Here is a 142767-nt window from a genome sequence, read left to right as displayed (position 1 = left end):
GCTCAGTGTAAAAAGAGCCTAATGTACCATAATGTGCCTAAACTTTCATAAATTGTCTTGAAACTTTGCATAACCTAAGTTTTCAACTTACATACCTATCCTAGGAGAGTCATGGATTTTGGTCTCCCACAAAGAAAATGAAGGTGTTAAGCTTGTTTTTTTGGGGAGCTTAATGGGGCTTAACTTACAATAAAGTGCCTAAACCTTAATTGCCTTGAAACTTTGCACAACCCAAGCTTTCAGCTTCCCCAAACCTATCCTAGATGTTTCATGGATTTTTGTTTTCCACAAAACAAGTGAGTGACATTAAGCTTGTGAAGCCCCTACCACCTTTTTTGTAGTGGCTGTAGTGTGTGACAGCCAGGGCCATCTTTAGCGCAGGGCAAATGGGGCACTTTCCCTGGGCCAGTACTTTGTTGGGGGCCTGCGCTACCCGTGAATTGGGGCCCTGATGGCGGCTTTGCAGAGTGCACAGAGGACATGGGAGGCTGTATTCCTGTGCTAGCCAGCGGAGAGGGGCGGGGCTGGAAGCTCCACTGATGCTCTGACCCCGCCCCATGCAGCCTGTATGCTTGGAACAGAGCGGCTGTAGTGAGAGCAGTGAACGGAGTGGGAGCGTCGTGGAGCTCCTGGCCACGTCCCCTCTATAATGGCTGGGGAATACAGAGATCCGGGGTGGGGCCAGGAGTTCCACTGACGCTCCCACTCCGATCACTGGCTGGGTCTGTGGGCGGAGGGCTTATCAGAATCCAGGAGCCCCCTTTAATAAGGGGGCCCCCTAGATCCCGACCCCCCCACCCTATGTGAATGAGTATGGGGTACATCATACCCCTACCCATTCACCAGGGGGGAAAAAGTTTCAATAAAAAAACACACTAGACTAGGTTTTTAAAGTAATTTATTAGGTAGCTCCGGAGGTCTTCTTCCGACGTCGGGGTTCTGTTCTAACTTCTCCGCTCTCTCCGGCCTCTTCTCCCGGTGTCCGGTTCTTCTCCGCTCTCTCCGGCCTTTTCTCCTGGTCTCTGGCCTCTTCTCCCACTCTCTGGCTCTTCTCCCGCTCTCTGGTTCTTCTGCTGGGCTCCTCCGCTATCTTCTGCTCTCTTGTCGCTCTTTTGCTAGCGGTGGCCCGGTCTTCTCCGTTGTCTTGTTCACTCCTCTTCTTCCAATGTTGACACAACGCTCTCTCCTGCTCTAATGCCGTGTGCGAGGTGCACAACGACTTATATAGGCATGGGGCGTGGTCACCGGGTGATGTCACCCGGTGTCCCTGCCCCTTATGACATCACAGTCCCGGGGCATGATGGGACTGTGACATCATAAGGGGCGGGGTCACCGGGTGACATCACCCAGTGACCATGCCCCAAGCCTATGTTAGTCGTTGCGCACCTTGCATGCGGCATTACAGCGGGAAAGAGCGTAGTGTCAACATCGGAAGAAGAGAAGAGGGAACAAGACGACGGAGAAGACCGGGCCACCACTAGCAAAAGAGCAGAAGATAGCGGAGGAGCCCGGCAGAAGAACCGGAGAGCGGGAGAAGAGGCCGGAGAGAGCGGAGAAGGGGGGCTCCCGGATTCCGATAAGCCCTCCGCCCGCAGGCCCCGACAACCAACGGCCAGGGTTGTCGGGAAGAGCCCCTTGTCCTCATCGACATGGTGCTTTGGGGTGAGGGGCCGCATGTTGAGGGCATGCGGCCTGGTACGGTTCAGGAGGGGGGGCGCTCGCTCGTCCCCACCACCTTTCCTCACCGGCCAGGCTGCATGCTCGGATAAGGGTCTGGTATGGATTTTGGGGAGACCCCCACGCCGTTTTTTCTGCGTAGGGGTTCCCCTTAAAATCCATACCAGATCTAAGGTCCTGGTATGCTCTTAGAGGGGTAACCCATGCTGGTTTTTTTATTCAAAATTTGGCGTGGCGTTCCCCCTCATGATTCATACCAAACTCCTGTCAGCAATGCTTGTCGCTCATCGGGAAAGGAAAAAACAAATTTTTCCTTTCCCGATGAGCGAGCCAGCGCGAGATGTACAGTACCCTGTCTCCGAGATCCAGCGCGATGGGATCGCGCTGTAAACACATTCTCGCGGGCAGGTACTGTATGGCCATAGTCTTTAATTGTCTCCTGTTGTATGTCCGCAGTCTCTGGTAATCTCCTGCAGTAGGGATGAGCCGAATACCCCCTGGTTCGGTTCGCACCAGAACCTGCGAACGGACCAAAAATTTGCACGAACGTTAGAACCCCATTGACGTCTATGGGACTCGAACGTTCGAAATCAAAAGTGCTCATTTTAAAGGCTAATTTTCATGGTATTGTCCTAAAAAGGGTTTGGGGACCCGGGTCCTGCCCCAGGGGACATGTATCAATGCAAAAAAAACTTTTAAAAACATCAGTTTTTTCGGGAGCAGTGATTTTAATGATGCTTAAAGTAAAAAAAAAAGTGAAATATTCCTTTAAATATTGTACCTGGGGGTGTCTATAGTATGCCTGTAAAGTGGCGCGTGTTTCCCGTGCTTAGAACAGTCCCTGCACAAAATGACATTTTTAATGGAAAAAAAGTCATTTAAAACTGCTTGCGGCTTTAATGTAACGTCGGGTCCTGACAATATGGATGAAAATCAGTGAGACAAACGGCATGGGTACCCTCCAGTCTATTACCAGGCCCTTTGGGTCCATGTATGGATATTAAGGGGAACCCCGCACCCAAATTAAAAAAAAAAGGAAAGGCGTGGAGCCCCCAGGCCCTATATACTCTGAACAGCAGTATACAGGCGGTGCAAACAAGACAGGGACTGTAGGTTTGTTGTTAAGTAGAATCTGTTTGTAATTTTGAACTGGTACATTTTTAAAGTGTAGCTCCAGCCAAAAAATCTATTTTTAAGCTTTTTTGAAAACATAGGGAAGGGTTATCACCCCTGTGACATTTGTTTTGCTGTCTGTGCTCCTCTTCAGAAGATTTCACCTCACTTTTTGTCCCAATGACAAATGTTTTTTGAAAATTTGGGGTTTTTAGTGAAACAACGATTGGTGATAAGCATCAGTGGAAAGGAGAAAATTTTCTCCCTTCGTCTTTCAGGACAGCACCTGGAGAGAGCGCAGCTCCACCCACTTTCCCAGGAAACACTGCAGTCAGTTTCTTTAAAGACCGGACACTTCCACCATGGCCTCAGTTGTAGTGTTTCCTCCGCCATGGTGGAAGCGCTGCAGGGAACCAGGGGTGTGCTGCGCTTTCTCCAGGTGGTGAAAGTTTGGGCATACCGGATCGTTTTTTCTTCCTTTCCTAAGACAGCCCAGCATCCTCCCTGACGTGTGGGGGATTCTCCGGTGCCTCCTCCTCTTCATGCTCGGCGAGAGCCAGGCTGCGAGGGTCCCGCTCCTACAGACCGGTGGCAGGGCTGTGGAGTAGAGCGGCGTCTATTCCACGGGCCGCACGCCTTCCGGGTTCGGATGGCAAGCGCGTCATTTCCGACCGGGGGCGGGGCCTCGAGCGGCGCGACGCGGCTTCCGGTTCCGGCCGCTGGAACGCAGGAGGGGGGGGCGGTCTCCACGGCTGATTTCATTTCCGGCCCTCACAGCGGTGAGCGGCCCGGGAAAATCAAATAAAAGAGCACAAACGCCGCTGTGTGTCCTGTCAATAATGGAGGACGATCAGACGGCGGTGGCAGGAGCAGGAGCCACAACAATCAGCCAGGCTCAGGTAAGCAGGGATACTGGTCTCTGTCCTTACTCTATGGGCATTTATAATGTTTATATATTATCCCTTCCCTAAAAAAAAAAAAAAAAAGGGGGAGCCTGCAGATCACTTGGTCCTGAGTACTAAAGGAGGGATAAGTGATTAATTATGTTTTAAGGTGGATCTGTGGGGTGATTCACCGGCTGTGGAACAGATCATAGGTGTTAAAGGGTTAACTTCCTTGGTGGTGTTTTTTTCTGTGTTTCTTTTTATACAGCATGTAAGCTGTTGTTTGTGAAATATGGTTCAGCTATTGTCTTTTTTCCCTTGGGATATTGCAGAAGGCTAAAGAAAAGACCAAGCATGTCTCCCCTATTGTTAAGAGGAAGTGTCCCTCTTGTAAAGGGTTACTGAGGGATTCCTGGCCCAAAGTATTATGCAAATCTTGCATTACGGACATAGTTAAGGAGGAGACAGCTCCTGCTAGTCCTGCAGCTCAGCAAAGCGAATTGCTAAGCTCTTTCAGGAAGGAACTGGCAGACACTTTTGAGTCCTTCAGGTCCTACCTAGATAGGCGTCCAACGGCGCATAGCAGTGGGGTGCCACATTCTCAATCCTCTGTTTCAGCATCCAGAGGGGGCAGCGACTCAGAGGAGGAGGAAAGTAACATTTTACTAAATTCGGATGAGGAAGCAGAAGAAGTAAATGAAGCTTCTTCTCCTTCTTCTAGGTACAAGTTATCCCTTGAGGAGGTAGATGATCTACTAAGAACAATTCATACTACCCTTAACATCACAGAGGATAAGGCTCAGCTATCCCTACACGATAAGATGTTCCAAGGCCTCGGGGAGGAAAAACACAGGGTTTTTCCTGTACATAAATTCCTATCACAGACCATTAAGAGGGAGTGGAAGGATCCAGAGAGAGCCCCCTTCTTTTCTAAATCCCTCAAGCGAAGGTTTCCGTTTGATGAGGATAGCTCGCATATTTGGAATAAAAAGCCAAGACTAGACGCAGCCTTTTCCCAGGTATCTAGGAATACTGACCTGGCCTTTGAGGACATGGGTATCCTTAAAGATACCATGGACAAAAAGGCAGACTCCCTATTAAGGAAGGCATGGGATTCTTCTTTAGCAAATTTGAAGCCTGCCATGGCCTCAACTGTGGTAGCCAGAAATCTGGAACACTGGCTGGAGCAGCTGAAAATCCACATTGAGGCAGGGATGCCTCGTAAGGATCTGCTAGATACGCTCCCGGTGTTATCAAAGGCGGTAGGGTATATAGCAGATGCCTCAGCGGAGTCAATCAGGATGTCAGCCAGATCCACAGCTCTGATAAACTCAGCTCGCAGGGCGTTATGGGTCAAGACATGGACAGGGGATACTGCTTCAAAGACAAAATTATGCGGTTTACCCTTTGAAGGTGACCTAGTGTTTGGCCCTGGGCTGGAAGCTATTCTTGACAGAACAGCTGACAAAAAGAAGGCTTTCCCTATAAAGAAGAAGGTACTTCCGCAAGGCAACAAAAATTTTCGTGCTTTTCGGAAAACCCCAGATACCAAAGAGGCAGGCTACAAAAGGCCTTGGAAGTCTCAAAGAGGGAGGGGTAAGTCAGGAGTACTTTTTCGCCCCCCAACCACAAGCCCAAAAACCCAGTGACGGTCACCCAACTGTGGGAGCAAGGTTACAGACCTTCTTTTTACAGTGGAAGACTATAACAAGCAGCCAGTTTATCCTCAGGACCATCTTGGAGGGTTACAGGCTGGAATTTTCTCAACCTCCTCCTGTGCGTTTTTACATAACCCAGGCTCCCCGAGACTCAGAAAAGTCGCTAGCAATGACAGCTATCCTGAAGGACTTGATGCTACAAAAGGTGATAGTGAACGTGCCCCCTGGGGAATTAAAACAGGGGTGCTATTCACACATATTTCTTGTGAAAAAACCGTCGGGAAAATTCAGGCTCATCCTGAACCTGAAGATTCTAAACAAGACTATCAGGTACAAGAAGTTCAGGATGGACACAATATTCTCAGTGAAGAATCTCCTGACCCCGGGATGTTTTATGGCTTCCATAGACCTGAGAGATGCATACTTACATGTACCAGTAGCGTCAACATCTCAGAAACACCTAAGGTTTGCGATAAAACTGGGGGAATCTACCCTTCATCTCCAGTTCAGAGCTCTCCCTTTCGGGCTGTCGTCCTCTCCGAGGATTTTTACAAAAATCCTGGCGGAGGCCTTGGCCCCACTCAGAGTAGAGGGGGTATCAGTCCTGCCCTATCTGGACGATCTACTAATTTTTGCCAAAACAAAGGACCTGTTAGTGAGAGATCTGGAAAAGACAATGAGACACCTGGTGGGTCTAGGATGGATAATCAACGAGGAGAAATCAAACTTGATTCCATCTCAGACCATACTATTCTTGGGCTACACGATAGATTCCATCCAGGAGAAAATTTTTCTCCCCGAAGGGAAGAGGGAGAAGCTTCAGGAGGCAGTGAAGAAGACGCAGACAAATATGCCAATCTCCATAAGAGCAGCTATGTCGGTCTTAGGGCTACTCACTGCGACTATTCCAGCGGTGCAGTGGGCACGTCTACATGGAAGGGAGCTCCAGCAGACAATTTTAACGAGTTGGTCCTATGGAGAGTCCCTAGAAAAATTAATAAGGATACCTGCGCGGGTTCAGAGGAAGCTTTGGTGGTGGAGAAATCACTCAAACCTGAACAGGGGTCTGCTCTGGAGTTTTCCTTTGCAGAAAAGATTAACAACAGACGCAAGTTCCTGGGGTTGGGGCGCCCACCTGGACGAGCAGATGGCTCAGGGGAGTTGGACAGACTGGGAAGCCAGAAAGTCCTCCAATTGGAGAGAGCTGAGGGCTATTCTCTTGGGTCTAGGGGCCTTCGAAAGAACAGTCCGGGGCCATCATGTTCAGGTCCTATCGGACAATGCCACAGCGGTGGCTTATATATCAAGGCAGGGAGGAACAAGGAGCAGGGCTCTGCTATCCTTGGCACTCCAGATTCTAGCTTGGGCAGAAAACAGGCTAAACTCCATAACAGCGATACATCTGAAGGGAGATTTAAACCTTATGGCAGACTTTCTGAGCAGAGAAAGAATACTGGAAGCAGAATGGAGTCTGAATGTAGAGACTTTCCAACAACTAACAGAAAGATGGGGAATGCCCCAAATAGATCTTTTCGCATCCCAAAAGAATGCAAAAGTAGAGGCCTTCTTCTCACTGAACAGGCAGGATCAGGCAGAGGGATTGGATGCATTAGCGCAGCCATGGAAATTCCAGTTGTGCTACGCCTTTCCCCCCTTTCAGATGATCCCCTTGGTCTTAAGAAAGCTACAGAAAGAGAACACGACTATGATTCTGGTGGCTCCTTTCTGGCCCAAACGGGCTTGGTTCGCAACAATACAGGGGATGGCGGTGGAACCTTATTGGGAGCTTCCGCTTCGGAAGGACCTCCTAACGCAGGGCCCCCTTCATCACCCAAATACCCAGCATCTCAGGTTGACAGGTTGGTTACTGAGGAGCAGATGTTAAAAAATAAGGGCCTTTCAGATAAACTGGTCTCTACCCTGCTGAATAGTCGTAAGGAGGTTACCAGGGCCATCTACTTCAAAACGTGGAAGCGATTTAATAGCTGGTGTGCGATTAGGATACTTTCGCCACAGGAAATCGCTCCAGTGCTAGAGTTTCTCCATGAGGGAATGGAGATGGGGTTGGCAGCTAGCACCCTAAAAGTGCAGGTAGCTGCATTATCGGTTTTTCTTGAGAGGCAATTATCAAGGGAGCCGCTTATTATTAGGTTTTTCAAGGCATTGGCCAGAGCTAGGCCAATACCTTTTAAGTTTTTTCCTAGATGGGACCTGTCTGTGGTTCTGCGGGGTCTAATCAAAGGGCCTTTTGAACCTCCAGAGGAAGCATCAATCAGGCTATGGTCGTTAAAAATAGTCCTGTTAGTAGCAGTAACTTCAGCTAGGAGAGTAAGCGAGTTACAAGCTCTTTCCATAAGAGAACCCTTTTGTTATATTTTTCCAGACCGGGTAGTGCTAAAAACTGACCCGGGTTTCTTGCCAAAGGTGGCATCAGCATTTCATAGGGAACAAGAGATAATTCTCCCTACCTTTTGTCCTAACCCGTCCAGTGCTAAGGAGAGGTCTTTCCATTCCCTGGACGTGAGAAGGTGTTTATTACACTATATGGAGATAACGAAAGATTTTAGAAGATCAGATTCACTCTTTGTTCTCTTCTCTGGTCCACAGAAGGGGTATAGAGCATCCAAAAGCACCATAGGTAGATGGCTCAGAATGGCCATCAGCGAAGCTTATAAAGCTTCAGGAGCAGAGCCCCCTAAGGGGGTAGTAGCCCATTCAACAAGGGCAGTAGCAACGTCCTGGGCAGAGAGGGCAGGGGCTTCCCCGGGTCGGATCTGTAAAGCGGCCACGTGGACAAGTTTCTCCACCTTCACCCGCCACTACAGGTTGGACTTGCTATCAGCAGCGGAACAGTCGTTTGGCAGGAAGGTCCTGCAGGCGGTGGTCCCACCCTAGAGTAAGTACTCTTTTATCATCTCCAGGTGCTGTCCTGAAAGACGAAGGGAGAAAACCCTAGTTAGACTTACCGGTAACGGTATTTCTACGAGTCTTTCAGGACAGCGCCGATGACCCGCCCTAAGTTTTGAGGTTGTAAGATGTGTTATTGCTATGTTCTGCTTATCTAATTTCAGCATGGCTGGAGGTACTCTATGAACAACTGAGGCCATGGTGGAAGTGTCCGGTCTTTAAAGAAACTGACTGCAGTGTTTCCTGGGAAAGTGGGTGGAGCTGCGCTCTCTCCAGGTGCTGTCCTGAAAGACTCGTAGAAATACCGTTACCGGTAAGTCTAACTAGGGTTTTTTTTCCCATATTAACTCTTACAGGAGAGAATTTCCCTTCCTATGGGGTAGATTTCATCTCACTTCCTGTTGTCTCCTTCGTTTGCAAGTAGGAGTCGTTTGTAAGTTGGATGTTTGAAAGTAGGGGCCTGCCCTATATACTCAGCAGAAATTTGGGCCTTAGGTGTTGTTGTGGCCTCAACACTGTAAGCCCTCACAGGGCCCTGCTGTGAAATATTAGATCAAGAATTGTAATTACATGCCCCTGTTGAACAGGGCCAGAAAAATTGGGTCTTTGGTGATGGTGGTGCTGGTGCCACAACACTGTAAATCCTCACAGTTACTCTTGGGTGCTGGAACGGGCCTTGCTGTGAAATATTAGATTAAGAATTGTAATTACATGCCCCTGTTGAACAGGGGCTAAAAAATTGGGCCTTTGGTGGTGGTGGTGGTGGTGTTGGTGCCACAACACTGTAAGTCCTCACAGTTAATCTTGGTGGGCGCAGTAACAGGCCCTGCTGTGAAACGTTAGATCAAGAATTCTAATTACATGTCCCTGTTGAACAGGGGCTGAAAAATTGTGTCTTAGGCACTGGTGCTGGTGCCACAACACTACAACCCCTCACAGATACTCTAGTTGGAGCGCAGGAACGAGCCCTGCTGCAAAGAATTGCATCAAAAATTGTAATTACATGCCCTTGTTAAACAGGGGCTTAAAAATTGGGCCTTAGGCACTGGTGGCGGCGCCCAGAACCAAAAATGTTCTTACAAGCTATCAGCATGATCATTGAGGAGGAAGAGAATAATTACTCAGCATAACAGGATAGTCACTCAGCATCAGCATAGGCAGTCTTTGAAGGGATCTGACATTTCAAAAATAAATATATGGTTACATCAGCATCAGGTGTTTGGTAGCTGGTGGTGATCCAAGACTGATTCATTTTTATGAAGGTCAGTCGATCGACCGAGTCGGTGGACAGACGCACCCTGTGATCGGTTACAAAGCCTCCAGCAGCACTGAATGTGCGTTCCGAAAGAAAGCTGGATGCAGGACAGGCCAGTAGCTCAATTGCATACTGTGCAAGCTCTGGCCAGTGATCCATCCTCAAGACCCAGTAACCCAGAGGATTTTCGGTGGGAAAGGTGTCCAAGTCAGATCTTGCCCCTAGGTATTCCTGCACCATGTAAAACAGACGCTGGCGATGGTTGCTGGAACCGATCATACCTTGGGGCTGCGGACTAAAAAATTGTCTGAAGGCTTCGGTCAGACGGCCACCTTCTCCACCGCTCCTTTTTTGACTGACCGAAGCCTCAGCAACACGTTGTCCAGAAACAGGAATTTGTAACCTCCCAGTCTCTGGGAACGCTATGCACAGACCTTTCTGCAAGGCCTCCCAAAGATGTTTCATCCTCTGCGATGGCAAGATGAGGTCCGCAACCTTACCCTTGTAACGTGGATCAAGGAGGGTTGCCAGGCAGTAACGATCCCCCTCCTTGATACCACGAATACGAGGATCCTTACGCAGGCTTTGCAGGATCATGGAGGCTATGCAGCGTAGGTTTGCTGAGGCATTCGGTCCAGGGTCCTCTGGGTCACTAAGGACGACATGGTCCGCAGCCACTTCCTCCAAGCCACGTACAAGTCCATGTGTTTCTTGGGACTGATCCCTTAAAGACTGCTGCTGATGCTGAGTGCCAGGCTCCACCTCCATACTGACACAAGCCTCCTCCTCTTCCTCCTCCTCCTCCTCATCCTCTTCCTGTGTGATCAGCGGACACGCAGGAACACTGTCTGGATAAAGGGGGCCTTGAGAGCTAAGGAAGTCCTCCTCTTCCTGCCTCTGTTCTGCCTCAAGTGCCCTGTCCATTATTCCACGCAGTGTGTGCTCCAACAGGTGGACAAGGGGGACAGTTTCACTGATGCATGCACTGTCACTGCTCACCATCCTCGTGGCCTCCTCAAATGGTGACAGCACAGTGCATGCATCCCTGATCATGGCCCACTGGCGTGGGGAAAAAAAACAAGCTCCCCTGACCCTGTCCTGGTGCCATAGTCGCACAGGTACTCATTGATGGCCCTCTGCTGCATGTGCAGCCGCTGCAGCATGGCCAACTTTGAGTTCCACCTGGTGGGCATGTCACAGATTAGGCTGTTCTTGGGCAGGTTAAACTCCTTTTGGAGGTCTGCCAGCCGAGCACTGGCATTATATGACCTGCGAAAATGCACACAGACTTTCCTGGCCTGCCTCAGGACATCCTGTAAGCCTGGGTACCTGCCCAAGAACCGCTGCACCACCAAGTTAAGGACATGAGCCAAACAGGGCACATGGGTCAGTTGTCCCTGTCGGAGGGCGGAGAGGAGGTTGGTGCCATTGTCGCAAACCACCATTCCTGCCTTAAGTTGGCATGGCGTCAACCACCTCTGAACCTACCCCTGCAGAGCTGACAGAACTTCTGCCCCAGTGTGGCTCCTGTCCCCCAAGCACACCAGCTCAAGCACCACATGGCATCTTTTGGCCTGCGTACTTGTGTAGCCCCTTGAATGCCTACGGAGCACCGCTGGTTCCGAGGACAAAGCACAGGAAGATGCCATGGAGGAAGAAGAAGAGGAGGGGGTGGAGGAGAGAGGTGTGTCACAATCAGTAGTGGCATTTTGGAGGCGTGGTGGTGGAACAACCTCCAACACTACTGCACCTTGTCCTGCATCCTTCCCAGCTGCCAGCAGAGTGACCCATTGCGCCGTGAAACTTGGGTAACGTCCCTGTCCATGCCTGCTGGACCATGAGTCAGCGGTAATATGCACCTTACCGCTGACCGCCCTGTCCAGCAAGGCCAAGACATTGCCTTCCACATGCCGGTAGAGAGCCGGAATCGCCTTCCATGAGAAAAAGTGGCGTTTGGCTACCTGCCACTGAGGACCCACACATTCCACAAACTCACAGAGAGGGGCAGAGCCTACCAACTGAAAAGGTAGCAGTTGAAGTGCTAGCAATTTTGCCAAGCTAGCATTCAACCTCTGGGCATGTGGATGGCTGGGAGCGAACTTCTTTCGGCGGTGCAGCAGCTGGGGCAGGGAAATTTGCCTGGTACAATCTGACGTCGGTGTACAGAAAGCAGATTGCCCACAAGTACTTGGCTGTGACACACCTAATTCTACACCTTCATTCCTCTCAGTGCAGGTCTCAGAGAGGACTGAAGGTATAATGGGGTTGGAGATCTCAGCTGATGAGGAGCAAGGAGAAGGTCCTCTTTGTTCTTTGGTGTGGGTCTTTTATATACGCTTGCCAACGAACTGCATGGCAGGTCAACATATGTCTGGTCAAGCATGTGGTGCCCAAGCGGGAGATGTTTTGGCCACGCGAGATACGCTTGAGACATATGTTGCAAATAGCAGTGGTGTGATCTGATGCACTCGTCTCAAAAAAGGCCCACACCAAAGAACTTTTAGAATAACGGGCAGAGACAGCAGCGCCCTGCACATGCGGAGCTTTGCGGTGTGATTCAGTCAGTGTGCTGCATTTAGGCTGGCCCCTGGAGGGCATCCTGCCTCGTTGGTGATGTGCCTCCTCCTCCTCCTCTCTCCTATCAGGCACCCACGTTGAGTCAGTGACCTCATCATCCCCTCCCTCCTCATCACTGGAGCAAACCTGGCAGTATGCTGCAGCAGGGGGAGCATGACTGCCAGATTGCTAACCTTCTTGGGCACCCCCTCTGTCCGTGCTCACGTTACTGCCTTCATCTAGCTCAGTATCATCAACAGAGCCTTCTAAACGCTGGGCATCCTCCTGAAGCATGTACCCAACACTGTGGTCAAACAGTTCGAGGGACTCCTCAGGAGGACATGGTGGGGCTAGGGAAGGAGTCACTGATGCCATTGAGCCGAGGGAAGAGGCCGCTTTGGCAGCTGCTTTGCCAGACAAAGTACCCTGAGCATTAGTGAGAGAGGATGAGGACGGCTTGGTCATCCACTTGACCAAGTCTTCCACATGTTGCGGCTCAACGCGGCCAGCTGCCGAAAAAAAGGTCAAGCGTGTCCCACGGCCACGTGCTGATGAGGATGCACCGTCTCCACGACCAGCACTGTTGCCTCTAGGCACAGAGCCTGCTTGCCCTCTTTTATTGGCTTGTGACTGTCTGCCTCTCCTTGTTGGCCTTGCAGACATACTAATGGCCTGTAGCTGCACTAAGCTGGGATATATATATATATATACTGATACTGCAGCTAGAAAAATCAACTGCCTGCCTGTAGTATGAGAGCACCACCAACCTTCTACAGGTAGCTTTATCTGAACACTATGCAGAGGTCGCACTACACTAACGTGTAAATAATTTAGCTGCCTGCGGTAGTGATAGGATCAGGAAAACACCACCAACCTTCTACAGGTAGCTTTAGCTGAATACTGTGCAGAGGTCGCAAAAAACTAACTTGTAGCTTATTTAGCTGCCTGCGGTAGTGATAGGATCAGGAAAACACCACCAACCTTCTACAGGTAGCTTTAGCTGAACACTATGCAGTGGTCGCACTACACTAAGTTGTAGTTTTAGCTGAACACTGTGAGGAGGATGCACTACACTAACTTGTAGCTTATTTAGCTGCCTGTGGTAGTGATAGGATCAGGAAAACACCACCAACCTTCTACAGGTAGCTTTAGCTGAACACTGTGCAGAGGTCACACTACACTAACTTGTAGTTTTAGCTGAACACTGTGAGGAGGATGCACTACACTAACTTATAGCTTTAGCTGAACACTGTTCAGAGGATGCACTACACTAACTTGTAGCTTTAGCTGAACACTGTGCACTACACTAACTTGTAGCTTTAGCTGAACACTGTTCAGAGGACGCACTACACTAACTTGTAGCTTTAGCTGAACACTGTGCAGAGGTCGCACTACACTAACTTGTAGTTTTAGCTGAACACTGAGGAGGATGCACTACACTAACTTGTAGCTTATTTAGCTGCCTGTGGTAGTGATAGGATCAGGAAAACACCACCAACCTTCTACAGGCAGCTTTAGCTGAACACTGCAGAGGTCGCACTACACTAACTTGTAGTTTTAGCTGAACACTGTGAGGAGGACGCACTACACTAACTTGTAGCTTTAGCTGAACACTGTGCAGAGGTTGCACTACACTAACTTGTAGTTTTAGCTGAACACTGTGAGGAGGACGCACTACACTCATTTGTAGCTTATTTAGCTGCCTGCGGTAGTGATAGGATCAGGAAAACACCACCAACCTTCTAAAGGTAGCTTTAGCTGAACGCTGTGCAGAGCTCGCAAAAAACGAACTTGTAGCTTATTTAGCTGCCTGCGGTAGTGATAGGATTAGGAAAACACCACCAACCTTCTACAGGTAGCTTTAGCTGAACACTGTGCAGAGCTCGCAAAAAACTAACTTGTAGCTTATTTAGCTGCCTGCGGTAGTGATAGGATCAGGAAAACACCACCAACTTTCTACAGGTAGCTTTAGCTGAACACTGTGCAGAACTCGCAAAAAACTAACTTGTAGCTTATTTAGCTGCCTGCGGTAGTGATAGGATCAGGAAAACACCACCAACCTTCTATAGGTAGCTTTAGCTGAACACTGTGCAGAGGTCGCACTACACTAAGTTGTAGTTTTAGCTGAACACTGTGAGGAGGATGCACTACACTTACTTGTAGCTTATTTAGCTGCCTGCGGTAGTGATAGGATCAGGAAAACACCACCAACCTTCTACAGGTAGCTTTAGCTGAACACTGTGCAGAGGTCGCACTACACTATGGGATGGCCATGGGAAGTCAACAGTTCACATTCAGCTGCTTTACAAAGTATATTTCATGACGTTGGAGAGATTTCACCAAAACTGTTGGTTCTTTGTATGTAGTAAGAACGGTAGAGGGATGTTGTAGGTTTTCAGTTAAGAGATGATGTCTGCATACGGGAGACATCTTTTGTCTGCTTGCAAGATTTGGGGTTAAAGTCACAAAGACGAGCAACTCGTTCCCATTCTGTCCCTGGGGTCGATTCTTCAACGTCACTTACAAATGCCTCCTCAGCAGCCGGATTATTTGCTTTTGTCTTCTGTAATAACTCATCTTGTCTTGTGTACCACTCTTCTAGCTCCTTAGCAGCTTTCTCCTTCCACTCTCCTTCTTGCTTTCGAGAGTTGGCATCAAGTACTTCTAAACGGCTCCTTTGCTCTTCTCTTCTTTAGCTGAACACTGTGAGGAGGATGCACTACACTAACTTGTAGCTTATTTAGCTGCCTGTGGTAGTGATAGGATCAGGAAAACACCACCAACCTTCTACAGGTAGCTTTAGCTGAACACTGTGCAGAGCTCGCAAAAAACTAACTTGTAGCTTATTTAGCTGCCTGCGGTAGTGATTGGATCAGCAAAACACCACCAACCAACAAGTAGCTTTAGCTGAACACTGTGCAGAGCTCGCAAAAAACTAACTTGTAGCTTATTTAGCTGCCTGCGGTAGTGATAGGATCAGGAAAACACCACCAACCCTCTACAGGTAGCTTTAGCTGAACACTGCAGAGCTCGCAAAAACTAACTTGTAGCTTATTTAGCTGCCTGCGGTAGTGATAGGATCAGGAAAACACCACCAACCTTCTACAGGTAGCTTTAGCTGAACACTGTGCAGAGGTCGCACTACACTAACTTGTAGTTTTAGCTGAACACTGTGAGAAGGACGCACTACACTAACTTGTAGCTTATTTAGCTGCCTGCGGTAGTGATTGGATCAGCAAAACACCACCAACCAACAAGTAGCTTTAGCTGAACACTGTGCAGAGCTCGCAAAAAACTAACTTGTAGCTTATTTAGCTGCCTGCGGTAGTGATAGGATCAGGAAAACACCACCAACCCTCTACAGGTAGCTTTAGCTGAACACTGCAGAGCTCGCAAAAACTAACTTGTAGCTTATTTAGCTGCCTGCGGTAGTGATAGGATCAGGAAAACACCACCAACCTTCTACAGGTAGCTTTAGCTGAACACTGTGCAGAGGTCGCACTACACTAACTTGTAGTTTTAGCTGAACACTGTGAGAAGGACGCACTACACTAACTTGTAGCTTATTTAGCTGCCTGCGGTAGTGATAGGATCAGGAAAACACCACCAACCTTCTACAGGTAGCTTTAGCTGAACACTGTGCAGAGCTCGCAAAATACTAACTTGTAGCTTATTTAGCTGCCTGCGGTAATGATAGGATCAGGAAAACACCACCAACCTTCTACAGGTAGCTTTGGCTGAAAACTGTGCAGAGCTCTCAAAAAACTAACTTGTAGCTTATTTATCTGCCTGTGGTAGTGATAGGATCAGGAAAACGCCACCAACCTTCTACACGTAGCTTTAGCTGAACACTGTGCAGAGGTCGCACTACACTAACTTGTAGTTTTAGCTGAACACTGTGAGGAGGACGCACTACACTAACTTGTAGCTTTAGCTGAACACTGTGCAGAGGTCGCACTATACTAACTTGTAGTTTTAGCTTAACACTGTGAGGAGGACGCACTACACTAACTTGTAGCTTTAGCTGAACACTGTGCAGAGGTCGCACTACACTAACTTGTAGTTTTAGCTGAACACTGTGAGGAGGACGCACTACACTAACTTGTAGCTTTAGCTGAACACTGCAGAGGTCGCACTACACTAACTTGTAGTTTTAGCTGAACACTGTGAGGATGACGCACTACCCTAACTTGTAGCTTTAGCTGACCACTGTGCACTACACTAACTTGTAGTTTTAGCTGAACACTGTTCAGAGGATGCACTACACTAACTTGTAGCTTTAGCTGAACACTGTGCAGAGGTCTCACTAAACTAACTTGTAGCTTTAACGGAACACTGTGAGGAGGACGCACTACACTAACTGTAAATAGTCTAGCTGCCTGACTGTGGTACTAATAGGATCAAAAGAACACCAGCAATTTTCTTCAGGTAGCTGTAAATACTGTAACAACACAAGCCTGCCTGTCAGTAGCAAGATAACAGGAACGGATCTAGCTAAACTGAATACAGTGTGTATATATATATATATATATATATATATATATATATATATATATATATATATATATATATATATTAATATATATATATACACACAACACCTGGGATGCATATATATGCACAATACACTGTAAGTGCAGTTAACTCACTGACTGTCCTGCCTAATCTATCTAACTTAAATCAAATGCCACTGTCTCTCTATCTATCTCTCTCTCTCAACGCCGGAACACACACTACACAGGGCCGCTGTGCAGGCGGCCTTATATAGTGTGGGGCGTGTACTAAATCCCCTGAGCCATAATTGGCCAAAGCCTCCTTGGCTTTGGCCAATTACGGCTCTCTGTTCAGACGGCGCTGTGATTGGTCAAGCATGCGGGTCATAGTGCATGCTTGGCCAATCATCAGCCAGCAATGCACTGCGATGCCGCAGTGAATTATGGGCCGTGACGCGCCACACGAATTTGGCGCGAGCGGCCCATATCGTTCGCAATTTGGCAAACGGCCAAACAGACGATTTTTGAGTTGAACATGGGTTCAACTCGAACAAGAAGCTAATCCCTATCCTGCAGTATGTCTGCAGTCTCTGGTAATCTCCTGCAGTATGTCCGCAGTCTCTGATTGTCTCCTGTAGTATGTCCGCAGTCTCTGGTAATCTCCTGCAGTATGTCCGCAGTCTCTGGTAATCTCCTGCAGTATGTCCACAGTCTCTGATTGTCTCCTGCAGTATGTCTGCAGTCACTGGTAATCTCCTGTAGTATGTCCGCAGTCTCTGGTAATCTCCTGCAGTATGTCCGCAGTCTCTGATTGTCTCCTGTAATATGTCCACAGTGTCTGGTAATCTCCTGCAGTATGTTCGCAGTCTGTGATTGTCTCCTGTAGTATGTCCGCGGTCTCTGGTAATCTCCTGCAGTATGTCCGCAGTCTCTGATTGTCTCCTGCAGTATGTCCGCAGTCTCTGAACCTCTCACACAGTATGTCCGCAGTCTCTGAACCTCTCACACAGTATGTCTGCAGTCTCTGAACCTCTCCTGTAGTATGTCTGCACTCTCTGACACTCTCCTGTAGTATGTGTATTAATGTGCCCCTTTACTTGCTCAATTATTTGGGATTGCTCCACTGCTCAGTGAGAGGTAATGATGTGTATTAACCTCTAGCAACCAATCAGTGAACAGTAGTGATCTGCTTTAATATCTAACAACCAATCAGTAAGTGGTAATGATGTGCTGTAACCCCTAGCAACCAATCAGTGAGCACTAATAATGTGCATTAACCGCTAGCAACCAATCGGCAAGCAGAAATTATGTGTTGTAACTTCTAGCAACCAGCCAGTGAGCAGTAAGGATAGGCTGTAACCTCTGGCAAACAATTGCAATTGCTGCGCAATCTGCTGCAGTAAACTGATTTTGAGTCTACCTGCTATTTTTTGTATGTCTCAGAATGGAGGGGGGGGCCAAGAAAATGTTAGCCCAGGGACCAATCAAAAAAAAGGTCCTAAGGAGCAAGTCTGGTGTCCCTCCTACTGAAGATCTCATGTCTATTCCCTATTCAACGGTTTCTCTAATACCCAGTGCCATCCTGTGCTCCTATTGATTCTGCACTGTGGAATACTGAAAGGGACTGGTGAGTCTGGAGTTATGTTCTAATCTAGTTTTGCCATGGATGTTCTCAGCCCTATGCCTTCTGTCAGTTATTGAGTTCTCCAATAAAGCATTTAAAAATGTATTTAAAACGACTGGCACCAAACCCTTCTTTGATCGCACAGCCCTTCACTGGTCTAGGATCTGCCCAAGATCAAAATGTCAGTCTTCCCTGCCTTTGGGTGTCAATGCTATGCCTCTGGGGGTCAGGGGGTGCTGTACTTTATTTTTTTTTTTGGATGTTATCCAATTTCCCCAAAATTCCCACAATGGAAGACTGTATTTATGTCAGCATATTCTAAAAATCTCAGATTGTTTGGTAAAACAGACCAAAGGTTATTCACTTTTAACAATTTTATTATACTCCTGAAACATTTAATTGGAATAGCTTAAAGGGTAAGTTCACCTTTACAGAAAATCTGTAAGGTGAACTTACACTGGACCCCCTCCACACCCCCCCCTGCCCACCCGAGTTCCCCCAAGGGAGAGCGGCTCTCCAACGGGTCACTTGAGAAGAGGAGGAGCCAGGAGCCCTGCTGAGGGACCCCAGAAGAGGAGGATTGGTGCTACTCTGTGCAAAACCAACTGCAGAGAGGAGGTAAGTATGAAATGTTTGTTTAAAAAAAAAAATGAACCTTTACATATCCTTTAAGCTAAATATCACTCATTTCCCTTGTTGGAAACCAAAATCCATATTCAGGATAGGTGCTCACTTTTAGGACCTGATTCAATAATGCCTTGTCCAACAGTCCTTTAAGCTCATTATTATAGCTACCAGTAGGATCCCATAGGAGTCTTTCGTACGTATTGGTATCGCCAATCAGTCTAAAGACTTCCTCCAGATATTGATCTCTATCTTGTATGACCAGGCCTCCACCTTTATCCGCTTTTCTAATTACAATTTCTGAATTCTTTTTCAGGCTGCTCAGAGGGCCTTCCATACCTACTCCATGGCCCTTATTGTATTTATAACTTTTGTCACCATACATCTTCCTAAACTCTTCCATCACAACCTCATAGAAAGTGGGTATGAAGTTGCCCTTATTCCAATGCTGGTAAAAGTTTGATTTCGGTCTAAAATTTGTGTTAATAATCCCTCCCTCCAATGCCAGGGAGGGCATCTCGTCAACACATTCTTGGCCTCCTTCTGTATATAATTCCTCCAAAATCTCCAGCATTCCCTTTTCCAAAGGTTTAGCAGGAAGATTGTGTTGGGTGGTACGCAAATACACCCACACTTCCTGGCTATGGGACGGCGTGCGGTTCATCCAGCGCATCCAGCGGCTCCTGTATTGTACAGGCATTGCAGCACCTACCACCTGGCGGGAATCTCATGTATTCCCCTCCTCCCGTTGCTTGTGATGCTGAGGTAAGATGCGGCAGAACACCCGTTTTAGGGGGAATTATACCCATATCAATCCCAGTATTCAATACACTCGTGAATTCCAGATGGGGGCTTTCCTATCCAACCAGGTGGAGCTAACCCATATGGAGGGTTGTTACCTGTTCTGGTGGGTGTTATTCGGGGCGTGGGCACATGGATACATATAGAGGTGACTAGGAGAGACCAGCTATTGACCGCTTAGGCTCTTAGGAAAAGGGTGTGCCCTTGAAACGCATCAGCCATTCAGGATATCATCTGATCCCCTGAACATCAGGTCCGGGTTGCAGGTGTCTTGAGACGCAGTCTCACCAATTGACAAGCCTCCTTTACATGCTTGTTTGTGAGTATAAACATTGTTTTTTATGCTTTTAATAAAATTATACCATTGGTAATGCACAAGGTCAGTGCACCCTCCTTTTTTGTTTTTTCATTTTATGACTGAACAGGAGCCGCTGTCTCTTGTTAATTCATTTTCAATGCTGAGAAAGGGACTGAGAAATCTCTGTCCTCAGTCCCTTTTCTCTGTCTCAAATGGGGGGTGTCAGGGGTCTGGACCCCTAATATCTCACCAAAGCTCCCCCAACAGAGCTGAAAATTCAATAAATATTACAAAATTTAATTGTAAAAATATGATAGATAAAATTGTAAAAAAATAATATAAACCAAAACACTACTGACAAAAGCATTGTGGAAAAAATGTTTGGTTAGTGGTGCCTTTTGCTTAGGTGTTGCAGCCTCTGAGGCCTTTCAAAAAGGTGTGTATATATAATGACAGATCATGTGACACTTAGATTGCACACAGGTGGACATCATTTCACTAATTATGTGACTACTGAAGGTAATTGGTTGCACCAGAGCTTTTTATGGGCTTCATAACAAAGTGGGTGAATGCATACGCACATTCCAATTATCAGTTTTTTATTTCTGAAAAATAGTTTTATGTATATATTTTTCTAATTTTACTTCACCAACTTAGACTATTGTGTTCTGATCCATCACATATAATTCAGATTAAAAAAACATTGAACTAAAGGCTGTAACGTAACCAAATGGGTAAAAAGCCAAGGGGGTGAAAACTTTTGCAAGGCACTGTACTACCCACCACCGTACACTCTGCACCCCTCTCTTGCACATACTACCCACCACGTACACTTCGCACCCCTCTCCTGCACATACTAACCACCACCGAACACTTCGCACCCTTCTCCTGCATATACCCACCACTGTACATTCCCTATTTAACATTACTGTATTATGCAGTATGGGAGTAATGTCAAACTCTATTAAACCACACCCCCTTGAGCCATGTCATATTTAGTGCAATCTAAGCCACGACCCCTTTTTTAAAAATTATTTTTTTTTTTTTATCAATGCCCAGGGCCCACTTTTTTATCTTGCACATGTACCCACTGATTTCATGACACGCCACTGAATACAGTATATACTGCAGTCAAACAAACTTTGAATCCACTTCAAAATGGAATACTTGTCTTTAGAGTGTGAACTTCTTATATGTTGCAGATATTGGTTCCTGCAATGTTTGGAAAGGATGCAGCGATATCAAATGTGGCAGAATTTGTGAACAAAACATATTTACCACATACAAAGAAACTGACCCAAATGAATCAAGACAGTGTGTTAAACTTTTATTGCTTCTTTAGTTTTATAGAACGAACAAATGCTTTAACAAAAAAGATTTTAATCATAATTTAAAAAATATATCCAAATAGTATATAAAAGCCAGTGATTTTTTTTTTTTTTTTACAACCTGAAATTATTGCTTATAAGTAAGGATAGTGGGCCTTATCAGAGTAGCTGATGGGAGACCTCCCAAGCTACCCATAAATGCCCCCAATAAAGGGCGCATGCAGGAAAACTAACATTGCTAGCAATCAGTTACATCCATTGAAACATATGACAGGCAATGGAAGCAAGTGCAATTTAAAGCAGAATTAAACTTTTAAAAAAATAAAATATGCTACAAGGTAAGGATTTTTGTCAGAAGAAACATGCAAAGTCTCATCCTCTTCCACCTAGAATTTTTGTATTTTCTTTGTAGCTGTACAGCGCATGTGCAGTGCACACTCTCAGCTCATTGGGCCATGTGGTGGGGAATGATGTAACTTCTGTGTGCAAGTGCAGAAGTCACATTATTAGTGGTAGCTCAATTGCTGAAGCTCTCCACAGGACCCCAAATAATCGTAAGCAGAGATGGCTGCAGCAGGGGACGCAACAGTGACAGGTGCTTGGACCCATCATCACTGAAGGAAAGGATAGATGAAGGTAGGTGTGTGCCATACCTGCAACTGTGGCAAAAGTTTCCCCCCCAACAAAGTTTACTTTCTCTTTAAAACATAATCAAGCAATCGATCATGGGACAGCAACAAATGCTCTGAATTGGTCATATCTTATCTCGGTTTACAAAAAAAAATTCTGATGTTTGTGTTGAAGGCAATTTACTGCTTCTCCAAGTAGATTCTTCTGTTTTAATTAGTGTCAGGGACATATCCCATCATTTAAATCCACACGGATAACTCTGTTGCCTTCATCCAATCACTATGGAAAGCGTCGAGACAGATTTCACACAAGTCACATTCCGTGAAACGGATGTTTATTCAGCACGTGCTTCCTCTCTGCGATGTGGGTACCATTCTCTATAAAAGCAGGATGGGGTCTTGCTATCACATAAAAAATTGGGATACAGAATATACTTGTTTTTGTAAGGTGCTTTTCTCAAACACTCAGCTAATTGTTTATCACAATGGCACAGAATTCTTTGGCAGTGGTCATTTGTATTACCTGAAAGAAAAACATTTTTTTTTTCATTAGTTAAAATCCAGTTGTATCATAGCTGCGATTTTAATCATTTATCTACTTATTATAGAAGACAGAATAATACTAAACACATACTGTGTCTTGAAAAGGCCATGGAAATTGCAGCCATCCAGTTTCAGCATGACCTATTGCTCTAGGGCAGGGGTCTCCAAACCTTATGATCAAAGGGCCAGTTTACTGTCTTTCAGACTTTGTGGGGACTGAACAGTGGCCAGTGTGAGTAGAAACTGCCCTGGCATCAATAGGAATTAAAATGTCCCATCATTGGCATTAGTGGGAGGAAAAGTGCCCCATCATTGATGTCAGTGCAAAAAATAGTGCCCCATCATTGGTGCCAGTGGGAGGAGTAGTGCCACATCATTGGTGTCAGTGGGAGAAATAGTGCCCCATCATTGGTGTCAGTGGGAGGAATAGTGCCCCATGGACAAGATAAAGGTAAGCAAAGGGCCGCATCTGGCCCCCAGGCCATAGTTTGGAGACCAATGCTCTAGGGCAGGGATCTCCAAACTATGGCCCTCCAGCTGTTGAAGAACTACACGTCCCATGAGGCATTGTAAAATTCCCCCCCCCCAATCTGATGGTGCTTGCCTAGTCTAGGGGCTAACACACCTTTGCATAGGCAGGTAGCACAACACCAATTACTTTTTTAGCTGTTTGAAAGGGTGCCATTCTTCTCACTGACCACCAATGTAAGGGGCAATTTCTCCACTGTCGTCAGTAACTTTTAGAAGGGGTTGCCAAAGACTTAAAATTATTTTAAGGTTTCCTCTGGGGTAATAAGGTTGAGAGGCTGTAATAGAGCTGCTTACTTTTACCAGCTTTATGGTGATGCGGCCAGATGAAAAATGTCTCAGGACACCCTACCTTTCCTTCAAATAACCTAATTTTTAATTTTTTTTTCATTCCACTGGCTCACAGTAAGAGGTGAGTACTAATAGTGCTAATTGTCAGCCACCACTGAAAGTGTATTTCTTATCATACATCACGGGACACAGAGCCATAGTAGTTACTATGTGGTTTAAAGACCACCTTCAGGTGATGGACACTGGCACGCCCTAAATTAAAAAGTGCACTCCCTATATAACCCCTCCCACTGGTGGGAGTACCTCAGTTTTTTCGCCAGTGTCTAAGGTGTTGGTCACGAGTGAAGATGTGCTGTGATGAGCTCCTCTGGAGCAATCCTTGCTGGGGCTAGCCATGCTGACTGGATCCATTCAAAGTGTCTCTTTTGGCCAAAATGAACGGTAACCGTATCCGAAGAAACGAGGTTTTGCCTGTAAATGCTTCTCTTTTTAGAGAGCTGGACCCCGGGATCCAGTACTTTTTGGTAGTAAGGCCATAAAGTTTTACTGGCGGAGGTGCTGTTACAAGTCCAGGATAGTGGGTTTCCTGAGGATCCCCAGCTCCTGAAGGTTTAACGGAACCCACCGTGAAGGGTGAAGATTGGGTCTGTTGGTTTACCACAGAAAACCCTGTGGCGGGAAAGGTAAGTGGAGTTTTCTAAGAAATTTTTTTGAATTTTCTTATGAATGTTTCCTTTAAGATCAGTAAATGTTGTCTGTTGTAAATGCCTATGTGTCACCACTGGGGGCTGTATTGAGCACTCGCCGTCTCACGCTAAGGGGTGGGGCTTAGTGGCGTTGGTGTCCTCCGACGCCCAACTTGAGGCAAGGTTTTAAAAGCACCTTTTGTGTTGCTGCAGGCTGTGGAGGGACACAAGAGCAAAAGGTGGCGTTAAGAGGTTTGGTGACACAGGCATTTCCTTTGACACATTTTTACTGCTGCATCAGGCTGGGCATTAATAGCAGCAACTATGCTGGACTAAAGCCCAAGCAGTGTATACATTCCTTCCGGTAGTACCTCTGCTTTGTGCATCGGGCTATGGCAGAAGGGGGGTAAAAAAAAACCTAAATAAAGGGCTCTAGAAAGACTTATTTAGTCACACGGAAGCCTAGATCCATCCCAGTAAGATGGCATCCTCCCCTGGGAGTAATATGGCTGGTCACGGTGAGCCATCAGAGGGGCAAGTGTTGCAGCTGCTCTTAAACACTGCAGGCCCTGTGTATATTACTAAGGAGGATTTTTCTTCAACCATTTTAAGCTTGAAGTAAAAGTTTGATGCTTTAATCGCATCCCAGAGTGGGACTGAGCGTAACAGGCCCGGTCCATTGCTCTGGACCCTCATACTGAGGAACAAGGAGCGAGAGATGGCGAATTTCTCTCTAGATAAACCATAAACAATACCGCGCTAACATAAAGGTTGTTCTACTAATGATTAGCAGAGTGAAATAAATATTAAGCTGCAATCTTATCGTGAGGCGTGCACACAAACATAAGAAGAAAAAATCAAAAAAAGACTGCGCTAAGACAAAAGGCAACAATCATGTGATATGACTAATCAGAACATATGAATATGTTTAAAATTGAGTTTTTCAAAATTAATATTTATGAATAAAAAACACCAGAGCTTTCTTAAAAAAGTGACTGAAAATATATAATATAATATATAATTTCTCTCTAGGACCAGGAAAAGGCTGATGTCTCCTCTTCCGAAGAACCTGATGTGAAGTATCAAGCTCGCAGGAAAGGTTGTTTACAGTCACTCACTGAATTGGTCCGCTCCACATGTTCACTGCCAGTAATGCAGTCGATGAGCCCACTTCTGCTTAGGGTTCACTAAAAGCCCCCCCAATCTGTTCATGCTTTTTCTATCCCATTCATGGCTAAGAAAGCTTATGTATTCCGAGTGAGAGCACCCAGATAAACAGTTTTTTTCCTCTGAAAAAGTTCTCAATACTTTATTCTATGGAGGAAGGGTTTTATGGGGAGTTCCAGCAATTAATGCTGCTATATCCTCTGTAAACAAAAACCTGATTTGTCCTGTAGACAATGCTCATATGCTAAAGGGTCCAACAGATAAGATGCTGGAGTTCCTTTTAAAAAGAACAAAGAAAAACAAAAAAAACTATATTTCGCTCACAGGTTCAGTCATTCAAACCTGCGCTGGCGTTCAGAGTATCGCAGTTCTTAAAGGACCAGTTTATAGAGGTTTTCAAAGTTATTCCTGATCTGTTTTACAGTTGACGCTATGAAAGATTCTATTCTCCAGGCCTCACGGCTCATGCTAAGGCTGGTACATGTGCATAGAATCCTATGGTTGAAAGATGGTCAGCCGAAGTGCCATGTAATAAGCTCTTGGCCTTTTTCCCTTTTTATGGTGAACGGTTATTTTGAGACAATGTATGCTTGTTCTCCAGTGCCAGGGGCATCTGCCTCCAGGCAGTCACGATGGCCTCCACCATCAGGATTCAAGAGGTAAACCTCAGGGTCAGTCCCAGGGTCAAAAGAGGACCTGGGGGAGATAACCCACAAAACAAAATACTAAAGCCTTATGAAAGAATGCCCCCACTCGCTCGAGTGGGGGGGAGGCTTCTACAGTTTTCATGGGTCTGGCAGGAACATTGACAGAGTTCACGTCTCATCGTTTTCTCAGATCAAAACGATCCCAGAGGTCCAGTGAAAAGAAGTCTCTCTTTCTAGCTTTGGATCATCTCTTGTCTCAAAGAGTGATATCGGTGGTCCCCTTGGTAGAGCAAGGATTAGGGTTTTTCAAACCTTTTTTTACAGTTCCAAAACCGTACGGGGATCTCAGACCCATTTTAGATCTCAAAGATCTAAACCGGGTTTGAATAACCAGTCTTTTCGCACGGAGTCAATCCGATCAGTAGTCTCCGTCCTACAAGGGGGAGAACTTCTGGCACCAATCGACATCAAGGATGCTTTTTCCATGTGCCGTTTTTTTTCCCCGCTCACCAGAAATTTACGCTTCAAGGTAGAAAATCTTCATTTTCAGTTTGTAGCTCTGCTTTTTGGTCTAGCTACTCCACCTCGAGTGTTTACAAAAGTCTTGGCTCCTCCTTTAGCCAGGGTAATGGCTCAAGGTATAACAATACTAGCCTACTTAGATCTTCTCTTCATAGATCAATTCGGTAACCCGCCTAATCCAAACTTTGGTCACCACAGTTAGCTACCTGGAATACCTAGGTTGGATTCTCAACCTAGAGAAATCCTCCTTAAATACATCAAGGAGATTGCAGTACTTGGGGCTGATCATCGATACAGCTCAAAAGAGGATGTTTTTTTCCCCAGGAAAGGATCAGTTCCATAAGGGAACTGATTAAGTTACTCAAGTCAAAGAAGAATCCTTCTATTCGGCTTTGCATAAATTTGTTGGGAAAGATGGTGGCTTCTTTCAAGGCTGTTCCTTATGCGCGGTTTCATTTAAGACTGCTGAAAAACAGTATCTTGTCAACTGGGAACAAGAAGGCCCAAGCTCTGGGCTTCCTAATGCGTTTATCCCCCAATGTGCGTCAGAGCCCCAATTGGTGGTTAATATCCAAGAATCTTCAAAAAGAGGAATCCTTTCTACCAGTTACCTGGAAGGTGGTAACAACAGACGTCAGCCTTCTGGGCTGAGGAATAGTCCTGGAAGAAGCATCTGTCCTAGGGAAATGGTCCAAATTAGTGATGACCTTGTCCATCAATATTCTAGAGATTCGGGTAGTACGCCTGGTCCTTGAGGCCTGGACGCTCAATCTATGGAATTGTCCTATCAGGATCCAATCCGACAGTGCCACAGTTGTGGCTTTTATCATTCACCAAAGGGGCACAAGAAATTGTGCAGCCCAGAAAGAGATGAATCATATTGTATCTTGGCAGAAAACAACATTCTTTGCCTATTAGCAATTTTCATTGCAGAAATAGGAATTGACAGGCGGACTACTTGAGTCGCCAACAATTGTTCCTGGGAGAATGGTCCTTTCACCTCGACATGTTTCTGTTGATATACCAGAAGATGGGAAGTTCCGGATGTGGAATTTTGTGTCAAGGACAAGGGATCCAATGAAATGCGAAACAGATGCCTTGATTTTTTCCATGGGATGAGTATTTTACTGATCTATATGTTCCCTCCTGTTCTGCTGCTTCAGCACCTTTTTTGCAGGATCAAGCAAGAAGGGAAGGCGTGGCCCAGGAGATCTTGGTTTTGCCGAGATCGTAAAGATGGCGGTGGGGGACCCTACCACTATGGCTAGACCTTCTCTCGTGAGGTTCGGTATTCCATCCTACCTTACAAACACTAAAGTTAGCGGTTTGGCTATTGAGACCCACATTCTGAAAGATCGTGGGCGGTTAGCCTCAGTAGTTCTACTTGGGTAAGTGCTAGGAAGCTGGCCTCCAGAGTCTAGAATCTGGAAGGCATATGTCTCCTGGTGCAAAACCAGGGGTTGGCACCCCAGGAAATATGTCATAGGTAGGATCCTTGAATTCCTACAGATAGGATTAGAATTGAAGCTGGCCTTGAGTACTATCGATGGCCAGATGTCGGCCTTATCGGTCTTTCTTTTCATCAACCACTTGCTTCCCTGTCTCTGGTTTGTAACTTTATTCAGGGGGTAACGCGGATTAATCCTCCAGTTTGGTCACCCCTGAACCCTTGGGACTTATTTATTATTTATAGAAGCCGCCTTTTTTTGGAGCCAGTACGAGATATTCCCTAGGTCCTTTTGACGGGGGAAAAATAATTTTCTTGGTTGCCATATCTTCTGCTAGAAGAGTATCAGTGTTGGCTGCTCTTTCTTGTAAGGAGCCGTATTGGTTGTTCATAAGGATGAGGCTGTATTGCGGCCTCATCCTGAATTCTTACCAAAGGTAGTATCAGGTTTTCATTTAAACCAGGATATTGTTCTGCCTTCATTTTTTTCCAGAACTTCCTTTCTGTGGAAGAAAGGTCACTACATTTTCTTTATGTGGTGAGAGCGGTCAAGGTCTATTGAAAGTGACCGCTCAGATTCGTAAACAAATGTTTTTTTTGTGTTGCCAGATGGTCCTAAAAGAGGACAGGCAGCATCAAAATCTACTATTACTAAATGGATTTGTCAAGTGATTGTTCAAACTTATGGTTTTAGGAGGAAAATTCCTCCTTTTCATATTAAAGCACACTCCACAAGGGCTTTTAGTACTTCTTGGGCAGTGTATCACCAAGCCTCCATGGCTTAAATCTGCAAGGCCGCAACTTGGTCTTCAGTCCATATATTTACCAGATTCTATCAAGTAGATGTAAAAGGTATGAGTTAGAATCCAGTCATGTCTCCGTTCCCAGTGGATGCCTGTTGAGGGGAAACGCGTCGGGTGGAGCTAGAGGCTGTGTCGCCATCACGTTTTTTTCTTTTCCCCATGCAGTCAGCTGGTTCGTTCCCCTGCTGCATGTCTGCTGTCTTTTAGCTGATTTTTTATCCAGTTCCCGGTTGCTGTGCAGTTTTAAGTTTTTGATTTGCAGTTCCCAGTGTGCTGTGTTCATTGCTGTGACTATTTGCTGTGGAGTTTTTTAAGCGATTTTGAAAATGACTTTTAAATAAACCAATGTTACACATCTGCACTATGGAGTCTCCCTCGTTTTGTCTCTATTGAGGGGTTCTGTTTCTATGTGGATGATCAAAGGGAGATAATTAACCTTTCCCTCCGCGGTAGTGGAAACCAGTGATTAAAACAACACAGAAAGTGCCTGTTTGCGGATCGGTTGAAGTGGATGAGGATATCCCCCGTGACTGACATCCAGGTGGCCATCACTGGTTAATTTTACCATATCTGTGAGCGGGAAGATCATCTGTTTATTCCAATTAGAAGATGTGTGATCCATCATCAACATAATATATTTTTGTGGACTTGTTTAAGTTTTACACAGGTTAATCAATAAGAAAAATTCTCACTTATAGACTGTTTTTTATAGCATGAGTTTGATGTGTTGAGTGGATGCTACATTGTTGCCGGTCACTATTTATAGCAACATTGTGGTTTGTATCACAGTAGCACAACTTTAGGTGGTATTTTTAGTATATATAGGGCTATATTTGTATATTCTTATTTTCACAACGGTGTTTGAAGCATGTTGGTATAGTTTGAAGACTGGATACATCAATTTTTCACACAATATTTCATTAATATTTTACATATAAATTATTGTCACATTAACAGTGTTATAACACGTTTTTTGGGTTCACATACATTGTATTATTATATGCTTTGTTTGGATGCGCGCTTGTCACTTTATATGAAAAGGTATGAGGAAATCGCCTTTGGGCGCAGTGTACTGCAGGTTGCAGTATGAGTCCTCTAGTCTCTTGGTGCCCTACTTTGTTGTGTCTCCCTCCCTTCAGTTGGCATTGCTATGGGACATCCCACATAGTAACTACTATGGCTCATGTGTCACGTGATGTACGATAAAAAAATAGGATTTTTATAACAGCTTACCTCTAAAATCCTTTTCTTTGAAGTACATCACGGGACACAGAGGTCCCTCCCTTCTTGGTATACACATGTATTGCTTTGCTACAAAACTGAGGTACTACCACCAGTGGGAGGGGTTATATAGGGAGTGCACTTTTTAATTTAAGGCTTGCCGGTGTCCATCACCTGAAGGTGGCCTATAACCCACATGGTAACTACTATGGCTCTGTGTCCCGTGATGTACTTCAAAGAAAAGGATTTTACAGGTAAGCTGTTATAAAATCCTATTTTTCTCCACCAACTGCTATTACACTAGCATTCATTTCCGCTGACTGCTGCTGCACTCACTTTTCCCTTTTACCACCAATGTAGGGGTGTAGTTCTCCACAGACTGCCAATGTAGCAATTCAGTTTTACACAGTACTGACGCATGATGTACTCCACACTGCTACTGCAATGTATTGTACATTTATAGCAATTGGATTTTTTTTAATTGAGGTATTTATTTCAATGAACAAGTATAGCTTTGACTAGTACAATACAAAGCTTTTCCATAGCTCCCAACTTTCCCTGATTTGGAACAATGCCCCTCTGTCCCTCATTCCTCCTCATTTGTCCCTTATTTTGGTCTGATCTATATAAATGTATATAAAATGCACTTTTTTTCTATCAAAAGGTGTTTTCCAGCGCTAAACCTCTCATCTGATTTCTAAATTGCTGCATTTGTAAATTCCTAAAGCCAATATAAAGGAAAAGTAGTGGTTAAAAAAGCACTTGTGGGTTTAACCAATCTTGTTTTTTTGTACAATTCTCCTTTAAGGGGGCATGGCAAGGAGTGTGTCCTATGCCTGCATGCTTTTGCTGATAGGTGTGCCTCATTCCCATCTCAAAAAGTTGGGCGGTATGGCTTTTCTATGTACAGTATATCTAACTTATGAATAGTAATAATGGTGCAACCAAAGGGTGTTATTTTTTATAGCGTTCCTCAATAATATTGGATATACATAAGCAGATATTTAATTTTTGTCTCAGTAAAAGCGGTATTACTCGCCTGTCCGCCTCCTAAGCACCATTCAACACTGCCCCACCTCCCAAGCACCACTCCTCCACTCCCTTTATTAAAGGACAAGAAACCAAATTATTAAGCAGGCATTTCTATAGCACTATATTGTAGATCACTGCACAGTATACACAGTGCTTTATAAAAAAACAAAAAAAAACCTATAGCTAAAAAGAATACTTTGTACACAACCGCACAATACAGTCTACAATACAAAACACAGATTAGCCACTGCAAATATACATCAGGGCCTACATTCTATTATAACAGAGACTATATTAGTGCAATGCTATACAGTGTCCACAATATACTGTAACATAAAGCAATGTAAAACATGGCTAGAAAATAAGACCTGACTAATACATTGTCTGCCCTTTTACCTTCTATGGAGCAAGAATAGTTTTAGGAGAAAAATGAAAGCACACTTGAAAACAGTGGCTATCATGTTGGTTTCTTTCTTACTAGAGTGGCATTCTAATATAAATTACACAGGCACAATTTAACACTTATTAACAGTAAGATATGTTCTGTTACCTTATTGTTTCAATTATATTTACTTTCCACCTTTTCATAACTTTATTTTTATCATGCTTGACTTTGCTTTTTCCTCTTAAATCTGTAGTGGAATATAAGGTCCTTTTAAAGAGGATCTATAGGCTGTATGAAAAAAAAATAAAAGTCAGCAGCCAAAAATACTGTAGCTGCTGATTTTTATTAAAAGGACACTTACCTGTCCAAGGATTCAGCGCCAACCTCGTCCGGGACAGTTTTTCATTGGTCTTTGGGTCACTGGTCCTGGCATGTTTACTAAAGGGACATCAGCTGTGACTCTTTGCAGCTTCACAGCCGGGTTCCCGCTGCATATGTGCGAGCCAAGCAGAAGTGGGTACCTGTCAAAACCAGGTACCCACTCCCCAAAAAAATAGAAATGCACCCAAAAGTGATTAGAGGGTAAGGAGGCGGGAAAGTGGAACTTCCCCTTTTGGGTGAAGTTCTGCTTTAAGTTGGGATTGTGCCTTAAAGTTGCTTGCCCACCTTCTCATGTCACTCATTCAGGGTTTATAAGCTGTGTGTGTGTGTGTGTGTGGGGGGGGGGTGACTGGGCTGGGCAACAGAGCAGCAGGTGGACCATTCCTGTCTAGAGCCTGCACAGAAGACAACATGAGTGCATGTTGATTAGGGCTTTGTGCCTCCCTTTGGGGGGGGGGGGGGGGGGGTTGCTTACACTTTTCCTCAATGGAAAGGGGAGGGAAGCCACACCACCCTATTTGGGAAGTGTTCTGTATAAGAAGGTTTATGCTGCTGACATGTTGCTTTTCCAAGGGAGCTTAGCCATTTGAAACTTTACAAGAATATGTGCAACTGAGGTGTAACAGATGCCTCTGTAGACGTTGGATCTACGGTACTGGAAATGTACAGTAAAGCGTTATCTTGTTAAATAGACAATTCTGGCTTAGATTGTCGATTTTCTTTCAGGGGGAGTTCTCTTGATCAAGAACCTGTGTGCAGGGACAGGACAGCAAAGAGTGTGGATTGATAGGGCTATAATCTGTTTAGGCTAGACTGGGCCTTGCCTTGAGTTCTCAAGGGGGTGATGTCTTCTCACTGTTTCACCCTTGGAAAAGTGGGAAATCTGGGAGCAAGGGGTTAACTATCCTATTGGATCTTCCCTAGGCATGTGTCCCAGCTCTACCCACTTTTTTTTTAAGCCTGCCACTGGTTATTGGTAGAGTCTGGACCACAATTTTATAGACCCTCTGCTTAATTTGTTACTGGGGCCTGATATTCCTAATTTCTGGGAATTCACTATCCAAATACAATGCTCTTATTGGCCACTGAGGCACTCTTAGGGTACTTTTACACTAAGGCGTTTTAGAGGCATTTTTGCGCTAAAAATAGCGCCTGTAAACTGCCTCTTCTTCAGCCCCAGTGTGAAAGCCCGAGTTCTTTCACACTGGGGCGGTGCGCTTGCGGGACGGGAAAATAAGTCCTGCAAGCAGCATCTTTGGGGCGGTGTGGGAGTGATGTATACACCGATCCTAAACTGCCCTGCCATTGAAATCAATGGGCAGTACTGGCGAAGCACTTCTTTTAACCCTTTTTCGGACGCTAGCGGGGGGTTAAAAGCGCCCCGCTTGCAGAGGAAAAACGCAGCTAAAACAACGGTAAAGTGCCACTAAAACTAGCGCCGCTTTACCGTCAACATGGCCAGCGCCTCAGTGTGAAAGTGGCCTTACTGAAAAAGGAAGTTAGCAGTTTTCCCCAAGTCAGGCCCTGGCAGCAAAGTAAAACTATTTCATTTATAATATGTGCAGTGCTCAATATGGTAGTAACTATATATACTATAAGAAGTATTATAAACCTTGATAATAGTATGTCAAAAACAACATAATAAAAGACAAAAAACAATATATGTAGTCCACAGTGCAGTCCAAAATAAAAAACTTCCGGGCATTAACCACTTCAGACCCGGAAGGACTTGCCCCCTTAATGACCAGGCCATTTTTTGCAATACGGCACTGCGTCGCTTTAACTGACAATTTCTGGGTCGTGCAACACTGTACCGAAACAAAATTGACGTCCTTTTATTCCCACAAATAGAGCTTTCTTTTGGTGGTATTTAATCACCTCTGCGGTTTTTATATTTTGCGCTATAAACAAACAGAGTGACAATTTAGAATTTTTTTTTTTTACTTTTGGTTATAATACATATCCAAAAAATAAATAAAAAATAAATGTATTCATCAGTTTAGGCGGATATATATTGTTCTACATATTTTTTGGTAAAAAAAAAAATGCAATAGGCGTATATTGATTGGTTTGTGCAAAACTTATCAAGTCTATAAACTATGGGATAGATTTAGGGACTTTTATTTTTTATTTTACTGTTTTTACTTGTAATGGCGGAGAGCTGCAATTTATAGCGGGACTGCGACATTGCAGCAGACAAATCTGACCCCCCAATGACACTTTTTGGGGAATTTTGACATTATTACATTGATCAGTGCTATAAAAATGCAGTGATTAATGTAAAAAGGACACTGGCAGGGTTGGGGTTAACTGTGTTTCCTGGGTGTGTTCTAAGTGTAGGGGGGATGACAGAGATCACTATTCCCGATCACTGGAAACAGTAGATATGTCATGTCTCCTGTCAGAATGGGGATCCACCTTGTTTACAAGATCCCCATTCTGCCTCTGTACTAGGCGATCGCGGGTCGCCGGCGGACATTGAGTCTCATGCAGCGGGAGCGAGAGCCGGGCACTGACGTACAGCTACAGCGATTTGCACAGGAGAGCCAACCTGCCACCATATAATGATGGCGGCTGGTCGGCTAGTGGTTAAACATGTGACTCGATGGAGTGATTATAAGAGGTTTATAATACTTCTTAAAGTCTTTAGTTACCATACTGAGCACTGCATCTTTTGTGATTTACAATAAGTATAATCAGGTTTATTAAGGTGATATTTAGTTACAGCTGCATGTGAACTCTTAACATTTTCAAAGTAAAACTATTATTAAGAAGTACATAAAGGTGGATTTTCTGGCAGACATGGATAATGCTATGCAACTAGTGGTATCTGTTCTGAGGCATGATTTTTAAAAATCTAAAATATTTGAATGGTTCACTTAAAATTACTTTCCAGAAATACTAAAACCTTATTTAGTGGACACCTGATGTCCAGTGCCACATAAACTGTCAATCCACTTCCTCCCTATATATAACTGTTAGACTATTTTGAGATTTCTAGTGTTTAAATTAGAAAAATATGAAGGGCTTTGGATGTCCGGATAAAGCCACATAATGCACGTTTTGCAGCAAAAATGACTGTAATTGCTGCATGTATACTTTGTGTGGTCATAAAATACCACTTTGAATTGACCGTACAGAAATATTTTCCATAAACAGCCCACTTGTAACATGCTCTGCTTTAGACAAAATTACTAACATTACATATACCTGCTGTATTATAGGGTTTACAATGAACCCACTTCCCTGCTCCTTGTAACTCTTCCTAGGCCTGTTCCCATTTTAGATTTAATTCAACAATATTTAGGAGTTACATTAACTCTTTCGTGTTAGGCTCCATGCACACTGGAGCTCAAAAACTGCAGTTTTTTGGAGTTTGGGCGTTTTTTTTCAAAAGCCCATTAACGCCACTCTATGTTATCCTATGTGTCCATGCACACATGGACATTTTTGGACTTTTATCAGCAGTGGAGTTTATGGGCTGTTTTCTGAACGCCATAAAATTGCGTTCAGGAGCAGTCCTGGAAACACCAGATGCTGGTAAAAGGTGTTAAACGAGGGTTAACGCTGTGAAAAGAGCGTTAAATCTCATTAGGCGTTTCTCTGACTCTATTCAAATCAATGGTTCCCTATGTGAGCCCATTGATTTGAATAGAAGTCGCACCGCAAGTGGGATCATCATCCCATCGGATCTTCTTCCAATGTTGACACAACGTGGTGCGCAACGACTTATATAGGCATGGGGTGTGGTCACCGGGTGACCCCGCCCCCTTATGACATCACCACCCTATCATTCCCCGGGAAGAAGACGGAGAAGACCGGGCAACCGCTAGCAAAAGAGCAAGCAAAAGAGCAAGCAAAAGAGCAGAAGATAGCAGAGGAGCCCGGCAGAAGAACCAGGGACCGGGAGAAGAGGCCGGAGAGCGAGAGAAGAGGCTGGAGAGTGCGGAGAAGTCGGGAGAGACCCCCAAAGTCAGAAGAGACCCCCGGAGCTGCCTAATAAATTGCTTTAAAAACCTGTCTAGTGTTTTTTTTTTTTTTATTGACACTTTTTTCCCCCCAGGTGAATGGGTAGGGGTACGATGTACCCCATACTCATTCACATAGGGTGGGGGGCCGGGATCTGGGGGCCTCCTTATTAAAGGGGGCTCCCAGATTCCGATAAGCCCCCCGCCCGCAGACCCCGACAACCAATGGCCAGGGTTCTCGGGAAGAGGCCCCTTGTCCTCATCAACATGGGGACAGGGTGCTTTGGGGTGGGGGGGGCGCAGGGCCTCCCTGCCCCAAAGCACCTACCCCCATGTTGAGAGCATGTGGCCTGGTATGGTTCAGGAGGGGGGGCACTCGCTCGTCCCCATCCCCTTTTCCTGACCGACTGGTCTGCATGCTTGAATGGATTTTTGGGGGTTTCCCTTAAAATTCATACCAGACCGAAGGGCCTGGTATCGTCTGAGGGGGAACCTCATGGCAATTTTTTTTTGTTTGTTTTTTGGCGGGGTTCCCCTTCATCCTCAGCATACCAGTCACATGATGATCCGACTTGCGGTGCGACTTCTATTCAAATCAATGGGCTCCCATAGGGAACCACTGATTTTAAACAGAGGCAGACAAACGCGGCTGAAAGCTAGCGCTGCTAAACGTGCGTTGGTGGCAATGCAAAACTCTGATAAAATCTTGTTTTTACAGCAGCGTTTTCCTGCCAGCAATCCAACGTTCAAAACAGACGTTTTTGAGCTCCAGTGTGCATGGAGCCTTATCTCATGCTAATTTTTTCCTAAAATTGTTCACTTTACAAAGTTAAATATTACCTAAATGTGAGATCGCAATTTCTAAGCATATAATGGCAATTTACCTGTTGAAAGCTATATTTTCTCAGGAAGCAAAAAGTAAACTGTAATAAAATACCTAAGGTGTTATACTTTTGTGAAAATTCAGCTTTTTCTGTGTTTAATTTAAAGCTTATCTGAACCCCAAAACAAAAATGCCACATGTTGCAGCCTGCTAATCATTAGATATGTTAGCTGCATTTGATCTCTTTTTTCATCTTTGGTTCATGTATTTTCATTTGGTAATCCTGTGAATAACACACATTCTTCTCCTAGTGGCTACACTCACTTCTCCCCTGTATCTATGAAGGGAGCTGTGATTGTCACACATGGCTGTTCTTCTGATTTTGGAATACAAACATTTCTTCCACTCCATTTCTATTCCACAGGGGTGAGAATTGGTATTTTATAGAAGATAGCTTGCTTTCCTTTTAGTTCACTGACATGATCAACAGGTATTTTCTGTACTTGCTGAAAACAAATTCAGCAATCACATCTGAGGACAGGTAAACTTCAATATATTATTGATATATATATTAATATATTATTACTTTTTAAAGACCAACTGGTGTTGGGCATTGTACTAATAACCACCTTTTTTCATAGTCTTACCTTTATTTTCCGCTACAACAATGGTCCAGAGTGTCTACATATGACTGTGCAGGTCAACAGGCACCAGAGTTAGACCCACTGCTCACATTCATCAGCACTCATTCTCACACACACCCTCTCTTCTTCTGTAATACATGTTTGTGTGAGGACACTTGTAATGAGGTGCGTGACCATTACTCAACTATGCCAGCACAGAGCACTGAGGGCAGGAAGCTGCATTTTTACTGAGAGAAAAGGTATTTTTTTTTCCAACAAAGATCAGTAAAGCCTCATTCACACTTGAGCAGAGTGATTTTCAGGCATTTTTATTTGAGAGTTTTACACGCATATTATAGAGAAAACCTATTGCATGCATTTTACATGTGTATTATTTTAGTCTGCCTAAAAGAAGCTCATGTACGTACTTTTTTTGAGCGACAAGCATTTTGCTACAAATGACAACATTTTCAGATGTGAGCAAGGCCCAAATGAATAGGATTTTGTTTGTTGAGTGTATTAGAGCTACAAGCTTCAAGCAGAAAATCGCTCAGGTGTGAACAGGGCCTAATTAATGACACGTGAGGGTACAGGACTATAAAAGGGATTAAAGAAAATGTCCTATACTTCATCTGGGCTATGAATCTGATACCTCAAAAAGATTTCCAAGTTTCCTTCAAGATGCTCCACACTGAAGTATATTTCGTTTTGGATAAAAGCTGACTCAGAGTGTAGAGCAGAATTTCTCAACCTTTTTACCCCAGAGGAACCTTTGAAATAAGTATAAGGTCTAGGGGAAACCCTAATAAAAACAATTCACTGGGTAGCAATGGAAAAACGAAACTTACATTGGTGGTCAGCGGTAAGAATGCCACCCTTAAAGACAGCTAAAAAGATAATTTGTGCCATGCTGCTGATTCTTTCAAGTGATATTGGCCCCAAAACTCTGTAGCCATCATAAAATGGGAACTCAACCAACCACAGCTCAAGGAACCCCCAGAAACCTCTGCATGATTTTATGGGTTCCACTGAACCCTGGTTAGAAATGACTGGTGTAATGCATAAGGGTGAATTCACACTATCTGGACACAAGTGTGTGATTCAGCGTATCACATGGCTCCCTTTTTTTTTTTTTTTTTTTTTGTACAAACTTTGTGAATGGGAATTGTACAAAATGCATACTTGATTCATAGCAACATATAGCAGTGTGATGCGCTGCACTGCTGTACAGTGCCATGCGATTTGGCACTGCACGCTATGATAAAATGCAACATACTGCAGCGCAGCTCTAGGCAGTGTTGCAATGTTAATGGGACACATAGGAAACAATTGTTTCCTGTGGGTCCTTGCAGTGACAGACGTCTTACAATGCAGTAAAATGTCTGCCACCACACACAGTGTGAATTAGCCCTAATAATTGGTAAATATGAGTGCCTAATGTGACACAAAACATGGTCATGCTAAGGTCCATAAAAGTGTATTCAACCTAATACTGAGATCTTTGAATAGTACACAAAAAATCTAATAAAGAAACACCACATTAATTAAAGTATCTATAAATTATGCAGTATAGTTACCACATTGGATACATTTGTCATCAGTACAACTCCACTCATAAATATTGAACTTAGGCAAACATCCATGTTGCTCTGCAGTTCCATAACAACAGTCATGTTTATGGCAGCACCTGGCAGACAGAATGAACATTGTTTAAGAATAATTTGTGTGTTGGCATTTTTCCCAATTACACATTTTGCATTATATATAAAAGTTGTTTGGAAATGTAAAGTAAAAATGAGAGAATATGTAGCTACCAATGTTTACAATTCTAATTTCTCATTCATTCATTGACAGACACAACATTTCATTATTCAGAAACATAGGGTTACAGGAGTAGGACGCTAGGCAGAAAAAAGACTTGGCTACGCCTATGGGTAGTCCTAGGTGATTTACACCCCCTCTCTGCTATAGGCCTTAAGTTTTTTTTTTCTGCCTAGTCAGGAGTAAGGGCTCTTTCACACGGGGCGGATCAGTGATGATCCGCCCCGTGAACACCCGCTGGCTCAGCGGGGATCGCTCCGCCGATCCCCGCTGAGCAGAAAGATGACAGGTCCATCGCTGCACGCTGTGCAGCTACGGACCTGTCAGAGCGCCGCTCTCCCCTATGGGGGATCGGATGATGACGGACCGTAGTGTCCGTCGTCACCCGATCCGATCCGAAAACGGATGGAAAAGTAGGTTTTTCCTCCGTTACACTTTTCGGATCGGAGCGGCGTCGGATGTCAGCGGACATGTCACCGCTGACATCCGACGCTCCATAGGGATGAATGTATGTCCGTTTTTCATCCGAAAACGGAAGGATGAAAAACGGACATACGGATCCCCCGTGTGAAAGAGCCCTAAGGGATCTCTGGTCCTGGAAACAAAACACAAGTAGAGAGGCGCCTCTGAGTGCAGTATTTTAGAAATAACGCTTTTAATAATAGATGTAGATCAACTCACATTTTATAGGAATAAACAGGCATGGTAGTAATTAGGGTTGTCCCGATACCACTTTTTTAGGACCGAGTACAAGTACCGATACTTTCTTTCAAGTACTCGCCGATACCGATTACCGATACTTTTTTTTTAAATGTCACGTGACCGTGTTTTTTGTTTTTTTTTTTTGTTTTTTTTTTTTTAACAGTGCTTGCTTTTTTTTTTGGGGGGGGGGGGGAGTGAACGGGTATGTGTGTATTTTTTTTTTATTTACAACTTTTATTTTTTACAATAATATTTTTTTTATTCTTTATTGTTTTTTTTTTGTTTTTTTTTAATCAGCCCTTTTGGGGGGCTTTGGTGAGATATCAGGGGTCTTAACAGACCTCTGATATCTCCCCCTTGAGACAGAGAAAGAGACAGAGGATAGAGATTCCCCAGTCCCTTTCTCTGCAGCCTCAGCTGCACTGAGAATGAATGGAGAGAAGACAGCAGCTTCTCTCCATTCATAAACTGACACATAGTAATCACAGGAGATTACAATGTTTCAGTTATTGTGAATGGACAGAGTCAGCTGACTCTATCCATACACAAAGGAAGGAGGAGGGGGACTGAGGAACGGAGGGGGAGAACGGAGGGGGACAGATAAGTAGAGCAGAACGGAGGGGACAGATAAGGAGAGCAGAACGGAGGGGACAGATAAGGAGAGCAGAACGGAGGGGACAGATAAGGAGAGCAGAACGGAGGGGACAGATAAGGAGAGCAGAACGGAGGGGACAGATAAGGAGAGCAGAACGGAGGGGACAGATAAGGAGAGCAGAACGGAGGGGGACAGCGGAGAGGCACCGAGGAAAGGAGGGGGCACGGAGGAGGATGCAGTGACAGTCAGCGGTGAGCGATCACCGCTGTGTCACTAAAGCTGGTGAAAGCCGCTGGGGGAGAAGCTTGTAACTCCCCCACGCGCCGATCACAGCTGTCTTCCGGGTATCGGGGGAAGGATCGGGAGCATTTGCCCGAGTACAAGTACTTGGGCAAATGCTCGGTATCGGTACCGATACTAGTATCGGTATCGGGACAACCCTAGTAGTAATAATACAGTAATGCATCCCCGAGTCTGCCGGAAGATCTCACAGTTGTCAGCAAGAATCCACACTGGTTAGGACTCGGGGATGCGTCGCTGTATTATTAATACCATGCCTGTTTATTCCTATAAAATGTGAGTTGATCTACATCTATTATTAAAAGCGTTATTTCTAAAATACTGCACTCAGAGGCGCCTCTCTACTTGTGTTTTGTTGCAGATGAGGAATTGGTTTCTACCCTATCATGATGGCAGCCCTGTTTGCATTTTTTGGATGCTTTTTTTCCATTGTCACCATTCCTAAATACTCTTTTAGCCGATATTTTTATGGACTGACCAGACTCTATTTTTATCATTACTTCCCTTTTTTTTTTTTAAGCAAATTTGTATCAGAATGTTTATGATGTCTGACTTGTTTTGCGCCTATACTTGTTATATAATCTCCGGTCCTGGCAATTTTTTGTTTTTGCTTTTTAAACTACTTTTTTTTCTCTTGGATTTTTTGCTGTGAGATCTACAATCAATTGCTGGACTGGGTGACGGATTGGACATTAAGTGGTCTCCCCGGTCTGGCCAGTGAGCGCAAGCAGACCGCAGCTACGCGCTAGGTCAGCCACGACATAGCCCCACTGGACGGGGGCTGGCCATGCTTGCTAAACGTCTCGCGAGATCACATACAACCAGATCTTGGCCTGGTCACAGCCCCCCACTTCGGTGGTGAGGAGGATCTATCTGGGAGCATTACCCGCGCACTCGCTGGAGCGCTAAGTAAGGGGCCCCCTCCTTTCCTTCCCTGAAGTGGTGTGGGGCGCGGGTACTCCCTGGGGTGGTCGGTCCCTCTGGGGCTCTCCTCCACATCCCTCCCTTCTCCGGGTGAGGACCAGGCCTCTGGCTTAGGTGCTTCAGACACTGTCCACCCCCCCTCCAGGGTTGTCACTATGGGGGGTACACCTTGGCACCTGATGGGTGGGTGACCAGGCATCTGCAGATTCGCGCCCTGTGCAGCGGCCCTCCGCTAATTTAGGCTGCAGCTTTGCTGCCTACTGAGCACTAGCGGCGGGTGGCCGAAAATTTAGGCCATGGCTTTTGTGTCCTACTGACCGGTCGATGGGCGGGCGGCGGAGGTCACCGCTTTCCGTTGCGGGCATCCGCCCTAATTCCTCAGCTCTAGCCTGGTCCGGTCCCCCCCCCCGCGGGCCTGTGCACTTGCGGCAGGTGGGTGAAAATTTAGGCCGCTGCCTACTAGATCACGGCCTGCTAGTCTGCACGGCTACGCCGGACGCCTTCTTCCAGAGGGACGGCGCTGTTGGGGCTCTGAGGGCGACCCCCTTTTGGGGGGGGTTGTTTAAGTGGGCCCTCTGTAGGCGCCCCCTGTGAGGGGTCTTAGTGGATGCCGCTTGAAGACTTTAGTGGATGCCCCCTGTGAGGGGGCCTCAGCCAGTGCCCCCTGTGAAGGGCCTAGTGGTGTCCCCTGTGCGTGGCATCCGTAGGCACCCCCTGTGCGGGGTCTCAGCCAGTGCCCCCTGTGAGGGGTTTCACTAGGTGCCCCCTGTGCGGGGTCTCAGCCGGTGCCCTTTGTGAGAAGCCTTGGTCAGCGCCCCCTGTAAGGGGCCTCGGGCGATGTCCCCCGTGTGGGACCTCAGTGACGTCCCTGTGCGGGGCCTAAGGTGACGGAAGTCTCAGTCGGCGCCCCCCTGTGTTCTTTGCGTTTTCACAGGTGGCGCTTAGGTATATAGGCTAGTAAATGGCACCCTCCCCTACCTCATTGGTCTCGACTGATCCTATGTCTGGCTCTGCCGTCGTGGATGTGGCCCACCTTACGGGGTTGGTGGCCACACTCCCTGTCCTGTCAGTTAGTGAGGTTGTTCCAACTGCATCGTGCACAAGAAGGTGCTGGTTGTCTCCCTTATTACATCTGTGAGGGAAACTTTAAAGAGGGAGGATGCAGCTGTGGCTGCGGTGGAGGTGCTGGTCCCCTTGGCACCTATAAACTGTCTCGCACGGCAAAAGCGTTCCCTTCTCCCTCCTATTTTGGAATATTTGTTCCTATAGACTGTGAGTGTCCAAAGCGTCCCTTTGTGCATCTAAGGACGCTTCGCTGTGAGGTACCCCTTGTATGGTCCCTCCTTAAAGAGTGGACTGTTCCACCAGTAGTGGATCCCCCTGTCTCTAGGTTGCGCAAGGCGACCATGATTCTGGTAGATGAGTCTCCGGCTTTTAAGAATCCGGCTGACATACCTGGAGGGGGAGCAGCTTGCCTCTGCTTTCGCTGAGTTGGCGGACCAGTTGGTCTGGGGGCTGCAGTTTCTATGCGATGCCTCTTGGGCGCAGTTCCCTTGGTTGCTAAGCTCTGTTTCTGCAGTGGTGCTTATACATGTATTGGGGCTTAAGTGTTGGTCTGCGAACTGGGCTACTTAAAAAGCTCTGACTGGATTACCATTTCAAGGCAATGTCTGTTTGTGGCTACCCTGGATGACATTGTTACGAGTCTTACAGGAGGGAAGTGTACATGTCTTCCACAGTCTGAAATGAGGAAAAGGGCATCGTAGCGGATGCGGTCCTTCTTCTCGGCACGCCATGGACCTGGTCTGGCGAGCAGAGAGCGGGGCTCCCTAGATCCATGGACAAGGCCCCTTCAGCATGAAGGCGTGCCCTCACCTATGTCCTACTGTTCTGGCCTTGAACCCCGAAAAGGGTTTTTTCCTCCCAATTGGCGTCTGTCACTAGCTGTTGGCAGTTCTCCTTGGGGCTGTGCAAGCTCCGTTGCTTCAGGGTGTGCTTGTCCCGGTTTGGGTGGCTACAGAAGGTCAGAATGGAGTCCATCCGCACAGTGGTGGCGTCCTTTCATCATGAGCACCTTCGGGCTTCTGTTGACATCACGGATGCTGATTACGCTCTCCAATATGTGCCCAACACCAACACTTCCTCCATTTTACTGTGTGGAAAAGAGCATTTTTAGCTCGAGGTGTTGACTTCTGGTCTCGCCTCCACCCCTCGCGTACTCACAAAGGTGTTGGCGTGGTTAAGTCAGCGGGGGATTGCAATCCTGGGCTGCTTGGACAATCTTCTTCTGCAAGCAGAGTCCTCGGCTACCCTGAGGGGTGACGTAGCTCGCTATACAGACCTCAGTTTTCAGTTGGCTTCTATACTACTTGAAGTCTGCTCTGGCTCCTTCCAGAAAATTGGATTATCTGAGCCTGACTCTGGTTTCATCTCTGACCAGAGTGTTTCTTCCTCTGGACAAACTCCAGAAGTTGCATGCTGCATTTCAACTACTGTTGTCTCGTAGGTGGGCCTCCCTGAGGTCCTGCAGGTGGGTGTTGGGCCTGATGGTATCTACCTTCAAGGCGGTTCCATTAAAGCTCCTTTCAAGTGAGATCCTGGTGTAAAGTGCCCGAGGTCTCTGGGCTGTCAGATTCGGCTGAGCCAGAAAACTGGGGGTCCCTGGGCAGGAGACTTTCCTCTCCGGGATATCGGCAGAGCACATGCTTTCTCCCCTTGTATTGGACAGTGGTCACCACCAATGCCAGTCTGTCTAGGTGGGGAGGTGTCCTGGGACTGGGTTCTGCTCAGGGTCCTTGGACACTGGAGGAATCTGGACTGCCGATCGATATCCTGGAACTTCGAGCGATCAGACTATGTATGGATCATAGAGGTTGACTTCGGGGGTTCTGGGTATGGATCCAGTCGGACGATGCAATGGCAGTGGTCTGTCAATCACCTGGGTGGAACGAAGAGTGTGTTAGCAGCCCTGACAGTAGCCAGCATCCTCCAGCGGGCAGAACGCCTTGTTACGGCCCTCTCCGCCGTATGCATTCTAGGAGTGGAAAAATGGCAGGCGGTTGCCTCAGTCGGCTAGTGTTGGTGCACGGGGTGGCCCCTTCACCAGGACATGTTTCATCGGATATGTCTCCGATGGGGCACTCCCGAGGTAGACCTGTTGGCATTCCGGCTTAACGGAACGGTACTGTGGTTTCTGGCAAGGTCACAGGCTCCTCTGGTGGACACTGCAGACGCTCTGGTGGCCCTGTGGGGCCAGTATAGTCGGATCTACGCCTCTCCTCCTCTCAAGATTCTGCCGTGGCTTTTGCGCAGGATCGAGGCAGAAAGGGATTCCGGTCATTCTAGTGGACCCGGATGGTCTTGTCGGTCTTGGTACACCGACCTGGTGTGCTTGGTCCCTGACGTCCCTTGGCAACTGCCTCTCTGTTAGAAACCATGAATTAGACCGAGACAAAAGTACAGTTTATCACACTTGTTTAATAATAATAAAAAGGTAAACAGAGTAAGCGTAGTCAATACATAGCCAGAGTTCAGTAACCAGAAGGGGTAGTCAGCCAATGCCAATGTCAGAGAGCCAGAGATCAACGTAGTAGTACAGCAAGCAGGATCAGGAACCAGAAGGTACGTCAGCCGAGCAAGTCTTCAACAGGAACGCAGGAGAAGTCTCTGAGATGTGACCGAAGGCAGAGATGAAGTGAGCTGGACGGCTTTAAGTAGCCAGGACTGACAAGCAGATCATCAACAGCTGAGTCACTGTGGAGAGAAAGGAGCCAGTAATTAGCCAACAGCTGAGCGCTCCAGCTCAGAGAAGGAAGGGCTGAGCCCAGCCCTGACAGTACCCCCTCCTGAACGACCCCTCTCCCTTGGAGGACCACCGGGCTTGAGGGAAAAATGTCTATGGAAATCACGGAGGAGGACAGGGGCATGTGCGTCCAAGGATGAGACCCAAGAGCGTTCCTCCGGACCGTACCCCTTCCAATGCACCAGGTACTGTATGTGCCCACGGAACCTACGGGAGTCAACAATGGATTGTACTTCATACTCCTCATGGTTCTCAACCTGTATAGGGTGAGGACGTGGCATCGAGGTGGTAAAGCGGTTGCAGACCAAAGGTTTCAATAAGGAGATATGAAACACATTAGAGATTTGCATTCTAGGAGGAAGGTCCAACACGTAAGCCACTGAGTTAATCCTGTGAAGGATACGGAAAGGCCCAATAAACCGAGGTGCGAACTTCAAAGAAGGAACATGAAGTCGGAGGTTGCGAGACGACAACCAGACTCTGTCCCCAACCTGGTAGGAAGGCGCAGGCAGGCACCTGCGGTCAGCATGGAGTCTGCACCTATCGTTAGCATGTCGCAAAGCCTCCTGGACTTGTGCCCAAGTGGAACGAAGGCCACAGAGATGCTCCTCTAATGCAGGAATACTCTGCGGAACAAATGAGGCAGGCAACACGGAAAGTTAGAAACCATAGTTCACCATAAACGGGGACAAACGGGATGCTGAATTCAAGGCACTATTGTGAACAAACTACGCCCATGGTAAGAGGTCTGACCAGCTGTTATGATGGTCAGAAATATAGCAACTTAGGAATTGCTCTAAGGACTGGTTGGCTCGTTCTGCAGCCCCATTAGACTGCGGGTGATACGCAGAGGAGAAAGCAAGCTGAATACCCAACTGTGCACCAAAGGCTCGCCAGAACCGGGACACAAACTGACTACCCCTGTCTGAGACAATCACCTTGGGTAGCCCATGTAAGCAGAAGATCTCCCGAGCAAAAATAGAAACCAGTTCCTTAGAAGTAGGCAACTTCTTGAGTGGAATACAATGCAACATTTTCGAGAACCGGTCAACCACCATAAGGATAACTGTGTTGCCCTGGGAGTTAGGTAACTCCACAATGAAATCCAAAGACAGGTGGGTCCAGGGCCTCTCTCCATTGGGTATGGGTTGTAGGAGGCCCACTGGAAGGTGTCGTGGAGTCTTAGGGCTCTTTCACACGGACGATCCATATGTCCATTTTTCATCCTTCCGTTTTCGGATGAAAAACGGACATACATGTATCCCTATGGAATAGCGGATGTCAGCGGATGAACGTCCGCTGACATCCGACCCGCTCCGATCCGAAAAGTGTAACGGAGGAAAACCCTACTTTTCCATCCGTTTTTGGATCGGGTGACGACGGACTCTACGGTCCATCATCATCCGATCCCCCATAGGGGAGAGCAGCGCTCTGACAGGTCCGTCGCTGCACAGTGTGCAGCGACGGACCTGTCATCTTCCTGCTCAGCGGGGATCGGTGGAGCGATCCCCGCTGAGCAAGCGGGTGTTCACGGGGCGCATCATCACTGCTTTTACTCTGAGCACACATGGAATAGGCAGCTATGAAGGCAGTTACATCAGCACGTAGACTAGGCCACCAGAATTGTTGGGAAATGGCCCAAAAGAGTTGATTCTTCCCAGGGTGGCCAGCAGCCTTGGGAGAATGGTAAGTCTGGAGCACAGCAGTACGGAGACTCTCGGGAACAAACCAGCGGTCACAAGGTTTCTCAGGAGGAGCATCGACCTGAGCAGCAAGAATTTTGTCACCCAACGGAGAAGCAAGACTGGTGCGAACCGTAGCTAGAATACGATCAGAAGGAATCACAGGAACCGAAACTGACTCCATCTTGGAAGTGTGGAAAATTGTTGTGACAAGGCGTCAGCCCTTACATTCTTAGTACCGGTTAAGAATGAGACAATGTAATTAAAACTCGACAAGAAAAGAGACCATCGTGCCTTTCTGGGAGAGAGGCGCTTAGCTTCAGACAAGAATGTGAGATTCTTATGGTCAGTAAGAATGAGAACCGGCACAGTGGTACCTTCAAGGAGATGTCTCCATTCTTTCAGGGCTAAAATGATCGCCAACAGCTCTCTGTCACCAATCTTGTAATTGCACTCTGCCGGTGACAATTTCTTGGAAAAGTAGCCACACTTATGCATAGCGCACTCAGAGTTAGGATGTTGAGACAGAAGGGCGCCAACTCCAGTCTCAGAAGCATCAACTTCTAGGATAAAAGGTAACGTAGGATCAGGGTGTGCCAACACAGGAGCAGAAACAAAGGCAGCCTTGAGACTCTCAAAGGCCTTAATGGACTCCAGAGACCAACTCTGTGGGTTGCCGTCTTTCCTGGTCATATCAGTCAGGGGCTTGACCAGAGACAAGAAGTTACGAATAAACTAACGATAATAGTTGGAAAAGCCAAGAAAAATCTGCAGTGTACGTAAACGCACGAGTTGAGGCCACTGTAGGACCGCTGAAAGTTTCTCTGGGTCCATCGAAAAACCAGCAGTGGAAATGACATAGCCCAGGAATGTAACCTGTTCACAATGGAATTCGCACTTTTCCAATTTACAATAGAGATTGTTCTCTCTTAGTCTCTGAAGCACATGACAGACATCTGTGTGGTGGCTCTCCAGGGACTTGGAAAATATGAGGATATCGTCGAGATAAACCACCACACATAACTGCAACAAATCTCGGAGGACATCGTTAATGAACTCCTGGAAAACTGCTGGAGCGTTACAAAGGCCAAACGGCATTAGGAGATACTCATAATGACCTGATCTGGTATTAAAAGCAGTTTTCCACTCATCACCCTCCTTAATCCTGACAAGATTGTATGCCCCTCTCAAATCAAGCTTTGTGAAAACCGTTGCTCCCTTGAGGCGATCAAATAACTCCGTAATCAACGGAATGGGATAGGCATTCTTAATCGTGCAACGATTGAGACCCCTATAATTGAGTCAAGGTCTCAGTTCACCACTCTTCTTCTTCACAAAAAAGAAACCAGCACCAGCAGGAGACGAGGATTTGCGGATGAAACCTCGAGAAAGTGCTTCTGCAACAAACTCCTCCATGGCCTTATCCTCCAAGAACGACAAAGGGTAAACCCTGCCACGAGGGGGTCTGGCACCAGGTTGAAGGTCAATTGCCTCCACACCGGTCGTATGATTGCGCAAAGTACCGGCTTGACCTTTGTCAAAGACATTGCTAAAATCGCGGAACTCCTCCGGCAGGGAGGAGAGTGAAGAGGTGCCCAGGGCCTTGGCTACCTTCTGGAAGCATCTTTCACTGCACTGTGTCGACCAGGACAGAACCTCAGCACGGAGCCAATCAAAAGAAGGACTGTGCCTCTGTAACCAAGGATAACCAATAACCAGCGGAAACTTAGGTGAGGAAATAACTTGGAATTGGATTATCTCATGGTGAAGACTAGAGACGAAACAACGCCACCTAAGGTCTGTCCGTGACAGGACCTCAAGGTTCCGGCGTTCCCTGGATGGGTAGGACAAGACTTCAAAAAGTGACCAGCCTGGCCACAAAGGCACAATCTCTCCCTTCTCCTAAGGGCTCTCTCATCTGCAGAGAGACGCATGAAGCCCAAGTGCATGGGTTCATCTTCACAGACCAACTCTGTACCAGGAGGCATGGGAGGTGAGGGAGGCAAGGGTGGGACTGCAAAGCTCGGAGACAAATATACAGGAGGCTTGCGCCAGTGCTCCGTAAAAGAGAGTCTTTCTCTGAGTCTGGAGTCAATGAGGATGGCAAATGTGATCAACCTCTCCAGCTCAGTGGGTATATCTCGGGCTGCTATCTCATCCTTGATGTTATCTGAGAGACCATGAGAGAAGGCAGCCACGAGGGCCTTATTGTTCCAAGCACCCTCTGCTGCCAGAGAATAGAATTAAATGGCGTAATCGGCAACAGTTCTTGTACTTTGATGGACATGAGGCTCTTGGCAGCAGAAGCGGAGCGTGCGGGAATGTCAAATAACCTTTTGAAGGAAGCCACAAATTCTGGGTAACTCAGGACCACGGGTTTTTGCGTCTCCCATAGAGGGTTTGCTAAGGCCAAGGCTCTCTCAGAAAGCAAAGATATCACGAAACCTACTTTGCTTCTGTCCATGGGAAACGCCTGGGGCAGCATCTCAAACTATATCTCTCAATCTGGTTGAGAAACCCTCTGCATTGAACTGGATCGCCCCTAAATCGCTGGGGAAGCGGAGAGGAACTAGACATGCCTCTTATAGAGGTAATACTCGAGGCGGGTGCCTGCACAGAGACTGGAGCAGCAGGGACAGCCTGCAACACAGGTTGTACCAGGGCAGCCATAGTGGAAGATTCCAGGTGAGCCGCGCGACTCAGGAGCATTTGTAACGCCAAGGCAAACTGATCCATGCGGTGATCCTGGTCATTCAATCTGGAAAAAATATTACCAACAAGTGGACTGACTGCATCTTCTGAATTCATGGCCTTCGCCTACTGTCAGAAACCATGATTTAGACCAAGACAGAAGTACAGTTTATCACACTTGTTTAATAATAATAAAAAGGTAAAGCGTAGTCAATACATAGCCAGAGTTCAGTAACCAGATCGGGTAGTCAGCCAATGTCAGAGAGCCAGAGTTCAGCGTAGTAGTACAGCAAGCAGGATCAGGAGCCAGAAGGGATGTCAGCTGAGCAAGTCTTCAACAGGAACGCAGGAGAAGTCTCTGAGATGTGACCAAAGGCAGAGATGAAGTGAGCTGGATGGCTTTAAGTAGCCAGGACTGACGAGCAGATCTTCAACAGCTGCGTCACTGTGGAGAGAAAGGAGCTGGCAATTAGCCGACATCTGAGCGGCCAGCTCCGAGAAGTAAGGGCTGAGCCCAGCCCTGACACTCTCAAGAAGGTTCTACTGTCCCAAGGGCCAATCTTCCATCCTGTTTCAGTCGCTGTTTTTTTGAAGGCCTGGCTGTTATGAGCCAGGTGCTGAAGTTCCGATGCTGCTGAAGGCTAGGAGGCTGGGAAGATTTACCACCGGACATGGATAGCATACATATCCTGGTGTGAGGCGCTTGCCATTTACCCTCGTTCTTTCTCGGTGGCACAGATTTCGACCTTCCTTCACAGGGGGGGGGGTTGCGCAGGACTTGGCCTTGAGTACCATCAAGGGCCAGGTGTCGGCCTTGGCGGGTTTCTTCGGCGTCCCCTGGTGTCGCACTCCCTGGTGCGTCCTCTTAATCAAGGGGTTCGACATCTGCCTCCACCGATGCGGTTGCTTCTACCGCCGTGGGATCTACTCTTGGTGCGTTTGTTTCTACAGGAGGTTCCTCTGCTTGTTCTGTCCCAGAAGGTGGCTTTTTTTGGTTGCTATCACCTCTGCTCGCAGAGTGTCGGAACTGTAGGCGTTACCATGTCATACTTCTTACCTGGTGATCCACAAAGATGAAGTGGTTCTTCGCCCTTGTCTGTGGTTCCCTCCTCTGATTCCCTTTGACTAAGGATGTTGTATTGCCTTCCCTGTGTCCAAGGTCAAAATGTCCTAAGGGATTTACCTTACATGCCCTGGCTGTGTTTAGGCGATTCAGGTGTATTTGGCAGTCACAGGGCCGTTTCGGAGATCAAACTTACTGTGGTCTATTCTGTCAGGTGTTGGGTTCCTCCTTTCCCAGTTACGGCGCATTCTAATTGGCTGCTAGTTGCTTCTTGGGCCTTCCATCATCAGGCGTCAGCTGCACTGGTTTGCAAGGCGGCCACTTGGTTGTCGGTGTACACTTTCACAATATTCTACAACGTGGATGTGCTGGCATCTGAGGATGCTTCTTTTGGCCGCAAGGTGTTGCAGGCTGCTGTTTAGAGGGTCTATTCCCTCTTGAAGGGGTATTATTCAGGTTGGGCTCCAGTTGGTTTCTGTGTTGAGCTCCTGTTACCTGGATGGCTCTTGTGTTAGCCCCCCTGGGATTTTTGTTGTCCCACCCCTCATGTTTGGCATTGCTTTTGGGAAGTCCCTATGGTTCTGAATAATGGAGCGCTGTGTCTGTCAATGAACGAATGAGAAGATAGGATTTTTGACTTACCGTAAAATCCATTTCTCTGAGTTCATTGACAGACACAGCACCCACCCTTCTAAGGAGTTTGAATGTTTCTGACACTGCTTGTTATTAAACTGAAGGCCTATAGCAGAGAGGGGGGTGTATATCACCTAGGACTACCCATAGGCGTAGCCAATTCTTTTTTCTGTCCTACACCTGTAGGGGGCGATATAACCCTATGGTTCTGAATAATGGAGCGCTGTGTCTGTCAATGAACTCAGAGAAACCAATTTTACGGTAAGTCAAAAATCCTATTTTTCAAGCAGTCAGGTTTGGAAGTATGTCTATGGGAATGTTTGACCATTCTTCCAGAAGTGCAATTGTGAGGTCAGACACTGATGTTGGACGAGAAGACCTGGCTTACAGTCTCCGCTCTAATTCATCCCAAAGGTATTATATCGGGTTGAGGTCAGGACTCTGTGCATGCCAATCAAGTTCCTTTTTAATCCAAACTTGCTCATCCATGTCTTTGTGGACCTTGCTTTGTGCACTGGTGCACAGTCATGTTGAAACAGGAAGGGGCCATCTCCAAACTGTTCCCTGCAAGTTGCAAGTTGGGAGCATGAAATTCTCCAAAATTTCTTGGTATGCTGACGCCTTAAAGTGGAGTTCCACCCAAAAATGGAACTTCCACTTTTTGGATGTCTAATACAGGTATTTGCTCCCACTTCCTGGCATAGTTCACCGCGGTGATTGCGGTGACCTACGCCACTTCCGCCGCCTACCCCGTCCAGCAGGGACCTGTGAGGACGCGCAGCGCGACTCGCGCATGCACAGTAGGGAACCAGGAAGTGAAGCCGCACGGCTTCACTTCCTAATTCCCTTACCGAGGATGGCGGCGGCAGCAGCCGAGAGCCGAAGGATGGATCGGCTTTGGCTGCCGACACCGCGGGCTCCCTGGACAGGTAAGTGTCCATATATTAAAAGTCAGCAGCTGCAGTATTTGTAGCTGCTGGCTTTTAATATTTTTTTTTCAGCAAACCTCCGCTTTAAGCGTTCTCTTCACTGGAACTAAGGGGTCAACACTATAATCCCCCCTTCACCATATGATTTGGACCAGTGCACAAAGAAAACCCATAAAGACATGGATGAGCGAGTCTGGGGTGGAGGAACTTGGCTGGCTTGCACAGAGTCCTGACCTCAACCTGACAGAACACCTTTGGGATGAATTAGAGCGGAGACTGCGAGCCAGGCCTTCTCATCCAACATCAGTGCCTGACCTCACAAATGTGCTTCAGGAAGAATGGTCAAACATTCCCATTGACACACTCCTAGACCTTGGACAGCCTTCCCAGAAGAGTTGAAGCTGTTATAGCTGCAAAGGGTAGGCCAACTCAATATTGAACCCTACGGACTAAGACGCCATTAAAGTTCATGTGTGTGTAAAGGCAGGCACCCCAATACTTTTAGTAATTTAGTGTATATAGTCACTTACTGCTCTACGAAGAACAAGGCCAACCTAATCCCCTTGTATTGGATTGTATTATAAGTGCTCTGGCACCTTTGTAAGGTGCCACACAAACTGTTGGCACTATATACCTGTAAATCCGTAATCCATTATTATATAATAAAGGTCTAACTCAGTATAGGGCTTTTAATACCTCTGCAATGAGACCACTGCTTCCTTAGAAAGAACAGGGACCCACTTTATACCTGCTGGCATGGGAGAGGCTTTTTAACCCAGGATGTTGCTGCTTTTTAAAGAAACCCAATGGTAAACTTTGCACACCTTTTTGTTTTGAATAGCCTGCAATTTTTTTTTTTTTGTTGTTAAACTGTTGCAATTTATTTTGTTTATTTAAACTAAAGATTTAATCAGGCTTTAGATTATTGCAACATAAAAAACGAACTGAGACAAATAATGCAGCTATGTCGTACACATCTAACCCTGAAGAAGGAGGAATTTGTAACTCTTAAATCACATTGGCTACAAATTTTTAATAAAAGATGACAATTTCACTACATCGATTCATTTTTCTTGGTGTCCTATTTTCCTCTGCATTCCAAGTTTTCACACATGGTTTTTCAAGGCATAAAGGATAATTGTGGTTCAGGAGTAGCCTAATTATCATACCAACACTTGGAAAGCCTGCAATCCTCTACCATCAGGACTTCCACTGTTCTTTAGATCCAGCAGCACTCTCAACCAATTCCTTCCAGTTTAGAGGCACAGACAGATACCAAGAGATGTAACACAGTGCTAGCTGATTCATATTGCTATTATCTACCATAAACATACTGTAGCTGCTTGCTTTGGGTGGATTGACCCCTCACTGCTATTCATTATTTACATAAAAAAATACAATTTCCATCCAAAATACAGTATGTTGCATTTGTGTATTGCAATATAAAAGCACTATGTATATAAAAAGATACAGAATACATTAAATAACTTGCATTTAAATGCACAGCTTAATATCCAACATTGTCCAGCAAAAGCTTTGACATATTGTTCAGAAACAGGATATGTGTAAATGGATATACCAATCTGCTTTGTCCTTTGGTGATCCTTTTCCTCCTATTCCACAGTAACATCCATAACCAACATATGCCAGAGAGGAGCGTCCAGTGCTACATCTAATCATAGCAGCAAGGTCCAGTATTGCCCTTTTGCGTCGTATATGAGTGTTATTTAATTCTTGGTTCATACCTGTTTAAAACAAAATGTTTACTTTAATCAACAGCATTCTGTACTGAGGCATAGTATTGGGTCAAGTAATACAGTATCTCACAAAAGTGAGTACACCCCTAACATTTCTGTAAATATTTTATTATTTCTTTTTATGTGACATCACTGAAGAAATTACACTTTACTACAATGTAACGTAGTCAGTGTACAGCTTGTATAACAGTGTAAATTTGCTGTCCCCTCAAAATAACTCAACACACAGCCATTAATGTCTAAACCGCTGGCAAAAAAAAGTAAGTACACCCTTAAGTGAAAATGTCCAAATTGGGCCCAATTAGCCATTTTCCCTCCCCGGTGTCATGTGACTCGTTAGTGGTACAAGGTTTCAGGTGTGAATGGGGAGCAGGTGTGTTAAATTTGGTGTGATCGCTCTCACTCTCTCATACTGGTCACTGGAAGTTCAACATGGCAACTCATGGCAAAAAACTCTGAGGATTTGAAAAAAAGAATTGTTGCTCTACTTAAAGATGGCCTAGGCTATAAGAAGATTGCAAAGACTCTGAAACAGAGCTGCAGCACGGTGGCCAGGACCATACAGCGGTTTAACAGAACAGGCTCCACTCAGAACAGGCCTCGCCATGGTCAACCTAAGAAGTTGAGTGCACGTGCTCAGCATCATATCCAGAGGTTGTCTTGGGGAAATAGACTTATGAGTGCTGCCAGCATTGCTGCAGGGATTAAATAGGCGGGGGGTCAACCTGTCAGTGCTCAGACTATACGCCGCACACTGCATCAAATTGGTCTGCATGGCTGTCGTCCCAGAAGGAAGCCTCTTCTAAAGATGATGCACAAGAAAGCCCGCAAACAGTTTGCAACACAAGCAGACTAAGGAAATGGTTTACTGGAAATAAGTCCTGTGGTCTGATGAGACCAAGATAAACTTATTTGGTTCAGATGGTGTCAAGCGTGTGTGGCGGCAACCAGGCGATTAGTACAAAGACAAGTGTGTCTTGCCTACAGTCAAGCATGGTGGTGGGAGTGTCATGGTCTGGGGCTGCATGAGTGCTGCCAGCACTGGGGAGCTTCAGTTAATTGAGGGAGCCATGAATGCCAACATGTACTGTGACATAAGGAAGCAGAGTATGATCACCTCCCTTCGGAAACTGGGTCGCAGGGCAGTATTCCAACACGATAATGACCCCAAACAAACCTCCAAGATGACCATTGCCTTGCTATAGAAGCTGAGGGTAAAGGTGATGGACTGGTCAAGCATGTCTCTAGACCTAAACCCTATTTAGCATCTGTGGGGCATCCTCAAACGGAAGGTGGAGGGATGCAAGCTCTCTAACATCCACCAGCTCCGTGATGTCGTCATGGAAGAGTGGAAGAGGACTTCAGTGGCAACCTGTGAAGCTCTGGTGAACTTCATGCTCAAGAGGGTTAAGGCAGTGCTGGAAAATAATGGTGGCCACACAAAATATTGACACTTTGGGCTCAATTTTGACATTTTGACTTAGGGGTGTACTCACTTTTGTTGCCAGCAGTTTAGACATGGCTGTGTGTTGAGTTATTTTGAGGGGACAGCAAATTTACACTGTTATACAAGCTGTACACTCACTACTTTACATTGTAGAAAAGTGCTACTTCTTCAGTGTTGTCACATGAAAAGATATAATAAAATATTTACAAAAATGTGAGGGGTGTACTCACTTTTGTGAGATACTGTATATTTCAAATAAGATAGAAATATGTGGCGCTAGTCTAAATTAGCCAATCATCATACCTCTCTGAAGAAATCTCAATGTTTCCTTGATGCACAACAACCAATAATATCTTCTCTCATTAGGGGGCAGCTAAATCAGCCAAAATAATAAATGCCATAATCCTCACATTAAATCATCCTAATAAATAATGGGTTCCTCAATCAAACTAAGTATAAAAAATGTGGCCAAAATTATTAAGTGATACTAGTGGGAATTCAACAAAGGTTCCTCAAGCTGTGTCATAAATAGTGCTAGATTTCCCTCACCTTGATCCGTAAAAATAAAATTACAAAATACATAAATGAATAATGCTGATGAATAAATAACATGCAATAATAAATATAAAGTGCAACTCAATATCACATGTGTGAACAAAAGTGATCAAATGCAAAAAAGTGATGGTAGTGCTGAGCTGTGCATATATAAAAAATCAGATTCCGAACTGCACTCCAATAATCTATATATAGCACCTCTTCCGCCTGAAAATTACTTCTTAAAATCTGAAAAACTGTGACATAATCTGTGATCAAGTCCAAAAGTAGTAATGCTTCATGCAGTGTATTTTTAAAATGTCCAACCAAATGGTTAATAATCCAGTGCCAGTAACGTGACTTTGTGCTGGATTCATTCACTTGACAAAACTGGTGCAGCACACAGGTGTTTCCCCCAGCCTCTCACCTTAAGCAGCGGCCCCCATTGGGCCAAGTCAGGCAGATAGTAAATGTTTAGCCGTGAGGGATGATGATCCAGCAGCCGTCCCCTTCCTCACAACGGATGTGCGTGGGTCAGATTTTCACTAACTAATCACCAACACTCTCACCGACCCCAAAATGAAGAAGGAGATACTTCCATAGTGCAGTAATTTCAATAACGTTTATTGTAAAAACATAGTAACTTACATGTATAAAATGGAACTGTCAGCAGAAGTAAACCGCAGAGACAATACAAGCTTCCGGGTACGGCCGTCCCCTGGAAGCGTCGGCACCTGGCTCCTCCTACCCTGACGCGTTGCGTCACACCACGTGACTTTATCAAACCCTTTGATAAGGGTGTGTGTGGCTAAATTGAGTGTGGCCAAATGTCAGTGATTCTTCCCAATCTATAGCTTGTAGTGTGCCATCTTTCAAAGTTTGTGAAGATTGTGAAGTAAAATAAGCTCAATTGAGGCCGACAATTATACCCCCCAGCATATGTCAGGGCCAGCAATAACCTCAAGTCAGTGGGTAGTAGGTAGGTATTAAAATTCAACAGCCACAAAGAAGCCAGAGAACCATCTAAAAACTCAGCTACACATTGATAACAGGCCATGCAGTTGGGCACGTTGTCCCATACCCAAAAAAAACTACAAAATGTCCTAAAGGTAATCACCTCAATATATGCCACAATAATTCAAAGAAAGTAGTAAAAGCATTAAAAGTATCAATAAATATATAAATTAAATATGTGCTAAAAACAATAAAAGTGTAATCTGTGCATGCATATAAAGTGCAATGTACAACACAAGTGACCCCTATTAGAATTTCACATCAACAAAGTTCATTAGAATTGTCTACAAGCATATTGAATCCTCTGCAAGCTATTAGCAGCTACTTCCGTGCACCATCACCCACTGGGTGAAAACTCACCAGAGGTTAAGGTAAGGTAGTGCAGCATCATGTTATTTGGCACAGTGCATTTTTGAAAAGTAGTGCATGCACTATTTTTTGTGCAGTCTGGTGCGATTTGCAGCCATTCAAATAATAGGCTGCAAAATCGCACCACACTGAATTGCACAGAAACTTGGAGCAAGCTCCTTTGAAAACTGATTCACGCGCATTTTGCTTTTCAGAGGTGTTTGGCAGGTGGTGAGGAGGCGATATATTACTTCTTTACCGCCTGGTTTACACCTACAATGGTTGTACTTTCAAACTGCAATTGCATGCATAGCAGTTATAGCTTTAAATCAGCCTTTTCACAACCTGTCAAACATTCTTAGATCACTTTTTAGAGGAACAGTGGTGCCTGTTCCACTTGTAAAAACAGCCCTTAGCTGCATTTGGCTGTGGTACCCTTAGGGCTTCTTTATACATGAGATTGGGGTTGATAAAACCCTGTGGTTGAGTCACACTTTTACCTTCTACAATCCCTACCGCCTTTAGCTGCAGAGGCAGCAGCCAAAGGTGTACACATGCCATGTTGTGCCCATATAGCTGGTATTGTGCATCTATATGGGCTCAATAGCATCTTTATGCTATTGTGCCTACAGTATATAGCTGCTATTGTGCCCACATAGCTTTTACTGTGCCCTATTATGCCCACTGACCTTAACTTCTTGCAGCACTTCCAGCTGTTGTGGATTCCGCTACCAAGAATGAGAGGCGGTGTGCTATTGGTATCACTCCACCTAACCTATGGACAAGGAATTGGCTCATGAGGCAGGCTTGATGTCCCCACGACCATCTGCAACCTCCAGCCCTGCTTCTCCAGTTCTGTGGCCGGCTGCAGCCTTTATCCACAATCAGTGACAGAAAGTCGGCAAGCCCAGGACCTACCAGTCACCTGGATGCGATCGACTGGTAGATCGTGGTCCACGGGTTGCCAACCTGGGCTCCAGTGGCGGTGCGTCCATTAGGGGCGCTCGGGCGCCGCCCCCCCCCGTGTACTATGGATAGATTCATGCATTGCATGAATCTATCCATGGACGCTGTAGCCACCTCCTATTCAGGAGTGTGCTGTGAGTGTAACGGGGGACCGTGGGATGGACAGGGGAACCGTGGGATGGACAGGGGAACCGTGGGATGGACAGGGGGACCGTGGGATGGACAGGGGGACAGTCGGGTGGACAAGGGGGACAGTCGGGTGGACATGGGGGACAGTCGGGTGGACATGGGGGACAGTCGAGTGGACATGGGGGACAGTCGAGTGGTCATGGGGGACAGTGGGATGGTCATGGGGGACAGTGGGATGGTCATGGGGGACAGTGGGATGGACATGGGGGACAGTGGGATGGACAAGGGGACAGCGGGATGGACAGGGGGACAGCGGGATGGACAAGGGGACAGCGGGATGGACAGGGGGACAGCGGGATGGACAGGGGGACAGCGGGATGGACAGGGGGACAGCGGGATGGACAGGGGGACAGCGGGATGGACAGGGGGACAGCGGGATGGACAGGGGGACCGAGGGATGGACAGGGGGACCGAGGGATGGACAGAAGGACGGACAGGGGGACAGAGGGACGGACAGAGGGACAGTGGGACGGACATGAAGACAGTGGGACGGACATGAAGACAGTGGGATGGACAGGGGGACAGTGGGATGGACAGGGGGACCGTGGGATGGACAGGGGGACCGAGAGATGGACAGGGGGACCGAGGGATGGACAGGGGGACCGTGGGATGGACAGGGGGACCGTGGGATGGACAGGGGGACCGTGGGATGGACAGGGGGACAGATGGATGGACAGGGGGATGGACAGAGGGATGGACAGAGGGATGGACAGAGGGGACAGACAGTGGGATGGACAGGGGGACGGACAGGGGGATGGACAGAGGGATGGACAGAGGGATGGACAGTGGGATGGACAGTGGGATGGACAGTGGGATGGACAGTGGGATGGACAGTGGGATGGACAGTGGGATGGACAGAGGGATGGACAGAGGGATGGACAGGCTCCCCAGGCTCAGCAATCAACCATCCTAATTCCTCCTCGGACCACAGCCTGCCTGCATAACAGGAAACCCCCTTCTCCTGTCAGATGAGGAGCACTGCCGACTCACTCAGCTCTCTGCCTACAGCAGCTCTGCTCCTTCCCCAGCGGTCTATCTAGAAAACAGCCAGCAGCTCAGCAGTCATCATACCTTCATTGCTTTTGGGCTCTCTCTCTGCTCCACCCCTCTTCTTTCATCTTTCTCGCGCCAGATGCAGAGACACCATGTGACACAGAGGCTTTTAAAAGGTAGCACCTCTACACAGCATTCTGAATCAATCCGCCCCCCTCTCAGCCGGGACTAACTAAACATCAGCGGCTTATGCGGCTGTATCCCTCCTCTTCAAAAAGAGTCCCCAGCCAAGTAGCAGACAAGATTCATAGCAGGTACAATATTATTTTAAAAAAAACAGTGTGAATTTTATGCCAATACCTCAGTGGAATTTTTGGGGGTGCTATGAGGGTGCTTGAAAAATTTTTGGGGGGCTTCAGCACACCCAAGCACCCACCTGGCGCCGCCCCTGCAGCAAGCCCTCAGCATAACAATGAACAGCACAAATGTGACATAACCAAATTTCACTCTAGGCACAGTCACATGTCAAGAGGTGCACTGCTATTTTGCAAATCTATTCAACACACAAGATAGAATTTTCAGGGTACTTGCTAACCCTGTAAAAAAGCAAATATTTACTTAGGGGTTGATTAACTAAAGGCAAATAGACTGTGCACTTTGCAAGTGCAGTTGCTCTAGATTTTAGTAAATAAGGGGAAACTCTGATGCTAACCTTCATCATCCAATCATATGCAAGCAAAAATGCTGTTTTTTTTTATGTTCCTTGCATGTGATTGGGTATACTTTACAAAGAGAAGCTTTGCCTTGTTTACTAAGCTCTGGAGCAATTGCACTTGCAAAGTGCACAGTATATTTGCCTTTAATAAATCAATAAGTTCAGGTCTACTTTAGGATGTGTATTCAGCACTCATATACTAGAGTTGAAGGATGTCCTACAGGTTCAAGAAAGCTGCTTGCAGTGTGTCAAATATTTCCTAATCTGGTTTACTTCAAACCAAAGTTTACAAACTGTTTAATATGTATTGTTTGTAAATGATATTACTTTGTCATTTAATTTACCATTCTCAAGGGACAGATTCATATTTAAAATAGTTTTATTAAAGGATTTGGAAGGATATCCTCCCAAAAATATTGTATTTATTTTGTGCGCTGCCAGTGGCATCGGTTCGCTCAGTTGCTAGTATTTCAGACAAGACTTGTATCCTTTATCTGGGGGGGATAAGCGCCTAGGGTGAAAAAGCGTACTTTATTCACTCCCAAAAGGAAAGGTAGGTTGGGGACTCCAGACCTGCAAAATTATTATTATGTGGCACAGTTGGTCCAGCTAGCCAGAATTCACTCTACTCAGCCTCATCCAATCTGTGATGGTGAAAGGTAGGTGAAGGCCTATGCATCAGGACCATCTTTAATACTGATTGGACCCTGGCCAAACATTTTCTTGGGCCCCGCCTCGCTGGCCCCCGCCATGCAATTTTGCTCTCCACCTGCTCTGAGAGCAGCCCCTCTGCAGTCTGACTAAAGCCGGCCATAGACAGTTGGAATCTCAGCAGGTTCAGCAGGCACCGGCCAAGATTCAAACCATGTATGGGCAGGCTGAATGTCCCCAATTTGATTGATCAACTTGGGTACTACCTGCCTGCAGGATTTTACATGTGATTGTTGCCAGTGACTGCGTTCCCCCCCCCCCCCCCGGAAGAAAAGAATGGCTCCCAGGCTGGCGTCACTAGATCAGCTGATGTATTTCTATGTCTGCAATCAGAAGCCCCCTTTTTGCCAAATACGGCTCGTCTGCTGCCACTTCCAGCAACGTCTCCTCGCTACTTCCACTGGAAGTGGCAGCAGACGAGCCGTATTTGGCAAAAAGGGGGCTTCTGATTGCAGACATAGACATACATCAGCAGATCCGGAGACGCCAGACTGGGAGGCTGCCAGGCATCTAGATCCACAGGAAATACACTGGTCACCCATAAAGCTATACTTATATGCTGTTACCTTACAGCAGTAAGGTAAGGGGACACCCATATACTACATTGCACCGAAGACAGGAAGTCACTAGTTATTTTCACTCCATTCAAGAGAGCGGTCACCAGCACTTTATATGATCGCTTGATACTGAAGATATACAGTCACTCTTTACCTTGCACTTTATATAAAAAGACTACCACGGATATATCAGCACTTTATTTCACTTGTGCACATTGTATAAGAAGAGGATTTTGCATTTTACAGTATTTACATGGACTTTTGTGATGTTTTGATATTATTATTGTTTCGCATATGAAAAGTATTAGGACAGTATGTGACACCTTTCCGTACTGTATACCTGCTGCCTTTATCAACGATTGAGGTTACCTATTGTTGATCGGTTAGGCATTGCCTCTATCTATTAGTATTTGGCATTTTGCACTTGGTCACTTTATTTTGCACATTTGCATTATTTTATCATATTATTTATTTGATTACAGCGCAGCACTATTTTTTAATGCATATTTATACTAGGGTTCTGATATTACCTTCAGTGTTTGCAGCAGTATACGCACAGTGGTGTAGTGGATAGCACTTTCGCCTAGCAGTAAGAGGGGGCGCTGGTTCGAATCCCAACCACGACACTACCTGCCTGGAGTTTGCATGTTCTCCCTGTGCCTGTGTGGGTTTCCTCTGGGTACTCTGGTTTCCTCCCACACTCCAAAGACATGCTGGTAGGTTAATTGGATCCTGTTGTCCCTAGTATGTATGAATGTGAGTTAGGGACCTTAGATTGTAAGCTCCTTGAGGGTAGGGACTGATGTGAATGTACAATGTATATGTAAAAGCACTGCGTAAATTGACTGCGCTATACAAGTACCTGGAATAAATGAATAAATAAATAAAATTTATTTTGTGGCCCGGGGATACATTTTTATCTCATTTCTAGGTAGTTCCTAATGGTTCATTCTCTAGTGGTGGTAGCAAGTAGCCTGCAAAGCACTCTTACCAGATCCAGCGACATACCAGCAGTGGCCCCTGAATCAAGATTATGGGGTTGCCCATGATGACTACAGTAGGCAGTGCAGCAAGGTTTGCAGCCTGGCAGTGGCTCAGCAACACGGTCTTCTCGCTCTTGCAGTCTCCCCCACATGGTTTGTTTTTCAGCAGATCAGTCTCTCTGGGGGTTCTGTACCACACGTTCCTCTCACTAACTCCCAGAACACTGCACTGTCCTGGTGAATTTTTGCCCGGGCAATACTTGCTCCCTCATTCTTTAAAAGCAAGGTATATTCAGGCACTATGGAGTTCAATGAATAGGTCATTCCTTGGGACTACATGTCCCATCATGCCCCTCAAGTGTTTTCTGATTGGCTGGTTGTTCTGCTTAGACAGAGGGAGGGGGAAGAACAAACAGCGATTAGACAGAGTCGGCTGCTGACAGGAGGAGGTGGGGGTGGCAAGCAGATTGTGATTACACAGAGATCCCTCAACTGCACTTCTCCCCTGTCATAGCACAGCCGTTTAGAGACTGCAGTGGCCCGTGCAGCGGTGGGAGGGGAGATCCCTCAGCTACACTGATAGGACAGGAGGGCCACACGGGCCCCTGTAGCTAGGAGCAACCCAGGGAGGGGGAAGAACAAGCAGTAAGACAGGGACCGCTGCTGACAGGAGGGTGACAGAGCCCTGGGTGTGACTGTACACAATACAGGCATATGATGAGTGGTGATGCAGACTGGGTGTCCACAGGGTGTGATGGGGGTTGGGTGGCACTCACCAGCTCCTCTGGTGTGCGGCTCTCCCTCTCTGAACAGCAGCAATAGCACACGTCTCACCTGCAGGCCGCCATCTTCCTGCACCCCTCAGACAGCCACCTATAATGTGAGTCCAGCAGCCTTCTCCCCGGGAGTCCCGTCCATGTGTACCATCTGAAGAGTCAGGCCCACCACTGGGCACAAGACTGCCATAATGCACGCAGGCGAGAACTGCAGGAGCGAGTCTGGGCTGGAAGTGGTGGTGAGACAGGTGAGAAGGACATGGGCGGTGTTGTGTCGATGAGTGCCTCCTATCGAATAATGCCTCCTACGTACTGCGCATGTGCAGTGCATGACGTCACGCCAGCTGATTTCCCGATCAGCTGGCTTGGTGTATCGACTGCACATGCGCAGTTCGTCGGAGGCATTTTCCGACGGGAGTCACAGAAAACAGTGGAAAGGCACAGTGTAGGACAGGCTAGAGGAGATAATTTGAGCTCCTGTATCCGGGGACCCACTTGGTGAAAACCCACCAAACTTGGCACACTTTTAGGGAACACCCATGGCTGCATGTAGAAAAATTTCCGGTCCAGGGAACCGAAGGGCAGCCAGTACTGACTCCCGAAAGTGAGCCCCTTGCTTCATTTTTCCGCTGACAGGAAGAGAAAACAGTGTAGGAGTGTAGGACAGGCTAGAGGAGATATTTTGAGCTCCTGTATCCGGGGACCCACCCAATAAAAACCCACTGAACTTGGTACACTTATAGGGAAGACCCATGGCTGCAGGTGAAAGAAATTTCGGGTCCAGGGAACCAAAGGGCAGCCGGTACCGACTCCCCAAAATGGGCCACTCGCTTCATTTTTCCACCTGGGGGAAAAAACGGGCGAATTTGAGCTCCGGTTTCTGGGCACCCACCAGGTCAAATCCCACCAAATTAGGCACACTTATAGGGGGGACCCATGGCTATACGTGCAAGAAATTTTGGGTCCAGGAAACTGAAGGAAGGCCAGTACCGACTCCCCAAAATAGGCCCCTCACTTAACATGGGAGTCTATGGGGAAACCAGGCAAAATTGTGGCGGATTTCACTTATCGCTCAACCATTTGACGACCAAATGGGCTAGCAACACCAAACTTGCAGACCTTTTTCCCAGATATCACAGCTACACCTCATAAAAGTTTGGAGGTTTGGGAACCCTTTACCGTGGCCACAATGTTGACCGTCTTCACGGTACCGGTGCTCCCTGACCATGTGTTACAAAATTACAAAGCTTGGGGGTGATGTAGAGACAATCTATGGGTACCCCCACACCGAACCGGGGTCCGGTACCCCAACCGAAACCCTCCGGTTACCAGAAAATGGCACTTTGAAACGGTGTAGCTCGGACCCGGTTCAGCGGGGAAGGCTCCGGTAGGTCTCATTTGAATATTTCAAGCCTTTTCTACAGAATGGCATCCACTTTTGAGGACCAGTGGACCCCTCACAAAACACCGGCAAAGACGTGCACGGCGCTCTCCGGTTCTATGGGTCTTAAAAATACACCGACACCGGGAGGCTGTGAGGTGGCACCCCAAAAGGTCAACCGGTAGAAACCGCACGTTTAACATTGGAGTCTATGGGAAACTCAGTTAACTTGGGAGGCTATTTCCTCGGCTGTTGGGGTTAGGAACACCAAACTTGGCACACTTGTAGGGGAGATGATGCACTACATGTGGTCCACATTGGGGTTCCTAGACCCTACGGTTGGCTCGTAACCATCTCCCAAAGACGGCACCCCTAGGGCGGTAAAACCGGTTCTGCTACTCAGAAAATTCAGACTTAGGTTCTGGCGTCTACCGGTTGGATGACTTTGATGGCTCATATCTCCGGAACCCCAAATTTGGTGTGCCAGCTCATGGGATCTAGATCTACAACATATCCAAAAATTGGACTCCTAGCTCAAACGGTTCGGAAGATGACTTTCCTGGAGCCCAAAAAATGCTTGAGTTTGAAAGTTAGGTCGACACAAAGCATGCATGGTGGTTTCAGAAAAGTCATTTCGGACACCTTTCGTTCCAGAGACCTCAAAATTGGCCTGCAGCTAGGGGGCCTCTATGAACCCCCAACTACCAAGTTTGAAGTTCCTATGACCTACGGTTCCGGATATATGGACCGGTAAAGCGAAAAGTTCATACTGGCCATGGGGCACCAAGGGACCGGTTCCGATCTCGCTGCCCCCTCGGCCTTGGTGGGCACCATGGGTCGGTCCCCTTTGGAAGTCCATATCTCCCCAATACTTTGAGCTAGAGACCCCAAATTTGGCAGGTCGGTACCGGTGGATTTTAGACACAAGATCCGGGTAGACCGACACTCCTGCGAGCAACCGTGTGGAAGTTTCTCTCCGACTGAGCCCAAAATACCACCACAGGAAAGAGGGGACTCGTAGTATGCATTTTTCAACGGGAGGCAATAATCAACACTACACCGGTGTAACGTCGATTATTGCCTCCTGTCAAAAAATGCCTCCTACGTACTGCGCATGCGCAGTATGTCACATCACTCCAGCTGATTTCCCGATCAGCTGGCGTGACGTATCGACTGCACATGCACAGTTCGTCATATGCATTTTCCGACGGGAGGCAAGCCACGGGGAGCGTGTGGAGGGAGAGAATCTTAAAGAGGGAGTCCCGCGAAAATTTTTTTAAAAGTCAGCAGCTACAAATACTGCAGCTGCTGACTTTTAAAATAAGGACAATCACCTGTCCCAGGGTCCAGCGATGTCGGCACCCGAGACTGAATCGCCCCTCGGTCCTCGGGTGCTGCCACCGCCATTCTCTGTAAGGGAATCAGGAAGTGAAGCGTTGCGGCTTCACTTCCTGGTTCCCTACTGCGCATGTGCCAGTCGTGCTGCGCTTCCTTACTGGTCCCCGCTGCCTCTGGGACCTGTGTGTGTCCCAGCAGACAGCACAGGGGTAGGGACGGGAGGGGGCACAGACTCCCGTGGGAGTCTACGCCGGAAGTAGGTGCAAATACCTGTCTTAGACCGGTATCTGCACCTCCCTCCCCCCTGAATGGTACCAAATGTGTCACCGGAGGGGTCGGGTTCCGAAAAGCAGAGGTTCAATTTTTGTGTGAACCTCCGCTTTAAGGAAGCGCAGCGCGACTGGCGCATGCGCAGTAGGGAACCAGGAAGTGAAGCCGCAACGCTTCACTTCCTGATTCCCTTACAGAGAATGGCGGTGGCAGCACCCGAGGACCGAGGGACGATTTAGTCTCGGGTGCCGACATCGCTGGACCCTGGGACAGGTAAGTGTCCTTATTTTAAAAGTCAGCAGCTGCAGTATTTGTAGCTGCTGACTTTTAAAAAAATTTTCGCGGGACTCCCTCTTTAAGATTCTCTCCCTCCACACGCTCCCCGTGGCTTGCCTCCCGTCGGAAAATGCATATGACGAACTGTGCATGTGCAGTCGATACGTCACGCCAGCTGATCGGGAAATCAGCTGGAGTGATGTGACAGACTGCGCATGAGGGTCGGTCTACCCGGATCTTGTGTCTAAAATCCACCGGTACCGACCTGCCAAATTTGGGGTCTCTAGCTCAAAGTATGGGGGAGATATGGACTTCCAAAGGGGAACGACCCATGGTGCCCACCAAGGCCGAGGGGGCAGCGAGATCAGAACCAGTCCCTTGGTGCCCCATGGCCAGTATGAACTTTTCGCTTTACCGGTCCATATATCCGGAACCGTAGGTTACAGGAACTTCAAACTTGGTAGTTGGGGGTTCAAAGAGGCCCCCTAGCTGCCAAATTTGAGGTTTCTGGAACAAAAGGTGCCCGAAGTGATTTTTCTGAAACCGCATTTTTTGGGCTCCAGGAAAGTCATCTTCCGAACCGTTTGAGCTAGGAGTCCAATTTTTGGATATGTTGTAGATCTAGATCCCATGAGTCGGCACACCAAATTTGGGGTTCCGGAGATAGAAGTCCTCAAAGTCATCCGACCGGTAGAGGCCAGAACCTAAGTCCGAATTTTCTGGGTAGCAGAACTGGTTTTACCGCCCTAGGGGTGCTGTCTTTTGGAGAGGGTTATGGGCCAACCGTATTGTCTAGGAACCCCAAATTTGGATCACATGTAGTGCATCGTCTCCCCTAGAACTGTGCCAAGATTGGTGTTCCTAACCCCAACATCTGAGGAAATATCAGCCCCCCAAATTGACCGAGTTTCCCATAGACTCCAATGTTAAACGTGCGGTTTCTAACGGTTGACCCTTTGGGGTGCCACCGGCCCACCAAACGTTCCCTGGACCCCAAACTTGGCCAGTGAGTACCCGAAGAGCATCCCCACAGCCTCCCAGTATCGGTGTATTTTTAAGACCCATAGAACCAAAGAGCGCCACGCACGTCTTTGCCGGTGTTGTGTGAGGGGGCCACCAGTCCCCGAAAGTCGAGGGGGGTGCCATATGGTGGAAAAGGCTTGAAATATTATAATGAGACCCCCCCTGAGCTTTCTAGGGTTAACCGGATCCGAGCTACAAAATCGAATGGTTGAGCGATAAGTGACATTCACCACAATTTGGCCTGATTTTCCTATAGACTCCCATGTTAAGTAAGGGGCCTACTTTGGGGAGTCGGTACCGGCCTTCCTTTTGTTCCCTGGACCCGAAATTTCTTCCACGTGTAGCCATGGCTCCCCCCTACAAGTGTGCGTGATTTGACTTGGTGGGTCCCCAGAAACTGGAGCTCAAAGTCGCCCCAATATCGGCAGTTTTTCCCCTAGGCGGCAAAGTGAAGCGAGGGGTGCTGTCTTTGGGCTACGGGCCAACCGTAGGGTCTAGGAACCAAATTTAAATCACAAGTAGTGCATCGTCTTCCCTACAAGTGTGCCAAGTTTGGTGTTCCTAACCCCAACAGCCAAGGAAATATCAGCCCCCCAATTTGACTGAGTTTCCCATAGACTCCAATGTTAAACGTGCAGTTTCTACCGGTTGACCTTTTGGGGTGCCACCGGCCCTCCAAACGTTCCCTGGACCCCTAACTTGGCCAGTGAGTACCCGAAGAGCATCCCCAAAGCTTCCCAGTATCTGTGTATTTTTACGACCCACAGAACCAGAGAACACCACGCACGTCTTTGCCGGTGTTGTGTGAGGGGGCCACCAGTCCCCGAAAGTCAATGGGGGTGCCATACGGTGAAAAAGGCTTGACATATTATAATGAGACCCCCCTGAGCATTCTACGGTTAACCGGATCCGAGCTACACTGTTTCAAAGTGCCATTTTCCGGTTACCGGAAAGTTCTGGTTGGGGTACCGGGCACCGGTTTTGTGTGGGGGTACCCATAGAGTGCTTCTACATCACCCCCAAGTTTTGTAATTTTGTGACCCATGGTCAGGGAGCACCGGTACTGTGAAGACGGTCAACATTGTGGCCACGGTATAGGGTTCCCGAACCTCCAAACTTTTAGGAGGTGTAGCTGTGATATCTGGGGAAAAGGGGTGCAAGTTTGGTGTCGCTAGCCCATTTGGTCGTCGAATGGTTTAGCGATAAGTCAAATCCGCCACAATTTGGCCTGGTTTTCCCATAGACTGCCATGTTAAGTGAGGGGCCTATTTTGGGGAGTCGGTACCGGCCTTCCTTCAGTGCCCTGGACCCGAAATTTTTTGCACCTGTAGCCATGGCTCTCTCCTACAAGTGTGCCCAGTTTAGTGTGATTTGACTCGGTGGGTCCCCAGAAACCGGAGCTCAAAGTCGCCCCAATATCGGCAGTTTTTCCCGTAGGCGGCAAAGTGAAGCGAGGGGTGCTGTCTTTGGGAAACGGTTACGGGCCAACCGTAGCGTCTAGAAACCCCAAATTTGAATTACATATAGTGCATCATCTTCCCTACAAGTGTGCCAAGTTTAGCATGATTTGACTCAGTGGGTCCCCTGAAACCGGAGCTCAAACTTGCCCCAATATCTGCAGTTTTTCCCGTAGGCGGCAAAGTGAAGCGAGGGGTGCTATCTTTGAGAGACAGTTACGGGCCAACTGTATGGTCTAGGAACCCCAAATTTGAATCACAAGTAGTGCATCATCCTCCCTATAAGTGTGCAAAGGTGTTCCTAACCCCAACAGCCAAGGAAATATCAGCCCCCCAATTTGACTGAGTTTCCCATAGACTCCAATGTTAAACGTGCGGTTTCTACCGGTTGACCTTTTGGGGTGCCACCGGCCCGCCAAACGTTCCCTGAACCCCAAACTTGGCCAGTCAGTACCTGAAGAACATCCCCAAAGCCTCCCAGTGTCGGTGTATTTTTAAGACCATAGAACCAGAGAGTGCCACGCACGTCTTTGCCGGTGCTTTGTGAGGGGTCCACCGGTCCCCGAAAGTCGAGGGGGGTGCCATTCTGTACAAATATAGATATATTCAAATATGACCTACCGGAGCCTTCGCCGGTGAACCGGCTCCGAGCTACACCGTTTCAAAGTGCCATTTTCCGGTTACCGGAGGGTTCCGGTTGGGATACCGGGCCCCGGTTTGGTGTGGGGGTACCCATAGAGTGCTTCTACATCACCCCCAAGCTTTGTAATTTTGTGACCCATGGTCAGGGAGCACCGGTACCGTGAAGACGGTCAACATTTTGGCCCTGGTAAAAGGTCCCAAACCTCCAAATTTTTATGAGGTGTAGCTATGATATCTGGGAAAAAGGGGTGCAAGTTTGGCTTCGCTAGCTCGTTCGGTCGTCGAATGGTTGAGCGATAAGTGAAATCCGCCACAATTTGGCCTGGTTCCCCTATAGACTCCCATGTTAGGTGATGGGCCTATTTTGGGGAGTCGGTACCGGCCTTCCTTCGGTTCCCTGGACCCAAAATTTCTTGCACGTATAGCCATGGCTCTCCACTACAAGTTTGGGGTCCAGGGAATGTTTGGCGGGCCGGTGGCACCCCAAAGGGTCAACCGGTAGAAACCGCACATTTAACATTGGAGTCTATGGGAAACTCAAATTGTGGGGCTGATATTTCCTTGGCTCTTGGGGTTTGGAACACCAAACTTGGCACACTTATAGGGAAGACGATGCACTATTTGTGATTCAAATTTGGGGTTCCTAGATCCTACGGTTGGCCCGTAACCATCTCCCAAAGACAGCACCCCTCGCTTCACTTTGCCGCCTAGGGGAAAAACTGCCGATATTGGGGCAACTTTGAGCTCCGGTTTCCGGGAACTCACCGGGTCAAATCACACCAAACTTGACACACTTATAGTGGAGAGCCATGGCAAGAAATTTCGGGTCCAGAGAACCAAAGGAAGGCCGGGTACCGACTCCCCAAAGTAGGCCCCTCACTTAACATGGGAGTCTATGGGAAAATCAGGCCAAATTGTGGCGAATTTCACTCATCGCTCAACCATTCAACGACCAAATGAGCTAGCGACACCAAACTTGCACCCCTTTTTCCCAGATATCACAGCTACACCTCATTAAATTTTGGAGATTCGGGGACCTTTTAACGGGGGTTTACCGGGGCCAAAATGTTGACCATATTCATGGTACCGGTGCTCCCTGACCATGGGTCACAAAATTACAAAACTTGGGGGTGATTTAGAAGCACTCCATGGGTAACCCCACACCAAACCGGGGCCCAGTACCCCAACCAGAACCTTCCGGTAACCGGAAAATGGCACTTTGAAACAGAGTAGCTCGGATCCGGTTGACGCTAAAAAGCTCAGGGGGGTCTCATTATAATATGTCAAGCCTTTTCCACCGTATGGCACCCCCTTGACTTTCGGGGACCGGTGGCCCCCTCACACAACACCGGCAAAGAGGCACTCTCCGGTTCTATGAGTCTTAAAAATACAGCGACATGGGGAGGCTGTAGGGATGCTCTTCAGGTACTCGCTGGCCAAGTTTGGGGTCCAGGGAACATTTGGCGGGCCGGTGGCACCCCAAAAGGTCAACCAGTAGAAATCGCACGTTTAACATTGGAGTCTATGGGAAACTCAGTCAAATTGGGGGGCTAATATTTCCTCAGATGTTGGGGTTAGGAACACCAAACTTGGCACACTTATAGGGAAGACGACGCACTATTTGTGATTCAAATTTGGGGTTCCTAGATCCTACGGTTGGCCCGTAACTGTCTCCCAAATACAGCACCCCTCGCTTCTCTTTGCCGCCTAGGGGAAAAACTGCCGATATTGGGGCAAGTTTGAGCTCCGGTTTTAGGGGACCCACCTAGTCAAATCACACTAAACTTGGCACACTTGTAGGGGGGGGCCATGGCTACACGTGGAAGAAATTTCGGGTCCAGAGAACTAAGGGAAGGCCGGTATCGACTCCCCAAATTAGGCCCCTCATTTAACATGGCAGTCTATGGGAAAATCAGCCCAAATTGTGGCGAATTTCACTTATCGCTCAACCATTCGACAACCAAATGAGCTAGCGACACCAAACTTGCACCCCTTTTTCCCAGATATCACAGCTACACCTCATAAAATTTTGGAGGTTCGGGGACCGTTTACTGGGGCCAAAATGTTGACCATCTTCACAGTACCGGTGCTCCCTGACCATGGGTCACAAAATTACAAAACTTGGGGGTGATGTAGAAGCACTCTATGGGTACCCCCACACCAGACCAGGGCCCGGTACCCCAATTGGAACCCTCTGGTAACCGGAAAATGGCAGTTTGAAATGGTGTAGCTTGGACCCGGTTCACCAGGGAAGGCTCCCGTAGGTCTCATTTGAATATTTCAGGCCTTTTCTACAGAATGGCACCCCCCTTGACTTTCGGGGACCTGTGGACCCCTCACAAAACACCGGCAAAGACGTGCGCGGCACTCTCTGGTTCTATGGGTCTTAAAAATACACAGACACTGGGAGGCTTTGGGGATGCTCCTCGGGTACTCACTGGCCAAGTTTGGGGTCCAGGGAACGTTTGGCAGACCGGTGGAACCCCAAAAGGTCAACCGGTAGAAACCGCACGTTTAACATTGGAGTCTATGGGAAACTCAGTCAAATTGGGGGGCTGATATTTCCTTGGCTGTTTGGGCTAGGAACACCAAGCTTGGCACACTTGTAGGGAAGATGATGCACTATTTGTGATTCAAATTTGGGGTTCCTTGTGATTCAAATTTGGGGTTCCTAGATCCTACGGTTGGCCCGTAACTGTCTCCCAAAGACAGCACCCCTCGCTTCACTTTGCCGCCTAGGGCAAAAACTGCCGATATTGGGGCAAGTTTGAGCTCCGGTTTCAGGGGACCCACCTAGTCAAATCACACTAAACTTGGCACACTTGTAGGGGGGGGCCATGGCTACACGTGGAAGAAATTTTGGGTCCAGAGAACCAAGGGAAGGCCGGTATCGACTCCCCAAATTAGGCCCCTCACTTAACATGGCAGTCTATGGGAAAATCAGCCCAAATTGTGGCGAATTTCACTTATCGCTCAACCATTCGACAACCAAATGAGCTAGCGACACCAAACTTGCACCCCTTTTTCCCAGATATCACAGCTACACCTCATAAAATTTTGGAGGTTCGGGGACCATTTACCGGGGCCAAAATGTTGACCATCTTCACAGTACCGGTGCTCCCTGACCATGGGTCACAAAATTACAAAACTTGGGGGTGATGTAGAAGCACTCTATGGGTACCCCCACACCGAACCAGGGCCCGGTACCCCAATTGGAACCCTCTGGTAACCGGAAAATGGCACTTTGAAATGGTGTAGCTTGGACCCGGTTCACCAGGGAAGGCTCCCGTAGGTCTCATTTGAATTTTTCAGGTCTTTTCTACAGAATGGCACCCCCCTTGACTTTCGGGGACCTGTGGACCCATCACAAAACACCGGCAAAGACGTGCGCTGCACTCTCTGGTTCTATGGGTCTTAAAAATACACAGACACTGGAAGGCTTTGGGGATGCTCCTTGGGTACTCACTGGCCAAGTTTGGGGTCCAGGGAACGTTTGGCAGACCGGTGGAACCTCAAAAGGTCAACCGGTAGAAACCACACGTTTAACATTGGAGTCTATGGGAAACTCAGTCAAATTGGGGGGCTGATATTTCCTTGGCTGTTTGGGCTAGGAACACCAAGCTTGGCACACTTGTAGGGAAGATGATGCACTACTTGTGATTGAAATTTGGGGTTCCTAGACCGTACGCTTGGCCGGTAACCGTCTCCCAAAGACAGCACACCTCGCTTCACTTTGCCGCCTAGGGGAAAAACTGCCGATATTGGAGCAAGTTTAAGCTCCGGTTTCTGGGGACTCACTGAGACAAATCACACTAAACTTGGCACATTTGTAGGGGGGTGGCATGGCTACACGTAGAAGAAATTTTGGGTCCAGAGAACTAAAGAAAGGCCAGTACCGACTCCCCAAAGTAGGCCCCTCTCTTAACATGGGAGTCTATGGGAAAACCAGGCCAAATTGCGGCCGATTTGACTTATCGCTGAACCATTCAATGTCCAAATGGGCTAGCGACACCAAACTTGCACCCCTTTTCCCCAGATATCACAGCTACACCTCATAAAAGTTTGGAGGTTTGGGAACCCTTTACCGTGGCCACAATGTTGACCGTCTTCATGGTACCGGTGCTCCCTGACCATGGGCCACAAAATTACAAAACTTGGGGGTGATGTAGAAGCACTCTATGGGTACCCCCACACCGAACCAGGGCCCGGTACCCCAAACGGAACCCTCCGGTAACTGGAAAATGGCACTTTGAAATGGTGTAGGTCGGACGCGGTTTACCGGGGAAGGCTCCGGTAGGTCATATTTGAATATATAAGGCCTTTTATACATAATGGCACCCTCCTCGACTTTCGGGGACTAGTGGCCCCCTCACACAACACCGGCAAAGAGGTGTGCGGCGCTCTCTGGTTCTATGGGTCTTAAAAATACACCAACAGTGGGAGGCTTTGGGGATGCTCTTCGGGTACTCACTGGCCAAGTTTGGGGTCCAGGGAACGTTTGGCGGGCCGGTGGCACCCCAAAAGGTCAATCAGTAGAAACCGCACGTTGAACATTGGAGTCTATGGGAAACTCAGTCAAATTGGGGGGCTGATATTTCCTTGGCTGTTGGGGTTAGGAGCACCAAACTTGGCGCACTTGTAGGGAAGACGATGCACTATTTGTGATTAAAATTTGGGGTTCCTAGACCCTACGGTTGGCCCGTAACCGTCTCCAAAAGCACCCCTAGCTTCACTTTGCCGCCTAGGGGAAAAACTGCCGATATTGGGGCGAATTTGAGCTCCGGTTTCCAGGGACCCACCGAGTCAAATCACACTAAACTTGGCACACTTGTAGGAGAGAGCCATGGCTACAAGTGCAAGAAATTTCGGGTCCAGGGAATCGAAGGAAGGCTGGTACCGACTCCCCAAAGTAGGCCCCTCACTTAACATGGGAGTCTATGGGAAAACCAGGCCAAATTGTGGCGGATTTCACTTATTGCTGAACCATTCGACGACCAAAAGGGCTAGTGACACCAAACTTCCACCCCTTTTCCCCAGATATCACAGCTACATCTCATAAAAGTTTGGAGGTTCGGTAACCCTTTACCGTGGCCACAATGTTGACCTTCTTCACAATACCGGTGCTCCCTGACCATGGGTCACAAAATTACAAAACTTGGGGGTGATGTAGAAGCACTCTATGGGTACCCCCACACCAAACCGGGGCCCGGTACCCCAACCAGAACCTTCCGGTAACCGGAAAATGGCACTTTGAAACAGTGTAGCTCGGATCCGGTTAACCGTAGAATGCTCAGGGGGGTCTCATTATAATATGTCAAGCCTTTTCCACCGTTTGGCACCCCTGTTGACTTTTGGAGACTGGTGGCCCCCTCACACAACACCGGCAAAGACGTGCGTGACGCTCTCTGGTTCTGTGGGTCCTAAAAATACACCGAAACCGGGAGGCTGTGGGGATGCTCTTCAGGTACTCACTGGCCAAGTTTGGGGTCAAGGGAACGTTTGCCGGGCCGGTGGCACCCCAAAAGATCAACCGGTAGAAACCGCACGTTTAACATTGGAGTCTATGGGAAACCCGGTCAACTTGGGGGGCTGATATTTCCTCAGATGTTGGGGTTAGGAACACCAATCTTGGCACACTTCTAGGGGAAACAATGCACTACATGTGATTTAAATTTGTGGTTCCTAGACCCTACGGTTGGCCCGTAACTGTCTCTCAAATACGGCACTCCTAGGGCGGTAAAACCGGTTCTGCTACCCAGAAAATTCGGACTTAGGTTCTGGCCTCTAGCGGTCTGATGACTTTGAGGACTCCTATCTCCGGAACCCCAAATTTGGTGTGCCGACTCATGGGATCTAGATCTACAACATATCCAAAAATTGGACTCCTAGCTCAAACGGTTCGGAAGATGACTTTCCTGGAGCCCAAAAAATGCTTGAGCTTGAAACTTAGGTCGACACAAAGCATGCATGGTCCTTTATATATATACAATATCGTTTTACATACATAGCTATTCAGGGCCCCGCCCCCCTCTGGAAGCACAGACCTTGGCCCTCCTGCTGGCACCGCTGTGTCAATCCAAGCTTCCCTGACAAATACACTGCTTATGCATGGCGCTTGCCCCCTTTCTCTAGAGCAGCCTAGGGGTGTGTTGGGGGCGGGGCTGGATGCGGTGTTGCCGCTGACGTTATTAAGCCAGCGGAGTTCTTCCTTACGTCAGTGTTCCTTGCAGAGTTCTTCCTTACGTCAGTGTTCCCTGTGGAGTTCTCTCTTACGTCAGCGTTCTCTTTCCGCGCACTCCCGTGGCTTGCCTCTCGTCAGAAAATGCATACGATGAACTGCGCATGTCCAGTGGATACGTCACACCACAGAGAGCGAGGCAGAATCTTACATTTAAAGCGGAGGTTCACACAAAAATTGAACCTCCGCTTTTCGGAACCCGACCCCTCCGGTGACACATTTGGCACCATTCAGGGAGGAGGGGGGTGCAGATACCTGTCTAAGACAGGTATTTGCACCTACTTCCGGCGTAGACTCCACGGGAGTCTACGCCCCCTCCCGTCCCTACCCCCCGTGCTGTCTGCTGGGACACACACAGGTCCCAGAGACAGCGGGGACCAGTAAGGAAGCGCAGCGCGACTGGCGCATGCGCAGTAGGGAACCAGGAAGTGAAGCCGCAACGCTTCACTTCCTGATTCCCTTACAGAGAATGGCAGTGGCAGCACCCGAGGACCGAGGGACGATTCAGTCTCGGGTGCCGACATCGCTAGACCCTGGGACAGGTGAGTGTCCTTATTTTAAAAGTCAGCAGCTGCAGTATTTGTAGCTGCTGACTTTTAAAAAAATTTTCGCGGGACTCCCTCTTTAAGATTCTCTCCCTCCACACGCTCCCCGTGGCTTGCCTCCCGTCGGAAAATGCATATGATGTGCAGTCGATATGTCACGCCAGCTGATCGGGAAATCAGCTGGAGTGATGTGACGTACTGCGCATGCGCAGTACGTAGGAGGCATTTTTTGACAGGAGGCAATAATCGACGTTACGCCGGTGTAGTGTTGATTATTGCCTCCCGTTGAAAAATGCATACTACAAGTCCCCTCTTTCCTGGGATGGGCTCAATCGGAGAGAAACTTCCACACGGTTGCTCGCAGGAGTGTCGGTCTACCCGGATCTTGTGTCTAAAATCCACCGGTACCGACCTGCCAAATTTGGGGTCTCTAGCTCAAAGTATGGGGGAGATATGGTCTTCCAAAGGGGACTGACCCATGGTGCCCACCAAGGCCGAGGGGGCAGCGAGATCGGAACCGGTCCCTTGGTGCCCCATGGCCGGTCTGAACTTTTTGCTTTACCGGTCCATATCTCCGGAACCGCAGGTCACAGGAACTTCAAACTTGGTAGTTGGGGGTTCATAGAGGCCCCTTAGCTGCAGGCCAAATTTGAGGTCTCTGGAACGAAAGGTGCCCGAAATGACTTTTCTGAAAACCACATGCATGCTTTGTGTCGACCTAACTTTCAAACTCAAGCATTTTTTGGGCTCCAGAAAAGTCATCTTCTGAACCGTTTGAGCTAGGAGTCCAATTTTTGGATATGTTGTAGATCTAGATCCCATGAGCCAGCACACCAAATTTGGGGTTCTGGAGATATGAGCCCTCAAAGTCATCCGACTGGTAGACGCCAGAAATTAAATCTGAATTTTCTGAGTAGCAGAACCAGTTTTACCGCCCTAGGGGTGCCGTCTTTGGGAGATGGTTACGGCCAACCGTAGGGTCTAGGAACCCCAATGTGGACCACATGTAGTGCATCGTCTCCCCTACAAGTGTGCCAAGTTTGGTGTTCCAAACCCCAACAGCCGAGGAAATATCAGCCCCCCAAGTTGACTGAGTTTCCCATAGACTACACTGTTAAACGTGCGGTTTCTACCGGTTGACCTTTTGGGGTGCCCCCGACCGCCAAACGTTCCCTGGACCCCAAACTTGGCCAGTGAGTACCTGAAAAGCATCCCCACAGCCTCCCGGTGTCTGTGTATTTTTAAGACCCATAGAACCGGAGAGCGCCACGCACGTCTTTGCCGGTGTTTTGTGAGGGGTCCACTGGTCCTCAAAAGTGGATGCCATTCTGTAGAAAAGGCCTGAAATATTCAAATGAGACATACCGGAGCCTTCCCCGGTGAACCGGGTCCGAGCTACACCGTTTCAAAGTGCCATTTTCCGGCAACCGGAGAGTTCCGGTTGGGGTACCGGACCCCGGTTTGGTGTGGGGGTACCCATAGAGTGTCTCTACATCACCCCCAAGCTTTGTAATTTTGTAACCCATGGTCAGGGAGCACCGGTACCGTGAAGACGGTCAACATTGTGGCCCCGGTAAATCCCCGTTAAAAGGTCCCCGAACCTCCACATTTTTATGAGGTGTAGCTGTGATATCTGGGAAAAAGGGGTGCAAGTTTGGTGTCGCTAGCCCATTTGGTCGTCGAATGGTTGAGCGATAAGTGAAATCCGTCACAATTTTGCCTGGTTTCCCCATAGACTCCCATGTTAAGTGAGGGGCCACCTTTGGGGAGTCGGTACTGGCCTTCCTTCAGTTCCCTGGAGACTAAATTTTTGCACATATAGTCATGGCTCTCCCCTATAAGTGTGCCAAATTTGGTGGGATTTGACCCAGTGGGTCCCCAGAAACCGGAGCTCAAATTCACCCGTTTTTTCCCCCAGGCGGAAAAATGAAGCGAGTGGCCCACTTTGGGGATTCGGTACCGGCTGCCCTTTGGTTCCCTGGACCCGAAATTTTTTCCACCTGCAGCTATGGGTTTTCCCTAAAAGTGTGCCTAGTTTGGTGGGTTTTTACCAAGTGGGTCCCCGGGAATCGGAGCTCAAAGTATCTCCTCTAGCCTCTCCTACACTGTGCCTCTCCACTGTGTTCTGTGACTCCCGTCGGAAAATGCATCCGACGAACTGCGCATGTGCAGTCTTACGTAATGCAAGCTGATAGGGGAATCAGCTGGTGTGACGTAGTGGATGCATTATTTGACGGGAGGCACTAATCGACAAGACACCGGCTCTCTATTGTTCCGCCGGATGGCATGGCAACCCAATAAAGAAACCAAGACCCTTTTATGGGGCCCCCTGTGTTCAAACGGTCAGTCCACCCCTGGAATCGGCTGCTCGGCTAAACTGGGGAAAAAAATTTCGGGCTTAAGGAGCAGCTGCTTTGGGCCCCACAATAATGACAGGGCCCAGGGCAGCTGCCCCATTTGCCCTGCGGTAAAGACGGCCCTGCTATACATGTAGGGAACAGTCGGTTTCTCATATCCTTTGGCTGCCACCTAAGGAACTACCCCCCAATTTTATGCCCAGCACTCTCCTCATTAAATATTTGGGATAGGTTAATGAAAACCTATAAATTTAAATCCCAGCATACCTCGCTGGCCCCTATTTTTGGTAATAGGAACCTCACCCCAGGCCTCACCCCCAGGACATTTGAATGGTGGACTAACAAAGGTCTGCTGCGTATAGCCAACTTATGTGATCATAAGGGAATAATGACAAGTAAGTTCTTAGACGAGAAATATCAAATGCCGGTTTCAGAGTATTTCCGATATACACAGATAATGCATTTTTTAAATACTATATCACGGAACTCTGATATAGCGACTATGTCCTCTATGGAATATTGGTTTGATAAAATTGGAGGGCAGATCTCTGAAATTTATACTATCTTGACTAACTCCCCTGTTAAACGGGTGCAAAACCAATGCACAGAGCAGGTAAATATGACATCTTTTATTTTTTTAAATGCATTTTTTTTCTTTACAATCATTTGAACACACTAACACCTTTACCTACATTGCCACATACTGAACACACTGACACCTGCACAGTCACAAACTCAGGCCCGGTGTCTTGTCGAATACTGTCCCCCATCCGATAGTGTCCGCCCTGTACTGCGCAGGCGCACTACAGAGGACAAACGAGAGCCGAAAGTCTCTGAAGTTCAACAGCTGATCGTCAGCTGTACACGGCGCCTGTGCTTTTATTCTTACCCTGTGTCCAGGTTCATTCCCTACTATCCAAGTGGACATAGAGCAAGAATAAATAGATGCCAAGCACAGCGAGGCCGTGCCCGAAGCGTGGCGAGCGAAGCGAGCCCGTGAGGGGCCCTCTTACACAGCCATCACTAATAAGTGCCCAAGCGCCGTGTACAGCTGATGGTCAGCTGATCAACTTCGGACACTTTCGGCATCTCCTTCTCCTCCGTACTGCGCAGGCGCTGCGCCTGCGCAGTATGGGGCGGACACTATCTGATAGGAGGACACTTCTCGTCAGAACACCGGCACCAGCATAAGGCTGCATTGGCAACTACCTTAGGGCAGTAAAATTGGAATCCCCTGCTAGTTGCTGGGAATTCAGATTTTTAAAATACCTGTCTTTAATTTCCTAAGGCTGCTCTGAAGCAATACCTGAGGAAGAAAAAAAAAACACTTGAAAGCTTGTCTTTTAAGTGTTAGGTTAGTACAATAAAAAGGTATTGTTGCATACCGCATTACTCTTTTTTTAACAGTAAAGGTTTTTATTTAACAAATCAGCATTACAAAATCATCAGTGTGCGACAGTTAGTATTCAGTCATTACATCATTATGGTAAAGCATCCCTTTAAGGAAACCGTGCAGGATCTCACATATGCATATTTACTAGCTTCCTGTATATCTTGTAACATATAGAGAGAATGGAACAACAATATTGCGCATTTTACATATAACCCATTCTATCCTATTTCCAACTTACATCCAAGTATTGGGCAGCCTTATTAGTAATTCCCCTTCAGTCTTCATCCGCCTATTCCCCATCTCCCTCCCCAATGAGATCGTAGGATATTCCTATTTGGAGCCAGCTCTGAGTATCAGCAGGTAGCGTGTTCACCACCCCCCCAGAGCCAGTATGTGTGTGAACAGTTCCTCCGATTAAATACAATCGTCGTCTGTCACGGTCCGACGACCCCCCGTGTCCGAGGGCAGGGCAAGCCCCAAGCCAAGACTGGGGAATCCGTCACTCGGTCCCCAGCTCCCGGTCCCTCAACCACGCGTAGCCATCCAGGCCGACCAGACCTTATTAAATTTAGCAAGACACTGTCTGCTTTCATATGTAAGTTTGTACAGTGGTAGCACTGAGTCTACTGCCTTCTTCCAGGACCCGAGGGGGGGGGGGGCTCAGCTGACTTCCAATGTAGCATTATCTCCCTCCTTGCATAGAACAGCATAAGTGTTATAGAGAGTTTAGTGTATCTGTCCCCTTCAACATCACCCAAGTAGCTCAACAGAAGCAGCATGGGATCAGGTGATAACTCAGTTCCACATATGTCATTTAACACCCCTGTAACCCCTTCCCAGTATGGTCCGAACTTCGAGCATGCCCACACCATGTGCCAAAATGTCCCCTCTCCGCTCCTGCACCGAGGGCATGATGGATCGATATGGGGATAAATTTTTGCCATCCTATGCGGAGTGCAGTAGGCCCTATGAAGAAACTTCAACTGCATGAACCTGTCCTTAGCTGCCATCACAGTTGGGATGTAGGTTGAGACACAGTCCTCCCATTCCTCCTCCCCCAGTGCTTGAATATCCTCCTTCCATTTGTCAAAGGTACGGGTGGGCTTAATGTCATGTGCTACCGTCAGGTACATGTACAATGTGGATAGGGGCTTCCCCATTGCACTTGAGGTCAAAAGTCGCTCAACTGAGTCCGGTTCCAGAGTCAGTTTATCCGGAAATTGCGCCCTCATCGCGTGTCTCAATTGCCAGTATCTGAACTCAAAAGTTCGTGGGAGAGAGTACTGTCGTTTAAGGTCGTTGAAGGACGTTAGCCTACCATTGGTTATAACATGTTTTAGAGTGGTTATTCCCTGTGTAGCCCACTGGGAGGGATCTGGAATATCATAGAGATGGGATAGGGTAGGATTACCCCAAAGCGGAGTGTGAGGAGATACGCGATTTGGCTCAGCATATATTGCCCTGGCCTCCCTCCACACTCTAATGGTAGTTTTCATTGGGGTCGTCAGAGGGTAGGGTGCCTTGGGACCCCTGTACACTAGGTTTGACAGGGCCGCGTAGGAGCCCAAGATGGCAGCCTCGAGTCTAACTGCAGGGTTTTGTCTGGGCTGAGAGAACCACCAGCGCACCGTAACCAGTACAGCGGCCCAATAGTATATCAAAAAATTTGGCAGGGCAAGTCCCCCTCCTGATAGAGGAAGGTAAAGCACCCTCTTTGCCACTCTGGGGGGTCTCCCAGCCCAGATGAAAGCGGTCAAAATCCCCTCTAGCCTTCTAAAAAAGGACTTGGGTATGTGGGATGGTGTGTTACGGAAGAAATACCATTTTAAGCAAATTAATTCTGCCTACGGGGGTGAGCGGTAAGGAACGCCAGGCCGTGCATTTTACTGTAAGTTGGGAGATAAGGGGCTGCAGATTTTTTTCCAAAAACTCGTGGGCAGTGTTTCTGATTTTCACACCCAGATACGTGAACTCGTCCACCCACTGTAGTGCGGTGGCAGTGTCCACTCTGGGAAGCATGGGATGAAGTGGAAACAAGACCGACTTGTCCCAATTTACGCGGACACCTGAAAATCGGGCGAAGTTTTCAAATAGGTTTAAAGCTTCCTGCAATGATTGATTGGGATCAGCAAGATAAAGTAATGTGTCGTCCGCGTACAGGGACACTTTCTCTTCAATTGTGCCTACCGTTATTCCCCTCACCCCTGCTTCCGCCCTCAAAGCGATGGCAAGGGGCTCTATCGCCAAGGCGAAAAGCCCCGGCGACAAAGGGCAACCCTGACGTGTGCCCCTACCCAGGGGGAAAGAATCAGAGAGGGTTCCGTTAGTGCGAATCCTAGCTGTGGGGTTGGCGTATAGCATCCGTAACCATTTTAGGAAATTCGTCCCGAATCCAAATCTCGAGAGGACCTCCCATAAAAAGACCCATTCTACGGAGTCAAAGGTCTTCTCGGCGTCAAGGGAGACCACCACTCCCGCTGACTCCGCCTGCGCCCTATCCATATGGGTAAAAAGCCTCCTGATGTTGATGTCCGTTCCCCTCCCCGGCATGAACCCCGTTTGGTCCGGATGTATTAGGGCTGTTATTACTGTGTTAAGTCTCATGGCCAACACCTTGGCGATAAGATGAGCATAGAGACAAGTCTTTCCCTGGCTTGGGGATTACAACAATCACTGCCTCACTTAATGATTTTGGAAGTGTCTCCAGTCGTTGCGCCTCCTTTACCGCATTACTCTTATATTTTATAATCTTATTTATACTTATCTAGTTTTTTTTCATGATTTAGCGGTGAAAATTATTAGGGCCCCCCCCCCCAGTTTTGACTGTGGTATCTTATGTGCCCCCCTATATATTGTTCCTAGAGTCACCACTGACAAGGAGCAAAAAATACTAAACAGTTAAAGTTTTATAACAAAGTGTGGTATGTACTAATAAAATATGAAGAGAATACTAGCTGACATTGACAACAAATCTTTGCACTGTTATCAATGCCTATGATTGTGGACTCATTTAGTGGCACAGATTTTGGAAATCTGTGTATGGGTAATAGGGATGAGCCGAACACCCCCCCCCCCCCCCGGTTCGGTTCACAGCAGAACATGTGAACAGGCAAAAAATTTGTGAGAACGCCGTTAAAGTCTATGGGACGCCAATGTGAAAAATCAAAAGTGCTCATTTTGAAGGCTTATATGCAAGTTATTCCCATAAAAAGTGTTTGGGGAACCGGGTCCTGCCCCAGGGGACTTGTATCAATGCAAAAAAAGTTTTAAAAGTTTTTTTTTTAAAGTTTTTCAAGAGCAGTGATTTTAATAATGCTTAAAGTGAAACAATAAAAATGAAATATTCCTTTATATATCGTGCCTGGAGGTGTCCTTAGTATGCCTGTAAAGTAGCGCATCTTTCCCATGTTTATAACAGTGCCACAGCAAAATGACATTTCTAAAAGGAAAAAATGTAATTTAAAACTGCTTGCAGCTGTAATGTATTGTCGGATCCTGGCAATATGGAAAAAAAATACCAAAAAAAAAATGGCGTGGAGGTCCCCCTCCCCCAAAATCTATACCAGGCCCTTTAGATCTGGTATAGATATTAAGAGAAAACCCTGCACCAAAATTTTTTAAAAAATGGCGTGGGGGGTCCCCCCAGGCACTATATACTCTGAACAGCAGTATGTATACGATACGGCCTGCCCTATCTACTCTGCAGAAAAACTGGGCCTTAGGTGTTGGTGGTACCAGAACACTGTAAACCCTCACAGTTACTCTTGTCGGGCCCTGCTTAACTACTATTTCAAAATGAGTAATTACATGCCCCTGTTAAACAGGGACATAAAAATTGGGCCTTTGGTTTTGGTGGCGTCAGAACAGTGTAACCCTTCAGTTACTATTGTTGGGCGTAGGAATGGGCCCTGCTGTGAAATATTAGATCAAAAATTGTAATTACATGCCCCTGTTAGACAGGGGCAGAAAAATTGGGCCTTCGGTGGTGGTGCCCTAAACCAAAAATATTGTTGGAAGCTAGCATCATCAAGATTTAGGAGGAATAGGATAGTCAGCATAGGCAGTCTTCAAGGGATCCCAGATCCACAGCAAATTCAATCTGTTACATTAGCATCAGGTGCTTGATAGCTGCTGTTAGAAGACTGATTCATTTTTTTGAATGTGAGCCTATCGACGGAGTCCGTGGACAGGCGCACTCTTTGATCTGTTACGAACTCTCGAGCAGCACTGAATGTGCATTCAGAAAGTACGCTGGATGCAGGACAGGCCAGAAGCTCAATTGCATATTGAGCAAGTTCTGGCTAGTGGTTCATCCTCAAGACCCAGTAACCCAGGGGATTCTCTGTTGAAAAGGTCTCCAAGTCTGCTCTTGCCCCTAGATATTCCTGTACCATATAATGCAGACGCTGGCAATGGTTGCTTGAACCGATCAGACCTTGGTCCCGAGGACTGAAAAAATTGTTTAAATGCATCGGCCAGCCGGCCACTTTCTCCATCGCTCTTCCTCTGACTGAACGAAGCCTCAGCAACATGTTGTCCAGCACCTGGAAATGGTAACCTCCCAAGGTCTGGAAATGCATTATACAAACCTCTCTTCAAGGCCTCCTGAAGATGTTTCATCCTCTGCTCCCTCTGCAAAGGCAAGATGAGTTCTGCAACTTACTCTTGTAATGTGGATCCATAAGGGTTGCCAGCCAGTAATGATCCCTCTCCTTGATACCACAAATCCTAGGGTCCATAGTGGCCTCCTCAAATGGTGACAGGACAGTGCATGCATCCTTGATCAGTAGCCACTGGCATGGTGAAAAAAAGCCAAGCTCCCCTGACCCTGTCCTGATGCCATACTCGCACAGGTACTCATTGATGGCCCTCTGCTGGGTGTGCAGCCACTGCAGCATTACCAAAGTTGAGTTCCACCTGGTGGACATATCACAAATGAGGCGGTTGGTGGGCAGGTTGCATTCCCTTTCAATGTCAGCCAGCCGAGCTCTGGCATTGTATGACCAACAGAAATGACCACAGACTTTTCTAGCCTGCCTCAGGAACCTGCTCAAGAACTGCTGCACCACCAAATTCAGGACATGTGACAAACATGGAACATGGGTCAAGTGTTCTTGACTGTCGGAGGGCGGAGAGAAGGTTGGTGCCATTGTCACATAAAACCATTCCTGGCTGAAGCTGGCATGGCGTCAACCACCTCTGAGCCTGCCCTGAAGTGCTGACAGAATCTCTGCCCCAGTGTGGCTCCTGTCCCCTAGGCAGACCAACTCAAGCACCGCATGGCATCTTTTAGCCTGACTGCCTGCGTAGCCCCTTGAATGCTTACAGAGCACCACTGGTTCAGAGGACAAATCTGCAGAAGAGGCCATAGAGGAAGATCACATGCCGGTAGAGAGCCGGAATGGCCTTCCATGAAAAGAAATGGCGTTTTGGAACCTGCCACTGAGGTACAGCACATTCAACAAATTCACGAAAGGGGGCAGAGTCTACCAGCTGAAAAAGCAGCGGTTGCAGTGCTAGCAATTTGGCCAAGCTAGCATTTAGACGCTAAGCATGTGGATGGCTGGGACCGAATTTCTTTTTACGGTTCAGCAAATGGGGTAGGGAAATTTGCCTGCTAAAATCAATTGGTGGTGTACTAGCAGATTGGCTGCAAGTACTTGGGACACCTATTGCTATACCTTCATTCCTCTCAGTGCAGGTTTTTGAGAGGACTGGAAGTATAGTAGGGTTGGAAATCCCAGATGAGGAGCAAGGAGAAGTCCGCCTTTTTCTTTGATGTGGGTCTTTCAAGTACTGTTGCCAATGGACTGCATGGCAGGTCGTCATATGTCTCGCCAAGCATGTGGTGCCCAAGCGGCTGCTGTTCTGGCCACGCTTGATCCACTTCAGACATAGGTTGCAAACACCAAAGGTGCGATCTGCTGCACACATGTCAAAAAAGCCCACACCAAGGAACTTTTAAAAGTCAGGGGGGAGTCAGCAGCGCCCTGCACCTGCGGAGCTCTGCGGTCTGATGCAATAGGGTGGCTGCCCTTAAGCTGCCCCCTAGAGGACATCCTGCCTTGTTGGAGTTGTGCCTCCTCCTCACTTTCCTCCTCTCTTCTCTCAGGCACCCAAGTACAGTCAGTGACCTCATCATCCCCTCCCGCCTCGTCACTGCAGCAAACTTGGCAGTATGCTGCAGCTGGGGGAACATGACTGCCAGTTTCTTGTCCTTTTGTGGCACCCCCTCTCTCTAGGCTCACATTACTCCCTTCCTCAACCTGGGAACCAACATCAGAGTCTTCAAAAAAGAAGGAGAGCACATAGCGTAATTCCGTAAGGAATATTTAATGAATAAACATAAGAAATACACTTACATTTCCATGATAAAACAAGCGCTTCTACAAAGACAGTAACAGTGGAATCAGCATAGCATCCCGACGCGTTTCATCTCAAAAGGCATCATCTGGGGTTATCTTCTGTTTATTCATTAAATGATTTAATTGATCATCATTTTATTCTATTGGACTACATATTTGGATTATTTCTTCTTTAAGGACTCCTTCTGGTCCCTTAGTTCACCTATTGTCAGAAACCATGAACCAGACCGAGACAGAAGTACAGTAAAATCACACTTGTTTATTAATAAAAATAAAAAGGTAAATAGAGTAAGCATAGTCAAAGCATAGCCAGAGTCCAGTAACCGGATCGGGTAGTCAGCCAAGCCAGAGTTCAGTAACCAGATCGGGTAATCAGCCAAGCCAGAGTTCAGTAACCAGATCGGGTAGGTGGTGCATAATTACACCACCTAAAGTGTATTAGAAACAGTGCACCACCGAATGCATTGTAGATATAGGCTATACTGGATGCAGAGTATATATGTATGTATGTGTGTTTGTATGTATGTATGTATGTGTGTATATATATATATATATATATATATATATATATATATATACACACACACACACACACACACACACACACACACACACACACAGTATCTCACAAAAGTGAGTGTACACCCCTCACATTTTGTAAATATTGTATTATATCGTTTCATGTGACAACACTGAACTGAAGAAAAGACACTTTGCTACAATGTAAAGTAGTGAGCGTACAGCTTGTATAAGGCCCCTTTCACACGGTCAGACCGTTAAGGTCCGCCTGTCAGTTTTGACAGCGGACCTGAACGGGCGCTCCATGCTAGCCTATGGAGCGACGGATGTCAGCGGAGACATGTCCGCTGACATCCGACCCGGTCCGATCCGCTAAAAGCAGACGGATGCCTCTACGTTCAGATCTGTCGCTGGCGGATCAGATTGGGTGAGATCTGATGAAAACGGACACGCTGTCCGTTTTCGTCCGATCTCTCCATAGGCAGCAGCAGCACTTGACAAGCCCCTCCCCGCTCAGTGAGCAGAGAGGGACCTGTCATCCGCCGGCTCAGCGGAGATCAACGGAGAGATCTCCCGCTGAGCCGGCGGACCGAGGTGAACTCTGTGGAAGCGGATCGGCCTCGTGTGAAAGGGGCCTAACAGTGTAAGTTTGCTGTCCCCTCAAAATAACTCAACACACAGCCATTAATGTCTAAACCGCTGGTAACAAAAGTGAGTACGCCCCTAAGTGAAATTGTCCAAATTGGGCCCAAAGTGTCAATATTTTGTGTTGCCACCATTATTTTCAAGCACTGCCTTAACCCTCTTGGGCATGGAGTTCACCAGAGCTTCACAGTTTGCCACTGGAGTCCTCTTCCACTTCTCCATGACAATATCACGGAGCTGGTGGATGTTAGAGACCTTGCGCTCCTCCACCTTTCATTTGAGGATGCCCCACAGATGCTAAATAGGGTTTAGGTCTGGAGACATGCTTGGCCAGTCCATCACCTTTACCTTCAGCTTCTTAGCAAGGCAGTGGTCATCTTGGAGGTGTGTTTGGGGTCGTCATCATGTTGGAATACTGCCCTTTGGCCCAGTCTCCGAAGGGAGGGGGATCATGCTCTGCTTCAGTATGTCACAGTGCATGTTGGCATTCACGGTTCCCTCAATGAACTGTAGCTCCCCAGTGACGGCAGCACTCATGCAGCCCCAGACCATGACACTCCCACCAACATGCTTGACTGTAGGCAAGACACACTTGTCTTTGTATTCCTCACCTGGTTGCCGCCACACACGCTTGACACCATCTGAACCAGATACATTTATCTTGGTCTCATCAGACCACAGGACATGGTTCCAGTAATCCATGTCCTTAGTCTGCTTGTCTTCAGAAACTGTTTGCGGGCTTTCTTGTGAATCATCTTTAGAAGAGGCTTCCTTCTGGGACAACAGCCATGCAGACCAATTTGATGCAGTGTGCAGCATATGGTCTGAGCACTGACAGGCTGACCCCCCACCCCTTCAACCTCTGCAGAAATGCTGGCAGCACTCATACACCTATTTCCCAAAGACAACCTCTGGATATGACGCTGAGCACGTGCACTCAACTTCTTTGATCGACCATGGCGAGGCCTGTTCTGAGTGGAACCTGTCCTGTTAAACCGCTGTATGGTCTTAGCTACCGTGCTGCAGCTCAGTTTCAGGGTCTTGGCAATCTTCTTATAGCCTAGGCCATCTTTATGTGGAGCAACAATTCTTTTTTTCAGATCCTCAGAGAGTTCTTTGCCTTGAAGTGCCATGTTGAACTTCCAGTGACCAGTATGAGAGAGTGAGAGCGATAACACCAAATTGAACACACCTGCTCCCCATCCACGCCTGAGACCTTGTAACACTAACAAGTCACATGACATCGGGGAGGGAAAATGGCTAATTGGCCCCAATTTGGGACTCACTTTTGTTGCCAACGGTTTAGACATTAATGGCTGTACACTCACTACTTTACATTGTAGCAAAGTGTAATTTCTTCAGTGTTGTCACATGAAAAAATATAATAAAATATTTACAAAAATGTGAGGGGTGTGCTCACTTTTGTGAGATACTGTGTATATACATATACACACACACATATATATATATATATATACACCCCCTATAATGTATTATTAACAGTACACCACCGAAGGCATTCTAGATATAGGCTACACTGGATACAGAGTATATATATATATATATATATATATATATATATATATATATATATATATATATATATATTGGCAGCTGCCAATCAGTGCCCACTCATTGCCTGCCAGTGCCACCAGGGATGCCTATCAGTGCCTCATATCAGTGCCACATATCAGTGCCCAGCAGTGCCGCCTATCAGTGCCACCCATAAGAACCCATCTTTGCAGCCTTTAAGTGCCCATCAGTGTCACCTATCAGTGCCCACCAGTGCCGCCTATCAATGCCCATCAGTGCTGCATATCAGTGCCACCTATTAGTGCCCACCATCAGTGCCCACTCATTGTTGCCACCTCATCTGTGCCGCCTTATCAGTGCCTGTCAGTGTCGCCTTATCAGTGCCCATCAGTGAAAGAGAAAACTTATTTACAAAATTTTATAACCGAAACAAAAGCAAAACTTTTATTTTTTTCAAAATTTTCTGTCTTTTTTTATTTGTTTAGCGAAAAATAAAAACCGCAGAGGTGATCAAATACCACCAAAAGAAAGCTCTATTTGTGGGAACAAAATGATAAAAAAGTAGTTTGGGTACAGTGATGGATGACCGCGCAATTGTCATTCAAACTGCGACAGCACTGAAAGCTGAAAATTGGTCTGGGCAGGAAGGTGTATAAGTGCCCTGTATTGAAGTGGTTAATCTAACTCAAGCTATCTCTCTGTCCACGCCAACAACACTACACGCGGCCGCCGTGTAAGCAGCCTTATATAGTGTGGGGCGTGGACTTAGTCCCCCTGAGCCATGTATATGGCTCTCTCAGCAGAGCGCGCTGTGATTGGCCAAAGCATGCAGGTCAGGTGCATGCTTTGGCCAATCATCATACACCAATGCACTGCGATCTCGCAGTGCATTATAGGGCATTCCGCGGCGCTCTAATTTCCTGCGAACGCCCCACAATGTTTGCTGTTCTGCGAACGGGCGAACACCCAATGTTCGAGTCAAACTTATGTTCGACCCGAACATCAAGCTTATCCCTACTGGGTAACACTACAAAAGGAAGGAAATATAATACTATGAGAATTAATGAAATTGCCCTAAATAAGATAATTTTTTGGTATATAGCCATATCTGTATGTAGGGATGCATCTACTGCCTGCACACAGGGTGTCAGAGGTCCCACTGCTCACTATAGGCCCCGTCTGTAGTGGGTCCTACAACTGGTTATGGGCCAGTCAGGGTACTTTCAGTGATTAAAACTTCCCTGACTGGCAACCAGGCTCATGGTGGTATGCACATAGTCACTAAAAATAACTGACAGTAGTACCTGTGTATCCTCTGCTGCTGTTGATTGAGATAAATAATCTCTAAACCTTCCTTGCTCCAGGCACATGTTTCCTAGGGCTAGTGGCCATGCTGACTTCTAGATTTTACCCTTTAGGCGCTTTTATGTCAATATTACATTGTATATCCCTGTATGTTATGGTCGTTTAAGTGCCTCTCTAATAGTTTTTTTAAATTATCTATGCTTCCTGCTGAGACCACTGCTTGTGGAAGAGAATTTTTACCGCTCTTACCGTAAAGAACCCTCCACGCAGTTTCCGGTTAAATCGCTTTTCTTCTAATCTTAGTGGATGGCCGCAAGTCTTTTTAAATGCCTTTTCACGGAAAAGTTCTATCCCTATTGTGGGGTCACCAGTACGGTATTTGTACATTGAAATAATATCCCCCCTCAAGCGCCTCTTCTCCAGAGAGAATAAGTTCAGTGCTTGTAATGTTTGCTCATAACTAAGATATCAGCTTTGTTGCTCTTCTCTGTACTGGACTGGAACCCAGAACTGGACAGCATACTCCAGGTGCGGCCGGACCAGAGTCTTGTAGAGTGGGAGAATTATCGTTTAATCTCTGCAGTTAATTCCCTTTTAAATGCATGCCAAGATTATATTGGCTTTGCTTGCAGCAGATAGGCATTGCATGCCATTGCTTAGCCTGTCATCTACTAGGACCCCCAGGTCCTTTTTCATCCTAGATTCCCCCAGAGGTTCTCCCCTTAGTGAGTAGATTGTATTCATGTTTGTGCCACCTTTACATTTTTCTACAAAAACTTACAGACCGGAAGATTTGCCTGCTTAATGACCAGGCCATTTTTTGCAATACGGCACTGCGTCGCTTTAACTTACAATTGGGCGGTCATGTGGCACTGTACCCAAACAAAATTTACATCCTTTTTTCCCACAAATAGAGCTTTCTTTTGGTGGTATTTGATCACCTCTGTGGTTTTTATTTTTTAAGCTATAAACAAAAAAAGAGCGACAATTTTGAAAAAATAACTATTTTTTGCTGTAATAAATATCCCCAAAAATACTTTTAAAAATCTAATTTCTTCATCAGTTTTGGCCAATATATATTCTACATATTTTTGTTTAAAAAAATCGCAATAAGTATATTGATTGGTTTGCGCAAAAGTTATAGCGTTTTCAAACTATGGGATAGATTTATAACAATTTTTTTTTTCTACTAGTAATGACGGTGATCAGGGATTTTTAGAGGTATTGCGGCGGACAGATCGGACACTTTTGACACATTTTTGGGACCACTGACATTTATAAAGCGATCAGTGCTATAAATATGCACTGATTACTGTGTAAATGTCACTGGTAGGGAAGGGGTTAACACTAGGGGGCGATCAAGGGGTTAAATGTGTTCCCTTGTTTGTGTTTCTAACTGTGGGGGGATGAAACTGAGTAGAGGAGGAGACTTATCGTTGTTCCTAGCTAGTAGGAACAGACAATCTGTGTCTCTCCTCTCCTCACAGAACAGATTGCTCGTGGCCATCGGTCATCGGTTCCCCCGCCGTGCAGCGACGGTTTGCGGGATCATGCTGACCTGCTGCAGTTTAATGATGGCGGCTGGTCGGGAAGTGGTTAAACCTCATTTGCCATGTAGTTGCCCACCCCATTAATTTGTTTTAGATCTTCTTGCAAGGTTTCCACATCCTGCGAAGAAGCTATTGCCCTGCTTAGCTTAGTATTGTCAGCAAATACTGAGATTGAGCTGTTTATCCCATCCTCAAGATCATTTATGAATAAATTAAATAGAATTGGTCCCAGGACAGAAGCCTGGGGGACCCCACTGTTTGTGGGGAACAGTATCAAATGCCTTTGCAAAATCTAGATACATTATGTCTATCGGTCTTCCATCATCTAGATGGCAGCTCACCTACCTCCTCATAGAAGGTTAATAGATTTGTTTGGCAAGAATGATTTTTCATGAATCCATACTGATTACTGCTAATGATACCGTTTTCATTACTAAAATCTTGTATATAGTCCCTTATCATCCCTTCCAAGAGCTTGCATACTATTGATGTGAGGCTAACTGGTTTGAGGTTCCCAGGGATATATCTTGGTCCTTTTTTAAAGATTGGTGCTACATTGGCTTTTCTTCAAGCAATAGACTTTTCGTAAAAATTAGGAACAACTAATCAATCAGTCAATTACTTGACTGAGTTTCTTAAGGACCCTTGGGTGAAGCCATCTGGTCCCGGTGACTTATTTATGTTATGTTTTTCAAGTCTGCTTCTAATTTTATCTTCTGTTAACCATGAGGGTGCTTCCTGTGTCATGTCATGAGGATAAACCTTGCAGTTTTGGTTACTGAAGCCCCCCATTTCCCTTGTGAAGACTGAGGAGAAAAATACATTCAAAACCCTTGCCATATCACCATCCTTTTGTAACCAGATTCCCTTCATCATTCTTTATGGGGCTAATATGATCTGTCCTCCCTCTTTTAATATTTATCTCCTTAAAGAATTTCTTGGGATTTTTTTTACTCTCCTCGGCTATGTGCCTTTCGTGTTCTATCTTAGCCGCCCTGATTACACCCTTACATTTCTTATTGCATTCTTTGTACAGTTGGAATGCTGATGATGACCCCTGAGCCTTTTATTTTTTGAAGGCCTTCTCCTTTGCTTTTATATGAATTGTTATGTTGGCGTTAAGGCACCCAGGGCTTTTATTAGCTCTTTTAAATGTATTACCCTTTGGGATGCACTGGCTAATACCCTTATTTAATATGCTCCTAAAGCACACCCATTTTCCTCCGTGTTCTTTGTTCCTAGGATTTTATCCCATTTAGTATCTTCTAGCAAGAAGCGTAGTTTCTGGAAGTTGGCGCTTTTGAAATTCAGTGTCTTTGTGTTCCTCTTATGCCTCATTTGTGTGATTTATGCTGAAACAAATTGACCTGTGATCGCTGTTTCTCAAGTTGCCCTGTATTTCTACATCCGCGATCAAGTCTGTATTGTTAGTAATCAGCAGGTCTAGTAATGCATTCTTTCTTGTTGGTGCATTTACCATCTGACCCATGAAATTGTCCTGTAAGACATTTGTACATGGACAAATACCTGTGCAATGTTTGTGCACATGACACCGAGTCTTCACAGTTTTAACAAGCTTGCCCTGGTGCCTTTTCCATTTCTGTGACTTTCTGAGCCTCTCCCACTGCTGCCTAGTCAACACAGTCTGTAGTCACTACACCAAGTATGCACTATCTGTATGCTCCTGGCCACTGGCACTCTGCCTAGTATGCTTTATCTGTCATTCCTAGACCATTGTACTGTTCCTGGTATGCTCCACTTGATGGTCCTCCTGGCCACTGGCACCATTCCTGGAATGTTCCAGCTGTCACTCCTAGCCACTGGCACTGCTCCCAGAGTGCACTGCTTGCCAAACTCTGTTCCTTTGAGCCCTTGCAGTTAAGCACCACCTTTCCATACACAGGTGTTTGTTCTACAGCTTGTTCTACAGCTTGAAATATTCGCTCTAACAATGGCAAGTAGTAGGGTACATGAACATAAGGCTATTAACAACCATATGATATTAGTATTTGAAGAATAGGAGAGCTGATGAAATCAAATGAGTGTGAATATCTTATAAAATAGTGTGTGCAATATGGGTTTAGGTTCATATCTTGGGCCAATATGGTGCCTTTTGTAAGCAAAACACAATAGGATTTGAACTAACTATCACACACTAAAGCTGTGTTATCAGTAGGGCCTTGGGTGCTGTGCTGGAGTGAGGTGGGCTAGTATTTCTACCTCCATATCATGCTTTTAGCTCAGTCCTGCAGATTATAGAGGGAGAGTATGTTTTTTATTTACACAGTCATGCCCTTCTTCCTTTTAGCTTCTTTCTTTTTTTTTGTGCCCCCTCAAAAAAAGAATTTTTGTCAGAAGCATAACACTAGCACCATTTAAAAAAAGAACCAATTGCACAATAACATTTGCACAATTTGGATAAGTTATAAACTAGAAATTCCTAGATCACAGAATGAATTGAGTTACCATATTGAAAGAAAAACCCTCTCTTTTATCATGCCGATTTTGACAAAATCACACATTTTTAACCTTAAATAAAAGTCCTTCAGGCGCTGCTGTCAGTAAGACATCTAAATGTCAGTTGATACAAATAAAAGTCCATCAGGATGAAGACAGCACTACCATGCTAATATAAATAAAAAAGAAAACAATAAAAATTGTGGGGGTTTTTAAGGTGCTTGAAAATCAAACCTCTGGAAACACTACACATCACTTTACAGTAAAAATTCAAGGTTTTTATTATATAAAATTATTAAAAAAGGGGGATGACAAACCCCAATAGTAAAAGAATTAGACATAAATACAGTGTCTAACAAAAACACCCCACACACCCTCCTCATTAAGGATCCAAATAAACATAATTGATTATAACCAATCGCAAAAATATGACCATAATGGAATGTGTATAGCCTGATGACGCCACAGTCTGATGATAAAACGCGTAGATAGGGGTTTCAGGTGATGTCATTTTCGCCTTTTGGAATGCAGGTGGAATGCAAACCAGCGCTCCTGGTTTCAGTTTCTGTTGGCATGTATTTTTCAATGTAACTGTAAGTACAAAACTATTTCCCAATCCGTTTTCAATAAATCTACTACATTATATGCAGTTTTCCCCACTCTATCTTGATGGTTGTAATGGAGATCCTTAAAGTGACTGAGGCATCACAGAGATTTTAAAGGAATAGAACCCAGTGGCTATTACTTATTGGGACCAGGGACCACCATTTGCTACGCACATGACACACTGATTGAAAAGGTGCTATTTGACTTTTTTTAACTTAGAAGTCAACAACATCTGGTGAGTGTGGTGTGTGTGTTTTCTTAAAGGCACGGAAGAACTCACTTAGATTGGACACAATGCATGATTATTCTATGGATTGATGATATTATATGGTTTGTTGGTTTAGGAACAAGAGTACTTTATACATGTGTTATTTATATTTGATTTATGTTAACATGGTAGCGCTGTCTTCATACTGAAGGGCTTTTATTTATATCAATAGACGTTTAGAAGTCTTACTAGCGGCAGCTCCTGAAGAACTTTTATTTATATCAAAAGACATTTAGATGTCTTACTGACAGTAGCTCCTTATCTTTGTTATTTTGGCATACTACATTTTTTTTTTCTAATGGCACGTTTTTTCTGTGTGGGCGTGAGTGGTTTAAATATATACATTTTTAACCTTGTCACAACACCTCCCCAAATCTGTTTAGGTGTCCTTAGCCGAAAAGGTGGCGACCCTAGGGCCAGTGAATAGTGGCTTTCATTTCTGTACCCTGCACCAACCCAGTCACTGTACGTGTAAATGTGCAAGCACCATTTCTCTCAGTTTAGGGAGGGAGGGGGTTAGTACTCTGGCATTTTCGCCTTGGGTGCCAGAGGAGCTTGCCCGACACTGATTGTCAAACAAGCATCAGCAAATGAATCCACTGAGAAAGCATTCACTATTGGCTGTCCTTTACATTCTTGCATAATATTATGCAATGCAGCATGCAAATATTAACCATAGTGGTTAACAGAGTTAACCGAGAAAGTAGCTAAAGAATGTGCCCCTATAACACAACCAAGGATAGTCCACTGTCAGTCATGTGGTCTTCCTGCTCCAAAATTGCAAAAAAAAAATAAGTGAGTGACTGTCAACCAGTATACGACGCAAAATATGAGATTACATAAAATAAGTAGGATTTGAATCAACTAACACACCATAAAAGGTATAACTATGCAGAAAGTTGGTTTAAATGTAGGCTGTAAACCGACTCAACAAAAAATGAATTAATCATAAGCTTGCTGCATCTATAAAAAAAAAAGTATTGTTTCTTAAGGATATTTAAAGCACATATTTAAACAAAAACAGATGTTAAATTGAATTTCTCACTGACCTTCTAGTAAACCAACATATATCTCAATGAATTGAATATTATACTCTAATAATACTCACAGTTATGAAAGAAAAATAAGATCAATATTTGGAGTTTCATTGGTGGATCTTGATGAGAATCAGTATTGTGGTGGATGTTCTCTCTTTGGAGTCTTGTTATGCATATGATGTCAGTATCCCTGTGTGTCCTTTTATACAGCTGTTCTGCAAACTTCCACTGGAACTGTGATTAAAAAAACAGCTTTCCTTTTACGCGCTATTATATGCATCCCACAGACAGCTTCAGCCTTTTCCTGTGTGTGCCCTGGCTGTTCATTCTTGGCACATGGCCAAGGAATCTCTTTAGTAGAAAGAAATGGTTTTGGGACTTTGGGTGGGGTGAGTATGCGCGACCAAAGGATCAGTTTTTTGCAAAAACATTTATTATGAAGATGTTGACACAGTATCATAGTATATGCCCAGGTAATAAAGCAACCCATAATATGATATGTAGTGAAAAAAAGAAAAAGGAAAAAGAACAAGGAGCATGAAAGGGAGGATAAATGTGGGAATATGAAAACATGAGCTGTGACCATGTGAGAAACTGCAATACCTTGTGACGTGATGAAAAATGACACGTTGGATATGTGCTGTGCTGTGAAGTGAGCGTGTTGCCTGGAGACAGGCTAGCACAGAATCCCCCCCCCCCCCCCCCAATAGGGGTGAATTACTACGGGTGATCTGCCCTGTAGATCAAGGATCCATACTCCTAAACTTCACAATGGCCACACAACGCACCTCCATCCCTATCAATGTAGATGGCGAATAATTTGGGACTTTGAGTGAGATGTGCACATCTCCATCCCTATACATTTATTTATATATATATATATATATATATATATATATATATATATATATATATATATATATATATAAAAATAAAGGGAGGGTTTTGGGACTTTGCATGAGGTGAGTATGCGCGGCCAAAGGATCAGTCAGTTTTTTGCAAAAACATTAATAAGATTAATAACATTAATAAGATGTTGACACAGTATCATAGTATATCACGATATGAGTAACAAACAGTATTGAACACATTAGTAGCAATAAAGCAACCCATAATATGATATGAAGCAATGATCATACATATGTACAAAGCTCTTAGGAATGCACATGGTCTAATGATCTCTGTATATAAAAAAAAATACATTGAAATTCATTTATCTTTTTGTAGACTCTGGTGCACCTGCCCCTGAAGAGTGCTTTACGCACAAAACACGTCGGGCTTACACCATGTACCTACTTTTTTTTTTTTTATAGAAGAATATTTTTAAGTATACAGAGATCATTAGACCATGTGCATTTCTAAGTGCTTTGTACTTATGTATGATCATTGCTTCATATCATTATATGGGTTGCTTTATTGCTAATAATTTGCTCAATACCATTTGTTAATCATATTGTACAGCCCATTCACCTGGGCATATACTATGATACTGTGTCAACATCTTCATAATAAACATAGGCGTGAGCACAGGGTGTGCCGGGTGTGCCTGGGCACACCCTAATCACCCCATGTGAATTAGCATTATTCAGGGGCAGCACCAGGTGGGTGGTTGGGGGATGCCAGTGGCCAGTGTAAATGCCCCCATTATATTAAAGGCTAGAGACACATTACACTCGTATTTAGGGTGTAGCGTAATATGCTCCCAATCAACTGTCTCCCACTACCCGAGCCTCCTCCCTGTGACAGCAGGTGGCATTCATGTGTGTTTGAGCTTTGGGGTGCACACCCTAATACAATAGGCTGTGCACACCTATGATAATAAATGTTTTTGCAAAAAACTGACTGATTCTTTGTCCATGCATACTCACCCTACGCAAAGTCCCCAAACCCTTTATTTCTATATACACAGGGATGGAGACGTGCATACTTGCCTGTCTCACTCAAAGTCCCAAACCTTTCTCCATCTAGCCTGATAGGGATGGAGGTGCATTGTGTGGCCACTGGGAAGTTTAGGAGTATGCATCCTTGATCTACAGGGAAGATCGCCCGTATTAATTTGCCCCTATTGGGCAAATTTTTGAACATTTATAAAGTAAATTTGGGCAACATTTTTACATTTATAAAGTAATTTTCACAGCAATTGGCATCTCCCTATATGTGGTGGAGTTTGGGCTTTCCTGTGTGATCCGGGGTTGTTTGGCTGTCCTTGCTGTCTATTACCCGGGAGCTGCGAGGCACGTGAGGGTGCCCTCCCTCTTCCCCCTTCGCCTCGGGTGCTGGGGATTGGGCGGGCTGGTCCCTGTGCATCAGTGTCACGCCTTCATGTCTTGCACGTGACGTCATAGGCGATGTTCCTGCGCTGACATGTGTTTTCCATCCGGTTCAACACGAGGATGTTGGCGTCTTCAGCTGCTGTGAGCGTTGGTTGCCCCTGGGGTGACGCTTACTTTCCTCTTCGATTGCACCCCATGATGCTGGGAGGAGTCTGCAGGGTATGCCGCATGCATATAATGCCCCCATTCTGTGCTAGCCTGTCTCCAGGCAGTATGCTCACTTCACAGAACATATCCAACGTGTCATTTTTCATCACGTCACAAAGTATTGCAGTTTATCACATGGTCACAGCTCATGTTTTCAGATTCCCACCTTTATCCGCCCATTCATGCTCCCTGTTCTTTTTCCTATTTTCTCTTTTTTTTTTTTTTCACTACCAAGGACATGATTCTTTTCTTGATACCAGACATTACACAACACTCCCTAATGATGCTTTCACTTTTTACTGACATAATTGGCAGCCTGCAGTTTCTGTCACCCCTGCTCCCTCATTTTTATATATACCTTCTTTAATTAATATACTTTGAAATTAATTTATCTTTTTGTAGATTCTGGTGCACTAGCCCCTGAAGAGTGTTTTACACACGAAACGCGTCAGTCTTACACCATGTACCTACTTTTTTATAGTAGCATTTTTTTTATATACAGAAATGTGCATTCCTAAGTGCTTTGTACTTATGTATGATCATTGCTTCATATCATATTTTGGGTTGTTTATTGCTACTAATGTGTTCAATACTCTTTGTTAATCATGATATTGTTCAGCCCATTTATCTGGGCATATAATATGATACTGTGTCAACATCTTCATGATAAATGTTTTTGAAAAAAACTGGCTGATCCTTTGGCCGCGCATACTCACCTCACGCATAGTCCCAAAACCCTTCCTTTCTATATATACACACAGGGATGGAGACATGCGTACTTGCACGTCTCACTCAAGGAATCTCTTTACTTAGCAGAAGATGATGAAAGTTTGCTTTATATTCCACCTTTAGCACATTATTTTATTGCAGTTTTTAAAGGTGGTTTAAAAGGGGACTGAAATTTACCATATACAGTACAGTATATATTTGCCTGAAGCATAAAAACCATAACCCAGTTTCTCAGATCTGTGACCATAGGTCAGCCATACTTACACAATTATATCTTGGGTACCAAGTTGACACAACATTTCTTGTACACTAAAAGGAATTAACATTCTTTATAAAATAATATGATATCATTCTGATGCCCTGTACACACGATTGGACTTTCCGACAACAAAACCGTGGATTTTTGTTTGAAGGTTGTTGGCTCCAACTTGTCTTGCATACTCACGGTCACACAAATGTTGGCCAACAATTACGAACGTAGTGACGTACAAGACGTATGTGATATCTCTATAAGAACGCTAGTTTTACAAGACTGAGCGCTTCCGGCTCGTACTTGATTCCGAGCATACGTGGACTTTTGTGCGATGGACTTGTGTACACACGATCGGAAAGTCCAACCTCAAAAATTTGTTGGCGGAAAATTTGAGAACCTGCTAGCCAACATTTGTTGGCGGAAAGTCCGCCAACAAATGTTCGATGGAGCATACACATGGTCGGACTTTCCGCCAACAACCTCACATCCAACAATTGTTGTTAGAAAATCCGATCGTGTGTACGGTGCATGAGGCTCAAAACTTTTATTTTGTGAATGTAACCAGTCATTATCAGCCAGGGTTCCTCCAGAGGTTGCTAGGGGCTCCTTGAGCTGTGGCTAACTAACCCCTATTTTGGGAGTGTCTACATAGTTCCAGAGCCAACACCTTGGCAGATCCAGCAACATGACATCAATGATCTTCTTAGTGATTTTTTTTTTTTTGGCAAACAGGGTGGGCCTGGGGTCAAGGTAGCTTGCATCTCTTTTTCCCACTTCTGGAGAAGCTGTGAGAAGTTTATACATCCGGAAGAATAGATGGGTGTATATTTCTGTTCCCTGCATCAGTCATCAAAATGTCTGGTGGGTCTTGAAAACTAAACAAGTCCATAGAATAGACTTCTCTTCAAATTCAGTTTCATATTCAGACCTTCTTCTCAGAAAATATGGGTTCTGTAGATTCCCTGGAAATGGTTTGGGAGGCACATAAAGCTACCATCAGGGGTAATTTAATCCAACTAGCTTCCTAAAGGAAAGCTATATGTGAACAGAAAATTAAAGACCTTTCCTCCCTCCTAGCACAGGCAGATGAACGTTGTAAATCTGGACCTACTGCTTCCAATAGGAAAACCTGAGATACCCCCTTCACAGAAATAGACCTTCTATGTACCAACCAAGCAGAAAATGCCATTCATTCGTCCAAGCACACATTTTACTACTGTGTGAATAAACCTGACCTTCTCCTTTTGAGAAAAGGTAACTTTGCAGAGAAGTCTTTTAAACTAATACAGTTAAAGAACCAGTGACCTCACTTTTGATCCTTCTAAAATAGTTGCTAGCTTCGCTGATCTTTTGGCCTTGTTGTTTGACAAACCTGCTTCCTTTTCACAAAATAAGGTGGACCAACAAATCCATTTACCCACTCTCTCCAAAGCAGCAACCATCTCAGAAAATGAGGTTTCCCTTGCCATTAAATCCCTCAAATCGTCTACAGCATCAGGACCTGACAGTTTCACAGGTCTTTACTAAAGAAAGTTCTCCTCTTTGCTTGTTCCTCATCTGGCACAGCTTTTCAATGCCCTTAAAGGTGATGCCCTCCCCTCGGCTTCCTTAGATGCGCACATTACTATGATACCCAAAGGCTTCTAGGGTGCACTTGAACGCCAGCACTTCTGACCCATCTCTCTCCTAAACACAGATATGTAACTATTAGGAAAAATATTGGGCATACACATTAAGTATCTGTCTGCCCTGGAACACAGGGAAACAGTTAGAAAATATCTGCAGTCATCCGCCTCATTCACTTACTATTGCATCCAAAAATTCCTGGATTCCTGTCAGGGCTGGGCTCAGCCCTTCCTTCTCTGAGCTGGCTGCTCAGATGTCGGCTAATTGCCAGCTCCTATCTCTCCACAGTTACTCAGCTGTTGATGATATCCTGCTCGTCAGTCCTGCCTACTTAAGCTGTCCAGTCCAGAGGATCTTTGCCTTCACCTTGGTCAACATCACAGAGACGATCTCCTGCGTTCCTGTTTAAAGACTTGCTTTGCTGACATCCCTTCTGGCTCCAGATCCTGGTTGCTGTTTCACTACGTTGATCCCTGACTTCTGGCTTGGCTGACTACTATTCTGGTTACTGAACTTTAACCGTGTTTTGACTATGTTTGTTCTTTTTACTTTTATTATTAAACAAGTATGATTCAACTGTACTTCTGTCTCAGTCTGATTTCATAGTTTCTGAAAGTAGGTGAAGGCCATGAATTCAGAGGATGCAGTCAATCCACTTGTTGGTAATATTTTTTCCAGATTGCATGAACTTGATCACCACATGGATCAGTTTGCCATGGCGTTACAAACGCTCCACCTGGAATCTCCCACTGTGGCCGCCCCATACAACCTATGTTGCAGGACGATCCTGCTGCTGCTCCAGTCTCTGTGCAGGCACCCGCCTCAAGTATTACCTCTATAAGAGGTATGTCTGGTTCCGCTCCACTTCCCAACAATTTGGGGGCGATCCAGTCCAATGCAGAGGGTTTGTAAACCAGGTTGAGATATACTTTGAGATGCTGCCCCAGGTGTTTCCCATGGACAGAAGCAAAGTAGGTTTTTTGCGATATCTTTGCTTTCAGAGAGAGCCTTGGCCTGGGAAAACCCTCTATGGGAGACCCAAAAACCTGTTGTCTTGAGCTACCCCGAGTTTGTGGCTTCATTTAAAAGGGTATCTGACGCTCCGCTTCTGCTGCCAAGTGCCTCATGTCCATTGAACAGAGTGCGAGAACTGTTGCCAACTACGCCATTGAATTCTCTGACAGCAGAGGTTGCGTGGAACAATTAGGCCCCTGTGGCTGCTTTTTCTCATGGTCTCTCGGATAACATCAAGGATGAGATAGCAGCCCGAGATATACCCACTGAGCTGGAGAAGTTGATCACGTTTGCCATCATCATTGACTCCAGACTCGGAGAAAGATTCTATTTTAAGGAGTGCTTGCGGAAGCCTCCTGTATGTTTGTCTCCAAGCTTTGCAATCCCACCCGTGCCTCCCTCACCTCCCATGCCTCATGGTACCGAGTCAGTCAGTGAAGGTGAACCCATGCACTTGGGTTTCACACGTCTCTCTGTGGATGAGAGAACCTTTAGGAGGAGGGAGAGATTGTGCCTTTATTGTGGCCAGGCAGGTCACTTTTTGAAGTCTTGTCCTACCCGTCCAGGGAACGCCCAAACCTTGAGGTCCTGTCATGGACAGACCTTAGGTGGCTTTGTTTCATCCCCAGTTATCCAGAAGGATAAGCCCCTGGTTTCTGTCACCATTTCTTGGCTTGAGTCGTCAGGTATATGAGATACAGGCTCTAATCGACTCTGGGGCTGCAGGCCTGTTCATTTATGCTGCCTTTTTAGCGAAGCATGATTCTGCTGCAGCTGCGTGACACTCCACTTGCCATAGAGGCTCTTGGCGGGAGACCTCTACAGCCTGCCCATGTGACTCATGAGACAGGTTCCATTGTCCATGGCCGTAGGGGCTCTTCACCATGAGATAATCCAATTTCAAGTTATTTCCTCAACTAAGTTTTCGCTGGTTAATGGTTATCCTTGGTTACAGAGGCACAACCCCTCTTCTGATTGGCTCTGTGCTGAGGTTCTCTCCTGGTCACCACAATGCAGTGAGACATGCTTCCAGAAGGTAGCCAAGGTCCTGTGCACTTCTTCACTCTCCTCCCTGCTGGAGGAGTACCGCGATTTTAGCGATGTCTTTGACAAAGGTCAAGCCAGTAGTTTTTTTTTTATCCAGTTTTTATTTTAAATTGAGTACATACAGTCCAAAGATCAACAGTAGTCCATATACAACAGGGAACATTGCATATTCATCACAGCCACCATCATCATAGATCCCACATCCTAATACCGGAGCCCATTTCACCGTACAACCGGAGTATGAGTGATTGTTCCTCTTACCCATATTCCATCTGTTATTCGTTAAGGTATCTGCATTATCCCACATTTAATCCCAAAAGTTGGTTCATGATCAGGTCCTCCAGGGCAAGCCCCGGTGTCCCCAACCAAGGGTCCCATAACTTCTCAAATTTTCCGGTGCACCCCCTATGCTGGTAAATAACTTTTTTATTCTCAATGTATTTCCTACAGCAGTAATCCATTCTTTGACCGTGGGAGGGGAGTCAGACTTCCAATGTAGCATTATCAGTTTACGGGCCAGAAAAAGGGCCCTCATAAGGGCTTCTCTGGTGTGATGTTCCCATTCGAGCTCATCTAGAAGATTCAGAAAGTACTTAGGATCTCAAGCCGGTAGTTTGCCTCCGCACCGGCCATATGATTGCGCAATTGACCTTCAACCTGGTTCCATACCCCCTCGTGGCCATGTTTACCCTTTGTCGGTAAACCAGGCCATGGAAGGGTGTGTTTTTCCGCAAATCCTCATCTCCTCCTGGTGCTGGTTTCTTCTTTGTGAAGAAGAGTGGGGAACTGAGACCTTGCATTACGGAATGATTTGACCGGCTCAAGGGAGCAAAGGTTTTCATGAAGCTTGATTTGAGAGGGGCATACAATCTTGTGAGGATTAAGGAGGGCGACGAGTGGAAAACTGCGTTTAATACCAGAACAGGCCATTATGAGTACCTTGTAATGCCTTTTGGCCTTTTTAATGCCTCGGCAGTTTTCCAGGAATTTATTAACGATGTCCACCGGGATTTGTTGCAGTTATGTGTGGTGGTTTATCTCGATGATATCCTCATATTTTCCAAGTCCCCGGAGAGCCACCACACAGATGTCTGTTGTGTGCTTCAGAAACTAAGAGAGAACAATCTCTATTGTAAACTGGAGAAATGCGAGTTCCATCGTGAACAGGTTAAATTCCTGGGTTATGTCATTTCCACTGCTGGTTTTTCGATGCACCCAGAAAAACTTTCGGCAGTCCTACAGTGGCCCCGACCCATTCACATCCTCTGCAGCGTTTCCTGGGCTTTGCCAACTATTATCGGAAGTTTATTCGTAACTTCTCGTCTCTGGTCAAGCCCCTGACTGATATGACCAGAAAGGATGGTAACCCACAGAGTTGGTCTCCGGAGTCCATTAAGGCCTTTGAAAGTCTCAAGGCTGCCTTTGTTTCTGCTCCTGTGTTGGCACATCCTGATCCTAAGTTACCTTTTATCCTTGAGGTTGATGCTTCTGAGACTGGCGTTGGTGCCCTTCTGTCTCAACGTCCTACCTCTGAGAGCGCTATGCATCCTTGTGGTTATTTTTCCAAGTAAATGTCACCTGCGGAGTGCAATTACAAGATTGGTGACAGAGAGCTGTTGGTGATCATTTTAGCCCTGAAAGAATGGAGACATCTCCTCGAAGGTACCACTGTGCCAATTCTCATTCTTACTGACCATAAGAATCTCACATTCTTGTCTGAGGCTAAACGCTTCTCTCCCAGAAGGGCGCAATGGGCTCTTTTCTTGTCAAGTTTCAATTACATTGTCTCATTCTTACCCGGTACTAAGAATGTAAGGGCTGACACATTGTCACGACAATTTTCCTCCACTTCCAAGTTGGAGTCGGTTCCGGTTCCTGCGATTCCTCCTGATCGTATTCTGGCTATGGTTCGCACCAGTCTCACTTCGCCTTTGGGTGACAAAACTCTTGCTGCTCAGGTCCATGCTCCTTCTGAGAAACCTTGTAACCGCTGCTTTGTCCCAGAGAGTCTCCGTACTGCGGTGCTCCAGACTTACCATTCTTCCAAGGCAGCTGGCCACCCTGGGAAGAATCAACTCTTTTGGGCCATTTCCCAACAATTCTCGTAGTCTAGTCTATATGCTGATATAACTGCCTTCGTAGCTGCCTGTTCCATGTGTGCTCAGAGTAAGACTCCACAACACCTTCCAGTGGGCTTCCTACAACCCATACCCAATGGAGAGAGACCCTGGACTAGGGATGAGCTTCGAGTTTGAGTCGAACTCACGTTTGACTCGAACATCGGCTGTTCGCCAGTTCGCCGAACAGCGAACAATTTGGGGTGTTCGCGGCAAATTCGAAAGCCGCGGAACACCCTTTAAAAGTCTATGGGAAAAATCAAAAGTGCTAATTTTAAAGACTTATATGCATGGTATTGTCATAAAAAGTGTTTGGGGACCTGGGTCCTGCCCCAGGGGACATGGATCAATGCAAAAAAAGTTTTAAAAACGGCCGTTTTTTCGGGAGCAGTGATTTTAATAATGCTTAAAGTAAAACAATAAAAGTGTAATATCCCTTTAAATTTCGTACCTGGGGGGTGTCTATAGTTTAATAATGCTTAAAGTGAAACAATAAAAATGAAATATTCCTTTATATATTGTAATGGAAATTTGTAAGTTCTGTATATAATTGTATTGTATTTTGTATGTATTGCACACTGCCCTCACTGTGCACACAGCACTAATAATGTTTTCAGTACATGTTTACATTCTTTCGAGTCCTGATTAGAATTAGCCTGCCTATGTAACGCCCCTTGTTACCATAAACGTACAATTGTAATATTAATGTGATACCTACGTAATCATGTGTATAAAAACCTTCAATTGCGTCATAATAAAGCAGAACAGTTATTTGGAAAGATGCTGAGCGTATCTTTTGTGTCTGTTCCCTACTGCAGTAGTTATTAATTTGGAACCACTAATCAATATGAGGATAGTAGTTGCCTATCATCAATTTAACCGAGTCAGCATGGCGAGCTTTGCCTTAGGAGGGGATTCCAGGTGACCCGGAGTATCCGAAACGAGGAGCTTGAGACGATCCGGGAATTTCTGATAATCAGCCGGCTGAGGTAAGCCTTTTGCTTACATTTGAGTTATCAGACTTCCTTGATCGGTAAGGCATTTTCGGGACAAAGGGTACCTATTTTACTCCCCTTAATATAACTGTATTGATTGGTGGTTATATGTTATGTTGTCCCTGTCTATTGTCCATTGGAGTGTTTTAGATAAGAAAGGGAAGAATAGTACTGTTCACAGGTATATGTAGTACATCTGCTAGATAAAGTAGTTTAGAGGCAAGAGGGTATAGGCACACGTAGAGAAGAGAGAAGACTGGCCAGTCATTATGGGCATTGAATTAAGTAAGGGAATGAAGGGTAAGAGACCCTCAAAAATGCCCAGCGCAAGAGGAGCACTATATATGAACCAAAGGTGCGGTTCCGCCTATACTGAGCCCCTAGATTAATGGTTAAAGTGGACAGGGATCCACAATGGGTAACTGGGTTACCAAGGTCCACAGGGACTAAGAATCATGCAGAGTAAACAGCTAGAGAAACAGCTATCTATGTGAGCAGAATGGATCAAGGGTGACATTAACTAGACAGAAAGGGACATTTTCACGTTAAGTTGTGGGATGAATTTGGGATCAGGCACTACAACTAGTAAAAGTCAGAAACAGAGAAATGAGAGGTAAAACAGAATACTTTATATGTTGTCAGAGAGGGAAGATGGGATGAGCACTGTGGCTGCCTGTCTGATCATAGCATCATAGAAGCTAGTTATAAAAGATATCTGAACAAAATAAGGAATGCAGAATTTAAGGCAGGGAAATAATAAAGAGTTAAAAGAAAGTGAGAGAATGATATGCATGTGTTGTGTACAAATGGAAAAATGTAAGCAATTTTAGAGAGATATTGGTGTATGTGTGTGCGAATGCTGGGACCTTTAGTTCTATTGCTTGTGTGTGTCATGTACGCAGATGTGACCCCCTCCTTTGTGCTCTCATGAACGAATGTGGCTGGGATGAGAGGTCAGTATTAAGCTAGAAGGACACCATGCCAATTCCAGTTTTTTAGACAAAACATGTGCCGGGTTAACGAATCTAATGGTAAACAATGTGATCACAATTATTTTGAATCTGTTTTCCAAACATGGTAAAATGAAGGTTACATTTAACCGTGTATTACACAAATTGAATATCCTTTGATAGTGGAAACAGTGCATTTAAAAAAGGGAAATTAAGTAAAATTAAGTAATAATGAGTATTCATTTCTAATATGAGTTTAACAATTTTATTATTATAGATATATTGAAACTGGTTTAGACAACCTTTGGTTGGAAATGAAATCCAGGTTATTGGGGAAATTTGTAATGAATAGGATTAGTTTAGATTAAGATAACAATTTTGTAATTTTACATTTATACAATAAGCTCTTATTGAGAGAAAAAAAAGATTAAGATGAGGTTGTTATTTGGAATAAAGCTGCCATAATATTTAACAAAGCCAAGATGGATGGGATACATAAGAAGTTTTTCTACAAAAATGAAATTTCAAGGTTCTTGATAATAACTTGATGTGCGGTCCAAGATGTGAGAGTAATAAATAAAATTTAAATATAACAGACCCATCACATCAAGTCCACACATCCTGTTAGGATAGATGCCACCTGCAGCCAGTTGTTTTTTCGTTTTTGATGCTTTCTGGTCCATCATACAGATTCTTGGTCCTTTTATTTATTTTTGAAATTCAAAGCAGAATGTGTGGATTTGTGAAATGATGTGCCCCTTTTCCTTGTAAGTGCAGTGGTATAAGCAGAAGAATAGTTTGGATTTATGGGCATCTCTGCATGACCGCAGGGTATTGTTATCATTTATTATAATATTGCCAGGAAAAAGTTGTCTTTTGAAACATGAAACTGGAGTTCTTACACAAACAGCATGATAGAAAACAAGCCATTGTAATATATTTATGTAGCTGGACCCAGTAATGAAGGGTTCACTCTGATATATCAGAGCTGTAGCTTTTATGCAAAGGTGCCATTAGACAAAGTTAGATATTGTTTTGGTCAAACATTTAATTTTTAATGGTCCGACATTCTGTGCAGCAAATATACAGCTAACTAAATGTTTGTCTAATGAAAGGTTTAAAATATGAGTTTGCTTATGTACAAATCTAACAATGAAAAATGTGTACATTTGAATCCAGCCATCCTTATTGCCTCTATTGGAGGAGGCTGGAGACAAAGGAAGACACGTGTGTTAAATTGATGTGGGAATCAGCTGCTGTGAGCCCAGTGCGGGACACAATCCCTGAAGACCCATATATTACATTTTTTGTAGATTTGAGTATGCAGTTTATCACCCAGAAGGATACTCTGTATTCAAAGTCATTGGATCCTTTTTCCCCAGCTCAAGAAACGGAGCTCCATGTTTTAGCAAAGCCTGTGAGCTATAAAAAGAGTGTATATTTATATAGATAGTCGAGATATAGAGAGCTTTTGGTTCCATTTAAAGGGCCAGAAGTTTGTTTTTACTTCGGCAGGTAAACCAACCAAGCATGCCAAGTTAATTTGATCGGCTGTTTTCAGCCTTCCAGGTTCTTGCTGAGGTAGCCATATTAACTTTAAAACTCACACATGGAAGCAGACCAGGTGACTAAGGATGCTGCATTTACAGCCCCGGACACTTGATGGGTCTGTGCAACCCACAGATTCCACCCTAGTTCTGGCCCAGTATAGCTAGGATTAATAATTCAACTTTAAGGACCCCAGAACGAGAAGAACAAGTGGTCCACAGGGGGCAACTTCTTATGAAACAGGACTTTGGAAAAGGTAATCATTTATGTCTGCCAACCACTTTTTTCCCTCGAGCTTGACACATGGACCGTGTCATCAGTCACAAGAAGTTATGACTGCCTTAGTAAATGAGCATGGGATAGAGCCAGGGTTCTCCACAGTTGTTTTTATAACATACCACTTCTTGTTTTACCTGTTACCAAAGGTGTTACCAAAAGCTGAACATCCCTTCCAGAGATTACAAAAACATATATCCAGATGCCCAAGTCAGGATCTTACGAGTATGCATTTTGTCTGTATGGACATGTTTTCTGGATGTCCAGTGGCAAATACTACTGCAAAGGCCATAGTAAAAAGTGTTATCAGAAGTAGTTTGTAAATATAGAGTGCAGAGAGTAACAGAGGAAATCATTTTTTATAGGAGAGTCCTTACTAGAAGTTTTGAGGTTTTATTTTTACACCCCCTACTGTCTACAATGTAGCGGACAAAGTAGAGTAAGAAACTAGAAAACTTTTGCCTTAATGTTTTCTTATATTTTATCAGGCCCCTAAGGGGGATGTTGGACTCTCTCCCTATGGGATTTTGTTTGGGAGTGTGTTACTCACTTGCTTATATTTTGTCTCAGCATCTGAAGTCCTCCATTCGGATCTCACAGAGAATGTTGCTGATCTTTTAAGGTTTTTGACAAACTCATTTATGTGTTTTCTCCCCAATTCCAGATCCTAAAAGTTTGGAAGGATCTAAAACTAAAGCCAGGTGACTTGTGGATTGTTAGGAGACATTTATATATAAGGAAATGTTTGGAGACTCAATACAGCATCTATTTCATGTACAGTTTTTGCAAAACTTGAAGGAAAAGTCACCTGGATCCACACCAGACACTGCAAAAATGACTAAATTAAAGAAATCTCTGTGTTTGATTTGTTGTGATCACAGTCTAGGGTACTTTTTTATTCAATTACTTTAATTGTAAGGGATATATATATATTTGAGAAGTAGTTTAGCCATGTTGAAATCATATTTGTCTTTTGTACGTCTTCCATTTTATGTAGAATTGTCTGTGTTTACATATGCTGATAAGTCAGCATGCCAACAATTCAGCTAGAAGGCCATTCTGGCCACAAGAGTGTACAGCCAGTACTCTGTAAATATGTCTTATCAATCATTTGTTTTTCACAATGAAAAGTCATTTGGTAATGAAAAAGTTGCTCAGCTATTATTTTCTCCACAATGGAGTTTTTGCCTCTTTGGCCAGGACTACCTCCACCTAAGCGTGTGGAGGTTCCAGGTTAAAGGGGATAGCAGGTATGGTTAGTGATCAAAATATTGATCAAAAGAGGGGAGACTGTAATGGAAATTTGTAAGTTCTGTATATAATAGTATTGTATTTTGTATGTATTGCACACTGCCCTCACTGTGCACACAGCACTAATAATGTTTTCAGTACATGTTTACATTCTTTTGAGTCCTGATTAGAATTAGCCTGCCTATGTAACGCCCCTTGTTACCATAAACGTACAATTGTAATATTAATGTGATACCTACGTAATCACGTGTATAAAAACCTTCAATTGCGTCATAATAAAGCAGAACAGTTATTTGGAAAGATGCTGAGCGTATCTTTTGTGTCTGTTCCCTACTGCAGTAGTTATTATTAATTTGGAACCACTAATCAATATGAGGATAGGAGTTGCCTATCATCAATTTAACCGAGTCAATATCGTGCCTGGGGGTGTCCTTAGTATGCCTGTAAAGTAGCGCATCTTTCCCATGTTTGTAACAGTGCCACAGCAAAATGACATTTCTAAAAGGAAAAAATGTAATTTAAAACTGCTTGCAGCTGTAATGTATTGTCGGATCCTGGCAATATGGAAAAAAAATACCCCCAAAAAATCAATTTTTTCGGGAGCAGTGATTTTATTAATGCTTAAAGTGAAACAATAAAAGTGTAATATTCCTTAAAATTTCGTACCTGGGGGTTTTTATAGTATGCCTGTAAAGGGGCACATGTTTCCCGTGTTTAGAACAGTCTGACAGCAAAATGACATTTCAAAGGAAAAAAAGTCATTTAAAACTACTCGCAGCTATTAATGAATTGCCGGTCCGACAATACACATAAAAGTTCATTGATAAAAACGGCATGGGAATTCCCCACAAGGGAACCCCGAACCAAAATTTAAAAAAAAAAATGACGTGGGGGTCCCCCTAAATTCCATACCAGGCCCTTCAGGTCTGGTATGGATATTAAGGGGAACCCCGGCCAAAATAAAAAAAGAAAAATGGGGTGGGGTCCCCCTCAAAATCTATACGTGACATCACGGGGAATGCCACAGGGAAGTCCCCGTCAAGTCCCCATGTGTCAGAGGGGGCGGGGTCACTGGGTGGCTCCGCCCCCCGTTATTTAAGAACCGTCAGAAGAGGAGAAGCGTCACAGTGGGAGCCTCCCTCCATGCCATCATGGATGCGGAGCGGCCCGAGAAGAAGATGAAGAGAGAAGCATCACACAGCGGGAGCCTCCCTCCATGCCATCATGGATGCGGAGCGGCCCAGAGAAGAAGGGAAGAAGATGCTGACGCCACGGAGGAAGATGCCGGACGAGAACACCGGAGGAAGAACCAGAAGAACCAGAAGAAGAAGAAGATGGAGGAAGAAACCGAAGGAAGATAGAAGAAAGAAGAAGCATTTAAATGAAGGAATTGTCAAAAACTGTCTCTTGTCATTTTTAACATTTTTGACACTTTTTTAGTGAAATGGTAGGAGTACCCCTTACCATTTCACACGGGGGGAGGGCCGGGATCTGGGGGTCCCCTTGTTAAAGGGGGCTTCCAGATTCCAATAAGCCCCCCACCCGCAGACCCCCACAACTACCGGCCAAGGCTTGTGGGAATGAGGCCCTTGTCCCCATCAACATGGGGACAAGGTGTTTTGGGGGGCTACCCCAAAGCACCCTCCCAATGTTGAGGGCATGTGGCCTGGAACGGTTCGGGGGGGGGGCGCTCTCTCGTCCCCCCCTCCTTTTCTGTGGCCTGCCAGGTTGCATGCTCGGATAAGGGTCTGGTATGGATTTTTGGGGGACCCCACGCCGTTTTTTTTTTTTATTTTGGCACAGGGTTTCCCTTAAAATCCATACCAGACCTGAAGGGTCTGGTATAGATTTTGAGGGGGACCCCACGCCATTTTTTTTTTTTTTTTTTTTAATTTAGGCCGGGGTTCCCCTTAATATCCATACGAGACCTGAAGGGCCTGGTATGGAATTTAGGGGGACCCCCACGTCATTTTTTTTTTTTAATTTTGGTTCGGGGTTCCCCTGTGGGGAATTCCCATGCCGTTTTTATCAATGAACTTTTATGTGTATTGTCGGACCGGCAATTCATTAATAGCCGTGAGTAGTTTAAATTACTTTTTTTCCTTTGAAATGTCATTTTGCTGTCAGACTGTTCTAAACACGGGAAACATGCGCCCCTTTACAGGCAAACTATAGACACCCCCCCCAGGTACGAAATTTAAAGGGATATTACACTTTTATTGTTTTACTTTAAGCATTATTAAAATCACTGCTCCCGAAAAAACGGCCGTTTTTAAAACTTTTTTTTGCATTGATCCATGTCCCCTGGGGCAGGACCCAGGTCCCCAAACACTTTTTATGACAATACCATGAATATAAGCCTTTAAAATTAGCACTTTTGATTTCTCCCATAGACTTTTAAAGGGTGTTCCGCGGCATTCGATTTTGCCGCAAACACCCCAAATTGTTCGCTGTTCGGCGAACTTGCGAACAGCCAATGTTAAAGTCGAACATGTGTTCGACTCGAACTTGAAGCTCATCCCTACTCGCATCTATTAATGAATTGCCGGTCCGACAATACACATAAAAGTTCATTGATAAAGACGGCATGGGAATTCCCCACAGGGGAACCCCGAACCAAAATTTAAAAAAAAATGACGTGGGGGGTCCCCCTAAATTCCATACCAGGCCCTTCAGGTCTCGTATGGATATTAAGGGGAACCCCGGCCTAAATAAAAAAAAAAAAAAATGGCGTAGGGTCCCCCCAAAAATCCATACCAGACCCTTATTCGAGCACGCAACCTGGCAGGCCGCAGGAAAAGAGGAGGGATGAGAGAGTGCCCCCCCTCCTGAACTATACCAGGCCACATGCCCTCAACATTGGGAGGGTGCTTTGGGGTAGCCCCCCAAAACACCTTGTCCCCATGTTGATGGGGACAAGGGCCTCATCCCCAAAACCCTTGCCTGGTGGTTGTGGGGGTCTGCGGGCGGGGGGCTTATAGGAATCTGGAAGCCCCCTTTAACAAGGCGACCCCCAGATCCCGGCCCTCCCCCCTGTGTGAAATGATAAGGGGGTACAAAAGTATCCCTACCATTTCACAAAAAACTGTCAAAAATGTTAAAAATGACGAGACAGTTTTTGACAATTCGTTTATTTAAATGCTTCTTCTTTCTTCTATCTTCTATCTTCCTTCGGTTTCTTCCTCCATCTTCTTCTGGTTCTTCCTCCGGTGTTCTCGTCCGGCATCTTCCTCCGCCGCTCCGCATCCATGATGGCATGATGGGAGGCTCCTGCTGTGTGATGCTTCTCTTCTGACGGTTCTTAAATAACGGAGGGCAGGGCCACCCAGTGACCCCGCCCCCTTCTGACGCACGGGGACTTCCCTGTGGCATTCTCCGTGACATCAGGGGGGCGGGGTCACCCGTTACGTAACCCCGCCCCCTTCTGACGTCATGGGGAATGCCTGGGCAGGTTTAAAAGAGTCGTTCTTACAATTTTTGTCAAAAATTGGTGAGAACAGATATGGCATTTCCTTCTCGGCAGTTTCTGACAATCAGAGTATTAACTTCCTTGACCTTGTAATTTTTAAGGATAATCATCAATTGTCCACCAAAAGCTTTTTTAAGGAAGTTGATCATAACGGTTATATTCCCTTGGGGAGCTGCCACCATCCTTGATGGATTAGTTCCATCCCCAAGAGCCAATTCATGAGAGTCATGCGCAATTGCGCCAGGATAGAAGACTTTGATTCACAGTCGAGGGTCCTTTTTGATAGATTCATAGAAAAGGGTTACACCCCATGAGAGCTGAATAACACCCTGCTCTCAGTAAGGAATATGAACAAAGATGATCTTTTTAAGAAAAGAGAGGTAAACGAGAGAGACTTTAGAATTGCTTTCATGACAGGTTTACCCGGCAATATAGACAAGTAGAAAAAATTATTCGGAAGCATTGGCATTTATTGTTGAAGGAAAACGATCTTGCTAAATCTCTACCTGATAAACCTATGTTTATCTACACGAAACCTCCGACTTTACGGCTGAAGTTGGCACCTAATGTGGTTGATCCCCCCAAGAAGACTGTCACCTTTTTGGACCAAGTTGTTTTTTTCAGCTGTGGGAGGTGTGTAATGTGTAGAACATCTAAACATAGAGTAAGAAAGACACTTGAGTTCACATCCCACTCCTCTGGTGAGTCCTTTAGGATCAACAAGTTTATCACATGTGGGACCACCCACGTCATGTACCTCTTGTCCTGTCCTTGTGGACTACAGTACGTGGGTAGGACCACCAGAGCATTGGGTGTTCATTTACGTGAACATGTCAACCGGATAAAAAAGGGTTTCAAACACCACAGCTTGTCCAACCACTTCAGGTTATTCCATGGTAGGGATCCCAGTAGTCTTACTTTTTGTGGTATTGATCGAGTTGAAGCCCATTGGAGAGGGGGAAATCTCAAGAGAGCCATCTCTCATAATGAGACTCAGTGGATTCATCGATTGAGGACGATGAACCCTCTGGGGTTGAACATTGAACTAGATCTTAATTATTTCCTGTCTAATTTTTAATCATATTTATTTATCTGGTTAGGCTTGCATTATATATTTTTTATTTCTATTTCTATTTTTTTTTATTTTCATCTTTATTCTTATTTTTTTTTTTTTTATTGATTTTTTATTTTTATCTTTTAATTTTTATTTTTTATTTTTATCTTTTAATTTTTATTTTTTATTATTTTTATTTTTATTTTCATTTTTTATTTTTATTGTTATTTCTATTTTTATGTTATTTTATTTTTATTTTTTATTTCATTTATTTTTATTTTCATTTTTATTTTTATTTTCGCTTTATTCTTTCATTATTTTTCTTTTTTTTTTTTTTTGGTTTTATTTTCATCTTCTTGCCTTTTGTGATTCTTATTTTTGTATATTAAAGCATTGGAGTTATTATGTTTTCATGTGTTCCCACGACACCATAACTGACGTCTAACTATGGTGAGATATATCTAACCAATGTCATGGCGGTTTAGTCCCTCATATGGAGTGTGCTCTATCCATAGGGGCGTCATGTTTTCCCAACCAACAAAATGGCCGCTGTGCAAATCTGATTGGTGGAGGATGGGGAGTTCACTTCTCTCTTTTGTGATTTAAGGCAGTCAGTTCCAATCGGAAGCTATGTCCTTTGATGACGCCCTGTGGAAGGGCGAAATGCATTGACGAGACGCACTTTACGGCACCACTGACGTCATTTGCTGCATCCTCTGACTATTCCAATGCCTGTTTTTAACTTACTTTTGTAAGTATAACCTTTTATGTGCAATAAATTTTCAATCTTAACATACTTCACTATTGGTCCCACTTTTTCTTCTTTTCCGGGTACTTGTATGGCCGAGTATTAACGTTGAAGGATCGTTTATCATCTCATCAATGAATCTGCCATCCTGTGACATTCTCTGGATATCGCTATAAGCCTCTATTGACTCCCAGACTGAAAAGCTGGGTGTCACTGTGATTTGATGAGTGAGGACACATGTGGGGGTGTCTTGGCACGCCTGAAAATTTTTCTGCAACATTTTTCTCTGCACTTTTTGCACACCAGATGTGAAGCATTCCCTGCAATTTTACACATTATTTGTGAAGCACATTTTAGTCTCATATGGATTTTATGTTTTTGTTTTCACTCATCATGGGTCTTTGTTTGTGAGCGCTGTATTTATATTTTGTCACTATGTTCAAGTGTTTTACCCATTTTTTTACACCATCAGCGCGAGTTTATATATTTAGATCATATTTTTTTTTTTTCCAGTTCTCAGAAAACCCAGCTAAGACAATAGCTATCGACATCCAACAGGATGACTGTGCATTACAACTCCCCATTCACAACTAATCATTATCCTGTGCTGCGTACTTTCACTTCCTTTATAACTGATTCAAACTTCCCAACTCCCTTTGCATAGTTAAATCAATGCAATAAAACGACCATTCCCCCTAAAGGCCTTTTCTATTTCAAAATTCTATTTATCTACTTTCCTTCTGCTCACTACAGAATCTAATCCTATCTTTCATTTGGTCACATAGACATATGAGAGTTCCTCCCTGCACCCTCATAGACTTCAAGGTGGCTTAGGCGTTCCTAACATTGAATGGTATTACAAAGTGGCATACATATCTCAATTCTCAATGTTGCATTCCACTTCAGATGTCCCCTTATGGGTATTCGCTGAATTACCAAATTGTGATCAGGTCCCAATTAAGCCCCTTCTGTGGCTTCTACCCAAGGGTCACCTACCTCAGCCTCAGTCCTCTAATGACACATAGCCTATAGGCATGGAATTTGATTCATTACTCAAGCAAATTATTGTCTCCTTTTCTGCCCCTACTGCCCTTCATCAATAAAGCACCTTTTCCTCTGGGCTTACATCAACCTAAATCTTTTGCCTGGTGAACTGCTCATGCCTTCACACACGTCCACCACTTCTTGACCTCCCACGCTTTTTCTACTTGGGCCTTTTTTCAAGAATATCATAGAGCACCTAACTTGGAACACTTTGGTTACCTACAATTGTGGCATTGGATTTCAGCCCTGCGGAGACTTGACAATATTCCATACACTAAAACATTGTTTGAACACATCTTCCTACACTCCCAAGGTTGCCTAAGCTCATAACAATACTTGATTCCACCTTAAATACTAGAGGTCCCCCTTCTTCCCTTTCCTACGTGGCGAGCTGGAATCAAACTCTCTTAGCTCCTATGTTGCTTAAAGATTGGAACAAACTTTAAATAAGTATAGCTAAATGTTCATTCAATGCCTCCATCTTAGAAATAGCCTGTAAAGTCCTCTTCCGGTGGTATTGGGTCCCTGCCCAGATTGCTCAAGCCAACTGTAACTACCCTAACAGATGTATCAGAGGCTTATGGTTAGGTAGAGATGCAGTCCATATTTGGTGGTCCTGCCTTAAACTCACATCCTTCTGGTCCATAATTTATAGGCTTTGGGATGTGCAGATGGCCCTTTTTCATGGACCGATCCTGGGTCTTTTCTCTTACCAACAGAAACTAGCAACTTATTTATTCCTCATGGCAAAACAAATGGCATAAAAAAGTCCTTGGTATCCTTTCAAAAGGTTAAGAATTGCATGAACTTGATGCTAGTAATTAAAAAATGTCCAGTTCACTTCATGTTTCACAGTTCAAACTATGCTATGTCTGTCCTGAGCCCCATTAGACTAAGTGCCCTTACATTTATTTCTAACCCTTTTGCCACATGAATGAGTTAAATTCCCCCTCCCTTCTTTTGTGTCACATTCCTTTCGTCTTTGCCTTTCACTTCCGATTGTCCATTTTTGTTGATTACTTACCTTCTTTTGCATTGCTGGGTCCCTGTACTGAATCGTTAATTCTTAAAGCTTTTGTACTATGGAACGCAATTAAAAATTAGTGTCTTTGAACTCTCTTGTTTAGGATATTGCATTTGGGCCTCAGTCCTCATACCTGTCCTTATTCAGGTATTGTAGCCCCTAGTGTGAGTAAATCAGTTGTTATTTTTTGCTTTAAAATGAATAAAAAAGACTGAATGTGAAAAAGAGTGACAGGTCCAAGGGGTCCACTCTGGCCCACAATAGCCCTCATGGAAAGGCGCAATTACATATATTTTTTTTTATTATCAAATTTTATTTATTTTCCATTATATACATTACTTCATACTTTGAATCTACAATATTTAAGTTTATCCAAATAGACACATTTATCCTAACAATTCTTAACAATTCTTCCCCCTTTCAAGCACAAAAAAACCCCAAAAAAAACAAAACCAATAAAATTTAAACACCTTCCCCCTTCCTTTCTCCCACCCCTACACCAGTAGTGCTCCCTCCCCCACTCGTCTTATCTCTTCCTCTAAATATAGTGTTTCCATTGTGCTCCACACTTCCCTTCCAAATCCACAAAATTGAAAAGTCATTCCGTCCTTGTGATAGAGAGAAAAAAAAAACCCTCAGCCTGTACAAAAAAAAAATTCCGTTTAGGAGGCTACTAAGCCAATTCAAATCACTCTTAAGCGTCAACCTTAATATCCCAAAAAGCAAAAAAAAAAAAAAAAAATAGAGAGAACTGTATGAGGCTTCTATGAGCCATACATCCTTAATAATCAGTGAGTAAATAAGCCCTCTTCCCTTTACTATATCTGTTCAAACTATCCCTTCTCTTCTGTGCCCCCCTTCCTCCCTAAGTGTTCTATCCCTTCCCCATATTCAACCCCAGGTGAAAGGTAAAAAAAACTAATAAGGGAGAAGAGGAAAAAAATTAATTAAATTAAAAAAAATAAAATTATTGTATCCCCCCCAGCCCATCATGCGTTCCCCCTTAGCACCTCCGTCATGAATCCCCAGTTCACCCTATCAAACGCCTTTTTGGCATCCATTGACAATATCACTCTTGGGGCCTTGTCAGGGCCGTGTTGCATCCAATGAAGGGTGTGTAATGCCCGAATGGTATTATCTCTGGCCCTTCATAAATCCCGTCTGATCAGAGTGAACTAGTTTCACTATATGATCCTGTAACCGAAGAGACAAAATTTTTGCTAAAACCTTAGTGTCTGAGTTTAACAAGGAGATGGGTCTGTAGTTCGCGCACTGCTGAGTATCTTTCCCTGGTTTAGGAAGTATCGTTATGTATGCCAACAAAGCCTCTGGAGGTAATGGATTGGAGGCATTAATTGAATTAAAGTAGCTACATAACGGGCCTCCTAATCTGGTAATAAATTTCTTATAATATGAATTGGTGAGCCCATCTGGTCCTGGACTTTTACCTTTTGGCAGACTCGATATTACTTCGTTTAATTCATTAATAGAAATTGGTCTATCTAATTCCTCGATTACCGTGGGCAGCAGCAAGGGCAGCGCTGAATTTTCTATATACTCTCGAATTTCTAATTTACACTGTTCTCCCGTCACATTCGGCGAAACAGTATGAATATTATATAAAGCCTTAAAAAATTTGTGAAATTCTCCTGCAATGGCTTGAGATTCCACTATCTTTTTATTTGGGACTATTAGGCTATGCACATGCCTGGATTCTTGCTGTTTTTTAAGCTGTCTAGCAAGTAGCCGACCACATTTATTGCCCTGCTCATAAAACCGATGCGCATAGTATCTATGCTTGTTTTTAGCTTTGCGGTCTAGGCATTGTGCTAAGTTATGTCTCAAGTCTTCCAATTGTTGGGAATCTGCTGGGTCCAAGTGTCTTTTATGTTTGATTTCTAATTCATTAATCTCTTTCAATAAATCTACTATTTCTTTTTGTTTCTCTTTTTTAATCCTTGACTCGTGTGCTATCAGTTCCCCCCTAATCACTGATTTGTGGGCTTCCCAAACAGCCTGCTCTGAAACTTCTCCAGGCATATTTGTTTCAAAATATGTTTTTATCTTACAAGATAAAGCCTCCACCACTTTATTATCGTCCAGTAAAGATTCATTCAACCGCCAAGTTCGTTCTAGGTGGCCTGCAGAAATTGGAAGGAAAGTCACGCTAATCGGAGCATGGTCTGAAATTGTTATTGGTTCTATAGTGAAAGAGCGGGTCCTTTCAAGAAAGAACTGGACCACCAAAAAAATATCTAGGCGAGAAAAAGTATCGTGTATTTTGGAATAATAACTATAATCCTTTTTCCCATAATGTGTTACACGCCATCCATCCACCAAGTGAAAGGAACGTAAGAGCTGTTTTAGATGCTTTAAAAGATATGTGAGTTTTGCCCGTTGACGTATCTATCTTTGAATCTAGGGTGAGGTTAAAATCTCCCCCCAGCATCAAAAAGCCCTCCCTGAATTCCTCCAACAGCTTCAGAGTCTTTACAAGGAAGTTGACCGTTCCGGTGTTTGGCGCATATATTGAGGCAAATGTATAGCAGAAGCCGTGTAGTCTTCCGTTTACAAACAGGAAGCAACCCTCTGGGTCTATTTGTAAGGCTATTACAACCATTGGACATGTCTTTCTAAAGGTTATGGTTACCCCCCTTGCTTTCGCAATCGGGGATGGTGCATGAAACCACTGCTTAAACACATGCACGGGCATGTTTGGAATGGAATCCTTCACGAAGTGCGTCTCCTGCAAGAAAACCATGTCACCCCTAAGGTGGCGTAGTTCCTGCCAAAGACGACCCCTTTTTTGTGGTGAACATAAACCTCTCACGTTATGATATGATATCACCTTTATTGGGGCTGCCATATCCGATAATACTATTGCCCAATATAATCATCCAGTAGCTGGAGTGTCTCTTTGCTCCCAGCAGGTGTCCCCGGGGGGGTGAAAAAAAAATGGGAAGAATTCCAAAAAGAGAAGTAAACCCCCCCCACACCATCCCTCCCTCTCCATCCACCCCCCCCCCACCCACTCTCCTCCACCCCAATATTCCACTTCAGGGAATATGTACTAAACGATAAAGAACTCTGAGAGGGGGGTGTCTCCTCCCCCCAGACCTCTCCACCTTCCTGCTACACCGCAGGATATCAAGTCCCTTATATCGGACCTGGTCTACTGGGCGACCTATACCCATACTCCCACGCATTAGTATATATCTCTCCCCCCGGGCATCATAATATATTCCCCTTTATTTATTACTGCATCCGGCTATTTGTCCCCTCTATAGAGACCTTCCCTATCATCCCTCTTACTCATATACACTATGCGGGGTAACCCCCCCCTTTTTCCCCTATAAATGCGGGGAAAAAGGGGGAGACGGAGCAGGGAAGAAAGGAGGAGAGGAAGAGAAAAAAAAAAAAACACCCACCTATTCATATGTTATTCACCTTAACAAACACCTCCATTCTGAAAATAATATCATATTCCCACTCCGTCCCTACCCTCCATTACTTATCCTCTTAAACAACAGCCATCATGTCTTTTTAAACACTGTTGGGACACAGGGTGTTTTTATCCTCCATCTTTACAATTCTCTCTTTATGTCGGATTAAATTACTAAAAAATATATATGTATACTCTCATATGGAATCCACCAGATCTCTGTTGTTGTATATGCAATAGGTATATCATGAAGTCACATATGTTCCAAAGGATGCATACATGAGCCCATGTACACACATATACACATACGAACATATTCCTTGTTTTGTGCAGCTAACTGTGTAGACTGATGTAGACTCCAAATACAAATAAACACACAAAAAAAACCCCCACATATTCATATATTATTCACCTTGACAAACACCTCCATTCTGAAGATAATATCATATTCCCACCCCGTCCCCTCCCTTATTGCTTATCCTGTTAAACACCAAATTTCATGTCTTTTTAAACACTGGGGGGGGGGGTGCAGGGTATTTTATCCTCCATCTTTACAACTCTCTCCTAGTGTTAGATTAGGTTATTAAAAAAAAAAAAAATACATATATATATATATATATATATATATATATATACTTCTATATGGGGTCCACCAGATCTCTGTTGTTGTATATGCAATAGGTATATCATGAGGTCACACATGTTCCAAAGGATGTATCCATGAGTCCATGTACCCACCCATGTAAACACACTCCCTGTTTGCACAACTGACTGTGAAAAATCTACATATATATATATATATATATATATATATATACACATAAGTGTGCCACAACGCACCCAATCACAGAGGCACATATAAAAAAATGAATAAGTGCTGTCTATCACCAACCACGTGTAAGGAACGTGTGCTCACATACATATACATATCTCGTGTGCATATTTTTATATGAGATCCACCAGATCTCTGTTGTATATGCAATAGGTATATCATGAAATCACATACACACCAAAGGGTGTATACGTGAGCCCATGTACACACACATCCACACACAAACACAATCCCTGTTTGCACACTTAACTGTGAACGTAGACCCCAAATACAAGTAAACAGTTAAATATATATAAAAAAAAAAAAAAGAAAAAAAAAGAATCCAAAATTAAAGAAATTAATCCTCAAACCATTCCCTTTCCTATTCCCCTCCCCCCTCTATCTCAATTTCCCCACAAGGTGAACCCCATCACGTCTATCATATTTCCTTATGTCCCTTGATTGATTTCTACATTGGGATCTATTGGGCATTTGTTGCCATTGGGCAGGGAGTTGTAGGGGGTTCATAAAATTATTCCTCCTCCAGTCCACAAAGTCAATTGGGGGTAAATCTAAAGTCTCTACAAACACTTGCAAATCATCCTTAGTGTGCAGAGTTGCTGTCTTGCCATTTCGAGAGGCTAAACGGAAACGCCCATTGTTAGTTAGTTTCTACTGCGCGTAGAGCCTCTAACAGAGGTTTAACAGCCCGTCGTTGCATTAAGGTCCTACGTGATAAGTCAGGGTACAGAGATACATGTACTCTGTCCAAAATAATTTCAGATTTGCTTCGAGTTATTTTCATAATTGATTCCTTAACAGTATATTTATGTAATTTGCATATGGTATCTCTTGGCTTCTCAGAATTTGGGGTTACATTAGAGGGGACACGGTGAACCCTATCCACCTCAATGTTCTCTGGTGATGAGTCCCCCATTATCTGGCGGAATAGTCTTTGAACAGTTGGGAGCAATTCAGGTGACCGAATCGTTTCAGGTAATCCTTTTATTCGAATATTTTGTCTACGATCTCTATTTTCATAAACGTCCAACTGGTCCCTGTAGAAATTCAGGGCTTCCTCATGTTGTTTTACAGTGTCTTGAATGTCTGCTACTGCTTGTACCACTGCTTCATGACTATTTTCTAGTGACTCTACCCTGTGACCCATTGCACGTGTATCCTCTCTGAGGTTTTCCACTGCTTGTTGACATGACTGTTCCACCGCTGATATCAGTTCCTGGATATCTGATTTAGTGGGAAGGGCTCTTAAAAGCTCTCTAATGTCCAGCTCCAGACCCCCTAGACCCCCACCTGTCCCTACAGATAGTTTATCTCCATATTGTATTGGGACAAAGCTAGGGGTTTTCTGTGCTACTGATCCCTCTCCAGGGGAGCCTGGTCCATCCACATTCTTTCCCATACCAGCCCCCACACTTTCTTCCTCCGACCCTGGGGGAGTCCTATCCTTCGTGGATACTTCCTCACTGAGGTTCAATACTGTCCTGTCTCCCCCGTTCCTACTAACCACTTGGGTCTTTAATGCAATTTGCTCTTGTACCTGGGAGTCCTGCTGTGCTTTAGATGGGCCATCTCTCCTTCTCTCTGTTCCAGAGTCCGCTTTCATCTGTGTTTCTCCATATCCCAGACCGCTCCGGCTGGGGGATTGTAGAGCTGTCTCTATCCCTGGGGGGTCCGCGCTTTTTACTGTGCTGCCATCTCTGTAAGCCGTCCTTCCCCTTCCCCTTCCCAGCCCTGGAGATCTTTGCTCTGTGGTTTGCATACCGCGACCTGGTGTCATCATTCTCTGATCCTTTTTCCTCGGATCTTGCCCGCTCACTGATCGGCTCCCGCCGAGGTCCGCCGTACGTGGAGAGAGGTATAATCTTATGCCTCCATCTTGTTCTGCTGCCTGCTTGCGTGTTGGCATGTCTCTGCTAAGCTACTGAGCTGGCCGGAACCAGCTCTTGAAGGAGTCTATTCCACGTTTTCACAGCTCTTACTGTGAAGAAGCTTTTCCATATTTGAAGAATAACTACTTCCTGCCTAGCCTTTAGACAAATGACAGCCAGACAGGAGCTCTATAATCCTGGGTGGATGTCATATGATGTCCTCTAAGGATTGCTCCTCATGCACACTCCATGCCTCTTACTAAATAACTTGAATTGTCTACGTTTCAAAAAAGTTTGGGGGTATTTGAACTGTCCTGGCATTTTTGGGCCTCAAGAAATGAGATGCAGTCGGTTCATCAGGATTGATCGATTTTCAGATACAGTGCCTCAAAGTATTCATACCCCTTGAAATTTTCCACATTTTGTCATGTTACAACCAAAAACGTAAATTTATTTTATTGGGATGTTATGTGATAGATCAACACAAAGTGGCACATAATTGTGAAGTAGAAGGAAAATGATAAATGTTTTTTAACATTATTTACAAATAAATATGTGAAAGGTGTGGTGTGCATTTGTATTCGGCCTCCTTGAGACAATACTTTGTAAAACCACCTTTCGCTGCAATTACAGCTGCAAGTCTTTTTGAGTATGTCTCTATCAGCTTTTCACGTCTAGAGAGTGACATTTTTGCCCATTCTTCTTGCAAAATAGCTCATGCTTTGTCAGATTGGATAGAGAGCGTCTGTGCACAGCAATTTTTAAGACTTGGCACAGATTCTCAATTGGATTTAGGTCTGGACTTTGACTGGGCAATTCTAACACACGAATATGCTTTGATTTAAACCATTCCATTGTAGCTCTGGTTGTATGTTTAGGGTTGTTGTCCTGCTGGAAGGTAAACTTCCACCCCAGTCTCAAGTCTTTTACAGACTAGAAGGTTCTCTTCTAGGATTGCCCTGTATTTGACTCCATCCATCTTCCCATCAACTCTGACCAGCTTCCCTGTCCCTGCTGAAAAAAACATCCCCACAACATGATGCTGCCACCACCATGTTTCATGGTGGGGATGGTGTGTTCAGGGTGATGTGCAGTGTTCGTTTTCCGCCACACATAGCTTTTATTTTTAGGCCAAAAAATTCAAATTTGGTATCGTCTGACCAGAGCACCTTCTTCCACATGTTTGCTGTGTCCCCCACATGGCTTCTTGCAAACTGCAAATTGAACTTCTTATGGCTTTCTTTCAACAATGGCTTTCTTATTGCCCCTCATCCACAAAGGCCAGATTTGTGGAGTGCACAGTGAAAGATATAGCGGGGAGAGATCTGGCGCTCCGAATGGTGTGTGTCCTTGATATAAAATAATGGGCAATGGCTGTAATAGCAAAGTCTAATAGTCCATACTGATGACTGAGGCAAGCAGTTAAAAGAGGCAGCCATCCTCAAAGGGTGTCCAGAACCTCTGTAAAACATGTGGAAGAGCAGAGAAAGGGAGGCGCCAACTGAGTGTAGTATTTAAAAGTTCAGCATTTAATGCACAGGGTAAAAACACTTACCAGATCCAAAAGGAGATTCATGCCCATCAAGATCTGATCAGTCCTGGTGGTTTCTAATGCCGCTCTGCAGGCTCTACAACTGGTCAAATGGCTGGTGGAGATGTGTGTCTTGGAGGTAGCTGGGACATCATGCCTGTGTATTTGAACTGCTCTCCCCCAGAGAACAGTAGGCCAGTAGAGGGAGCTGTTAGCTCCAAGCGCATAGCCTGCTTCCTTAAACTGACGGCCCTTGGTTCTGATGCCCCCTGCCCCGGTGACATCACTTCCGCTTTTGTGCTCCAGGCTCTTTAGCGTGGAGTTTCCTGCTATCCTTTGACGGACACCCAGCTACCCACAAGATGCACATCTCCACCAGCTATTGGACCAGTTGCAAAGCCTGCAGAGCGTCATTAGAAACCACGAGGACTGATCAGATCTTGATGGGAATGAATCTTCTTTTGGATCTTGTAAGTGTTTTTAACCTGTGCATTAAATGCTGAACTTTTAAATACTACACTCAGTTGGCGCCTCCCTTTCTCTGCTCTTCCATTTGTGGAGTGCACGACTAATAGTTGTCCTGTAAACAGATTCTCCCACCTGAGTTGTGGATCTCTGCACCTCCTCCAGAGTTACCATGGGCCTCTTGGTTGCTTCTTTGATTAATGCTCTCCTTTCCCGGCCTGTCAGTTTAGGTGGATGGCCATGTCTTGGTAGGTTTGCAGTTGTTTGTGCCATACTCTTTCCATTTTCAGATGATGGATTAAACTGTGCACCGTGAGATGTTTAAAGCTTGGGATATTTTTTATACCCTAACCCTGCTTTAAACTTCTCCACAACTTTATCCCTGACCTGTCTGATGTGTTCCTTAGCCTTCATGATGCTGCTTGTTCACTAAAGTTCTCTTAAAACCTCTGAAGGCTTCACAGAACAGCAGTTTTTATACTGAGATTATTAACTAATTAGGTGACTTCTGAAGGTAATTGGTTCCACTAGATATTAGTTAGGGGTATCACAGTAAAGGGAGCTGAATACAACTGCACGCCACACTTTTCACATGAAAACCATTTATAATTTTCCTTCCACTTCACAATTATGTGCCACTTTGTGTTGGTCTATCACATAAAATCCGAATAAAATACATTTACGTTTTTGGTTGTAACATGACAAAATGTGGAAAATTCCAAGGGGTGTGAATACTTTTTCAAGACACTGTGTGTGTGTGTGTGTGTATATATATATATATGTGTGTGTATGTATATATATATATATATATATATATATATATATATATATATATATATATATATATATATATATATATATACACACACACACACAGTGGGGACGGAAAGCATTCAGACCCCCTTAAATTTTTCACTCTTTGTTATATTGCAGCCATTTGCTAAAATCATTTAAGTTCATTTGTTTTCCTCATGAATGTACACACAGCACCGCATATTGACAGAAAAACACAGAATTGTTGACATTTTTGCAGATTTATTAAAAAAGAAAAACTGAAATATCACATGGTCCTAAGTATTCAGACCCTTTGCTTAGTATTTAGTAGAAGCACCCTTTTGATCAAATACAGCCATGAGTCTTTTTGGGAAAGATGCAACAAGTTTTTCACACCTAGATTTGGGGATCCTCTGCCATTCCTCCTTGCAGATCCTCTCCAGTTCTGTCAGGTTGGATGGTAAACGTTGGTGAACACCCATTTTTAGGTCTCTCCAGAGATGCTCAATTGGGTTTAAGTCAGGGCTCTGGCTGGGCCATACAAGAACAGTCACGGAGTTGTTGTGAAGCTACTTCTTCATTGGTTAGCTGTGTGCTTAGGGTCATTGTCTTGTTGGAAGGTAAACCTTCGGTCCAGTCTGAGGTCCTGAGCACTCTGCAGAAGGTTTTCGTCCAGGATATCCCTGTACTTGGCCGCATTCATCTTTCCCTCGATTGCAACCAGTCGTCCTGTCCCTGCAGCTGAAAAACACCCCCACAGCATGATGCTGCCACCACCATGCTTCACTGTTGAGACTGTATTGGACAGGTGATGAGCAGTGCCTGGTTTTCTCCACACATACTGCTTAGAATTAAGGCCAAAAAATTCTATCTTGGTCTCATTAGACCAAAGAATCTTATTTCTCACCATCTTGGAGTCCTTCAGGTGTTTTTTTTTTTTAGCAAACTCCATGCGGGCTTTCATGTGTCTTGCACTGAGGAGAGGCTTCTGTCGGGCCACTCTGCCATAAAGCCCCGACTGGTGCAGGGCTGCAGTGATGGTTGACTTTCTACAACTTTCTCCCATCTCCCGACTGCATCTCTGGAGCTCAGCCACAGTGTTTTTCTTTACCTCTCTCACCAAGGCTCTTCTCCCCCGATAGCTCGGTTTGGCCAGACGGCCAGCTCTAGGAAGGGTTCTTGTCGTCCCAAACGTCTTCCATTTAAGGATTATGGAGGCCACTGTGCTCTTAGGAACCTTAAGTGCAGCAGAAATTTTTTTGTAACCTTGGCCAGATCTGTGCCTTGCCACAATTCTGTCTCTGAGCTCTTCAGGCAGTTCCTTTGACCTCATGATTCTCATTTGCTCTGACATGCACTGTGAGCTGTAAGTCTTATATAGACAGGTGTGTGGCTTTTCTAATCAAGTCCAATCAGTATAATCAAACACAGCTGGACTCAAATGAAGGTGTAGAACCATCTCAAGGATGATCAGAAGAAATGGACAGTACCTGAGTTAAATACATGAGTGTCACAGCAAAGGGTCTGAATACTTAGGACCATGTGATATTTCATTTTTTCTTTTTTAATAAATCTGCAAAAATGTAAACAATTCTGTGTTTTTCTGTCAATATGGGGTGCTGTGTGTACATTTAATGAGGAAAAAAATGAACTTAAATGATTTTAGCAAATGGCTGTAATATAACAAAGAGTGAAAAATTTAAGGGGGTCTGAATACTTTCCGTCCCCATTGTACATGTATATATTTACATTTTTTGTAAATCTTTTATTATACCTTTTCATGTGACAACACTGAAGAAATTACACTTTGCCAGCTTGTACAGAGTGTACAGCTTGTATAACAGTGTAAATTTGCTATCCCCTCAAAATAACTCAACACACAGCCATTAATGTGTAAACTGCTGGCAACAAGAGTGAGTACAACCCTAAGTGAAAATGTCCAAATTGGGCCCAAAGTGTCAATATTTTGCGTGGCCATTATTTTCCAGCACTGCCTTAACCCTCTTGGGCATGGAGTTCACCAGAGCTTCACAGGTTGCCACTGGAGTCCTCTTCCACTTCTCCATGACAACATCACAGAGCTGGTGGATGTTAGAAACCTAGTGCTCCTCCACCTTCCATTTGAGGATGCCCCACAGATGCTCAATATGGTTTAGGTCTGGAGACATGCTTGACCAGTCCATCACCTTTACCCTTAGCTTCTTATATAAATATTAGAACTCACCTGACACCAACATTATAGTGTGAACAGGGCACATAGAAATCAATTGTTGTCTTTATGTCCTTGCAGAGACCTACGTTAGAACAAGCCCAAAATATTCTATGCAACTCAAATCTGCACATATTTTTCATCAGTTTTTTTGCACATACAGTATCTCACAAAAGTGAGTACACCCCTCACATTTTTGTAAATATTTTATTATACCTTTTCATGTGACAACACTGAAGAAATGACACTTTGCTACAGTGTAAAGTAGTGAGTGTACACCTTGTATAACAGTGTAAATTTGCTGTCCCCTCAAAATAACTCAACACACAGCCATTAATGTCTAAACCGCTGGCAGCAAAAGTGAGTACACCCCTAAGTGAAAATGTCCAAATTGGGCCCAAAGTGTCAATATTTTGTGTGGCTATTATTTTCCAGCACTGCTTTAAACCTCTTGTGCATGGAGTTCACCAGAGCTTCACAGGTTGCCACTGGAGTCCTCTTCCACTTCTCCATGATGACATCACAGAGCTGGTGGATGTTAGAAACCTAGTGCTCCTCCACCTTCCATTTGAGGATGCCCCACAGATGCTTAATAGGGTTTAGGTCGGGATACATGCTTGGCCAGTCCATCACCTTTACCCTCAGCTTTTTTAGCAAGGCAGTGGTCGTCTTGGAGGTGTGTTTGGGGTTGTTATGTTGGAATACTGCCCTGCGATCCAGTCTCTGAAGGGAGGGGATCATGCTTTACTTCAGTATGTCACAGTACATGTTGGCATTCATGGTTCTCTCAATGAACTGTAGCTCCCCAGTGCCACAGCACTCATGCTTCCCCAGACCATGACACTCCCACCATGCTTGACTGTAGGCAAGACACACATGTCTTTGTACTCCTCACCTGGTTGCTGCAACACACACTTGACACCATCTGAACCAAATACGTTTATCTTGGTCTCATCAGACCACAGGACATGGTTCAGTAATCCATGTCCTTAGTCTGCTTGTCTTCAGCAAACTGTTTGCGGGCTTTCTTGTGAATCATCTTTAGAAGAGGCTTCCTTCTGGGACAACAGCCATGCAGACCAATTTGATGCAGTGTGCAGCGTATGGTCTGAGCAGTGACAGGCTGACCCCCCCACCCCTTCAACACCTGCAGAAATGCTGGCAGCACTCATACACCTATTTCCCAAAGACAACCTCTGGATATGACGCTGAGCACATGCACTTAACTTCTTTGGTCGACCATGACGAGGCCTGTTCTGAGTGGAACCTGTCCTGTTAAACCGCTGTATGGTCATGGCTACTGTGCTGCAGCTCAGTTTCAGGGTCTTGGCAATCTTCTTATAGCCTAGGCCATCTTTATGTAGAGCAACAATTCTTTTTTTCAGATCCTTAGAGAGTTCTTTGCCTTGAAGTGCCATGTTGAACTTCCAGTGACCAGTATGAGAGAGTGAGAGCGATAACACCAAATTGAACACACCTGCTCCCCACCCACGTCTGAGACCTTGTAACACTAACAAGTCACATGACACCGGGGAGGGAAAATGGCTAATTGGCCCCAATTTGGACATTATCACTTAGGGGTGTACTCACTTTTGTTGCCAGCAGTTTAGACATTAATGGCTGTGTGATGAGTTATTTTGAGGGGACAGCAAATTTACACTGTTATACAAGCTGTACACTCACTACTTTACATTGTAGCAAAGTGTCATTTCTTCAGTGTTGTCACATGAAAGATATAATAAAATAATTACAAAAATATGAGGGGTGTACTCACTTTTGTGAGATACTGTATGCTGTGAATGAGGCCTTGCTGAACTTGAACAAATCTCCCAAATCATGTGATTCATAAATAAGACAGCAGACTATGGGAACAGTTGGGCCTTGTTCACAACATACATGCATAACTGATTTGAGAATACTTTGGTCTTGTCTACATCATGAGACATGCATTTTCCTAATGTAGGTCCCTGCAAAGACAAAGAAAACAATTTATTTCTATGTACCCTGTTCACACCACAATGTTGGTATCATTTGAGTATTTTTCTCTGCAGAAAAATGCATACATGTTGCATATTTTTTTTGGTGCATAAAAAACATGCACATGATACCAATGTTGTTTTCAATGTGCACTGCCAATGCACATTGATACCTGGAGGAAAGGCACACACCCCCTCCCCACACATGCAGAGCGTGCCTGTGAATTGTTTAGCCTCGCTGCTAATCTATTTATGGCAACCTCCCCCGACACACAGTTCTATCTGCCTTCTCCCAGAACATGTGAGAACGTGGGCTGAAAACAGAGCTACGGAGAAAGAGACAGCCACGGGACATAGCTCAACGAAGAGAGATAGGAAAACACTACGGATAGATGTGCCCAGCTCAAATTTAATGAATTCGGTTTACATCCACTTTAAACCTCATTTGCCACACATTTGCTCAATTAACTACTTAACCACTTAACAACCGGCCCATAGCCGAATGACGGCTGCAGGGCGGTTGCTTAACTCTGGGAGGACGTCATATGACGTCCTCCCAGAATTCCCCTCTCGTGCGCTCCCTTTGGGCGCGCACCCGAACACATACCCCCACAATACTCTGCAATACCCCGCAATACTGTGCAATACTTTGCAATACCCCGCAGTACACTGCAATACCCCGCAATACTGTGCAATACCCCGCAATACTCTGCAATACCCCGCAGTACTCTGCAATACCCCGCAGTACTCTGCAATACCCCGTAGTACACTGCAATACCCTGCAATACTCTGCAATATCACGCAATACTCTGCAATACCCCGTAGTACACTGCAATACCCTGCAATACTCTGCAATACCCCGCAGTACTCTGCAATACCCCGCAATACTGTGCAATACTCTGCAATACCCCGCAATACTCTGCAATACCCCGCAATACTCTGCCGTACCCAGCCATACTCTGCAATACTCGGTGATACCCAGCCATACCCAGTCATACTCGGCGATACCCTGCAATACCCTGCCATGCTCAGCCATACTCGGCTGTACTCAGCTGTACTCGGCCTCTGTTTGCGGCCAGGCTGTAGAAGTCTCACACATGTGGTATCGCCGTACTCAGGAGGAGTAGGAGAATCTATTTTGGGGTGTCATTTTTGGTATGTACATGCTATGTGTTAGAAATATTGTATAAATGGACAACTTTGTGTAAAAAAAAAAAAAAAAATGCGTTTTAACCACTTCCCGCCCACCGGCTGTCATACAACGTCCTTGACTTTGTGTGCGGGGATATCTGAATGATGGCTGCAGCTACAGGCATCATTCAGATATCAGCTTTTTCAGCCGGCGATTCCCTACACCATAAGAATTATCATAGTGGCTGTTCCACTGCTTGATCATTCTTACGGGAGGCAAGAGGGCATGTCCCCCCCTCCCTCCGCCCTCCGGTGCTTCTACCGACTCACCGCTACGATCGAAGCCAGGATCTTTTTTTTTATTTTTTTATTTCAGGCTTCCCAGCCTAGAGGTGAGATGTGGGGTCATATTGACCCCATATCTCACTGTAAAGAGGACTTGTCATGCCATATTCCTATTACAAGGGATGTTTACATCCCTTGTAATAGGAATAAAAGTGGTCAAAATTTTTTTTTTTTTGGAAAAAAGCATTAAACTAAAATAAAGTAAAATGAACAATAAAAAAAAAAAAAAAAAATTTTAAAGCGCCCCTGTCCCTGTGTGCTCGCATGCAGAAGCGAACGCATAAGTAAGTCCCGCCCACATATGAAAACAGTGTTCAAACCACACATGTGAGGTATCGCTGCGATCGGTAGAGCGAGAGCAATAATTTTGGCCCTAGACCTCCTCTGTAACTCAAAACATGTAACCAGTAAAAAATTTTAAAGCGTTGCCTATGGGGATTTTTGAGTAGCGAAGTTTGGCGCCATTCCACAAGCGCGTGCAATTTTGAAAGGTGACATGTTGGGTATCTATTTACTCTGCGTAACTTCATCTTTCACATTATGCAAAAACATTGGGCTAACTTTACTGTTTTGGTTTTTTAAAGCACAAAACTGTTTTTTTTCCCAAAAAAACGCGTTAAAAAAATTGCTGCGCAAATACCGTGCAAGATAAAAAGTTGCAATGACCACCATTGAATTCTCTAGGGTCTTTGCTAAAAAAACATATATAATGTTTTGGGGTTCTATGTAATTTTCTAGCTAATAAATGATGATTTTTACATGTAGGAGAGAAATGTCAGAATTGGTCTGGGCACTCCAGAACGCCTAAAGGTGCTCCGTGCATGTTGGGCCTCTGTATGTGGCCACGCTGTGTAAAAGTCTCACACATGTGGTATCCACGTACTCGGGAGTAATAGCAGAATGTGTTTTGGGGTGTAATTTGTGGTATACATATGCGGTGTGTGAGAAATAACCTGCTAATATGACAATTTTGTGAAAAAAAAAAAAGTAAAAAAAAAAACTTGATTTTGCAAAGAATTGTGGGAAAAAATGACAACTTCAAAAAACTCACCATGCATCTTCCTAAATACCTTGGAATGTCTTCTTTCCAAAAAGGGGTCATTTGGGGGGTATTTGTACTTTTCTGGCATGTTAGGGTCTCAAGAAATGAGATAAGTACTTCAGGTGTGACCAATTTTCAGATATTGGCACCATAGCTTTTGGACTCTATAACTTTCACAAAGACCAAATAATATTCACCAATTTGGGTTATTTTTACCAAAGATATGTAGCGGTATAAATTTTGGCCAAAATATATTAAGAAAAATTACTAATTTGCAAAATTTTATAACAGAAATGAAGAAAAATGCATTTTTGTACAGATTTTTCGGTCTTTTTTCTTTTATAGCGCAAAAAATAAAGAACCCAGCGGTGATTAAATACCACCAAAATAAAGCTCTATTTTTGTGAAAAAAAGGACAAAAATTTCATATAGATACAGTGTTGCATGCCTAAGTAATTGTCATTCAAAACGTGAGAGCACCAAAAGCTGAAAATTGGTCTGGTTATTAAGGGGGTTTAATTGCCCAGTGGTTAAGGACCAGAAGAATATCCCCCTTAATGACCAGGCCATTTTTTACGATACGGCACTGCTTAGCTTTGACTGAAGTCGTGCAACGCTGTACCCAAACAAACTTAACATCCTTTTTTCCCCACAAATAGAGCTTCTTTTGGTGGTATTTGATCACTTCTGCGGTTTTTACTTTTTGCGCTATAAACAAAAAAAGAGCGTCAATTTTGAAAAAAATATATATATTTTACTTTTTGCTATAATACATATCCAAAAAAAAATGTAAAAATAATAATTTCTTCATCACTTTAGGCCAATATATATTCTTCTACATATTTTTGGTAAAAAAAATCACAATAAGCGTATATAGATTGGTTTGCGCAAATATTTATAGCGTCTACAAAATAGGGGATAGATTTATGGAATTTTTATTATTGTTTTTTACTAGTAATGGCGGCGATCCGTGATTTTTAGCGGGACTGCGACATTGCGGCGGACAGATCAGACACTTTTGACACTTTTTTGGGCCTATTGACATTTATACTGTGATCAGAGCTAAAAATAGCCACTGATTACTGTATAAATGTCACTGGCAGGGAAGGGGTTAACACTAGGGGGGATCAAGGGGTTAAATGTGTGTCCTATGGAGTGATTCTAATGTGATGGATCAGGTAAAATGCCAATTTTCTATGCATCTTTTTTATACTATACTCTATATTTTTTTCCTGTATATAAACTGCTTTTTTATTCCTGCTCAAAATGGCTGCTAGTAGCATCCCCTCCCATGTGTCAAAGAAATGTGAAACTAAGATGGCGTCTCCACCCAGGAATACGCCCGACTTGGTGACGCCCAGATCCTAGAGGAGGTTCACCTTACATGGACACAACCAATTAGAAACTACTAATACCTAGATAACATTGTGCTAATGATACATATGCTCACTGCCTTAGTATCTCACCTATAAAACACCCATGTATCCAGAACCAATAAAGAGAGTATCATCAATCTGAGCACAGTTTCAGTGTGATCTTTTCTTGTGCATGCACTAAGGGTTAATTAGGACGTCAGCAGATACCCATCAGACCATTAGTCTGATCCAAAACAGCTGGCGCCAAACGTTAGGCCTCCGGGCTGTGAACCAACGGACAGCCGTCCGAGAGGACGCCGAGGTAGACTAGCACGGACAAGGTGAAGACTGATCACCTCCGAAGTACGGTAAGATACAATTTTTTTGATATCTTGCCAGTACATTTCCTGTCTCCGACGTTAGTCTATTTCTGTGTTTTGTACGGCTGCCAGCGGTCACCAAAAGACAGGTAATATCTTGCCCGGAGCCTAGTTTTTGAACCTGTCACACAGAGTATCTGGTTATCTGCTGCCCGGTATATGTTTGTGTCAGTGTATCGTTTGATCTAGGAGAGAGAGAGGAGGGGGGGTCCAAACACAGAGGGTATTGTATCGACACGGGAACTGCTCGGTCGCGGCAGCACGGTGTGCGCATCGTGAGAGGGGGTGCCGGGTGCATGTCACGAGTGATGATAGCACAGAGACTCTGGGAGGGCTCCTCTCCTGCTGGTAACTCTTTCTCTCCTTCTTTCTCTGTGACCGATTGATATGTCATGTCCTACAGTTGCAATAAAAAGTATTTGAACCCTTTTGGAATGATATGGATTTCTGCACAAATTGGTCATAAAATGTGATCTGATCTTCATCTAAGTCACAACAATAGACAATCACAGTCTGCTTAAACTAATAACACACAAAGAATTAAATGTTACCATGTTTTTATTGAACACACCATGTAAACATTCACAGTGCAGGTGGAAAAAGTATGTGAACCTTTGGATTTAATAACTGGTTGAACCTCCTTTGGCAGCAATAACTTCAACCAAATGTTTCCTGTAGTTGCAGATCAGACATACACAACGGTCAGGAGTAATTCTTGACCATTCCTCTTTACTGAACTGTTTCAGTTCAGCAATATTCTTGGGATGTTTGGTGTGAATTGCTTTATTGAGGTCATGCCACAGCATCTCAATTGGGTTGAGGTCAGGACTCTGACTGGGCCACTCCAGAAAGCGTATTTTCTTCTGTTTAAGCCATTCGTTTGTTGATTTACTTCTATGCTTTGGGTCGCTGTCCTGTTGCAACACCCATCTTCTATTGAGCTTCAGCTGGTGGACAGATGGCCTTAAGTTCTCCTGCAAAATGTCTTGATAAACTTGGGAATTCATTTTTCCTTCGATGATAGCAATCTGTCCAGGCCCTGACGCAGCAAAGCAGCCCCAAACCATGATGCCCCCACCACCATACTTCACAGTTGGGATGAGGTTTTGATGTTGGTGTGCTGTGCCTCTTTTTCTCCACACATAGTGTTGTGTGTTTCTTCCAAACAACTCAACTTTGGTTTCATCGGTCTACAGAATATTTTGCCAGTACTGCTGTGGAACATCCAGGTGCTCTTGTGCAAACTGTAAATGTGCAGCAATGGTTTTTTTTGGACAGCAGTGGCTTCCTCTGTGGTATCCTCCCATGAAATCCATTCTTGTTTAGTGTTTTACATATCGTAGATTCGCTAACAGGGATGTTAGCATATGCCAGAGACTTTTGTAAGTGTTTAGCTGACACTCTAGGATTCTTATTCACCTCATTGAGCAGTCTGCACTGTGCTCTTGCAGTCATCTTTACAGGACGCCCACTCCTAGGGAGAGTAGCAACAGTGCTGAACTGTCTCCATTTATAGACAATTTGTCTTACCATGGACTGATGAACAGCAAGGCTTTTGGAGATACTTTTATAACCCTTTGCAGCTTTATGCAAGTCAACGATTCTTAATCGTAGGTCTTCTGAGAGCTCTTTTGTGCGAGGCATCATTCACATCAGGCAATGCTTCTTGTGAAAAGCAAACCCAGAACTGGTGTGTGTTTTTTTATTGGGCAGGACAGCTGTAACCAAAACCTCCAATCTCATCTCATTGATTGGACTGCAGTTGGCTGACACCTCACTCCAATTAGCTTTTGGAGATCTCATTAGTCTAGGGGTTCAAATACTTTTTCCACCTGCACTGTGAATGTTTACATGGTGTGTTCAATAAAAACATGGTAACATTTAATTCTTTGTGTGTTATTAGTTTAAGCAGACTGTCATTGTCTATTGTTGTGACTTAGATGAAGATCAGATCACATTTTATGACCAATTTGTGCAGAAATCCATATCATTCCAAAAGGGTTCACATACTTTTTATTGCAATTGTAAATGTGTATGTGGATTAATGTTTGGCATCAATGAGGGTGGCTGGGGTTTGATAAAAGTCAGGCAGTCAGGTTATAGTCAGGAACTATTAGGACGCCACCTTATGTTGCCCCAAAGACCAGAGGTCTTAGTTTTCCACCTGAACGTTCACTGCCCAGTGAAGGACAGCATAGGAAAGTCGATACAACAGATAGAAGCAGAGGCTGAGCGGGAGGGGCACGGTATCGAGAGGTGTCCTTGTCACCAGGAACAGCCAGAAGAGTGTAAAGAGGGAGAGACACAGAAAAACAGCCCATGCCCTTTTACCGAAGGTTGGCCCAGATCCAAAAAACGGATTCAGCAGCATGGAGAGCTCTAGTTAGCCTATGTGAAATAAAGGCAGGAGACGCTTACTGGCCAATCATAGAAAAGTGTTTTCAGGATGAAGGATTGTCAATGACAATACCTTTACTTCAGGTGTGGAGTTCTGTGAACAGTTGCGCGAATGAGCAAGGGAAAGGCTGGCCAACCAAGCCACTAGTATCCAAGATGTCACCCAAGACAAAACAGTCAGTAGAGAAGTTTTATACTCGGATGATACAAGTTTTTTTCAGATTTGGGATTCAACACCCATAACAAGGTACACAGCCAGATGCTGTCTTCAGCCTTCGTGACAGGCCTCAAGGAGTAAATCCAAAAAGGCCTCATCATGGCCCGGTCGGAGTATCGTGTGTTGCCCCTAGACACCCTCCTCTTGGTAGCAAAGGGTTTGGAATCTCCTCACAAGCCACCAAGAAAACCACACCACTTATGATGGCAGGGGCCAACCTGCAGGAACCAAGGCTGCCACCCACTTGCTTCAACTGTGGGAAACCAGGACATTTCAAAAGAGAGTGCGGGGCGCCCAGACGTCCTAGACGGTTCCATCCACCATGGAGTGCAACCCCAAGTACCCAAAGTTTATACCCCCAGCCCAGACCCGGAAGCGGAGAAGGTCAATACCAACAAATGCCAACAATGCCATTGTATCTAATTTTTAGGGACTCATTAATGATGGGAATAGTACCACTGGATTGGCGCAGGGCAAACGTGCTGCCAATATTTAAAAAGGGATCAAAGTCTTTACCAAGTAACTATAGAACTGTTAGTTTAACTTCTATAGTCGGGAAGATACTGGAGCATTTAATAAAAGACCACATAGACGAGTTCTTGCTGGAAAAAAACATTTTAAGCAACAGACAGCATGGATTCATGAAAGACAGAAGTTCTCAGACAAACCTGATTTCTTTTTATGAAGAGGTAAGTAAAACCTTGGACAAAGGGGTGGCTGTGGACCTGGTATACTTGGATTTTGCAAAAGCGTTTGATACAGTTCCACACACACGACTCATGTGTAAGGTAAAGTCTACAGGCTTGGAAATATCAGTTTGTAAATGGATAGAAAACTGGCTAAAAGACAGAATTCAGAGAGTAGTGGTTAATGATTCTTACTCTGGTCTTGAGTTATCAGTGGTGTACCCCAAGGTTCAGTGCTGGGACCCTTACTCTTTAATATCTTTATAAATGATATTGGGTCTGGCATCAAAAGTAACATTTCTGTCTTTGCAGATGACACCAAGCTATGCAGTGGAATAACGTCCTTACAGGATGTCTCCAATTTACAAGCTGACCTCAATGCTCTGTCTAATTGGGCTTCTATGTGGCAGATGAGGTTTAATGTTGAGAAATGTAAATGTATGCACTTGGGGGCTAAGAATATGCATGCATCATACATGCTAGGGGGAGTACAACTGGGGGAATAGGTAGTGGGAAGGATCTGGGGGTTTTGGTAGATCATAAGCTCAATAATAGCATGCAATGCCAAGCTGCGGTTTCCAAAGCGAGCAAAGTCCTTTCTTGTATTAAGAGAGGTATGGACTCCAGAGAGAGAGATATCATTTTACCCCTGTTCAAATCATTAGTAAGACCTCATCTGGAATATGCAGTTCAGTTTTGGGCACCAGTTCTGAAAAAGGATATCGGGGAACTGGAGAAAGTGCAGAGAAGGGCAACCAAACTGATAAGAGGCATGGAGGAGATCATCTATGAGGAAAGATTAGAGGAACTGAATGTATTCACTCTTGAGAAGAGGAGAATAAGGGGGATATGATCAACATGTTCAAATATATAAGGGGTCCATATAGTGAACTTGGTGTTGAGTTATTCACTTTACGGTCAACACAGAGGACAAGGGGGCACTCTTTACGCCTAGAGGAAAAGAGATTTCATCTCCAAATACGGAAAGGTTTCTTCACAGTAAGAGCTGTGAAAATGTGGAATAGACTCCCGCCAGAGGTGGTTCTGGCCAGCTCAGTAGATTGCTTTAAGAAAGGCCTGGATACTTTCCTAAATGTACATAATATAACTGGATACTAGCATTTATAGGTAAAGTTGATCCAGGGAAAATCCGATTGCCTCTTGGGGGATCAGGAAGAAATTTTTTTCCCCTGCTGTAGCAAATTGGAGCATGCTCTGCTGGGGTTTTTTGCCTTCCTCTGGATCAAATGTGGGTATAGAACTGGGTATATTGGATTGTACGATATATATATACATATTTTTTTATGGTTGAACTGGATGGACTTGTGTCTTTTTTCAACCTGACTAACAATGTAACTATGTAATAACAACAACAGCAGCCACAGTACCAAGGCCCTGGACCTGACCAAAAGCACCTGGGCCTCCTACACTAGGAATTGGGCAAGCCTGTGTCATCACCACCCCCTTTCATGGCAGTCTCTTCAAGGAACCCAGAAGGCCCACTAACAAAGGTGACCCTGCCCATTGAAGGACACCCAACTACATTTTTAATAGATACAGGTGCTGTCAGAAGCGTACTCAGAACTGAAGACCTGCCTGACCACTCCTACCTTTCCGATATCGACATATCTTGTGTGGGTGTAGATGGAACTCCCAGAACCAAACCGTTGACCCGCCCCCTACAAATCAGAATACCCAGACCTTTTGGCTCGATTCGTTGTCTCTTCCACCTGTCCACTCAATCTCTTGGGAGCAGATGTACTGTCCAGGCTTCAGGCTTTCATTGTCTTTTCTGAAGATGGGTCTATTACTGTCTCTTCCCCACTGGGACTTGAAGACTCTTCTGCACTGTGTTCCATCCCTCCACTGATGTCCATAGAGGAATCACCTACTACTGCAATTTCACCGGATGTGATGGACAGAATTCCAGATTGTCTATGGTCCACAGGAGCTGAGGATGTAGGACACTTAAAGGTGCCACCAGTCATGGTGCAGTTGAAACCTGGAGCTCCCCTGCTCCGGAAACCACAATACCCTCTAAAGTTAGCTGAATCTGCAGCTATTTCAAATCATGTCAAGGCCCTTGTGTCCAATGGAGCTCGGGTACCCTGTACATCTCCATGCAACACACCTCTGTTCCCTGTGAAGAAGAGAACCCCTAAGGGAGAACCGGACAAGTACAGAATGGTCCAGGACCAGTTCTGGATACACCAATTGTCCCAAACCCTCACACCCTGCTGGCAGGAGTACCCCCGACCGCAAAGTACTTCACAGTGGGGAACCTTGCAAATGCATTCTTCAGTGTCCCCCTACACCCCTCCTGTTTGTACCTTTTTGCATTTACCCACGAAAAACAATATACCTGGACAGTTATGCCACAAGGGGCGCAAAATTCCCCGAGCCAGTTTGCAAAGGCCCTGGCTACCATACTGGATACCTGGCAGAAAGAGCACCCGGAAGTAGTTCTCCTCCAGTATGTAGACGACCTCTTACTCTGTGCAGATGACTTACCTACTGCTGAAACCACCTCAGAAAGTCTACTGTGCTGCCTGGCACTTCAAGGGTGCAAGGCCTCCAAGCCGAAACTTCAATGGTGCTTAACATCTGTCATTTTTCTCAGCCATTGCTTGTCCCATGGGACAAGACATCTCACTGAAGACAGGGTGAAAGCAATCTCTGACATCCCACTGCCAGAGGGCCAGAAGCCCCTTCGTGCCTTCCTTGGACTAATTTCCTACTGCAGAGCATCGATTCCAGAAGCCTCCCTACTGATGCAACCTTTGTATGATGCTCTGAAATCAGACCCCTTCCAGATGTCTCCCGAAGCAATATCCAACTTTGAGGCGATCAAGCCTGCCATCTCCTCTGCCCCAGCGCTAGGACTCCCAGACTACGAGAAAATGTTCAGGCTCTTTGTATCTGAACGTCTGGGACATGCTGAAGGTGTACTCACCCAATCACACGGCAACCGCCTACGCCCCATAGGATATTATTCCTGTCGGCTGGATGCGGTAGCAAGAGGAGGCCCATCGTGTCTACGAGCTGTCTTTGCTGCACAAGCCTTGCTTGACAAAACTTCGGATTTGGTCCACTGCCTTGTTCTGCTTGCTCCCCATGACATTGCTGCCATACTCAACCAGATCCAGCCGAAACATCTGTCCACTGGCAGACACTTGAGACTCCAATGCTCCCTACTTCTACCGGATAACATTACTCTCTTACGTTGTCAAACACTGAAACCTTCCACCCTCCTTCCACTTCCCGAGGGGGGAATGGAGGAGGAGCCGAGTCCTGACTTGTCACCCCATGACTGCTTCAAACGAATGCAGCTGGAGACCACGCATCTCCCCACCGTGAGTGAAATACCCCTGCAGAATCCAGACCTAACAGTTTTTATTGATGGCTCCCGATTTGCTGATTAACGAGGCAAATACCACACAGGATACGCAGTCACCACTGAAAACACGGTTCTACAAGCTGAAGCCTTACCACCGGTGATGTCTGCACAGGAGGCAGAGCTGCAAGCACTTACTTCAGCATGTAAATTGTCAGAGAGAAAAAGAGCCAACATTCATACGGACTCAAGATATGCTTTAGGCGTTGCCCATGATTTTGGTGTTATCAGGAAGGACAAAGGATTCCTGATGGCTGCAGGAACACCTGTGAAACACAGCTCAACTATCAAATATCTGATGGATCTTGCTTCTTCCAACCCAAGTGGCTATTCTGAAAGTAAAAGCACTCGGCAAACTGAACTCGAAGGAAGCCCGAGGCAATCATCTAGCCGATTCAGCTGCCAAACAAGCAGCCAGCGGTCCACGGGAAGTGGAAAGCAGGGTGGTAGAAGACCACCCTATGCTTACCCTACAGACTTTCCCAGTGGACAGAGTTTTTTTGAAAGAACTACAGGAAGCAGCAAGTCCGGATGAGAAGGAAAGCTGGAAGCGAAGGGGAGCAACCCTCAAGGATGGACTATTCGAGTGCAACAAGAAGCCTTGTCTACCCAGGAGTATGTTTCCGCTTGGCCAGAAGCTTATCCGGTCGCCAATATGACTGCCAGGACCACTGCTAAGAAACTCCTCACCGAAATAATATGCAGATATTGGATCCCAGAGGTGATAGAGAGTGACCAAGGCCCTGCCTTCACAGCCTCAGTGACCAAGGAAATCTGGACTGTACTGCGGGTTACCCTAGCTTTCCACACACCCTACCACCCCCAGAGTAGTGGGAAGGTTGAGAGA

General features: G+C 45.3%; 1 protein-coding gene across 4 annotated transcripts; it reads right to left on the bottom strand.

The window, feature by feature from the left end:
* Positions 1-21204: 21204 nt before the first annotated feature.
* LOC141101772 (phospholipase A2-like) lies at positions 21205-96559 on the bottom strand. 4 transcript variants are annotated; one of them, XM_073591077.1, is made up of 4 exons: positions 96323-96559; positions 53636-53801; positions 38492-38601; positions 21205-22370 (listed from the first exon to the last, which is right to left on the bottom strand). In XM_073591077.1, the coding sequence occupies exons 1-4, from the start codon at positions 96360-96362 to the stop codon at positions 22183-22185; spliced, it is 504 nt and encodes a 167-aa protein (XP_073447178.1). In that variant the 5' UTR covers positions 96363-96559; the 3' UTR covers positions 21205-22182. The 4 variants fall into 4 exon arrangements, with proteins under 4 accessions (XP_073447178.1, XP_073447179.1, XP_073447180.1 ...); XM_073591078.1 differs by lacking the exon at positions 96323-96559 and adding an exon at positions 63047-63357; XM_073591079.1 differs by lacking the exon at positions 96323-96559 and adding an exon at positions 63105-63357.
* Positions 96560-142767: the final 46208 nt, after the last annotated feature.

This window comes from Aquarana catesbeiana, linkage group LG06 (assembly GCF_042186555.1).
Source record: "Aquarana catesbeiana isolate 2022-GZ linkage group LG06, ASM4218655v1, whole genome shotgun sequence".
Lineage (NCBI taxonomy): Eukaryota > Metazoa > Chordata > Amphibia > Anura > Ranidae > Aquarana > Aquarana catesbeiana.
Note: the sequence above shows the minus strand (reverse complement) of the source record. Positions and strands in the feature narration are given on the sequence as shown.

Bases quoted from the DNA above. Each gene is read 5' to 3' on its own strand.
- LOC141101772 (XM_073591077.1), bottom strand. From the start codon at position 96,362: ATGAAACTCCAAATATTGATCTTATTTTTCTTTCATAACT. The intron at 53,802-96,322 runs GTGAGTATTATT...TGTTTTAAACAG, and splicing joins CTTATTTTTCTTTCATAACT to GTATGAACCAAGAATTAAAT. The intron at 22,371-38,491 runs GTAACTATACTG...TTTTTCTTTCAG, and splicing joins TGACAAATGTATCCAATGTG to GTAATACAAATGACCACTGC.